Source organism: Synchiropus splendidus, chromosome 11, assembly GCF_027744825.2.
Source record: "Synchiropus splendidus isolate RoL2022-P1 chromosome 11, RoL_Sspl_1.0, whole genome shotgun sequence".
Classification (NCBI taxonomy): domain Eukaryota; kingdom Metazoa; phylum Chordata; class Actinopteri; order Syngnathiformes; family Callionymidae; genus Synchiropus; species Synchiropus splendidus.
In genome coordinates, this window is record NC_071344.1 from 7241144 (window position 1) to 7376896 (window position 135753).

Genomic DNA, 135753 nt, shown 5'->3' on the forward strand with positions numbered 1-135753 from the left:
CCATATTTCATGAAAAAACAACAACATGAAAATATGACAAAAATATGAATATGTCCTGGTGCATTTCAACAGTGAAACTAAAAACAAAATCAAAAGAAGAGTTTGGTTTTAAATTATGAGAGGGCATCATCTGCCAGTGAGCCTCCAAAACGTCTGTTAACAGATGGTGGTGAATTTAGCTCTGTATTGTGATGGTCCTGCTGCAAAGGTCAGCGAGGGACACAAGCTACGGACACAGTGGGAATATAACCCACTGACATTTACACTTAGACTGACCCCCGCTCATTCTCAGCATACACACAGAACCCGAGCTATTGGCAACACAGTCCATCAGGCCTGTCAGCTTAAAGGAACTTTTTCATGTTATAGCCGCTGACACTTACATTCACAAATGCGGGGATCCCGACCTAAGCAGTGTTGAACTACTGTACAAACCTTCTGTTCAGGTCTGTTCTGTTAGGAAGACTTCCATGCTTGACTGGATTTCTTATGAAGTCATTTCACCCGGTTCTCTTCACCCTCATGACCCCCAGTTTGGGAATGATGATCAACTCTCATTGATTTTTTTCGATCCTGATCTGCTGCTCCGATGGGAGCTGTGCTTTCGCAGGATGGTGGACGCAGAGAAGAGGTGAGGAGATCCATGAATGATAACTGGAGTCATAAATCATAACACACACAGCACAGCTTGGTTCAGTCTGGCAGTTTATCAGACTATAACATTTCGTTGTTATAACGTTTCATAATCAAAGTATGAATATTGGATAGTGAATACGATGAATGATAAACATCTGAAGGTGAGACCAAAGCGTATCGATTTTAAAGTTGTTAAAGGCACGTGGTTGCACTCAGACAGAAGGCAAATCTATCACGCAATCGTCCCCTTTATTGTCCGAACCCACTCGTGATAAGCTCCTAAATTGGCTCCCACTCTCCTGTTACATCTGAGGAGCTCACAGGAAGCGGCCAAACCTCAAATGTCTCTGAGAAGATTCTAGCATGTGTAGAAAGTTTGACAGGAGTCCAGTTTCTGCTAAAAATAGTCAGGATATAGATCCAGTAACCGTCCACCTGCAGGTCTTTTTCCCCAGCTGCTACCAAGAGAGAGAGAGAGAGGGAGGGAGGGAGAGCGAGCAAGAGAGCGAGCTGAAGACCCGCCGGGCCAAAGACATGTGACATTAATCCTGCAGAGATTTGACCGGGATTGTCACAGAACTTCAGACTGAAGAAGCACAACAGTTGGACTTTTATGTGCGCAGGCTTATTCTTCACTGGAGCCGGGTTGGAGGAGTGAGGGGATGCTGGTCTGCTAGAGCTGACACGTCCAGATAAACAGGTAGGAGCTTGTTGTGTTTACCATCAACATTTACTACACGTAGTAGCTGTTTTTCTTTTTCCTTAAGAGTTACATGAACTCAGAGATGGTCAACCTGGGCAAGAAAACCCTGCGAAAAACTAATGGAAATGACTCTATTAAAATACAAAGTCTACTTTTGGTTTCATTTGTGAACTTTTTCTTCTGTACGCTCAAGCAGAACAACTCTGCTGCCTCTGCCCCCCATTTAAATAGCTTCATATCTGGGTTTTATTGTGTCCTATTTTCCATTTTTATATCAACAGAACCAGCTTGCTGGCACAACCCAGTTGAAACGTCATGAAACAGTCTTACAATGTAAGATTTTCAAGGGGTATTTTTTTTACTTCCATTACTTGATGATACTTTGAATTTCAGAAAACATTTACATTTACATTTACAAAAAAGTAGATTTACATCTACAAAAAAAAAACAAACTTTTGGATATTTTTTTTTCCGATGATGTTACTCAATTCAGTATCGTTGTGTGATTTATTTTTTAAACCATTTTATTATTCAATCACAAAAATTAGCATTGGAAAAAGATAGCCTAGCCTTATCGCCCCAAACGTACAGATATTGTAGATTAAAACAAATAGATTAACAAAAGTTATTGATTTTTATTATTCTTCATTTGTTTTATTTTCAGTATATGTTTTCTACTCCACTAGCAAGGTAACATGTCACATTAGCTTATATCAACACGTGAAAGAGGAATTTGTTTGTAAAGATAAGATACTTGGCAGCTACACAATGATCCAATTCGAAGATTCCAGCACCAACGGACTTCATGGAGTGACTTTTTATCTGTGGTGAACTATTGAAAGATGAAGAAGGTCTGTTTTTGGCAGTGAGGGAGGAAACAAGTTTGGACTTTTGCTTACGATTGAGCTATGCAGGCTGAATGTTTGTTTTTCAAGATGGCAGCTGCAGGACACACACTCATAAAACAAACTCAGCAATGTTCTGAGCTTGAATCATGAACTCCTCACATCTTCTACTGACATTGAAGCGCTCAAAATGTGCTGTTTTCATCCGTGTGTCTGAAGTTCTGACACCACAGCCGGTCTCAGCTGCTGCTTCTCCACTCCAGACCTCCGGGTGATCGGCTCTGTTAGCGGAGCTGCGGAGACGTGGTCACATTTTGAGTAAATAAATAGCCTCTGAATTGAGCGATTTCATCGCCTCCAATTTCACCTGATTTCACCCTGTAAAAATCCATATGTTAGCTGCCCCGTTGTAAAAGCCGTAGGGCTCAGACCACGAGAAAAAAGTAGCATGTTATAGTCTGGAAATTACGGTATGTATAGTGCTGCAGACATAGATGCTGAAATTATTTTCCATATAGAGGGTTTTCACGGCGCATTATCACCGCGTCATCCGTCCCGGAAGTGGCCATGTTGGAGATACTCTTTGTAAACATCCCCATAGACTGTGAATGGAGTGCGATGGAAAAACGCAAAAAAACCCAGAAAGGGTCATCAAAACGAGTTGGGAGTGACAGGACATACAGAGAAGGACTTAATGAACACGAAAATGCGCGACACTTGGAAAAGTTGAGCTTTATTGGTGGTGCAGACCCGTACGAGTTGGCTCTGTTGTCGTGGGTGAACGACGACTCAGACAGTCTGCCGTCGGTGACGTGTCCTAATATCGTCAATATTGTTTTTTCGCCTATTCCATCCACCGCCGAGGACCTGAACTGTCACTGGAGCAAAATATTCGGATGTTATCCACAGATTCGCCACGAAGGTCCTGGTTCAGCTTCGCTAATAACAAGCGCCTCCTTTCTTCCGACAACTTCTGGCATTGTTCTCCTTGATTTGTCATAACTTTCGGAAGTCGATAAAATTCCAACTGTTTTTCACGATCGGAACGATTCGTACAATCCAAAACACGACCGTAATTCACCATTTTTCAAGGAAACGCTGCAGAATCGCCTTCGGTACCGCTCTATGCAAAACAGTGAGTATCTCCAACATGGCGGCGTCCGGGTTTGATGACGCGCCGTGAAAACCCTCTATTGAAGGCATTCATTTATGCTTGTTGAATTAACTAAATAATGAGCTGAAGTTGAGTGTGGCATCATTTACCATTTTATTTATTTAATAAATTCACTTAAAGAACACACTTTACTTCTAAAATGAAACACAGCGTGCAACAGCTGAAAATACACAGGGCACCTTTAAATGCCAAACCTCCGGGAACGCACCGTTTTTTTGCAGCGTTAAACGGGTAATTGATCACGAATCCGCCGTTATGATTATGGTCCTGCTGAGACGTGGTGTCAGCTTGTGAACGGCTGAAGGTGCATCTCAGCAGCTGAATGAGCAGCAGCAGCAGCAGCGGCGGCGGAGACGGTGTTCGGCTGCCTGCAGCTTTAATTCGCCACCGCGCACGTCCATCCACGCAGCAGGAAAGCTCGCCGCTATTTATCACCGCACCAGCGATTCCCCCACTCCCCAAAAAAAAAAAAAAAAAAAAGCATCGCGCCCGTGTGGACGCTGTGGATGCGTTTCGCTCTCGCAGCTTCAGATCCTGTTGATCGTCGGAGGAGGAGGAGGATCGAGACCCAGGGACTGGATGTGCTCTTTCTCTGGCTTCCCAACTGTAGATAGGACCCGATGTTTTCGCCTCTTCGTCGACTGGAGGGATAGCAAAACCCCTGTGTTCCGAGGCGTCCTTCTCCCGTCACGCGCGTGATTCTCTCTATGCATCATAACGCGATTCATGGTGGGAGCGATTCTTTTCATCAATGTGCATTGATGTAGCAGAAAACGTGGACGAGATAAGGTGGGTAACAGAGTCGTTCCTCGCCACTGAATCGTTGCATTGATCTCCTCGCACCTCTGTGATCCATTGTCTCCTCACTCGTGGCTCGTGTTGTCTCTCCACAGAAGCCTTATCTCAGCACCTTGGCTAAGGATTTCATTGAGGACCCGCTCACAGGACTTCCACTCTTGTCTGAACCGGGAATTACACGTCCAAACTGGGATCTATGAGCGGCAAAGTGGCGAAGCCTAAAGAAGACAAGGATGCTGCCAAGGGTGAGTGGCCAGTGGAATGGCAACACAGCTTGACATCATTCAACTCCTTCATCTCCTGCATGCTGCCCGACTTTGAGGTCACTGGCGACAGCAGGTCCCCCGCGCTGCATGAGTGAGATCCAAAAGTGGGCCCACCTCCTGCATGATCTCTTGGACTCCGATCCCCCTGCTACACTGAAGTAAAGCTTCATCCTGTTGACGTGTCCCGATGTGCTGCTTGAGCTTGGATAGCCAGAGAATGAGCCTGAGTCCTGGCCTCCCAGGATGAGCCGCCGCTCCTGGCTGGAGCTGACTCTTTACAGGATCCACTCGCTCGGGCTTTGTTTACACTAGAGAGCAGACCCAGACATCGGGAGGCCTCGGTGAAGCCAGCGTGAAATCAAACACCCAGCCGTGACCACCTCTGGGCTTTGCTGTAGCAGAGTACTAGCTCTTCTTCCAGAAAGATCTGGGATGTTCCAGCGGAGCTTCTCGCAAGCGCCACCAGTCCGACACCCATCACACACAGTATTTGTGATGGGTCTTAATATCGGAGACGTTCATGTGCTCCTGAACTTTTTTATCATGTACAATAATGCGTACTGAACTCACCAGAATGCAGTTGAAATTAGCAATATATGTGATAAACTTCTCTAAATTTACCATGAAATCAACTACATTTTTTTGGGTCTAGCTTTTATCCTCATGGATTTTTTCCAGACAGTCATTTCTTGTATCCCACTTTTTTCTTTTTTTTTGAGGTACTGCTTTTGTTTTTCTGTTGAAAACATTTTTTTTAATCCCCGTGATGGGACCATGTTGCAGGCTGAGATTTTCATTCACCCTGCTTAATTTTAATCTGCTCTTTTTGACACAGGCAAAAAATACAGAACTTTCCTTTTTTTAACTCATTGACTTTTTTTACTTTTTCATTATGGTATTTATTTATATTTAAAGTAAGTGTCCCAACAATGGTAGATTATTAGATTAAATTTTACTAGATTGTTTTAGTTTTTCTTTGGTGTTCCTACAATGGGGAAATATTGGTTGTTACGGCAGGATTGCAATAATAAAGACAAATTGAACATGAAGAATGATAAGTATATTTATGACAAATTTTATTTTATTTTATTTTATCTCATGTCCTAGTTACGTAATACTATTATATTATTATTTTTTAGGTATTTGAAATTCCTTACAGATTTTTTATTTCCCTTTCATCTTATGTCCAGTTTTTTAAAATAATATTTAAATTTTTTTGTTAGATAATATTTAATATTAAAAAATGTTTACTATTTTCACATTTACACTGTGAATTATTCCATTAGCATATTTCTTTCTCTCTGACAGTGAAGCTATTTAAATCCTGATTTTTATGTCCTGCATAAAAAACCCCATAATAAGATGTATAGTAATTGAATTGGACACGTAACGCTTACATAGTGAAAACAATACTGTCCTGTATGTAATAGTGTTTTCGTCTTGGCGGCGCTCCCGGTGCTGTGTCCTTGTTTATTTACAATTTGGCAATTCAATTTGATCCCAGTGTTGTCAGGTTTCAGCTGTGTTTTAAAGATGCTTCCCGCAAATCAATAAAGCTAAGTGGTTTATTTTGGCAGCAGTGTTGCAGCCTATGCCCCGGATCTGTTGTCACATAGGTTTGGACTCATTTATAGAACATGATGTTAATAAAGATACAACGACAATCAATCAATATATATGACAAAAATAGTAATATTTGGTTTGAGAAAAGGGTGTTATAAGGTACTAAATTACCATGAATGAATTGCTTAAAAACATCATTTTAATGGACGGATAGGGCAAAAAAGTGATACAAAAAGTATGAAAATATGATGAAAATATTGGAAAATACAGAAAGCATGTGGAGCATGGGAATATTACATTATTGCTCAGTGTTAGATGACTTCATCGAGTTTGTGCATTGTTTTACTGACTCGGTGAGAACTCACCGACAAGACAATGAAGCTCCAAAATGAACGACGTCACTGACAAAACTGCAAATATTCGCCAGCCATTGATTCCGAGATTAACCTCGCGTACAACTTTCCCTCTAATCTGCTGTGAATCGATGGCGTGTGTCGATGACTGACTCACTCCAGCCTGCAGACCTGACAGCATCTCCAGGACTCTCAAATCAAATACAAGAAATCATCGCTCATGTGGGAACATTGAACCAAGCAGCGTGTGGAGGAGTAGCAGGAGGTCAGCAGCTTTGCCCCTCTTGCTTTGATTTGAACCAGAAAGAACAATCTATTAGGCAGCGTTCCGCCTCCACTGGCCGGGATGGAGAGGCTCCAGATTCCGTGTTGACCGTCGTCACCACCAACTGTCCCACGAAAGATTTCAGGAAACAATTAAAGCCGACTGCAGCGCGTCTCTTTATGTAAGCTGATGTAAGCTTCTTCATTACTCCTCAGTCAGTTTCCCCTCAGAGACACCTAAGACATGACCACATGTTCATCAACATTTCGGGTTACTTGATGAACGCATGACCTTATTTCCCTCCAGTTTTATTTTTAGCTGTGAGGTTTATCACCAGACGGAGAAAATAGACGTGTTTGCGTTCAGATTCCTCGCACTCCTGGCAGCAGCATGGTCTCTGTTCCAGTGAAAACCTTGCGTGGTTAGGCTACTTCAGATGGAAAGCACTTAAGAAAGAAATTTAAAACAATACTGTTTGTATACAGTGGCTGTGGTTGTCTACCTGTCTGTTAGGTTTGCCAGCTTTCCAGGGTGTCCCTGACCTCTGAGGATCATCCAGAATCATCTGCAACTTTACAGTCCGAGCTTCCGTTTCAGATGGCTTTTTACTGACAAAACGTGGCCTAGACAGAGAGGGAGCGCAAATCTTTGCTCCGCCCTTTAACGCCAGTGATTCACTTGTGTTAGTTTCCAGCCGGCCTTGTCAGTCTAACGCGTGCTGACACACCGACATGTAAAAACCACATGACGTTCTCTGCATTTGAAACAGCTAAATATGATCAAAAACATGATGAAGAAATGTAACTGTGGCAATGTAAACTTTCATTTAAACTAATTGTATCTCGCTGATTTCATTGTTAAATTGTTAATAAATAAATATATTATCTGTTTATTCAGGTTTAATCCCATTTAATCCCTGTATGAATGTAATTCTTTTTCTTATAGTATTAATTTATCCATCATTTTAATTATTTTTATATGTCTTTTTTAAATACATTTTTCCAATTTATTGACTTTTATTTAATAGAATTCTCCGATTATTCTGCTGATTTTTAAAGCTCTGTGCGACCTCACTTCGACCTCATTTTCAGCTCTGCTTTTAACTTCGACCACCTCGAAGTCAAAACACATGTGCCATCATTTTCTTATCATGTCCAACTTAATGGAGGACGAGCGGCTGAGGGCGAAGGAGAGTGAATTTTAAAATCTTAATGAAGAGTTTTTAATCCAGCTTTTTGGCTAATCTATGTCTTTCATGATTCTACTTCGAGCGAGGGGTCACTTATTTCAGATAATGTTTTAATTTATTACACAGGGTTTCGGTCGAGATTATAATCCAAAAACAAAACACACGGAACAGAACACCAGTTAAGACGCGATAGAGAAATAAGGAAGCAGATGGGAGAGTTATGACTTTTACTGAATTGAAGAAAATAAATACACTAGTTTGAGAAGTAAATCTCTGACCAATCGGCAGTGGTCCATCTCTTCATGTGTGCGGCTGGAACGTGCTTATTGACCAACACGTTATGGTGTTTCTTTCTGGATTTTTCTGTTGAAAAGATGCAGAAAACTGCCTTGTTCATGTCCACCACCATAATGTGTAATGTATTGTCCACTTCTTTCCGCTTTGTTTTAATAAGTTTGATCATGTTTTCGTCTTTAAAGAGAGATCATTTTTTCTGATGGCATGATGGCGGGCTGCAATCGTTTACATGGGGTGGACACCCTGATATATACTGTATGACGGGGTCGAAGAAGAGTGTAACACAACCCTCCGACTATGTTAGCGCACTATAATGAATCACAAAACTATCTTATTGTCTCTTATTATTTGACATAGTCCATCATCCTCAGTATCTTTTAACTGAGGATTGTATTCACTGTCAGCTCTATTATGAAGTCGACTCACACCTGAAACAGTATTTTCACTGCAGTGTGTGCCGCCGCATGGGAATTAGAATGAATGCAAATACACAGAAGACTCACAACGTGTGATACCACTGAACTGCGGCGCTTGAAATACTGTTTTCTGTGGAGAGCCACCGCGGTTTTGGTCAGGTTGCAGTTGTGATGGTCGTTCATACAGGAAACCAGTGAACAAAAGTAAAACTACTTCCTGGAAAATGTCCAAATATATCAGTATTGGGAGAGTTGAATGGTGGTTAACTTTGAAACCTCTCCCCCTTTCTCTTCATCTGCTTTGGTCTGTTTGAATGCGTCATCGATATCGCAGAAAACCACTTGGTGCAAAGAGGGAGGTAGCTCTCTTGAGGTGAATCTGTTTGCAGCTATTGCTTCAGTGACTCCTGTTCTAAAGGAGATGCGAATATTACACAGAAATGTTAGTTGCATGGCAAATATTTTGGGGCGACACATTCCTCTGAGCGTCTCTGATTCTCTTATTATGTTTGCAGACAGCTGGTGAATTTATGTCCTCCTCCAACTGCAGGTCCGACGTCAGGCGTTTTGCATATTTTAAGGCAGATGAATTCAGTGTGAGGACAGCCACAGAAGCAAATCAATATCAACCCAGAGAGGAGTCCAGAGTCTCGCTTCATCAATCACGCTGCCGGCAGATCTATCCTCCGCATCACTGACACCTCCTGTAATCTTCCTGACAAAACTGCACACGGCCCGCTGTGTTGGAATCATCCCTGCAAAATTGCTCTCTGGCTTCAATTTATGGAATTCTGCTTGAGAGCGCATTAGGACATCATTTAACAGCGTATGGTGAAAGTTATCTTGTGTAAAATTATTTCACTAAACCTCATAGAAGTCCTGCCGCCGATCCCACGGCAGCTCTGGGGAGAAAATGGACTTGCTGGAGAGTTCCATGCAGGGTCTGTCATTTCTAATCCTATGGTCCGGAGATTGATTCGAACTCAGTCTTCAGCTCAGAGGATTTGGTTCAGTTTGAAAGGGCCAGCTTGAAAATCTGTTTCCCTCCAAGCCTCACGTGAGAAAAGTAAGATTAAGCCCTGGTCATGTCAGTAAACTGTGTTCATATTTTAACTAGAAAGGAAATGAGACAATACTCGTCTTTATCAAAACATAGCATAAAAATGATGCAGTCAATATGCTGGAGGAAATGTCTAGAAGGTATTTTGACTGAATAGAAACCAAAAAATTAAAAATAATTGTGTGTGTATTATGAAATATATTGACTGGTGAACAGTGTCCGCAAACATATTAAGAAAATCTAAGTTACTTCCTGTCAATCATTAAGAAGGGTAGCCAAGACGGTGTCAAAAATAATCTTATATCATTGAAAGCAGAAGGAATTTTCTTACTGAATTGATGGGGAGTTTCTTTCCCAAAAATTGGGGCCATCAGGCGGCAGATTCCAGGGTTCTGACTGGATAATATTTCATGTTTGATGTGCTGCTGGGGCACAGTATCCTGTGCCTCTCAGTCACGATGTAACAGGAAGCGGTGTCCTCCAGTGTACAGCATAAGGATTAGTATTTCCTATTTATTAGTGACATAACTGTAGTCACTGTAGTTGAGTCTTTAAGAAAACGTCTTCGGTGGACATTTTAATTTAATTTTTTTTTTATTTAGTTGAAAGGTCTGCCTTCTGGCTCAGCTCTGTCTTTGCTCCAACCTGTAAAGTGAACTCAGCATTGCTCTCTCCATCGTCCTCCATCCTCCATCACTTGAGCAGGTCGTTTTTTCCTGCTGAGACAGTGATGTACAGTGTTTATGATGTAAATCTGTCTACACCATGTAACTGTCAAATATTTGGGGGATGTGCTCATGTGCTCGTGGTGTCAGGAAAGTCACTTTCTGTCAGATTTGGTTCTGGTGGTGATGCAGATCCGGCCACGCTGCCCGGGGGAAACTGTCTCACGTCGCATCACAGATCTGCCAGTCGCCATCACTGACGTCTGTTTTTTAGCCAATGACTTTTACAGGGTTCTACAAGAAGATGCAGGATTGTGGAAGCCTCTGAACTTGAGCCAGGGGTGTGAGGTCGGAGTAAACAGGGCTTGTTCTTGACAAAACAGTTGAGCAAACTAAGCGCACAAAGTAATAGACAACAAACTCTCCTGCTTGGTTGAGCATTTCCGTCTTCGCGCCTGTCCATTCAGGCCGACTTCCCCTCTGCATCCACCTGCACACGCCCACAGAGGGTTGATGTCATCTGCTCATCACTCCGCACATTAATTTTTCAACGTTGGCACAGCGAGGATAAGGTCAAAGCCTGGACGGCAGACTGCTGCTATTTTAAACCTTCAAGTCAGAATTTCTCCTCGCTGAGGTGAGATTTTGACTCATTATGTCATTTTATTCTGAAATATGTTTGGTCTTCAGCTGCATTTGCATTTTATATGAATTTTTTTGGCTGAATGAGTGAACCGAGTGGGCAGTTTGTTATGTCATGTTTTAGGAGACAAAGTGGTTCACAATTTAGTCAGAGATCCTGTGAGTGTTTTTGTTGTTGAACTGCAGCAGTAGGGTATGTTGTATAACTTCAAAGACAGGAATAGTAATGACAAAAATAGATTTAATTGTTAAAAAAATGCTTATGCTGTTTTAAAAACAATGGTTTCAGTTATGGATTTGTGTATAACCCAGACAAATAAGTCACAGGAAAAGGGACATATTGAAATGCACTAAATTCAACCTGAGTGTAGGTGTGCTTATTTCCATATTGTTGCTGTATCTATCTGTGGTTGAGCATGAGCTGATCACAAGTTATCTTTCTTGCTTCTCCACACCAGGTCTGGTCCTGTGATGGAGTGACTTCCTGAGATCTCTATCGCTTCATATTCCTGTCTGTAATGAGCTACAGTCCATATCAGGACACCTTTCATTTACTATATATCTGATTCCTTTTCACGTCTATTTTTAGCAACACAAACATCTTCTCATATGCAGACAGTGCTGCGAAACCCTATTGCTTTGATCCCGTCTCACAGTGTATTATCCATGTTTTTGCTTTATTCGTGAGTTTAAGATGATCCTCATCCTCGTGTAAAGCATTTTATTTTGCCAAACCTGCTTAATAAGTCGGCTGCATGACGTCATGGCGACTCCACGTGCCTTGAAATCCATCGACGACAGGCGTGTGTGAGTCAGAGCTCAGCTGGTGAGCCAAGGTGGACGGTTTTGTAAACTGTTTCTTGGCTGTTGGCTCGAACATTTGTGCCTTTGGGAGTAATTTACCATCATACTGTACAATAGAGGAAAAAATGGGTCACTGTTTCTTACATAGTTTCACTAACTCCTGATAGCCAGGCCACGATTATTGGAGCCACACTTGACTTGTCAATGTTCTAAGTAACTGCAAAAGAACTTGCAGGGCCGGTTTAGGCCCCTGCATGTGGAGTTTGAGTGGGATTCATTCTGTAATCTAAAATAAATCCTCTTGTTTCGGAGCACTAACGTGGCTAGAATGAGCTGTTCTTCAGAGTGATGGGTGGTGATGGCTGTATCGTAGCTGACTGGAACAGTGAGGCAGTTTTCTTCTGTGCTTTGGATTGACACCTCAGCGCAGCCTCCTGGTGTCTCCTGCAGACTCCGAAGTGTCAGCTCCTCCTCTGACTGGTTATCCCTTCTGATGGAGCGGTGACCTTCATTCATGAGCTCAGCACAGAGCTGTGAACCAGTGAGCCACTTCTTTCAAGGACCTTGGAGACAAACTCGATCTGCCGGCAGCGGATGTGCATGTTGGGAGGTTAGAGAGGAAAGCCTTGTTAAGCAAACTGGACTTTCTCTCAGGATGGTGTCCTTGCATGGACATTTCAGCCAATACCTATGATGAGAAAGAGACTTTGTGTTTTTAATGAAGTCGTATCTCTGTTCAGGACTGTCCACAATTTCAATTTAAAAATGTCTTTACGATATATGTCTCTTAAGTCCATATTATTATCATAATTCAAACCCATAATCATTCTTTTGCACTAACATACTGTATATATTAAAGCACTCTGCCGAGGAACTTCAGAGCATTGGCTTGGAGCTAATGCAGGATTTGAGTGTGTTGAGAGGTGGGTGGGGGGGAATGGCAGTATCCCAAGGTCACTCCGGAAGCCACATCTGTGGGCCTAGATGACCCCTAAAGAGCCTGGTGGGATTGAAACGATGTCACATAGAATTATGTCGAGCTTCAGATCGGAGAGTGTGTTCAGTGTCCTTGGCAAAATATTCCCAGTGAAGGAGTCAGAAGTCGGATCGGAGGTTCTACAGGCTGGAGTTTGCTCTGGATTAATGGTTTTTCTGGCTGTGGACTGAGCAAAGATGCTTTGAATTATAAAGGGATTTTACACAGACAAGGTCGATGCTGGTAAATGCAGGTGTGAGGATTGAGGAGAGGAAGTCTTGGACAGGCTGAAGGCTTGGAGTGTTGGCAAAGTTGGTGTTTCATCCTGAGGGAGTGGAAAAGATAACAGTGAAGGGACAACTGGAGCAGGAAGAAATGACTTGAAAAATGAAATCTGAAAACGACAGTGCGTTCACATCAATATTAAAAAGATAACTTACATTTTGTTGTGAGAAATATGAATATATAAATCAGTCGGTAAAACATACTCTTAGAAAACAGAGAATAAATACAAGAGTTTGTTGTTGAAATAATGATTTCAAGTTGGCATAAAAGAAAACGTATTTTGTGTGCAATAGTGTGTCACCAGATTGAAATAAATCTGCTGGCTTTGGTCGTCTTCCAGGCGCGCTCGCTGTGGGAGGTCATGGGTCAAATCAATGACCAGGTGGACAGATTATTCCTTTGTGTTGTTCTGGGAAGCCTCTTGCCATCCCTCCATCATAGCTGGCAGGAATGAGTGGACAGTCTGGAGCCCCCCGTGAGGGCGCTGCTTCTACAGGGCAGGACGATCGGACATGACATCCGTTTTCATTTGAATGGTTTTGTAAAAGCAAGGCCCTCTTGCATTTAACAACACAGGGAGCTGTGTATATGTATTCATGCCATCGGCAGTACGTTTTGATTTTTAGGACTCTTGAGGGAACTTTAAAATGTGTGGAAAATCAATGCATTAGAAAGACAAGTCAGTACTGCAGTACTAGATATGAAAATAATCAAACACGGGAGTTCAAAGAATCTTTTAGGTATAGTATTCCCTTAGCAAAACATAACAAAAAACAAAAGTATTGGACCTTAAGTTCTGGAACCTTGTACACAAAACAAGCCTACAACCAACTCCTGGCTTAATCTCGCAAAGGTTTTGTGGCAAGAGGTTAAGGATTTGTTATTTTAAAGAGTTGCCAGAGTCCAGGGACTAAGAACAAATCATTTTTAAAGAGTTTATTCAGTTCGTAGAGGCATCGGCCCTAATTATGGGCTATAAAAACGCAGTCAACTTAGGGCCACAGAGAAGAAGAGGTTAACCAATGTAGTTGCCGCTCATGAATTGCACTCTCCACTGACCAGACGTGGACCTAACAGGCTGCCCTTCAAACCAGAGATGGAATCAATTCAGCGCATTGATGAGTTGGTCACTCACTCAGCACAGCTGTTGACGTGTTTGGGGAAGCTGGCAAATCCAATGAATTACACTTGAAATGCAGTTTTACTTTCAAAAACATGTTTTTAATGGGTGATGCCAAGTAGATTTTAAGTCATAGATCTGGTAGAGAAGGAGCAGAAAATGTGACCTGTTAACCTCAAAATGACTTTGAATCTGTCTTTCAAGGAAATGATGGAATTGTTAAGATGCTAAATATAAGTGTTTCTCTGGTCCCAACCAATTTTACAGTCTGGAGCGACCAGCATCAAGGCTGCGCCTGCTTCTCATCAGAGAGACATCATTTACATAATGAGTCGCTACCACGGCAACAAAGCCCCAATAAGCAGGGATGTCATCAGTTGTGGGGGTGGACACGGAGGTGCCTTCCCACCATGTGATGCAGAGCAGCGAGCGTTGTCATGCAGTCGCTGAAAATTCACTCCCAACCCGGGAGACCCAACTCCACACGGAGGGAAACGCTGGATTAGAAAATAAAGGGTGGGCAAGGCTAAACAAGAGCCTCTGTGGGTTTGGGGTGGTTTTGGGATTTGAGATGTATCCTACATCACTATGACAAGGCCGTGATGGCGCCATATCACCACTGTGTGTGGTCTGCCTTTTTACCATTTAAAATGAAGTGTATTTTATGCAGTGTAGTTTGCACATGAGAAACGTGTTTTGACTTCTGTCATCCTTGAAACGTCAGCGCTCCCACTCACTTCCATCACTCCTTTAGCAGCTGCAACTTCTTGTTTGAAGGTTAGAGCACTTATACGTTTTACCTTGGCTGTCTGTCTGGCACTGTTCATGGGTGTAAAGTTGCTTTTATTTGATGTCGATTTTGCAAGAGGCACGATGTGTTTTGCTCTTTGTTTCAGTGACAGTTCGTCCAGCTAGACCCTCTTTTGGGATTTATTTCCCTTCAGCCTCTCCTTGGCCACCTGCCTGTCTTCATACTAATTCCTGATAAATCTTTTGAAGCGAATCAAACAAGACACATTTTGACAATTTTTCTGGAGGTGAAAACAAATCAAACCGAAAAACACCACCACCCAGAGTTTGCTATCCAAGATGGCTGCTCGGCGTGTCAACAGCGTGTACACCTCCTGTAATATTGCGTATATATTTTTTCTTTCTCTAAATGGGTTCACTACCTTGTATTGTTTCATGCAAACATACAGTTCAGAAATGTTTCTGTTGTGTAATTTTACAAGTTCATTTTTGTGCAAACTACAGTCTAGACCGTGCCAACAGTGGATAATTGCTATTGTAGTCGATGTCTTTCTCTTTCTTCTTTTGGTAACTGGAACGCTTTGAACGTGGCTTTGATGTCATTCCCACTTCTGACTTCCGTCATCCGAGGCAACTGGAATGCAGCATGAGCGCTAAAAGCAACAGGAAGGAGCTGACACTACTCTATCTACAGTGCTCGATGTTGAAGCTGAATTGTCTGGTGACTTCCCACCCGTCATTATTATTGATGATCACAAACAGCCGTGCCGGAAACCCATCTCGTACCATCATATATTCTCAAGTGGACCTTTGAGTCCAGTGTTTCTGTGGTTCGTGTTGACACATGGTTGTTTCAAGAAGTCAGAAGTTTCTCCTCTCTCAAGAGGTTCAAATGCTGGGGTTAAGATGAGTGGACGGTGGCTATTGTGCTGTTCCTTGACATAAATCGCACCTTATATGTCCATGTACTTTGTTCACGGCGCCAACAAGTGCGCCCCATGAGTGAAGTTCATGATCATATTGAGGTGCTGTTTCTACCAACTGACATGCAGTTTAATATCAAAAGCTGAAGCAGAGGCTAAACGCTCGCCCCAAACGCCTTCTTTCACGCACTGCCTGTGGTCCCACATGTGCGTCTATTGAATACCCAATGAGTCAACATGCAACGCAGAAGGCTGACTTCTGAGTCACTCCTGGACTCAAAAGTCCTTTTGAGAATAATCAATATTTGACACCTTCGAAATCAGTATGTGGTGTTATATTGTTTGTCCAACAGCCACAACAAAAATAATGTGCCCACAGAAGCGTGAAACGTGTGGGTGGTTTTATTCACAAGAATCCACTGTGCAATGACAGGTGTACCATAATTAGCTAGTTCATATGGCAACCAAATTAACACTTAAAAAAGTATAAATAAATAAGGGAAAAACATGAAGTGCATGACTTTTCCCCCCCCATTATTCAGGTATATAACTCATTTCCCTATTTAGATGTATATACTGTATGTCTGCCATGTTTTTCACCAACGCATTACTTTGAGCTATTCAGGATTCTTGCCAGAATTTGTTCTCTGTGTGTGGAGACGTCAGCCATAGCACATGAGCCAACGTAGGTCGGACACACGCCGAGGTTCCATCCATCCTAATACTTCGTAATTGCTCACATGCTTATAATTTAATGTGGCATCATTAAACTTAATGATGTAACCAGCAGAGAAAGACGCTTATCACAGCTATCACAGTTTGCAAAACTTAGTTTTGCGGTGGAAAGCAGTTTACAGTAGGGACCCTAGAGCGCAGGCGAGATGTAGTTTCTCTGCACATTAAGCTATTCAAATATTTGCTATTAATTCTGCAGCGCACGTTGGAAAGCAACCATAATTTCCAGCTGTCAAACATGGTGTTTTTTTGTTGTTTATGATTATTGATACTCTGCATATTGTAACTTTCACCTCCAATCTCAATAGAAGTTTTGTTTAGATGTTCCTTCCTTGCCAGAGTATCTGGTCGTCTCACATGTATAGTTCAGTAGAACTCACTGCTGTCCAACACTACATTTATTTCACACTTTAATGGTGCAGGATTGGTGAATAATTCATCTATTGGGCAACATTAGCGTCCATAAACTATTCAATATTGACTAGTCTGAGTGAAGTTACTCATCAATAAATAAATAAACTGCAATGTAGAAGAGTTGACTCCCGACAGAGCATTTGTGTTGTGCGCTCTGTTTTTTCTCAGCGTTGAAAATCGCAGTCGGTGCAGAGAGAAAGAGATGAGAGTGAAACGAAGGGATGGAGTACGAGGAGAGGTCAGTAATCTATAACAGTGGGACTGGTGACCATACCCAAGATGATGAGCGCTGCAGGCCAGATGAAAAGGTTACACGCGATGCTGAAACACTTCAGCTTTGCTTAAAGGTTACAGCGGAACGTTGTGACATTAAGGACGTCACCGGCGTAATGCAAGGTTTTATTTCTGAGTCCAATTATTTGCCAAGATGTTAACTGTAAACATGCTCATTCTGTGTGACCTTTACTGGATGTAGCAATTTACTCTGCACTCATTTATCTTGTCCTGTACTTCGATTAATATCATTTTGTTGTGGCGCTGTTTGTGGCAGCAGGGATGTCATGTGACATCCCGCCGGCAGTGATCGGCAGTCTTATCGTCCACGCTCGTGCACAGGTGTCATTTTGAGTCAAGCATGTGTGCAAGCAAGCATCACACACCAAGGTGTGATGAAGAGAATGCAAAAAAAGTTCAAAGAAAATGTGTGAAATTGAGGCAGGCTGTGTTTGTTTGTGTGTACAGTCGGTGGTCCGGCTTGGTCTGCTGGGGACGGCATCTGTTGTTTCCGCCTGTTTGCATTCTATATCACAGCACTCAAACCACTAACTCGAGAGCGGCCAAAGTCTTAAGTACATAGATTTAAATGACAATTGCATTTAGCAATTGAATTCTTAACTACTGAAAATGAAATTTTATATGGACGACTTTACTGTAACGCTAGAAGCCGTCAGGTTTACATATAGTGACCGTATTGGTAGATACACATTGTGATACTGTCTGGAATCAAACACAAAATTATCAAATCAAAAATTGCTAACATTTAATTGTATAATCTCTTTATGAATCTTGCATGTTGAAAAGGGCTACAAATTGAAAGTCAGCTACTCTCGACTACCTTCACTATGTCGACTAGTGGACATATGACAAACAAACCAACATTTCTGATCGCAGTAGATTGTAAGTAGCCATTTAAAAAATAAAGAGGACTTGTTTTAAATACTTGGATAGTGTTACATTTTTTGAAATTTTAATTGCTCTAAAGGTGGCAGTTTGCACCACCTTTGATGTATCCAATGTGAAATGTTGCCATACTTTTGACGTTTTGCGACACGATGGTCGAAGCCAATAACTCAGCCAATTGAAATCTAACTTTCAAAACAGTATTTTATGTCAAGTGTTTATGACATTCACATGCATTTTTTCACATTTTCAGACATGTTGCTAGTTGACTTTGAAATAGTCAGTCGTTGCAGCCTATCAATGTCATGCATTTGAAAAGGCTTTGTGCGCTTGAATGCCCCACATTTCATTTTTGAAATGATTTTAAAATATTTGTATTCCATTTCAACATGTTTAAACCGCCTTATTTTTATTTTATAGGCACGTTTCTGTCACTGAACTAACCTGAGTTCTTTCATCTCTTCCTTTTCTCCTCTTTTCTTTCTTTTGTCAGTATAATTGTGGTGAGTAAATCCATTATTCATTTTGCATTTCCTTCACAATACAGTCTCAAACCGGAGTCCTGTCATCTCTGCTCTTGTCGTTTCTGCGACGAGACAGTCCAACTCTATTTTAGGATCTTGTACATTTCGCTAAGACTCGCTCAAGGCTTTTTTTTTCCCATCGAAATGTGTTGCATGGAGGCAGTCCTCACACTTGTGCTGTCATCTCACCTCTTATAAAAAGAACTTCTCACATCCTTCGCAGGCGACAAATGAAGAAAACATTAGCCGTTATGATTTTTACTTTTTTTCAGTGGTCGAATGCACCATCAGTTGTTTTTAATGTGTCACATCAAAGTGGAATGTGGCTAAACTGAGTAAAGGTCAATTTTAGTTTTGAAACACCATTGTAGGGTCAAAAAGCGTTTGCTTTCCTCTATTACTTACTGCAAAGCCAAGTACTTGAAGATATTGATGCCCTTCACTGACTGAGGCAACAAGAGTTTAGGATTTTAGGATGTGTTTAAGTGCAACGTTAACAACATGCCTCTGTGAAACCTTCTGCCGCACGTAATGTTTGTGTGGGTGTCGGCCGCAACAAGCTGTAAAGCTTTGAGGAACAGATGGCCGCTCGTGCTGATGGTGAGTGGCTTCTTGCTTTGGCAAAGGAAACTTCCATCCTGACTTGGCGTCAGCATAACATTAGAACTCGTACGCATTTACAATCCTACTCCGATCCATCTCAACCCTGAATGTTGAAAGAGACCCAAGTTTGGCTGCGATAAGCGTCTTTCTCTGCTGGTTACACCATTACATTTTATGATGCCACATGATATTACATTAAGCGTGTGAATGTTTGGAAATATAGTGTGAAAAAATCCGGGCAGATCAGTGATTTATCTTTTTTAGTTTTACTTGCCTTGTTATGGCATTTTAACATTTAGCATTTCACATTTTTACACAAACAACACCTGGCACTAGTGTGTTTTCACAGTTTCAGCTCCAACTGTATTTTCTCCCGGTGTTACTGGGCAGAGGCAACCAGTGATGAGCAAGTTACGTAACATAGTGGCACAACAGTAAACAAGTCTTTCTGAATGCTGTTGATTCATCCAGTTTGCTTTTTACATTTTGAGAAAATAACTACTGTCACTACAAATATTATCTGGCAAACTGCTTTTTGTATTTCCATTGTTCTCCACAACAGTTCCCATGTTGACAATATGCTTATTAAACAGGTGAGTTTTTGTGCCAGTTATTATTTAAACAGCTGCTTTAAATATCAAACATAGTGCAACTACCATGGTTAAAAAAAAAAGAATAATAACTATAAGCAGCATTTTAAAATTTATTTCACAAAATCCATTTCATGAAGCAGAACGTCACAAAAGTGAGCCAGCAAACAAGGAAGCAAAGACTAGCTTTTAATAATGTGAAGTCAATGAATATTGGTCATCGACACCCTGTCTGTCCCCTCAGATACCCGTGCTGTATACAGAACCAGTTCTGTGAGGTGTTCCTGTTGGTTGTTATGATCATGGATTTTCCATTTTAAAACACTAAAACACATAATGCTGTCCACTGCTGTGATGCGTGTGTTCTTGTTTGTTGTGTGTGATCATGTGAGATTCTTGGCTTGGAGAATGACGTTGTTGTTCAGGGCTGGATAGGAATCAAGAATATAGGAACAGATCATGAACGCAATGTAACGTTTTCGTCGGTCAGTGAGAAAAAAACATTTCAGAATTTAATATAAACAGGTCGCACCTGAGTAAAAGTCGCCGCACCAGACACTAAACATCTGGGGCAATGGAGACTGGTCAAGCGCTTTACTGTGCACACTGCAAACTGACAGTCCAGCTCTCACTCTGTGCGTTCTATACTTTCAAAATTGGGCTGCGGACTGCCACACGGTATATTGTCCACTCGTGTGTTGACTAGCAAAACCTTTTACTTTATACCATGAAATCAGAAACCACACATATGGTGCCTGTGCTTATTAGCATTGTACAGATTCACATGTTGCATGCCTCCAGTTGCCTCATTTCTGAAGTTTCCAAACACAGTGTTCTTGCAGTAACATCAGACAACTTTCCCTTCTGGTTGGCTGCTGGTTCATTCCGCATGTGTTAGCGTTCGCCAGCAAAAACACGATGGTCTCATGGTGTCACTGACTAGTTGACAAGTGAATTTGCAAGGTTACGGATTGCAACTCTAGTTAAATAGGGGTGTGTGAATCTGTGACTTGGAATCAGACTGTGCCTTTCTGGGAAGAGTCAGCCTTGAAGATACCGCACTTGCAGGAAACGTGATACAGTAGATGTCAAATTTAAGGAATGCATTTGCAAGATATTGTTCCATTGCTTAACATTGATAGATAGATAGATAGATCATGTCTGCACACATTTCTATCTACGTCGCTTGATATTTCAAGGAGGATCACGGTAAAAAGTATGAATTTTAAAAGTACATGCACAAGAAACATAAGCTGGACGTGAACCATCAACCTTGTGACACACAGGGATGTGCTTTGACCGCTATACTGACGCTCAGTCACGTGACCAGCTGTTTAGGTTGAGCGTTACAATCTTACATATTTGTAGGATGTGAGTCTTTTCAGCAACAAAGTAAAACAATGTGGCTCTCAGCCTCTGACTGGTTGGCCACCCCTGCTCTATATGGCTCGTGACAGCAGCAACAGAAAGTGCCTTGCTACACTGTCCTTGTCTGCTCATCAGGTGCGACGGCACCGGCTTCCCTGACACGTCAGGAATGTATTACCTCGTGAGGAACGTGGCATCTGTAAGCGGAGCTGAAGCTCATCAATCACTGGAAACACCTTCAGGTGGAATGCAGAGCACCGTCTCGCCTACAATGAACTTAGTTGTCCTGTTCAGTTCCTAAAAATATTCTGTGACTGGCATTCTATTCAGGAGGACGTTCCAAAGTGACATGACTCCCAGGATTGAATACGATAATAAGTGGACGCCGTTTGACTCCATTCCTGGAGGATCTCCACAGTAAAACATGGCTTTTCCTGCGTGTTTGCAAAAGTACTTCAGAGTAACTTATTAAAGCATGGGCACTGCTAATGAAGTTGTTTGTCTTTGCAAAGCGATCTGCGTCTGCCCACTGCTGCTGGCTAATGAGACGTTGTGTGACGGCTTCCTGCCTGCTGACTGAAATCCACATGAAAGCCGGAATATGAATAGGAAAAATGAAATGACCCAGCTGTGAGGCGGGTTTCTATGCTGCTCAATTGCACTTATTTACGCTTGTTAACTGACGGTGGAGCGGTGAAGACGCCGACGGAGCTTTTTCAATGACAAATTGTTTTAAAGATGAAAACACGTTTGGAATACATCAGTATGTCCGTGTGACCCTCATTATCGGCTGAAAAACACCTTAAAAGTTTGTTCGTGGAGAAGCGCGACTGGGAGAGAATGTGCTTAACTGCCTGGGAAACTGTACGTTTGATGCAGAGCGCCATGACCTTTCACCCCATTTTCACACCAAGTTTAATGAGAAACTGCCGCTCGTCTATTGTCTTCTCAGTTCATGTATCTTTTAAATAAAGAAATTCAAATATATCACTGTGATTCCATTTGTTCTGTAATTCACTATATCTGTTGCTAAACTAGATGCAGTATTTGTTAATAAATGCACACTTGTTTTATGTTTTGAAAGTTTTGACTTGACATGTTTTTGCTTTGCTTATATTTCTTTCGCATTTTATATTTTTTTAAATCTTGAAATACTGGTGTTTTTTTCTGGTACAAGTAATATTTCATCATGGAGTCATAAGGTGCATTTACATAAAAAAGTCTTGTTTGTTTGTGTTGTCGATGCCGTTTCCTTGAATTTGTATTTGATTTCGTTTTCAGTTTTTGCGTATGTTTATTTTATCCCCAGTCATGTTCCTCTTGTTTCACGCAGTCCAAGTCGCTGACTATCTTAACAATCGGTCGACTTGTCGGCATATCATGTGTCTGAGTTGATGAAAATGCTGACTCATCAGATTGCAGTCCTGTAGATGGTAATATAAAAAGCTTCTAATTGTTATGAAATTTTACATTTCAGTTGCTGAAATTGTGGTTTGAATTGTGAATTGTGGTGATTTTTAATGTTTTGGGTCGCAATGGTCCTGGAGCCTCGGCCATTTCCCCTCTTACCGCGGATAGCGCTGACTCACGCATGTGTGGAAAAGCGCGCGATGATGTCACAACTCCTTGACGCATGAGGTCGACAATGTTGACTAGTCACTGCAGCTCTAGATTGTGTCCATCTCAGCAAATCTCAGCCATGTTTTTCGACATGAACCCACTCAGTTTGTGTGGAGCCTTAAGGCTTTTCTATCTGCTGTGTCTGCAGTGATGAAAGGTGTGTGTGCCGTTCCTTCCACGTGTCAGCTCATCCCAATCGTGCGGCGAGAGCGATCAGTTAAATTTAGCTTCATCTGAAGCTGTTACAGCAGACATAAGTGTGTGTGTGTGTGTGCACTACTGATCCAGGCTCTCATCTAGTTCTATGTGCGCTGATCCGTCACGACGATGTAGATGAACATTTGCCGGTGGATGCGTGTGTTATAGAGCGAAGGATGTTGCAGCGAGTGGCTTCACGCAGGAAGCCTTGTATGTCTGAGTTGCTCCTCCCAGAGAAGAATCACTGCACGCTGGCCTCATGCTAACAAGTAACGTTGTGTTGCAGGAGCTTATGGAGGTGTGATGAAGGTGCTGATGTGGAACAGACATGTTTTTGTTTTGCCCATTCATGTGACCATGGACTGCAGCATCGGAGTGCATTAAACAGGAAACATTTAAGATTCAAAATAGCATTAAAATGGAGTCAGTTTCAGCCAATGTTTGGCCCCTGCTATCTCATGTTGGCCCTCTCTGTTGAGACACTGAGATCAATATGGGTTGACTCTTTGAGTCATATCCACAACTTTATTCACATAATCACCCAGTGTGACATTATATATGAGATGCACATTAATAAAAATGAAAGAAGGTTGAAGTGAAAGCCTTTATTTAGCTGTTAAAAATGAGTTTTCTTCAAATGATCAAATTACATTTAAATCCTCATCACTGATTTGGTTTGTCTTGTCAGTTACAGTGGGAGAAAACAATTTCTTTAATAAAGAAATATATCATCAAATAGATGATGTGTCATTTATTGGGGGCGGCGGTGTGAGAATTGAAGAAAAAAAAAAGCAGCCAAGCCGATCACGGAGGTTCTGATTCTCTGTGCCGCTGGAGGCTTCCTCCCTTTGTTTCTGTCTTACCTGATGCGTCTCCCACTCTGGAGCGTGTCTTGCTTGCGGTTGTCGGTTGAGTCAGCAACACTGTGGATTCTGATACGTGTCTGTGCAGATAACCCGTGACTGATCTCACATCTACGTCGACATGGAGCCCCGCTTTTCAGAGGAGCTCTAAAGGATGGGCTGTTGTATCAGCCGACCCACCGGGGACAGAAAAGGTTACACAAGCTATTTCTATAGAAAGATAAACCCCGAAAACAGAGGGGTTTTAGGATTAAATACCTGCATTGCAAAGCATTTCCCTCTCCCCTCTCTTGAAGTATTTATTTTTTTAATTTTACCGTAATATATGTAAAGTGAAAGGATGACCGCCTTTAATATCATCATCACAAAATAATGCCTGCTGGTGATTTCGCTGACGTCGCGGTGACCTCATCGACTGCTTCCCATATTTGGTGAAGTGTTGCTTGCGCACATGGAAACGCTGCATACGAAGCGGTGGTGACAGAGAGTGTAGATCCCCGCCTGCTCTGGGAGTGCTTGAGGAAATGTAAGCAGCTTATGCAGTCCGTGATGTTGTCATCTCCTCTCAGCTGAGCTCCTTAAAATAACAGGCCCTGTGGGTACAGACTGACAGATCCGCGGAGGGGAGCGCCTGCAGACAGAACCAGAACAACACTGCCCAGATTAGACCAGACTCACCCATTTACAGAGAGCATAAGCCAGAAAGTCTAACATCTTTTTTTGATGGTGTTTGGGTCCCCTTGACTGTTGCTTCTGAAGGAAATAGATCAGAAGCCAGGACTTCATTTGGTCTATATTGCGGAAATAGGTTTAGCTAGAAGACCACAACATAGAGTGGAGCGATGGTTATCACTGCTGCCTCTGAGCAAGAAGGTTCAGGATTGGAATCCAGCCCTAACTCTGCATGTTCTCTCTTCTGTGTGCTCTGCGATGGACTGGCGACCTGTCCAGGGTGTATTCCTGACTCTGAAGAATCACTATGTCGTGATAGAATCGTGATCGCGCTCAGAATATCGTGATAGTATTGTGAGGTACCCAGTGATACCGGGCCCCAGTGGTTGGAATGTAACCTCTAAAACAACCTCCCTTTATCCACACGGAAGTCCAGAACACAGATAAAGAGAGATTCACGCAAATACAAGTATCATCCGACTTACGTCTGGGATCGGTTCCGACAAACAGGTCGTAAGTCGGATTGGATGTAAGTCAAATGCCATTCAAAACAGCTGACGTGAGGGTTATAGGTACTACTGTAGTCATAGATGGCTGTGTGAGAGTGAGATGCTGGGATGCTGTGCAGCCGTAACTGTCGTACACATTGCCGGGCTGCTACATGCTTCGTGGCCGACATTGTATAAAATAAAATGGTCGTAAGTACGGGTGGACGTGAGTCGAGCAGGTCGTAAGTCGGATGTTACTTGTATTATGTTACTATTTATAACCTATGCCATGTCTTTAACACTTCGTAGCAGATTCAAATTTCCTAAAAAGAAAGTTGGAACGCAGCGCTTCTGACTCAGGGTGTCCCGTCCTTTGAAATCATTCGTCTTAATCTTGACATCTTGGGCGAGTGGACGTGTAGCCAAGCACCTGTTCTGCAGGACAGATGTCTAAAGGTACTCACTCCCAAAATTATACCGTGAAAGAGACGGATTTTCATATGAAGTTGATGTAGGGGCACGAATACGTGTTGTAGAATGTTGTGCTTTGATATAGCAGCTGACAGGGTTGCAGCTTCAGGTCGTTTCTATGAACGTGGTCGAGGATACATTTGTATTTGACACTGGTGCGATCTGTCATCATCCTGGCTCTTGTTTGAGTGTTGAGCGCCAGGCTTTTTTGGCGGCACTTGGATGACGTAGGGACATTTTCAGGGAGTCACAGAGCTTGTTTCCTGGGATTGATGCACTGCTTATTGCCTTACAGGATGCCGTCAGTCATCTGCCCCCATCTAATGCCCTTTTCTTATCTGTAAACAAACAACTGAAGCGCACAACATCTTTTATCGATTAATAAATATGTTTATTTCAATCTTTGAACCATTACATTTTATAGATCCATAACCCATTTTGAAATGACAAGGAGCAGGGGGAAGAGCAAGTTTTGTTTCTTCTGACCGTAGTCCACGTCTTTGCTTCCCCTTGAACAAGTCAACCGTCAATAAAACTGTATTGAGGTCACATCAAACTGTTATGGATCAGTGTATCTTACACTCTTTTTAAATCATGACCTGCATGAATGCATCACTTGTCTCTTATGAACACATTTCTGAGTTATTTTTTATGCATTATTCTGTGCGTCACAAGGGTTTTTTTTTTTTTTTTTGCTTGAGCTCATTCTCACCTGTAAATCTATTCAATGAATAATTCATGTCTGAGAGAGTCATGGCTGCAGCTGAAAATAATGCATTTGCTGAGAGTCACATTTGAATAGAATGAAAACAAATTATGTTGCTGTTCATTGTTTTCATTTGCTTCATGAGTTTCCTGCATTGATACTGGCGCTGTTATCTTTCGCTCGTGTGTGTTTTGGTTCTCCTTGCTGTGTTAAAATGTCCTTGGCAATGAGAAACCGCCGGTCCTCGTTCTGGAGCTCGATGTGATTCACAGGAAAAACAAAACAAAAACAAGTTTTGTTTCATTTAATCAGGAGCAGGGGTTTCAAGTCCAAAATATGCTGTGTTTGGAAAATATTTTTATTCTTGCTGTTAGATGGAGGTGAGAAAAATTGTACTGTTAATAGTGTTTAAGCATTTTATGCATTTAAAATAATAGTACAGACAAATAGTGAAGCCACATAAAATAGCACTGTGGAATGGAAAGGTTGAGTGCATGCGCAAAGAGGTGATCAAGTAAGAACAAATTTCATTATGAAGTTAGAGGTGTGAGGTGGCGATTTATTATTGAAGTGCGTTTTGTAACACGACAGGCACGGTTCCATGAAGTCCTTTGTTATCAATGACATTTCAGATGCTAAAATAGGTTAGAAGCTATCTATACTGGGTTAATAAGAAGCAGGTCTGCAGTCGGGCTCAATGTTACGGACACGGTTTCATTTCCTGATATTTATGCCAAACATCTCTCCCCACGTCTCTCAAGTAAACAGTGGTTCGCTAAGAGTCTCAGTTGGATTTATACAAGCAGTGCATTTTCTACCAGAGGCCCCCCATTACCTCTCTCCCACCCACCCCCCGAAACGTAGTCAGTCAAACGTTATTTGTCTGTGTTTCTGACAGAGAAACATGGAAGCCGAGTGTCTTCATACATCCGTGTTTTGTGATTATAATGTTTCTTTTGGGCTTTTTTTTTTGTTCCCGCTAGTTTCCGCTTTGTTTTAGCAAGTTTCAGCTCTTGAGATTTCATCCTAAAAAGTGATGATATTTCTGAAGTCACTCAAGCCATGGCACTGCAACACAGTCATTAACATGTGGCGGAATCCCTGAATCACTTTTTTGTGCTGTTACTGCGCTGAAGGAGTTGAGCCATGAGGCCAATATACTTCTTATGTGTGGCCTTCAGTGACCTCAGTTATTCCAAGGAAACAATAGCAGCATGCACGCCACTCTTCATATTGGCAACAGGGAGCAGTGATCTGTTGTAGACAAAGAATGTAGTGACATTCTAGGGCTGCATTCCTCGCGCATGTCGCGATTGCGGAGTGCATTTTTTGAATAACTCAAAGTTAGCAGCTAACTGGAACCCTGAGGTGCAGCACACTGTATCTTAGCACCATACATTATCACCTCGGGAAGGTCAGAGGTCTAATTGCGGCCGTCGCATCTGCTTAAACGGGCCGTCTGAGCTGCGGCGGAGCAGAGAGCTCATGTTGCCACCGGTGTGTCGTCACTCTGACTTGTCTCCACATTGCTCATGTTCAGCTGTTGCCCTGTACAACTGAAGGCATTGATAGGAGGCTGCAGCTCTCATCGTGGTCTCTGGAGTGTCGTGTCAACAGTATCACCGTTGTTGAGCATGTTTACGGCCAAGGTCAAAGGGCATGGCCAGGTCGATATAAGCACCAGATGAGCAGGATTTTGGCTGAAATGCTGCGTATGGTGCGGATGCCTCTGTGTTCTGCGGCAGGAAGAGGCTTGGGGTGAGACAGGTGGGGACATTTACTGGGCCGAGACGAAATTAGGTCAACAGGGTTAAATATCCACACCGAGTTATATTTGGACCTTTCTTGAGTAGGGGAGGGGGCTAGTGTCCCCAAGGGTCCACATGAAAGACTGCGTCTCTACTGGACGGCTGAGTCTCCGGTAAACATTCAAGAACATGTTAAAAGGTTAAATGTTTTTGAAAACGTGCCTGTGAAGCACTATTATTATCATGGAAAGTACAAATGAAAAAGAGAAGTTATTATAATTTAAATTTGTAATAATATAATTTAATTTCAAGAAAAGTAAGAAAACAAAATGTTATGTTAAATAATAAAGAGATACACACCACAGCAGCAATACATCAACATTAAAAATGAATTTAGAAAACAACATGACAATGTCAAAGACAAATTACTGTGAACCAGCAACTACGAAGCATGCCTTCTATTGATGATCATAAACCATTATTTGTAATGTGCTAAACATGTACTATTCTTTTCTTTAAACATAACAAAGGGCGGAATAATAGTTGAGCTACTGTGAAGGTGGGCAGTTCAATTTCCCAAGGGCCCACACTACTACTACTACTGTATGAGTGGCCAAAAGACGGGATTGAAAAGAAGAAAGAGCCTCCATTTGTGACAAATAGATTAAAGTATGAGTGTAAATCAGGACATTTTACCGTTCACAAAATTTTATTTGATTGTATATGAATTCATTTTACACATATATTCATTTTTTTTGAATGTGAAAGAACTGAGGGCAATATTTTTTCCACAATGTATTTTGAGGTACAAGAAAGACAATCAAAAAAAGATCAATAAAAAGAAGGAAACTGGAGAGAAAAAAGTCCTTCAACTTGAGAACTATAAATAAAAAGAAATAAAAGTAGTCTAAATGTGTAGCCATCTGAAACGTCTCTACTTGATCACTTTTATGGTTTTTCTCTGATATAGACAACAGGCCTCACGTTGCCACGTCTGCTCTACTGTATATTATAGCGGTGAATGTACTAAATGGACGCAACATAGACCACATTTTCATTTGTTCTTTGTCGGGAATCTTCTTCCAGAGATTCATTACCTGTACCTGTACATGCACAATGTTTGTATGTTATTTTTACTTTTTTTAATAATAGATTCCTGACATTTAAGAAGCTCAGGAGAGGCTCAGTTGTGGAGTGGCAGGTTCCGTACGTTATTTATAATTCAGTCAAACAAGGGCGATTTCCTTGTTCTGCAGCTCGAAGGTTCATGTGTTTGTTTTCCTGAGTCAGCAGAGATTTGTGTCAGTTAAAGCAAATGGTGACATACAGCGAAATCTCCTGGGGCAGAATGAAGAGGAGGATCCGGGAACGCAATTTACTTTATTTTTATAAACATAAATTCGTAATCTCCTAAAATTTCTGTATTATCTTTATCTATTTTTTTATTGTGTCTTCATTCATTTAAAATCATATACATTTATCCACTTATTTTGGAGCTCATTTTATGTGCGGTTTCTTCTTCCCCCATTTCAAGCCAGTTATGTTGCACTTTGCTGTCTGCTGCGCTGAAACCTTGTCTTGATATTGCTGCATTAAATACACCACAGTTTTCGTCATTTACGTGAGTAATTAATGCACCTATTTTGAGTCACCATAAGAATAGCAGACAGGACGGCCCTTCTACCGGGACGTCTCTTTAACACACTGGGCTGCAGTGTAATGGTGAGGTTGAAGGATTTGCTCAGGGCGGAAGGTGCTTCTCGCATTGATGTTCGCTCCCTCTGGGTTTTATGGCTTCCAGCCGTAATGGAGTGTTTGTGGCGGGGTCATGTGAAGGACAAAGGCTAATCCACTCTGCATGAGATGTAAAAGTGACAGGCTGTGGAGGAGAAGACACCGACTTTTCATTTTTTTTGGTACCATCAATTTCCACCGGAGGTCTCTGACCCATAATGTGGTTTGAGATGCAAGAGAACAAGTGAAACATGGAGGGTAAATCAAATAAGTAGATGTGTTAAATTATTACTTGGGTGACAGAAGAGTAGCAGCACAAGTGGAAGCAGTAGATTTGTTTGGTGATGCCAACATTGAAGTATGAATGAGGTTTTGTATTTAGTTTAGTACTGAGAAGGTTTGGACAAGTTGAGAAGACGGTGGACGTGGTGGACGAAGAATGTTGGAGAGAGAAGGTTTAAGAGGAAGGTGAGTGACAGCTGGAGGCGGAAGCTGGAGAAGGTACGGTGGAGGAGGCTGACTCGCCATGGCAACCCCCGGTGAGGTGTCCTGGAAGAGGAAGATAAGCTGAAGACACATGGATTGAAATTCTCTCACTGACCACTGGTTGACTTTAATCATGAAGTTGCATTCAGGCCATCCATTTCTATTTCTATTTATTTTCTGATGGACTCAAGTTCATGCAAATGATGTGTATTAAAGATGAAAAGAGTGATGAAAAAGTAAATAATAAAAAAAGTTTAAAAAAAAAGTTTAAATAAAAAAAGCGAAAAATCACACTGAAGAAACACAAAAAAAAATCTTATTAAAATATTGAAAAACATAAAATTAAAAAAAGTGAAAAACATCTGCAGAACATCAAAAATACTTTTTTGTTTTATTCTACAATAAAAAAGGAATACAAGGGATCATAAAAACTCATATTTTTCAAAATATTATTTTTAAAGAATAGAATATAGAGACTTTCTGTAATAAAGAAAGTTGAATAGAAAGGAAGCAATTTGAATAAATAAAAGAAAAAAGTAATATTGAATTGAAGTAAACAGTTGACCAAATACATATGGGGGCAGCATCCTTAGCCCTCACTGTGGCCAGGTCTGCACACTCCTTAAGCGCTCAGATTAGTTTATACACAGTATCTTAGCAACTCCATTTGAAGGCAGTTTCACTCCCTAAGCACAGATGCATAGGGCCACCTGAGAGCCTGGGTGTGGCTCAACAAGAAAGCACAAGAAATGAAGCAAGTAGTATCACAGTTTCTCGACTGAAGTTTATTTTTAGTGCCTCCCCATCCCAACTGAATGGGACATCTGGCCCTGCAAGACACTTCAGGAGGCGGAAACCATGGAGGATCTGCCTCCTCCTGGTGCTGCTGCTATTTGTGCCAAACAAAAGACCGGAATTGTTGGTCGAAAAAAAAAAAAAAACTGCCTTGTAAAACTGCAGCCAAGTCATTATCCTCACAAATAGCTGCGCTGTGTCCCATTAGTTTATAAAAGAAAATGCAATTTCAGATAAGAAGACTCACGCTGTGAATCGTAAGCAACAAGTTTACTCTTCTAAATTGAGCACTTTTATCAATTAGGAAAACTTGAAAGGCGCTTTTGAACTTTTGAATAATAATGATGGGTTTATTTTTAGAAGGTCCTGAGAAGCCATCTGAGTAATACATAGAAAATAAGAGCGGAATAACTGAAAGCAAATCTCAGTGCTGTGAGACTGAGTATTTTTACAAATCAAATGTGAAAGTTTTCTCTGGCTCTGCAACATGTCACATGCTTCGGTTATTTATTCCCAGGGGAGACATGGAGAGTTGCCACGCCAGGTTCGGTGCCAGTCTGTCTATGGAAGTGACACATTTGAGTCTGAGGCATTTATTTATTATTTCATCTTCGCTGCACAGACCCTATACTGACGTCATTATTTTCATGTTTTTGCAATATTATATATGTATACACATATATATATATGTGTGTGTGTGTGTGTGTGTATATATATATATATATATATATATATATATATATATATATATATATATATATATATATATATATATTAGCCACACCCACAAAAAGAAGGACAGTAGATCGGACTGCAAGATAATAATAGCATCTTACAGTCCAAAAATTATGGTATATGCTGATTTTTCTTCAGTATCAAAACATTTTTCCCTCATGACTGTTCATTTTCTGCTGTATTTTCCGTCACCTCTTTCTTTGAACTTCGTTTTGATGGAGTTAATTTCACACTCGAGGGTCAACTGCTCGCAGCAGTCTCACTTTTTATGTGGTCCTCACCGATATTAAATGTCCTCCCACTGTTTCTGCAGCAAAAAGTGATGGATGTCCCACCTTCTTGAGGTGGCGAAAGTCACTTGTTGTCGAAGTTGATAGTCACTCTGGCTCTGGGAGAGGGAGGCAGCGCAGTTGTTGATAGTGAGGAGGAAAGTGTTTGTAGTTCTGGAGAGGGATTTGGGCCAAATGATGATGATGATGATGATGTCAGATTTATCTCAGTTTAATTTGAGGAAGCACAACTTGACGCCAGTGGGCAGATGGACAGAGTGGATTGGGAGACGGAAGTGGTGGAGTTTGTGGAGCCACATGGTGTTTGCGTAGCTGTTGGTGGAAGAGTTAAGGAATGAGGAGGATGCGGGGGTCAGGGTCTGCTGAGAGGAGGACCTCCAGGAAGATGGTGTTGTGATGCCTTTTGTGTTTTATTCCAAGCATCAAACTGAGGCAGGAATACTATCACACCATGGTTGCAGGTCATGAGTTTGGTCGCTGGCGAGGTTACACACGCTCGTATAATGGGCTGAGCATCAATCTGTGTTGATAGTTTTGTCAAAATATTTAAATCATGGAATGACTTGGGTCGCATTCTGCTTTTGAATAGATCTTCACTTCGCCATAATCCATCGTCACAAATAAAGCTAACTAAAGCAGCATCTGTAACTGTCACATGAAAATACGTATAGCTATAAGTACGAGAAAGATAATGGGGTTTGAAATGTGTTCTCAGAACCACATTTCTTGGTCTGTTTTGTTCCAAGGTACTTTTGGCGCGTCGGGAACATCAACGTTCCCCCTCACCTAAAGTCAACTCCGAGAGAAGCTGAAGCTCCTCTTGATGTGTGCGTCTCCGTTCTGCGCTGCATACTAATTCGCAGCAGCACGTTTGAAATGAAGCGAAACTCTGAGTTCTGGAGAATCAACACTGACACTTTTCAAGAGGTGAAGCCCACTCACACTCCACATGGCGAGCGGCCCCCAATTACTGCTTTAATGTTGTAATTGTTTCTCATTAAACAAGTATAAATAGAGCTAATAGCGATGGTCTCCTGGGAGAAAAGCTTCAAGAGGTCATGAAAACATGCTTCTGTTATGTGGATTTTTGCCTGGATTTTTCTGTCAGTCCACCGGTGTTGTCATGGAAATGATGGGCTGCTGCTCCACTTGAGGGACAATTGAAACATGAATCCTTCATTTACTAAATTATTTGGAGGACCACCACATCTTACTATACTGCTTCTGTACTCATATTTTTAACGCTGCTGTTGATAACTTATTACTAAGTTGTTATGTTATGCCATGCTCATCCACTGCATGTGGTACACAATGATAAGAATATATTCTATTTAGGTGCTGTACAAACATGTCTAAAATAGCAGAACATGTTAGGTTAAACAAAATAAAGAAAATATTAAAAACACTAGGAACAAAAGAGAGAACCTCTAAATGGCATAAACGTAGCGCTGTTTCAATGCCGGGGGTTAGTTATATGTCGGTAAAATTTGCAAAATGGCTGCCTTCCTTGAAATGCCCCAAAATACTACCAACATGGCAGATGCTGTCAAAATATCAACCACTGACACATTGTATTTGTGATGATGTTCATTTTTCTCTTTCAACAGTGTTTACTTAGTGTGTCTATAGTGTTGATTATGCTGTTGCTTTGTCTATGTCTTTAATGTTTAGTGTTTGTCTTTAATGTTTGTATGCTGCTGTAACAACCCAAATTTCCCCAGTGTGGGAAGAATAAAGGCAGCCTCATCTAATATACCTGTAATCTTATGTACAGCATCTTAAATGACGCAGTAATCCCCTAATCCTTTCTTTTTGTTACATCAGTTTTAATGTTATGAGGCATGTCGGCTAAAGGAATAGGTGAAACAGAGTGTTTTGTGTATCCACCATATTTATTCTTTTACTGAGTCAATGGGATAAACTTGGTTCTTTCATGCTTGCGCATGTGTTCATAAGACATTTCACCCTACTGTCCATGTTGATACTCTGACAGTACAACATAGTAAAGCATAATAAAGCGCCTGCTCAAACAAAGATTAAAATCTCGACATGCAAAACCTTGTTAAATCAGCTAGTGGGCGGGCAATATATGTATTAGCATTTTCTCCTCCCGGGAAATTGTTTGTGAAGACCCAGTGATAGCAGCTATAGTTGTAACTGGGACATGCAAGTTTGCCTCTTTGAAAGATACAAACCGTTACTAAATACATTTTTTGCAAAGCAGCAGTAAAGTTACTGCCACCGCTGAGTGTACAGTACAAGGCTATTCCTAGTGTTCACCCCAGTTATCGCTAGGTAAATCTGTACTTCCAGTCTGGAGGTCTCAAGTGTTTTGGCCCAATGTGCTGTCTTCATCTCTGATCCCCTCTTAATTTACTTCCAGAAACCACTGAGCTGATGTAGATGTGATGTGGGGTGTCAGCTTGAGCCTCCAATATTTAATATCGCTGCGCAAAGACGCTGCCTTAAGCACTGTCTGTGTAACTGTAATCTCTGTGGTCAGACTCAGTGTACAGTAAACACCGTCATGTTACCACGGCTGGGAGTCTCGGGAATATTCATTTTCCCACTGTTCAAATTCCTTTTTTTTGCAGATGCATTCACGGATATGAGCTGACATGGAGATTTAAATGTCATCGATCGCAGGTTGTCGAGTGTGAGAGGTTGAATGGGTGCACTTATGTTTCGGAGGGTGACCATCTGTAAGGCTTACTGTTGCATCTCTCGAAAATGTGCTCACGCAGATGGTGGTCTATGCTCCGACGTTGGGAGTGCGATTTGTGTTAAACCCTTGCTCAGGATCAAACGACAGCAGGAGAGAACTCCATGTGTCAGAATGAAATCCCTCAAGTGCGGCGCTCGCATGAGAGGGATGGGAGCAACTTTTGCCCCGTGTCAGTTTTCATCGCGGCTGGCTCTGCGAGCTTCTGCCCTTCCCTTCATTCTTTTCTCAAATACTCTATCACTTTCCCTGAGTGTCGGCAGAGCGTGTTGGCTAAACTTGCTCTGCGTCTGCGAGGCATTTTACAGCGGCTACGCTGAAACATGTCTGGATGGCACGCCTGCATTATTCATGTCTGGTTGCAGAGCTAAATCCTATTCCCCCTCCTGTGTCCCTCTGCTGTACCCGTCAACTGTGTAATGGGTTGTGTGTAGTCATAAAACGCTGGCAGCACAACTAATGCCTGTCCTACACGCTGAGTCAGAACCGGAACCCAAATCCAGAACAACCATACTTTATTCATCAAAGTCCTTGAGTTTATGCATTTGTTTGCTTTTAAGGCAGTAAGTGAAGCCTTTGGCTTTTATTTAAACAGACATTGTGTCATATTTAGTGCTTCAAGGCCTTTTATTTTTAACTTAAATTCCAGCTCGGTCTATTTTGAACTCTTATCATTCGATCAGCCGAGTGAAGCACCTGATTTCAAAGGATATTTGTGGTGGTTTCGGTGGTTATTATTCAAGAAAGCGAGTCAGTTGTGCGCCGCAAACAAGGGTTTATATCATATGGAAAGCCTGCATTCTCTGCAGCAGTGTTGGACATCCACAAGACACAAGGTTTTTAGTTGGGTTGGAGACCTGTGTGCTGCTGAAACCTGATGGGTTGTAGTCTGGTAGCGCTCTAGTGTGACAGTTGCACACCCTTGCTTGAGGCTGGTCTGCCCACCGTCACACCACTGGGTCCATGAACAACCTATATGGTGTCCATCCACTTCCGCCAATGGTTGCCTATAACTGTGGTAGCTCGAAGCCCCTTGAGCCCCTTGAGCCTGATCTCTGACTCCAACCGCCTGTAGCATGCGGTTTTGTGGTACTACAAGCTGTCAAGCCTGTACTGCCTACCTCCACATGGTGCCCAAATGATCCACAGATCCACATAGGTCACGTGCTTCCTTTCAAACGCCTCATCGACTGCTCCATCAGGTGGACCCGTCGGCAAGATTTGGACCAAAGAAACAGGGGTGAATGGAGGTTGTCTGATGCAATTTCAGGGGTGAAAGAGAGTGACTTTAGTCCACTTGCATTTCCCATGAGTTTGGAGGTGCTTGTTTGCCCCTCTTGACGTTGGTTGCCAAATGCAGTCTTGACGTCTAGGAGCACAGTGTTGGTGGTTAAACTTGTTCCTCCACACCTTTGCTCTTGGTTACGGTGCCAGAATGGCTGGTCTTGGTGAATGTTGAATTTACATTTGAAACATTTTGAATATGATTATACGGCGAGGATTCTGCTGCTGTGTTTACCGGACAGTCTTGATTGAGAGATCATGGTGCTCTGGAGGTGTTTCAAGATGAGCCTTTAAACTAGAGCCGGGAGCCCGTCCCTGCCAAAACGGTTGTGGAGCGAAGGTTTCATTTCGAATCTCTTTGGGTTTCTGTTTTTAGAGCCAGTTGTGTGGATGGACGTCTGACTGAACTCCCACTGGTTTGGTTTACAGCATGAATGGCATGAATGAGGATCAGATCCGCATAGTTTGGATCCAAGGCTCTCATTAGGTGTCTGGTGGACCAGCGAGGACAAGGGCTTGCCAACGACTTTTGAAACGCCAAACTGACCCACCCACATACTTTTAAAACACTTTTAAAATAAAGAGTTATTTAAGAACTTAAAGGGCGTCAGAACTGACCTCTACCTAGCGTGAACCATAAAAGTCTTGAACTATCTTTGTGTTGTGTTCCGTGTCCCTGACGGTGGCGTGGATGTTTTGCCACAGTGACACATCTTGTCAGACACAAGACTATGAAAAAAAAAAGAAAACACAAGCATGTTCTTGGAGCATTGCGAGATATTGTGGAAGTCAAATGCAGTTTTCATATTGCATATTATACAGATCAGATAAAAGGCTTCCGAGACACCTGTTGAAGATGAGGCAACAGTTGCGAGGAGAAAAGTTTTTTATTTTTGTCTAGATTATAGTGATAACACATATGATAGCTGAATTTAATAAAATAGTTTGAGTTGAGGGCTTTGATGTGGAGTTCATGTCTTCATTGAAGTGGACGTTTGACAAACAACCACGGGGAACATATCTCATAGCAGCATGGGCACGCTTCAAGAATCCTTCTCCCTCCACTCCCATCTGTCACGAGGCTCTTGATGACATTTCCTGGCGACTGCGCGACTTTTTCTTTCCTTATTAGACGATGCGATTGAAGACTGCGCCGCACACATGATCGCGCAACAGCTGGCATGACTTGGCTGATGGGTTCAAAAATGTTCAGACTGACAAACAGCTGCGAGTGAATTTGGGCTGATGCTGGACGGCAACATTAGAAACACTGAGCTTGAAACACAACTGTTGAAGTGATGTTGAACATCAATCCAAAGCGTCGCTGAAGCTTCAGTGGGTTTACTCCAGCTGACCGTGTGTTCTTGTGCTGCCACCATTTAAATAAAAGACGAGGATCAAGCGGATTATTGTTGACTTAACTTTTTGCCATCTAAACGCTTTGTCATAAAACAGTGCCCAGTTATGTGATTATCCTTGATCTAATGACTCAGATGAAGTCCATGTTGTGGCGGGTTGTAAATCTCTGAATGCTCTGGTTTGAACCCTTTATGTAATGCGGCATCAAAGCCAAGCTGTTGGAACTCTTGGGTCCGTTAAAATTGACGGTAATCTCATCACTTTTTTACTTTAGCAGAAGGGTTAGCCTTAAAACCAGCATAATCTCTTTCTCTGATGGTGCACTTTTGCTCTCCTAAGTTGACTCCTTTCCGACGGACGCCCTTCTGTTGGCTTTAGCTGCGGAACATGGAGTTACAGGGTTATTTTAAGAGACTTTTTTTTTTTTTTCGCTGCAATTATAGTTATCCATGTAATGATGGCCAGCAATACATCTGCACCTGAGACTTGTCCAGAAATAACCCTGCGGACCGTGGGTTTTCTGCTGTTCTGTGACATAGTTACACTCTCAGCAGACATGATGGCATTTGGACTCATGCTTGAACCTGTGATTATTGTGTTTAATTCTCACTGCAAATATGCAGTATATGTCAAAACCTTCTGGTCCAAGTCATACGATAAACTCACAGCGGCACTCTTCACCATTCCAGACGTTTATTACAAGAGCAAATGGAAAGATAAATAAAAAAATATATAATTAAAAAAAAATCTAAATCTTGACGCAATACAAAAATAAAAAGAATAACACTACACTTTCAGTGCTAGTTCAATATGGTCTGCACACTGAACTGAGGTGACGACACTCATGTTTTGTCGTCCTTCTTTCACCATGGCGACGGGATAACTGGACTGAACATCCCTATTGTTCTACTTTTATCATCCATCCGTTCATTGGAGCATGCAAAGGGCGGTCATGTGAAGAAAAAAGAAGCTGGGTGACACTGCATAACATATAGTCATCAGATGGTGGCAGCCCGCACACGTACTCTCCTGGAACAATTTTGGGTATTAATCTGACACCAAATTGTGATCTACTTTTTGCGCTGACGATGAAATGAATGTGGAAAAAATGTATAGCCATGGTGTTGCTTAATCATATTTTTATAGATGGTCAAAATGGTTTATTTTAGATGGATTGTAAATGATTTTATTTATGCTTCAAAAATCTTTCTTTTCTTAACTTTTTTACACATTAAAAACCATCATGTCGAAGTATCTACAAAGTGTTAATATAGTAGGTAATCCTTCCCAAATATTCATGACTGATTTACTTATTTATATGCTTATTATAGTGTATAATACTGTAAAATCCAAGGTAAATCCAACTGGACATCTGAATCCATGAGCATTGCTTCTGGTGTCCTTCTAAGGTTTGCGCCAGGAAAAAGGATAGCATTTCTGTTAGATGCTTCTGTCCCTGTCATGTGACACAACCAGTGATTGATGTGTAAACATCATTTTATCCAGCTTAAATAACATTATTCCTCATTAGCATCGAGAGAAGGAAACTAAACATGGATAACAAGGAGACCGCAGAGACAAAACCCAGTGTAACAGTTTGACATGGACATTTCTCCATGGACAGAGCTTTGCTTGATCAGTGACTGACGGAGATTCTCAGTTACAAAAGTCAAACACAAAGAGCATGTGAAATTGAAGCCGATTTGATGCGACACATATTGTAAGCTCCTTGGTGTCACTTGCTGCTCAAGCTTTGTTGATCCTATTACGACCTTTCTTCAAGGCCTAATGGTAAGCAGGCAGTCATACAGGCGTAATAGTCCTGTTTGCTGTCAGCCCTAAATTACCTTAACAGAGATCCTCAGCTCTAATCCTTCTGAGCAGGAATGTTGATCCCAGACTGTTGACAAGATGAACAACATAGGAGTGCAAACAGGAGATAGGGATGCTGCGACACCATTCTGTTTTCTCTTGAAGCTTCATACTTTTTTTTTTTTCTAAGGCAAATCTGGTCCAAAACCTTCATGTTTTCTTTTTAATTTGCAACATGAGGATTCACTAACATACTTTGGGTTTATAGCCTGGCAGTGTCACAAAATAAACTGTCATAAAGCAGATTCAGTATATATATATATATATATATATATATATATATATATATAGGACATTGTGGGTATTAAAAGAAAATTATAAAGATTTATCCAAATACATTGATACACTTGATTTCTGGATCAATAGTTGTGAAAAGAAATATGTAGAAATATGTATATATTTTCCCAAGTATATAAAAACACTAATTAAAAGTACAAAAAAGAAATGAATTAGAAAATAAAAAGAGACATGAAACGGAAATTGGTTTGGCTTGGTTACATGCATTTAAAAAAAATGCTTTCTGTATGAGCAAAAACTCCTTAACATTTGTGCTATTACTATAGTTAGTGAGTTTGCAATTGTATCTGTCTGTTAAATCCAGTACTTGAAATCAAGGTTTTAATGGCAAAAGTAATAATTAAAACTATGATTTATATATGTGTGCAAACATTTTCTGGCATAATTGAGAGTTTTGTGTTCGTCCACAACATTGTATATATATATATATATATATATATATATATATATATATATATATATATATATATATATATATATATATATATATATATATATATATATATATATATACAGATGTCAAACATGCTGCAGACAGAATCTGCCAGACTGTGGAAAAAAACAGAACTAGGCCAGCGTTTGACGTAAGATCAATAACTTTTCATATTTTTTTATCATCCGCACATCAGTTCCGTTTTATCACATCAATCTCACACTGGCAGGCGGTATTTATCTTCCACTCCCACACCTGCGCCTTGGCTGTTAGCACACAAACACACACGTCTAGAACGCACTGGAACAGCTTCAGATGATCGATCACAGACAAGGTGGTGAGTCATAATATTTCACTTGTCTGATGAAAGATGCAACTCTGCTCAACGCATTTCAGTGTGTCAAAGACTCAATTTATAATAATCTTAGATCGCTCAGATTCTAATCTGTAATGCCATCAATGCAGGGTCAGAATACAGTTAAAATCAGTCAGCGTTTGTGTTTGACGGTTCAGTTGATACAAACTAAAAAAAAAATAAAAGTAAAAATCAGACGTCAACTTGGATAGCATAAACTCAACATTTAATTCAAATAAATACATTCTGCTTGAAGTGTAACATTCAAAATTTAAAATTATAAGTTAAAAAATAAATAAAAACATCTATTTATTATATTCACTTACACAAATAAAAGTGAAGCCAGAAAACGGGGAGAACAAAAGCGCACTCTGTAAAACACACAAGGCTCAAAGAACACTAAATGCTACACACACGCACACACACTCACACACACACACACATGCAAGCATGAAAAAAACGGAGAAAACAAAATCTGAGTAGTAGAGAACAAACACTCACCCAAGAAACACAGCAAAAAGAGAAAAATAACAATCCAGGAAAGCGGCAGAAAACTTAGCACACACACACAATCCAACAATATCAATGAACACCAGAATACTACGCGGAATGGAGAACCATCTGGCACGACAGTCTGGAACCAAGGTGCAGAAATAAGGAAGGCATGATTGTTGAAAATGTAGCTACACTAAATGTACACTAAATTTCATTTTTTTTTGGATAATTTTGTTTTTTTTAGTCACGTTTTCTCATATTTAAATCTGCAGATATAAAATGTATTTATTTATTTAATTTATTTTCTGTCTGTCAGATGAATAGTAGAGGTGGATCCAACAGTTTGGGGAAGGTTCGGACCTCCTTAATACATGTTGAGAGGTCTGAAACTTGTCTCTTCTGTTGGGTTGAGCTGGCAGATGATGGAGCAGTCTGCTGTATGTACTGTATTATGGATTGTAGTGAAGTTTTGCTTGACTCATTTGTTCGCATAAACATGGCCATCACTGTTTAGACTGCTAAGTTTTGAAAGGCAGTAGCTGTTTACAACAGAGTGAGCTCTGTGTTTAAATTAGCCCTGATAAAATCTCTTGTCTGCTCTGTGGCTTTGAACAACACAAATCACCAACTCACAAAACAGGTGTTAATTCCTATTTCCATTGAAATGGTTCGTGTTTGTCATGTGATGAGCCTCTTGATTGACATCCGGCTTGAGTCAAATATCAGAAATGAAAGTGTGAGCCATTCATCTGGGACCAAGAGCTCTTCACTTGATAAGACACGTCCTTGAACCCGACTTGAAGATGAGCCAGGTGGCACTTGAGAGTCGGAGCATAACTGATCACATAAAACCGGCTTCTGCTTTGGCAGCACCCACATTTAGAACAGAGGCGACGGAGAGCGTTATGGTGAGCAGAGCTCACTTACTGTACATATGTTTGCCATAAAAGCTTGTCATTCATGAAGGACCTGAAACGGATGAGCTGCTCACCGGAGCGCCGTCCACGTCGCCTCCTCCCCCGTTGTTTGTTCTCTTTACCGTCAGATTTATTTCCGTCCCAAAGGCGAAAACATCCATTCCGGTCTGCTGAAGGTCCTGCTTGGCAACACTTGTGCCTGTAGATCATGGACCATCATGAACCCTGTTGACAGCTCACTTTGGGTGGCTGATCTGATAGAAGCAAAGCCGGGCCTCTGCTCCATCATCCATCATGTATCCTTCGATGCCTGTATGTGCTCTTCATCAAGGCCTGAGCAGAGATGAAGGAGACAGGCTGTAAAAGATGGTGCCCGCTCCCGCCCTGACTCGTCATCTCAGCCCCACCATCGCTCACTTTTATTCCCTCTCATGCGCCGACACTTAGCAGGCTCATTATTAAAAACAGACTCCACGTTTTCCCAAGTTGGACTCTGTCTCTAAACAAAACAAAACAATGCACCTGATGCCAAAGGCGACTGATGAGGCGCACCTCACGTGAACTTGCAGCACAGGATGTTGGCTTTACTAATGGAAAAATGAAGCAGACAAGTTAGTAAACCTTTCAAAATTTTTTATTCGCCTGAAGTGCTGAATTATGAATGAGCTCGACTGCGGAGCTGGACCGACACATACACAAAGGCTCTTCTGAGTGTGAAGGATTGTGAATTATGAAACATACTAAAAAAAAAAAAAGCAGATCTTTGTTTGAAGTGTTGTTTTTGTGCGTGTCAAAACATGTTGACTTAAATGTACCTCAGGATATTTACCAAACAATGATTGGTTGTATATATATATATATATATATATATATATATATAAAACAGTACATAATAATAAAAAGAAATATTGATATATATATTCATATCAGGAAAAGTAAAATGAAGTAAATGATAATTTTGTAATAATAATGTTTTACACATCCATAATTCCATGAATATTTTTCTTCATCTTAATGAAGAATTCATGCGAGAAATTGTTCTGTTGGGCAATTAAAAATGAACAGATTACATTTATTTATTTTATTTATTTATTTACTTCATTCTGGAATTTGTTTCTTAAAAGTATTTTAATGTGTTTCTTGGTTCTGCTGGACAAAATTATGCTGGAAGAACTTCTCTTTGAGGTTTCATTCTTCACATTCTTAACACATAGTGTAGTTACTTCTGACAAGGTTTATCAAGTACTCCAAGTTGTGGATTTAACTTTGTCTTGTGATAAAGACTCAAAAAAGTCTTAAGCTCATAACACACAGTATAATGCTATTAGAAAGAACAATATTCTCTCAATATTTATTTATTAACAGAAGTGAAATCCACATCAAATAAAAATGTGTCATTTAATACATGAATAAAGAAGACACTGTCTATTTCACCTGGTCAATAAAGACTGTGTTGATAACCGTACAATCTTTACTACTAAATATGACCACCCCCGTCATAGTACACGTCTAAATTCAAGAGGTGAATGTGCTTTCTGTTTCACACGACTGGCCCCTGTCAATCCAATTTCAGTTGCCACCCAATCTTAAAGTTCCAGAGTAGCGCTGTACTTGTATGAGAGTTTCAGTGGTGAATGCTTTTCCTGTTGACCATTTACCGCGGCACTTGTACAGGAGCCAGAAGGCAACAAGAGATACTGATAACTCCTCTGCAGAAGCGGCGTGCTGTGATTAATGGCAACGTGTGGAACCCAGATTGTCTTCTGCTAATCTGTGCGTGTGTCGTCCCCACAAAGAAAACCTGCTCACTATTGTTTGTTTTCCAAACGCTTCCACAGACAATTTATCTGCCGTGAGCAGAGAGGCCCAAACTACTTTTTAATGGTTCCAAATATATCTTTATTGCTCGAGTTTGGGAAACAGATGCAACAAAGATGTGACTGTTTGGTTTTTTTTTAACCTCCAAGGTACGTTGAAATAATTCACCAGCTGTCGAGCTTCTGATTTGTAGTTGTAATTTGTCTGGTTTGAAAGTGAAATTTGGAGCACAGTGTTTTATATATTTGCCTCTAGAAGCAGTTTGTCTTTTGGTGACTTTCAAAATGTGTGCTTAGGACTGTGTGCTTGTGAAAATAGGCCATAAGTAACTAAGTTGAACCTTAAAAGAGTGCGTGTTGTGACGCAGATCAATCGCTCTGGTTTTATTTTCATTCAGTAGCTATCGTATCTGCGTGCAGCGTTCTAGTCCAACCTAGTTTTAAAATGAGATTTGATTCTTTTGGTCTGAATCCTCTGCTGCTAATCCATCTGCAGAGACAGAAAAATGGGTCAAATATTGAAGCCAAGCAGTTTAATATTCAGGAATAGAAACACAGGGCGTTTCACAGGATCCCAGAAACAAAGGCGGCTTCACGTTTATTTTACCCACACAGCTGTTAGCATCTGGGATCGCGAGCATGGGGCTGTTCGCACTGCTGCTGCCGCCACTTTGCCTGTGCCATCTGAAAGCCTGTGCATGTTTGCCTGCTCCTGGAGGGGAAAGCTATGACGCTCACCCTCTACTTGGACCTGCTTTTAGTAATGCTGACTTGGTCTGTAAAGATTGCACGCTTGCCTTGCAGTTTAGAATATCTGCTGCTGGTTCAATGACTGTTTAAAGTCCATACTAATTTGAACTTCCTAACCATCCTTGTCTTGCTTTTGTGTTTTTATACTAACTTTTCCTTTTCAGTGGTGAGAGTATTTTTAATTTAAAGAGAGCAACCATGTTCATAGTTATTATCAACAACAAGAAGCTAAATTGTGTCCGCTTCTCACTGAATTATCGAATGTCAAACTCACAGCTCACATCAACGTGCACTGCAGGTCATCTAGTTTTTTTAAAAAATATAAATTAGTGTTATATTTTAGCTGAAAACTGAGCCAAACTTCTCAGATTTAGGAGTGTTGTGGTCCACATAAATTTACCTGGTGGACCAGATTTGGCCCTCAAGCCATGAGTTTGACATGTTATAGCTCCACCTCTATCTTAAAAAATATGCCATTCCTTTCTCACATTTTTATTTTGTCTTTACTTTTTTGGTGTGATTTTTTTTTTCTTTTCATTGTGTGTGATTCTAACTTCAGTTCATTCTTGTTATGGCACCATCGCAGTCCAGGATGACGCTGCCCCAGGTACCCAGGAGTACATTATGTTACGGCAGGACTCCATCCACTCCGCGGATATAAGGAGTAAAGGGTCTCCCTTTCGTGCTAAGTGTCACGAAATCTTCTGCTGCCCACTGAAGCAAGTCGTCCACAAAGAGAGCACTGAGCCAGAAGGTTTGTTTCACAACATTTATTTCTATTCCAACTGCTCCTTGTCTTCCCCCTTATTCATGTGTGGAAGATACTGTTGTAACATTCAAGGCTGTTTGGATGAAGCGGGATTGAAGTTTGTGTGGAACTGACCTGTTTTCAGTGGGCTTGAATATGATGATAACATGATCTATTGTACATTCCCTATCAACGTATCCATTTTTTTTTTTTTTACAAAAGCAGGACAAATATTTATAAGTAGTAGTAAAACCTACATTTTCTTTGTGGTGCCTCGCAGATGGCAAGCTCAAAGTTTGGCCCCGGGTCATTTGTAGGCCCTTGATCTATTTTCTCTGAACTGTTGCCAGTTCGATGTTTTGATTTGATTTTTATACATGCAAAAGTTATCAGTTTCACTGCATCAGTGTCACTTTTTGTTATTTTTGTCATGGCTGTCTAGCAGTCAGACACAGTCGCTGGATTGATAGTGGTTTAAGACTCAAGAGACCAAGAGTAGTTTAATACAATTTTATTTACAATATAATATAAAAATGAAGACTAACTGGAACGAGGCAACCAAGGACGTCAGCACCAAAACGCAGAGCGAGGAGAACAAAGGTAGTGGTAGGGAAAAACCTGAAGCAGAAATGCCTGACTAAGGGGGACAAAGAAAACGCACTCGGGGATTACTCACAAGGCCCAAATAACAGAAAACGCTCGATGGTGGAATTAAGCACACTCACACAAGGAATAACTACAAGGCAGAGAAAGCAAAAAGGTGAGTCAAACAGAACACTCACACACAAGCGAAATAGCGAGAGGTGATGAACAGAAAGTGGAGTAAGGAGAACAAACTAAGGAGGTGGCTGAAAGAGTTTTGGAAGGACTTTACTGTAGGGAAGCGAAGCAACCATCTGGCAACGCGAGTTGGCACCAAGGTTTAGATATCCATAGATTGCTGCCAGTTGGAAGCTGTAGGAAAAACAGGAAAAGGAAACAAACACAAGAAAACCAGAAGCACAAAAATAAAAGCATGAGAAACAAACAAACCTAACAATTTTATTTTAATCATTTGTTGCATGACAAAAGTTTTGTTTATCTGTAGTATGTAGTAGTTTTTTCTAGCAGACGTTTAGCACCATATGGTAGTACATTTAATTCCGTTTTCTGATTTTTTTTTTTTTTTTAAATATGGAAACATACGTTGCAAAATCCCATTTTAGGAGACATAATAAGAAATATAAATCTACCTTATACTCCCACTCAGCCTAAACAACAGTTGAAGTCAACTATCTATCTTCTCCACAGGAGCTTTAATGTTCAAGTATGTCCTCGTATGCAGTATAACTGAAGACATCGTGAGTGGCTCGGTGACATGCATGAGTCACGAAGATCAGCCGTTGTGTCTTGGCTTTACATGTGCATAAACAGCCACTGTGTGGGGGTATGCATCTCTGAAAAATGCTCTCATTCGATTGAAGAGCATAAAATCCATATCTCTTCCCCACCTCTCCCCAGCCAGGACCATTAACTCGGTCACTGGCGCCCCGAGGCTGGCGCACGAACCAAAACAGCGTTAAAAAAGAAAGAGGTTATAAATGAAGGCAGCTCCCGCCATAATGAGCTCGGTGACGAGGCACTTTCTTAAACAGGAAAAACCCATTTATCTCCCAAACAGCCTGATGATGCAGGTATAAATTGTTTCCTTCTCACGACCACATTTTAATTTTAAATTTGAAAAAAAAAGCTGCTTTTGCTTAATACTCTTCCTCACTCTTTTCTCTTCGTACAGACTTTTATTAACGGCTCACTGGCTGAGTTTCGATCACTTTGTAATGAGGCGTCAACTTTCTCGACACATATCTTGAAGAAACTAACATGTGAAATTCCAAAATAATTTTTCTGTGACAGGCCAGGTTGCTTGAGACAAGTGGAACCAAATTAAAAAAAACTGGCATTGTGCTATAACAAAATAAATATAAAATCAGAGATGTGTCCCGAGTATTCCTGAGTACTCCCAAATATGTCTCCCTTCTTTGCCCAGTGAAGCCAGGTCTCTCTTCACCGAACTGGCCGTCACCTTATGCATCATTGAAAAACGAATTTCCTCTTACCACCTACTGCCTTCTTCTTTGCTCTATTCCGCCATTGAGTCTGGTGTCACAAGCGTCTCATGTATCTTTGCCAATCGAGAGTCAAGATGGTTGCTGTTATTTTCCATTGTAGACTTGCTGGTTCTCTCAGGTGTTCCTCTTTACACTGAGTCTGTAGAACTGCTGGTGTCTCCCTGTGGCTAGTGAAGATCTGAGTCTAAAGGATGGACGTGTGCTGTTGTTGTTGGGTGTCTGATGAGAGACTAAAATATGGGCTGTAGTTGGGATGTAGCTGAACTTAAAAATGATGGACCTGTAAAACTGTGTCTGAAGTCAGAAGCACAGGTGCAAGAACAGAGACAAAATTGTCACTTTAACATTGCAAATGTTGTTTGTAATATGGAGACCCATAAAAAACATCACACATTGTTTGCCTTTATCACTGTGTTCTGCTTGGTTAGTAGAATATAATGTGGCAGTAAAACAAAGTAAAGATTACTCCAAAGGTGCCCCAGTCATTCTTTGGGGTTTTGGGCTATAAACTCATGGGCCAGGCAGTGTTAACTGCAAGTCTTTGATCAGAATTTTAATCTGTAATTTCAGAATTTGATACAGAAATGTTCCTATTAATATTTAAAAAGCGGAGTCTCCTTTTGTAACTTGGGTTTTCCCTGTTAAGTCTCTCGGTTTTGTCAGTTTTTCTCTTAAATTTTATTCTTTTAAAAGTAAATTTATTGTTGCTGATAAGACCTAGAAAGAAATACACTGATAATATCTGTACTACTTGTGTGGAACAGCCACAGAAACATGCATCAGCCACTCCACAATATTGGTACCACAAGTCAGTGGAAAGGTTCTTGCCAGAGACAGGCCTCAGCGGCACAGCGGCTCTGGTTGTAGCACCCTGGAGGACGAGTTCAAATCATATCAGTTCATCTCTGTTCATCTACAGGGAGCTTTACAACACAGATCTACTGCTCTGGACCTGTTCCTCCGTCCTCAGGCGTGGTGTGTGTGTGTGTGTTTGTGCTGTCAGTCACTTTTCTCTTTTCACCAGTCGACTTTGTTGTATGTGTGTCAACACCTCTGTTTTTATCTTCTGTCTCTGAACACACGTCCCTGTTTACTCACATACACCTTTTCTATTACAGATGAAACAAAAGGTTTTGCCTGAGAGTGGCAAATCTGCACAAATGTGTGGCCACGCAAATCTGTTTCAGGCTCCTTGTAGCTGATTTTTTTTTATTTATTTTTTTTATGAGAAGCCTTCCTGAGACGTACGAACGATCCAGTGCTTGCAACATCATACTGCTTGTATTGTAGTGCAACAGTCATAATTACGATTATGAGTTTTGTTCGTGTAATTTACTCCTGAAAACCTCGATGAGCGTCAGCATTTGAGGCTGAGTCAGAGGAGTCAAACTCAATCACAGTGAGGGTCAAACTGTTAAAGGATAAAAATGCTCTTCATTTTAAAAAGCATTTTCTTGTTTAAGAATGCAGATATGATCCAGACGTTTTGACGTCTCAGCTAATAAACACAAGTAAAGTAACCCTCGCAGACAAGCTGTTTATACATCATCATCAAGTTGCATGTTATTTGATTTATTTTTATCACGAGTGGCCACGTGCCTGGCAAATGTGAGTCCGACTCACGAGCCAAGTGGCAAACGCGATGCTGGGAAGAAGCTCTCGCTGAAGGCCCAGGCACTTCTGTTGCTTTAATATCTTGGTGTAATTTGTTTCTGTGTAATTACAAAGTAACTCACCTGTGGCCCACTCGGCCAGCAGCTCAGGTAGGAGTGATGTTGTAACAAATGATGCCCAAAAGAAAAACACTTAATATTATTATAATATTGTCATGCTGACTGACTGTGCAGTTCTTCACTTGCTCATAGACTCTTATTACCATCACTATGTAGGATTTCAAAGAGTATACAGCCAAGTCATGTGCTCAAATTATTTGAATAAGAAAATAAATAAAATGCCAAATTAATAATTACAGTTGCCAGGACTGCAGACTCAATACTTACAATGTTGAATTTAATTTATGTATGTCTTATATAAGGTCATATAGTAACAGAATGCAGCCATTTTATTAGTCTGTTTTGGTGTTGTGTAACTTCATGTAACAAGCAAACTTGTTACAATGCTAAACTTGGTGTCAATCCCCAGGAAACTACTCTATACTGTTTTCAATACAGGGGCTAAAAAAAGCAAATACATAAACAAGCATTACATTTTTATTAATATGAAAAAAACCCAGATAAATAATGAATAAAATAAATGGTTGAATATTAAGAAAATGGAAAGAAATAGTGGATAGATCTAAATAAAAAGACAGCTTCAGAGTACTTGGGTAGTTAGGATAGAGGATACTGGATCATATTTTTGTAGACTTTCAAACAGTAGTGGTAGCATTGGTAGCATTGCTGCTGGCGGCGGCTAATGGCTTAAAACAACCAACATTCAGTTGAGGTATTGGACCTGCTCAATTCCCCGGTGACATCACCCGGTCTAGGAAGGAAGTGGAAGAATCCTCACCATTCTAAATCCACAATTCACGATGACATCCCCCGAATGTCAACACGAAGTAGAACACTGAACTCTGTGACGTCAATCCCCAGTCCCCACTTCCCACCTCCAGAATATTGATACCCTCAAAAGTATCTTTATTTTTGACAATCTTATGAAATACTTCCGTCCATGCACTGCCCTTGGTTTTGTCTTGCACCAGCTGGTGTCATATGCTTGTGCCTCTGCTAACTCACCCTGCTGTGAACCAAGAAATACCCAGTGGAATTTAAGTAGGCTTCTTTGCGCCTTCTGTCTTGCCTGCCCTCAGATGTCTGTATGGCCAAACAAGATCTTGCTGCATCGTCCACACTGAGGTGAGCGAAGCAGGATGAAGATGTAATAGTTTAATAGGAGGAGAACCTGTTACTGAACGACAAGTTAGTCGTGCTATTAAATCCTGGCGCCTGTGCCTGACACTCTGTGGGGTGATGGCGCCTGTGAGCTGGACTAAATATGAGCGCTGTCTGTTCCTCATGCCCAATGTAAAATTGATAGCAGTGATTCACCAGAGAAGTCAACACTGCATACTTACACTTGAGGATGCCGACGTCGCTGCGGATAACAGTATCCTATTGCAGCGTCTCAGCGAGTGCGACACACTGCTGCAGTGTTGACACGGTGAAAACAAGCAGCCGCTGGATGCACCGATGTCCCAGTAACTACATGTTGATTTTGCTTTCATCACGTAAAGCTTGAACTCGCTACGTCGGTTTGTAAATAGACGTCCTGAATAAACAATTTTGGCTGAAAGGGACTCACTATTAAAGATGGAGGAGTTGATTCACAGGCATTTCTGGGCTGTGCAGAGCTTAAACACTCAACAAACAGGTGCATCATGTGACTCTAGTTTTACAGGAGAACATGGATGTGGAATCATAGTTGAACAAAATGAAACAAATAAAGGAAAATGACAAATGAAATGAAGCTTCTATTCATTCATGTAACATTTTTAAAGTGTTGCCGTTTATAATGGAAATGCTTGGGAATTAAAAATGGCATTTATGTCATGCTGCCTGCTATAGACACATTAAGACAAAACAAAAACTGGACAAACTTATTGTAACATATAATTAAAACAGTAGTTCAGATGAATACTTGCTGCCACCATTATATTAATTCTAAAATGGATTATTTTTTGCACCAAAATCCGTATTTACTTTTGTAGAAAATATCTCACATTATTCTAATATTATATCTAAACCATCTGTATTCTTAATTCAACTGTAATAAACATGTGTTACACTCACATGCACATATAATGTGAGACCGAAGTAACAGGACTGATACCACATTGTGTTTTCTAATAGGATTATAAAAAACAAACAAAACATTAATCCAATTGCAATTTTAATGCTGCAATAATGTGGCAACATTATGTCAACAAAAGTCATGAACAAGCCATTGACCCACAGTTTGAGTTGCCAGTAAAGCAGTCACACAGCAACAACTGTGACAAAGGCTGCGTGTGAACGTTCCCCCAGAGTAAACACGCATTAAGATTCGTAATTGGGGCAATGAGGAAAAGTGCTTTGTCAGCGAAGCATTAATAGGAAACCAAGTGGCTGGGCGCATGCAAGCGTGTCTCTCTCTAGCTCTCTTCATGTGGTATCCATTTCTAGATCTGGTCACATTCAAACAAGAAATAATGGTGAAAAATATTTTAAAAAATATATAAAAGTTTTAATGTATATTACGTACACATTTTAGTAGCTGAAGACGGAGTTAGATAAAGGTATCTTTTTAAGTATTGGTGGTTATAGTTTATATGAAAGCATATGGGTTTAAATAAATGAAAGAAAAAAAGAGTGTAGTCATTATGTAAAGGCGTCACATGATCATCTCAGGGCACTGACTGTGCCAGTCTGCTCCAATGTTGAGCAGGATTTATTCAGATGGTCATGTCGCCTGCCAAACATCCAAGACGGCTCAACTCTTCCAGGGAGACTGACAAAATCCAGACGATGGACTGTAAGAGTCTGTCCTCTGCTGCTGGTGATTTTAGCCCGAGGCAGTTCAGAAGCCTGCAGTCAACACACATGTCCAGCTCAACTGAAAATCTAGGTCAGTTCACTCATGACCTTTCATGGTGCTGAAGCGGCGATGGCGATCGTTTGCTTTTCATCTGTGTCCAGTGTTTCATTGTCGATGGAATGAGATCAGCGGTGCTTACAGTATAGTACTCTTTAAAAAGGAGAGCAATTGAAACAGTAGTGTCTCCTGATGACACTTCCTGTTTTAGTTCTCCTCACTTCAGTCATGCCTTTTTATAACTTGTATTCCACAAAATGTTTATTATAGCCAGTTATTGTTGTGAGCCCATTTTGAGATCATACAGCAACTCTGGTTAGGATTCAACTCAAACATTCTATACATGTAAAATGAAATGAGCTGAATATACAGAGTTAAAAATGATGGGTTTTTTTAGATTTTCTACCAACAAATTGATAGAATTCACTTCATTTTACAAAGTAAAGAAAATGAAGTTCAAAATAATCCCGACAACTTTATTTCCTTCAACAAACATACATGAATCTGTTTCAATATTTACTTATTAGTTCTTTTGACTCACTTTGATTGACTGTTGAAGCGAGCCAGTTTGACATTTCATCTGTTCCAAGTGTGGAAACATGATATATAATTTAAGGTGTCATGTGACATCATTTCATAACATGTATTATTAATGACCCCCGGTTAAAAACCCTCCCACCACTCCGCTCCTGTAATGCACTGCATCAGCTGAAGCTCCTACAGCAGTTGTTCAGGTAGCTCTACACTGGAGTTACAGTAACAGTACCTCTCTGTTAAGGCTGCCCTTGAAGTTGTTCTCTGGGTGATAGATGGTTCGAGCGATGCATGTGATCCCTGTCACAGTCCCCTCATACTCTCTGGTGGTGTTTGTCAAATAAGCCCGACTCAATCGGCCTCAATGACGTGCCCTCGATCCCCGACATGAAGCAGCAGCTTGTAGAGCCACACTGGAGAACAGGTCTTCTGCATCAGCGTGCCGTGGGCAGGAGACCTGTAAGTCATTATTGCGGACCTGAATCAAATTTTACAGCACCCTGAAGCGCTGCCATGTGGCGGAGTGAACAAACAACATTTAGGTGGTGAATGCTGGTGGCAGATCTGCGCCACAGCTGCCAGGTGTCTTCAACAGAATGTTGAAACGCCGACGTGAACACGGCGGCACCTGATCTTTCGTTCGATAGTGAAAACAATTAGAGCGTTTTCAATAACAGTGTGATGTGTGTGCTGCGAGACCTTATGACATGAGATTAGTGTGAGCGCCCTAATCCAGTCGCTGGAGAGTCAATTAGACATTGCACATCCCATCAGCCCACCCGGCACATATTGACAGCTGTCTGTCACACACGCATGCCGGCACGCACACAAAGCCTTTTTCAGGTTTCCCACCATCCACTATGGCTGCATGAAATCATTTGTTGAGCACCGTAATAGCAAATAATTTCAGTTATAGTAAAGTTATCTAACAATTCAACAGTTTTTCTTCTATTTATTCATTGTAGCTAGAATATTAGAATCTATATTAGAGCTAGAATCATGAGATATGAAATTAAAAAAGCACTGGGAGAGTGCTGACCCCCGGGATGTGGCTTTATTCTGTCCATGTAGTGATTTTTCATGCAATATTTCTGCCTTCGCTTACTTTATCTGTGTAATACGATGGGTCTTTTTCCGTTTATAACATCAATCATATCATAAACAGCCAAGGAATACATCGTAAATGAAGAACCTTTGCTTTATGATGAGTGAGTGGTGGATTTTTCAAAAGGTTTGCCGGTCAAGTGGCAGTTTTGTTGTGTTCTTCACCCCATTGTGAACAGCTTTCACAGTAAAGTGAATCATTGCATTTGAATAAATGCTGAATAAAAAACAGCCCTTTACCTGGGACTAACAGAATAATTTGAAGCTGTGTCCCATTTATTTGTTATTTACATCAATGAGTGACAGGTCTCATTCAGACGCCGCTGTGCTGGTTTTCCTGGTTAAGGGGAAGCTGCGGCAGGTCATGCAGCTCTGACTTGCCTGAGTAGGTATGGGATTTGCTCACACTGTCTCCAAGTTTTGTTAGGAAAAAAAGGAGTGTTTTGTCGCAGTCTGGTGCCCAGTTAATGTGTGACATCACAATCATGATTGAAAACAGCAGTCAGACTACTTTTCAAAGCGTGTGCAATGTCAATGCTGATCGGGGTATTGCAAAAGCCTTCTTGGCATTGTGATGGCAGCGACATGAATATGCTCTCTGTGCTACTTCCTGAGCGCTGGGTGAATGTTGCGGGTGATGTAACGGGTCACAATCAGCAGACTGGGAGTCAGGCCTTTAGCACAACTGATGTTCACACGTAAAACCATTATCGAGCCAGTGTCACGCAGCCGCCCGCTCTAATCTGGGCTCCTGACTGCCAGAGCATTAGTAAATATGCCGTAATCTCCCAGTGTTATCTTCTCAAACACAAATTGACCCTGAATTAGGCGGCGTATTAAAGGTCATGCCTGGAGATTGAGGAACAGTTGGCTGGGGAACATACAGAGAAATGGATCGTTCTGAGTAAATGCAGCTCTGAACTTCGAGAAAGTCCCAACAGCTGCGTGGCTGACGGCCCCTGAGAAATGGAGGGTTTGGTTAGTGGTGCTGATGAGGCTGTCTGCGGTTCAGTCGGACCACTTGATCATGTGAAAGCTGAACATCCCTCATCTGCGTGCGACTAACTGATGGCTCTTTCTAGAAAGAACAGCTTGCAAATGAATGAATCCTGCTGCTTTCCCCCTTTAATAATGTACCGAGCTGCAGAGGTTTGCTGCAATGATCTCAACCCCGAGTCAGTAAGTGCTAAAAAAAAAAAATAATAAATAAATAAATTGAATTAATAGTGGTTTCAATGTTACTATTATTGTTGTTATTTATTTAAATTTTATGTTTTTTACCCACTGTCAGGAGTTTTCAGCGGTGTTGGTTTGTGTACGACATGACTTAAAAAGCTGTGGACATTTTTGTTTAAGTTAAAGGATTCTTTCACATTGAGATGCAGAGTCATATTTGCCATTTGTGCCAGATTGGCATTCAATTCAGGAATTTTTTAAAGGTTTCTGCTCTCGGAATGCTTTCTAGTTTGTTCATTTATTATTATTATTATTATTATTATTATTATTATTATTATTATTATTATTATATATTTGTGTTGTGCTGCCACACAAAACCTAGAAAAGTGCTTAAGTGTGATATTTGCCATTCATTGTTTTAAATTTAAATAGCAATGATTAAAAATACCCCCCCTTTAAAAAAAGAAAAATAAATAAACAAATAAAGATTTTACATGTATTAGTCAATTGAAGGGAACCTTATTAAAAAAACCTGAGACCAAAAGCATTGTTCTTTTAAAGAATTTTGAGTTTTATAAAGTACAATTATGAATACATTTGGAAAGGTATTTCCTATCTTTAAAATGTCATTAATGAAAAAAAGTATTAACCAACAAAAAAGGTAAACCAATAACATGAAAGAAACACATTTAATCTTAAAAACATTTCTTTTATAATGAAGGTCAGGATGGAACCACCAGGATATTGTGTTATAAGGGAGGCATCCATTTTTCAGTCAGAGTTCGATGACAGAAAACAAACCACATTGTCCCGGTTGTTCAGTTTAATCCGGATTTGCTTTGTTTTGGGATTGAAACATTGGAACCTGTCTGTGAGAGATTTAGACAATATTGTTTGTGGACTGATTTTTTTTCCAATGAATTCATTCTGCAAAGAAGAACACAATCTTTTTGAAAGAAAGTTTTGAGATAAAACTTATATACATTGATATAAATGTACATCTGATCTGATTCTTCTGCACATTCTATATGTGTAAGGCAGATAAGAGGGCAGGTCGAACTCACTCTTTGACTTTGGAAAAAAAAAACGATATGAAAGAGTGAGTTGAGAATGAGTGGCGTGAGTACCTCGAGATGCCCCAAATCTGTTGCTGTCCCCAAGCGCAGACAAGTGAGGAATCTGCTGTAGCAGCTGTCTCTTCTGCCTCTTTCACGAATCCGAAAAAGGCAGCAGGCTGGAATAATGCATGAAATTTTAATTAGGTTTTGTTTATATAGCTGTTTGTGGATTAAATCAAAGCGTTGGAAATGTAGCTGCTAGAAAGACATTCCACATCGAGAAAAACATACTGAAATAAAATCAGTTTGGAATTAGTCAAGTTTAAATCTCGGATGAAACATCGACCTGTAGAGCAGAGAGCAACACACTTTTTATTTCTTTAAATCTGGTGTTGAAGTTGCGTCACACTTGTAAGTTATCCCATTGGTGAAGCTCATAAATTGTCTGTGGCAGAATAGTGTGTCAGAGAGTTTAGCTAGTTTCTGCTTTGTTTATTTTGATAAACTGTTTCCTGCGTTTTGAAGTTGCTAACCGCCAACCCTCACACGTGTGTATTCTCATCCAGAAATGAAGTATGTGACTCAATAGCTAAGCAGAACCAGTTTGGAGTTAACAGGCAGACGTTCTCGGAATGTGGGGGCTGGTCCACCACGGCCAGGATGCAGGTGGTGGGCCCACGTCTCCAGTCAAAAGGACACAAAATGAGTTATGTCCTTTGGATATCCGGACCCAGCGTTGGGTGAGGAGTCCTCCGAGAGAGGCTTGGAGCAGGACGGCTGCTCCTCAGTGTTGTAGGAAACCAGTTTCTTTTCTTCTCAGCTTCTCTGGTCTTTCTCTGGTTGTTACTGCAGTACTGCTGCTGCCATGGGGATCTGATCTCTGATCAGTGGTGAGATATAGATGGACAGGTGGATGGATGCCTCTGGTGAAAGGAGATGATGGTCATTTAAGGCAGTGATTCTTAACCGTAGCGCTGGGGCCCATGGTTGGGCCGTGTGCGCCCCCTAGAGGGCCACTATAAGTTTTTCGTGTTACACCTGTGGGCTGTGAGGGCCGCAAGACGCTCAGTTTTAATACACATGCCACATATGGTGGCAGTAGTGTGTCACTGAATTGACTTGACAGCTGCAAATTTGTGATAGTTACCAACTATTGAGAAAAAGAAAAAATGGTACAAGTGCAGAAAGTGATGCCGCCCCCCAACAGTAAAAACTGTTCATGAAAGCATCTGTTGGAGCACTTTAGTTTAGAACATTTTACGGCGATACTTTTATTTAAACTTTACTTATCTTCTTTAGAGTTTATTTGTGAAAAAAGATATTTAGACATGATTTATTATATCATATATTAATTTTATTCCTGACCTACTGTTTTTCCAATTTTCAGTTTGCATGAAGTGTATTTTGCTTTATTGTACTTTAGTAAATTTGATGAACTTGACCTGCACCTGGTTCTGCTGCTGGATGGACTTTTCATTGAGAAATATGTTGGCGCCAATCACATGGTGTCATGTCATTTCTCAAGGTTTTGGTTTGTTTACATGCATGGTTATTGAACACAAATGAAACCAGTAATTTTGATACAGTAATAAATCAGTTCTGTTCCTTGAATGCGCCCCGGAGCTGTGGTTAAAGGTAATGGTCTTGCAATGGCTGGAGAATGGGGTCAGAGCAGCGCCAAAAAATTGTAGCTGATGGGACCCATTACTCGGAGTGAACCATTCAAACGGTGCTCTTCATTGTGGCTCTAAAAATGTCTTTAACCTCCCTGAATCTCTGGGACGTTCCTTCGTGGGGTCATGTGACTGCGTTTGACGGATCATGCCTCGACATCATTTCTGAGTCATATTACAGGACATGGGTTTCATTTAGAACCCCTGTTTTCTTTGATTCAACATGGCCACACTCGGTAGCTTGGTGCTCCACTGCTGTGCTTTGTCCTACTTTTGTCACCACACAGGAGGCTTCTCTATCAGCCGAGCTCAGCTCGCGGTTATTCGGCCCATTCTGAACCACCGTCGCCATCATTCCCTTTGATTTGCGTCTATATTGAGTTTCCCAACAAGCCGAAGCTGGGATACCGAGTGTGGAACGTGACCCATTTACCCACCCACTCCTGAGTTGCTTTTTCTTATGCCATTCAGCCTAATCGATTTGTTCCACTTCACATCGTGAGCTTTTAAGCCAACGATAATCCGAGGAGACGCCAGCCGTGAAGTCGTACCCATGTGCTTAAGTGCTAATGCACACAATTATATTTCATACCTTTTCTGAATCGATGACTATTCATCGCCGTGCTGAAGAATAATTAGCAGCCGCTGAGGTGTTGGACCCCCAACACTTCCCCGGAGAGACTATTGGTGGCCGGGAATATTCCGTGTGCTGCGAGTGAAATGAGCTTCATTAATGCCGACATGAAGTTCAGTGTGGAAGTCATTGCGTAACATTCTGAGCTATTCTGAGGGCGTATAGCAGATGTGATTGAGTTCTTCTGAGGACGGAATCTGTCTAATGGCCGTATGCTCTACTTTATTGGTAGCACTTCGCCATCACCAGCTCTTCGTTTCTTGAAAACAAAAAAAACAGCAGGGTATATTGGAGCAGAATAGACGAAGCATATCCTGCTTTTATGGCTGATAAATGCCGCTCAGCTGAGCAGTTTCCTGCTGTCATGAACAGATAGTGTTGACTATAGCATGAGGGCTTGGCTGTCGATGTTTGTATGAAAAGCTGGAGATATGCGGTTGAAACATAAGTAAACTGTTGGTTTTGATACCAGTTTGGAATAAGCCAGCAACTGATCTGTTGTGAGCAGTGTTCCCTCTAAGACGCCCGTGTGCGCAATGGTGCACTGCTGATACGATCTCAGCGCACAAAAATATCTGTGCTGCGCAACAAAAACAAATCTGGAATTGAATTTTAATGACTACAATTTCTGGACTTCTGCAATCAAGAAAGCGTTCGGCTGTTCGACCATATGTATCCTTCCACGCCGTCATTTTCACTTTCCTCTGGTGCTGCGGTGCTTAAGATCACCGTCCGCCAAGTGACACCGCTACGTACACACAATGGAATGAACAGCATATAGATGACCCCGCTATTTGAAGTGAACTATTGGAGCTGGCAGATGTTTAAAAGCATATTTCTCTTAAAGTCACTCGTGGTTGGTCACAATGTGTGTATGCACTGAGCCAGCTGGGGCGGCGGAGTTCTGCAAAGGAGAGAGAATTGTTGCAGTGAGGGTTTCAGACTACAATACACAGAGACCACTCGCTAGTCAGGCGTGGAAATGAACTGTATAGTCAGTGACAGAAACCTGTTCCTTCTTCATTTTACCCTGATCCACACAGGCTCACTGTTCCATGTCGTGCGATGACAGAATACGGTGGCCTCAAGTGGACAAAATTCAGTCTCACAGAAGACAGATTCATGACGCTTATCAGTCCGTTTGAGAAAGGATAAATGTTTGCTTGAAGTTCTTAGATATTCAGCGTATATTGTACCTTTTTAGTTTTACATTTCACACATGTTCCATTCCTCAATGTGTGCAAATTGTAAATATTTTCTAATATATATTTCTTAAACGCTTATAAACTATTACACCTGTCACTTCAGCTGACTACGACAGGTCACTTGACAGTGTTCCAGGTGGCCGCTCAGTGAGTTTGCACTTGAAAAATTAGAGGGAACATTCGTTGTGTAAACTATTAATATTCGCGTTATTTCAATTTTATCTCACATTTTATCTAAGTGTTGTTGACCCCTATTTATGGTGTATGTCAATCAAGTTGCCATCTGGACTGTCAGCCTTTGCTGAGTGCACTCGCTGCCTTTAAAAACAAGACTCTTTGCTGGTTTCCATGTATTTATTTAGTATCTTTAATTGCTCAGCACAAGCTAGTCTGAGGTCCTTAGTTCTCCCAGGGTTTATTACCTTCATGTACTAAACCCTAATGTGAGCAGGTCTATTTGTAAATAGTGCTTGCGTGTGGCTAAACTCTGCATGCTGTAAACTTTGATCGAAATAGTCTTAGCACCTGTTTTAAGTTGCATTTACAGTCTGATAGACTATCACTTGTCATCCAGAACCATCAGTATGAATCCATGCGGCTCCACTTATTAGTAACCTCAGCATGCAAACTCTTTTCTTCCTTGAGAGAGTTCTTCTGAGGACTGTCTGTTACGACACCCATTAAAAATCTGTCCACTTTATCTTCCTGGCTGTCCAAAAAAAAAAAAAAACCCACTGGTTTTCACAGGAGAATATTTTGGGAGGCGTTAGATGCTTCATTAGAACGCATCCATCACGGAGGATGACAAACGTGGAGGAAGACAAAATCGTGAACTCGCCGACTTGTGCCAAATCTTTTCCTTTGTGTTCCGGTGAGTAATTTGACAGTTAAAGCCAGCTGCCGTCTGAGACGGTTCTTTTAATCTGGTCTTTGATGTGTCAAACTGAGGAGTATGTAGGAGAGTATGTAGGACAACATCAGAAAACTCACTGTACTGTGGGAGTTATTAATACAAACTTCCTTGCATTATTCTTGGCCGCACGTCCCTCTGCAGCCCGACTCTCCAGGGCCTTTCAAGTCTCTCAAAACCTGGGTGATGTAATCTCCAGAGAGATGGATTGGGCTTCCGTTGACTCATGATTGATACATGTGACTGTTCGCTCAACCGTTTTGGCAACAGACCACCTCCCTCACTTGATCTCCTCCTCCAGCTCCCTCCTGTTGTGCTGCTGGCGGCCATGAATACTGGATGTTGTTCAGCTAACAGCCACTCAGCAGCTCATGTTTGGCAGGCTGGCGGCTGCCTGTGCACATATGCATGCATAAACTATGCATTCTGAACAGAACAAATATGATCATTGCGGCTATACTTTGGTAATAAACAGCTTTATTGAAGATTATAAAAGTAGCTCTGCCATAAATCATCTGTGATCAACATGGCGACACATCTAGACCCCCAAAATATCACCTCATCTAAGTACAGATCAGCCTCAGACTGTAAACACAATGTTCATATATAAAAAGTTGATGTAAAAGGAATGTACGCCTACGTGCTGTCGAACACAAATGTATGCTGGTGAAATGTATTTTTAGAGCCACCTCCATCTTTCACAAACACGCTGTTTACAAACACAAATACTCCAGTGATGCATCATCTCCGACGGTAATACAAATATGAATCACATGGACCAGCGTTTAAATGGAGTGCGGTTCATGAAAGCTTTTGTTGGGGATGTTTTGAATTTCCTCCTGAATATTCATGTGATTTCAATGAGCTTTTTAGCCTCCTTGCTTATAAAAACATTCGTCAAGAGTCACCTACAAAACCCCCCACGGGCGAGGAGCCTCAGTGCTGCTGTGTCATGTCTTCGGTCTATTGATCAAGTACTGTTTTGGTTCCAGAGATGTCGAGGTGGCTGGAAACTGGTGGCGCTCTAATCTTGTTCAGGAAATGTTCTCTTATTACTGAGATTGACTGAATCTACAAACCTTTAAAAGGAGCCCTCACTCAGCACTGCATTGTTTTTTTCCTTGTCTACTGTGTGTCTTGTGTGAGCGAGTTCAGGAGCGCTACTGCCACCTGCGGTCCACGATAATTTTTTTGTAACTTTGTCTAGCTTAAATTGGCATAAAAAAATGCTTATGTTATTACATATAATTACGATTAAGTGTTACGCCTCAGTAGTTTGGTTGTGAAATTTATCACTGTGAGATAACTGGATTATTATTATGTTTAATGTAAGGTTTAGTACTAGTTATAGATTTGCTTGAGATGTTACTGGAGGATCAAAGCGACACGCTGTTGTCATTCCTCCTCAGGCGTTTACCACCAATATGACAACAAAATTGTTGGAATTGTTGTGGTGAATTTGTTGTCTGCATTTATCCCGTCATCTCTCTGTCACGAGCTTTGACCCGCCTCTCTCTGGGTTGTGGAAACAGACACGAATCCCTCTGAGCAGAAACTTGAATTTGCAGAGACAATTCCGGTTCTTTAAAATGGCAGATTATTTTTCCATTTCTACTTTGTCCATTCATTTAGTGCCCAGTTCCAGATCGGCAGTTAAGCACTGAAGAGATGAAAAATATTGAAAAGTGGCTCCTCTGTGGCGATGAGCATTGTTACGGTGCCAAGTCCCTCAATGTGTCTGGCACTGCTGAAATCATTCCACTGTTTCTGTGCCATTTTTAGCTCCTATTGATGTAAAAGTAAAACGAGTTTGCTTTTCGTTTGCCTTCACAGGCTCCAGCAAAGATGCTCGGTTATATCCCGTGTGAGGAAATATGGCCATGTTTGGCAGTTTTTGTCGCTTATTAGTGTATGAATTAGTGTCGCCGGTTTCACTGTCATGCACAGATTCAGGGTTAGTGGTGGACGGGCAGTTGCCAATGAATAATATTCTTGTTAAAATAAAGCATTTTTTATTTTTTGTTGAGCAGTGAATTTGAGTTATTGAATTTATGAAGAATAAAACAGTTGATATTAGTTCATAATTTTTAGGATTTTAACCCAATTTAATTAAAAAAATAAATCTCTAAAAGCAGCAACAACAGTACTGGACACTCCCCACGTGGTTCTTACTTGAGGGGGTCATTCCAGGGCAATAAACACACTCATGTCCTCGGTTTTCACCTTTTGGTCCCGAACACAGACCCTGCAGCGGTGATCGATCACACCATCATTTTTGCGAACCCACAAGCCCGTCATGGCTGTGTTCTCTCACACCTCCTCGGCCATCTATGAATGATGATTTCTTGCTCTACCCAACCCCCATTCTCACTGCACATTATCCCCCCCCCCGTCTCATACAAACACACACACCCTCTTGTGCATGGACAGTCTCCATGGCAACGCTTGGTGTATCGCTGGTGGCCTTGCTGCTGTTGTAGTGGGTTTGTAGTGGCGAGCAGACAGCAGCACCCTGCTGGCAAAAGGCTCAACGCTTTCAGTGCTTAGAATGAATCATTTCGATTTCACCTCATGGACTTTTGCTTTCTGTTCTGGATGCTATGCGTTGCTATGAAATCCAATCGATTAAATCAGTTTAACTCAGACCTTACATTTATTCACGTTTCATTTACTAAAATTTAAATTATTTAAAGATAAATAAATACACATTTCTGATTCGTGTTACGTTCACAACATTATTTGCGGATTATGACTCGGTTCTTTAGTTTTCTAGTCGGTTGTCAGTGGAATAAATCCGACACCGTCAGATGACCGGTTAGTGTCTCTCTGTGGACTGCTGTGCTCTAGCGGCCTGAGTGGGAAGCGCACACAGCGATCCAAACGTTTTTTTGGGGGTCAAAACGGTTGGGATTAATACGTTCGTTATAAATAATAATAAATATATATAATATATATATAAATATATAATAATAAATTTCAAGGCATATTTTAATGGAATTATAATGCGGCGTGATTTCCAGTAAGGACACATTTTTCACTATATAATAATAATAATAACAATAATAACAATAATAATATTAATAATTAATAAATACACGTTTTCAGGTATAGTTCGTGAATAATACATTACAATACCAATTCTTAATTTTCATATTATCAATCTGTAAAATAAATGACTTGGTTTACCTGGCTCTTTATTTATTAATCTGTCTCTTTTTGTTAAATTATTTTTTATGCATTATTGTCTCTATTTCAGCTCATTGCTGTTCATAAAGACAGATTCAATGACAAGTGACTTAAAATAGATTTCAAAAGCTCCAAATATAGATAATCCACTTCTGCAGCACAAATAGTCTTGCGGGAGAAACACACGTCCATTTTAACTATATTTAAACTGTCAGCTGATAGTCCTGTGTCTATAAATAGCTGCACTGAAGGTATTGTTTTGTGCATGTGGGTGAGTGCGGAGCACACTCAGGGGCGTGAAGTGAATATTGGATCCAGTACCATTGCAGCCATTCCTGAGATATGGAACGTGTGATGGAGTTCACCATGTGGACCTCAGCATGTTTACTGTTATTCATTTCACTCTATGAAAGGTCACATTTTACATGGCTCTCATCTTAAACCTCCTCGGAAGCTGGACAATCGATGCGCAGCTCTCATTTCTCCAGAGACAGATTCCGGTTTACATCCATAATAAACCACAATTGATCACAGCTTCGAAGAGCACACTTTAATGGTATTTGGTTTGGCTGCATACTCTAATGGTTTTCACTTTTTTTTTTTTTTTAAGAATTGCTGATGTTTTTTATTTTTTTTTATTTATTTTCTCATTTTGTTTTGTTTGTTTTACCTCTATAAAGGTTTGTTTTTTTCCTAGTGTTATGTCTGTGTCAAAATAACTCCACATGTTCTGAAAAGTTCATAGAATGGTGGTGTTCTGGGTTCTGGATCCTGTGGACTCTACACTGCCAGTTTCTACTGGGTCATGCGAGTGAAATCCAGAACACTAGCGCCACCTGCTGTGCCATTAGACTCAATAGCAATTGATGATTCATGAGATTTCCATCATTTTATAAAGGCACTTAATTCTATATAGATAAAATAAAATGGATAACAATTGCATGTGGGAACATGGGAGAGAGTATTCTAGAATGATATAGAAAAAAAGGCTGGATAATGCTGAACTCCTGGTCTTGACAGTAAAGATATAGAGGAAACGCACTATTTAAGTAGATGACAGAGTGAAATAATGACTATGAATGTCGATGTTTAGCGTACACACAGCCCATAAGCGTGCGACCCGCTGCTACACCGCCCACTTCAACCTTGAAACAACCATTCCGCTCTCTGAATGAGTTTGGGGTCAGAGGTCAGACCGTTCCAGCGAAATGACTCCCAGTATGAGCCATTACAGCGAGCCATTTGTAGACAACATCAATGACGGCAAACAAACGCTGTCATCGCTGCTGTTGGCTCCGTGTCATTTGAGCCATGTACCTTGTAAATCAATGTTTAGATATTGACCATTGGACAATTTATTATGCTGTCCTGTGTCTGGGGCTTTAAATACTCAACTGCAGGTATGAATCAACTTTTATGACGACAATGAAAGGGCTGTGACAAGCGTTTACTGACGCGCGCAGGTATGGCGCTGGTGTGGGCGGCGTATGTAACTGCACCCTTAGGTGAAGGCGCGGACTCATGAGGAAACACTACGTTGGTTTGTTTGAATCGGACTAGCTTTATGACTAAATAAGGCTGAAGTTATGAGGAAACTAGCGATTAATAGACAAAGGTCATGGACCTCACATGACTGGGTTTTCACTGCAGCAGAGACTCGGCTGAGAGAAAGGAGCAGCTGAAGTATTTACTATGAATGTGACTCAGTAATATTCTTGTAAGTGACGGACAAAAGTCTGAAATTTGATAAGGAAAATATGACTCCCACTCATTTCAAATGATCACATTGTTATTCATAGTTATGTATGTTTAAGCAGAAAAAGTCAATTGACTTCATGACCGTCATATCTCATACCTCAGCTGAGTGTCTGTAACTGAAGTGAGAGTGTGTTAAAAACACTGTAATTCCTTGTTGTGTGTTCCCGTAACTACTGATAGCCGAAGAGTGACCTTGTTAGGAGCGTTGTTCTGCATGAATTTTATGTCAATAATTCCTTTTTCTATTGAAAGTGGAAATGCCTGCGTAACTGGTTTAGTCAGCGCATTATCGTATCAGTTTACATGATTTTTTGTAACGTGAGAGTCTTCTCTTCGCCGGAGAAGGAAGTAGCCTCCATTTTCGATCACTTTCCTTGAATCCAGGCTGTGCTGCACTCGTGACCCTGTTTGTCGGATCAACAAGACCTCCAAATGAATCTTTAATGAGCTTTTCTTTTTTTTTTTTTCGGCTCATAATGGCATGTCGCTAATGTCCTGTAATGCTGTTCCTGTTGGTGGCCACGCCTCGATGCTTTCTCTTCCTCGTCTGACGGCTGCCTGCCGATGTTTGAACTTTGCTGAATTTAGACTTCACTTCCCATCACAACACAAAGACTGCGACGATCACAGTAGACAATTATGACTTTCCCGCTGAGGAAATCTGTATCAGGTAGGCTGCGCTCCTTCTCCGATCCTGAAATACCTTTCTTTTTCTTTTTGTACTTTTTGTTGGAGCAAATTCTTTTTATTAATCTTGATGTACTTGTTTGTCCTTTATCCAGAGTCTTTTCATTGTTTAGTCTCTCTAGCTATTGCTGACTGTCCTCATCCCTGCGTGTGGAACAATTCAGCACCATGGACAGCACTCTCGGGCTCAACCTGGTTTAATCATACGCCACATTCGATAGATAGAATGTGCGATGACTTTCTCAACACAGTTGCGTCGGAGACATCATCATGTTTTTATTATACCCACTAGTCTCTTGTTATTTCAGTTACACTGAGTTAGAAAAAAATGTTTATTTCAGAAAAAAAACTGTCTTCAGATTACACTGTTATGAGAGTGGTCCTGACTTGTTACCTTTTAAACACGGCTTCATATTAATCTCCTGCTAGATCTTGTGAGTTTCAATTATTTGCTATGGAATGGTGAGCCTTTATTTTTAAACATGCGCGACTACATTGTGACCGACAGATGGCGCCATTGTTGCAAATTGATATCGCGGCAAGCTGCACTTCTATCCAGAAATGAAGCTTATGTTGTCTTTTTAAGTCGTGATGTGTTAACCAAAGCCATGCGAATACGTTTATGTTTATTCAGATAAAGTGGTATAATTCCATTTGACTGACAGGCGTTCATAATAGTACCTATGTTGTAATAGATCAAAGGACAAGTAAGGTAATGTGATCCTTTTTTGTGTTCAAATTGCATTAGAAGTTGTGATGTTATCCATTATCTATCAATAGTTTCCTGTTTATACTGACTGGTGTTGTTTTGCTCTGTGAAAAAAACAAAAGTTTTGGAACTATCAAGGCTGCAACCTGGACAGACATGCTCAAAGTGATATGCAGTGACATGGCTTTGTGTGTGTACAAACAAATTATATAATTGACATAGACAGTCCACATGATCACTTTGAAGGCATCCTCAACTTTCCACTCAATTCCAAGTAGAAAAAAATGAATCCATGTTTTCTAAATATACTCCAACACACTGAGCTTCTTGTGAGTTCCATAGGAACAGCAACTAACTTATTGTTTGGGGCTACCATAAACGTATGAATGAACCTGGATCATACGAAAAATACTAGCCTAAAACCCAGCGCTTTGACGCAACCTCAAGTGTGACGTTTGAGATGGCAGCCAGGGAGAGAATGAAAATACTTCCCCCTCAACATATTACACGTTTGGGGGTTTAATAATGTAGGATACTTATGATGCTGCACTAGATCAGACTTGATGTCGCTGATGTTTGTGTTGTTATTTTTGCCGTAAATCGAGCATTTTGGATGCTAAAATTGATAATGAATAAATATGGAAGTAGATGAAAGTAGAAGAAAGAACCATGTGGGTGTGGACCTTAGACCTGTGATAATCGAGGGATTACTGTGCTTCAAACTACTTTACTGGAGGCACCCTCACTGCTGGTGGATAGTAGGTGAATTATGTGAATAATAATAATAATAATACTGGACACCTATATGAAGTGGGATGATGAAGTTTGAAGACAACTACAAACTTGATGCTGGCTACGAACACCAATAATATTGGGTAAAATATGAAACATTTTCTTATTAAATGTCCTGGAAAAACAACCTTTTTGAAGCTCTCTTCATCTGCGCATCTTTGTTTTCAACGCCGAAGCTGCTTTCGAGGCTTTGAACTAGTTTTGGCACGGCATTAAACTTGCTGCGTCCCCGTTGGCTCCATGTATTTAGGTTTTAAAAAACAATATTGCCTGAGCATCAGGCATTTTGGTTATTTCTACTCTTCTCCCTCCTCCTCCTCCACCTCCTCGCCATTCTCGCTGCTTACACGGCAGCTTCGCTCTGGGCTCCAGTTCTGCGTAAAACTGCGCGTTTCTCTACTTTTCCCTCCGCGTCCCTCTGCTGTGATGCGTTCACGTGCTCGCCACAGGAACAAAGGGGCGTCTGCTAACAGGTGTTTGGGTGTCTTGGTGGCGGACTGATCTACATCCACTCCTCTCTGTGTCTCTTGGACCACCATGTAGATTCTGTGGAGGAGGCGCAAGCGCCAAGAACGAGCTGGTTTGTGCGCTTTTGTTTAACCGCAGAGATGGAGGAATCTACAACTCCACGGTGGAACCTTTTATCTCCGTTGAAGTTTCACTTTTTGGTGCAACGGACGATTCCTTAAATGCCTTTCATGTACTTTCTACAACTGCGCTGATTTCCGGACCGTATTTGTCGTTCAACCAAGCGCCGTAGCACCATCCGCGCGGACAGTCGGGTTCGTCACGAGTGGATTGACAGCGAGTGGCTGTTTTCCTTCCCTCTGGAAGTTGCTCTCAGATCGCAGCCAAGCTGGCCATGGCTGCAGCGATCGCCAGTTCCCTCATTAGGCAGAAGCGGCAGGCGAGGGAGCGGGAGAAGTCCAATGCCTGCCGATGCGTCAGTAGTCCCAGTAAAACCAAAGGGGGCTGCGAGAAGCCCAGCAGACTCAATGTTTTCTCCAGGGTCAAACTATTTGGCTCCAAGAAGAGGAAAAGAAAGCGACCAGGTCTGTTGCGCCATCTCAGTCGGATTGATTTCATATTCATGCGCTGCTTTTTTTTTCCTCCTGTAAGGTTCCAGTGATGAATGAGTTGGCCAAGAATAGAGAGACACTTCTTTTGAGACTTGAGCGCAGTGCTCAGGGATAATGCTTATTCATACCCCACTGGAGTGGTTTTACACAGTGCCCTAGTTCATCCAGAGACGCATGACGTGAAGGTTCAAGTGCGGGCCTGCCGTAGTTTTACACTTAATTTTTTCACTTACATCCAGTTGGACCTGTGAGGTATGGCGAAAGAATTGCATGATTTCAACCTTGCATCTCAAACAAAACCAAAAATAAAAAAATGAGAGCGATAACCTTAAAGTTTTCACCTCAGCTGTCCTCACTCAGATTTGTCAATGATGCACATGTGTCATTCCTAATTGAGATTGCAAACAATTTCAGCAAGTTGCTGCCCTATATCGAGCATTTTTAGTGAACTTCCCTGTCCCTTAATACCTTTCTGGCATTAATAATGCATAAAAGGGTGCGAACCACTTCATTATGTGACAACTGTGACCCAAAAGTGTCGCCTCTGTGTTTGTTCCAATAAATAACCAGCATAATCTGCCTCTTCTGAACTCAGAAGTTTGTCTGTGCTCAACATTTTTGTCTCTGCTGTCCCATTGTTTACAGATGTGGCAGTCTTGAACATTGGGCACAACAAACTTCCTAGTCACTTCTAGTCTCCAAAGTCATTTAGCAGAGTAACTCTACATTTGCAGTCTAAATTATCTCATTCTGGTGGGGAAAAAAAAAAAAAATCAAAATGATTTGTCGAATACTTAGAGACTTTGAAGGGGCGATATTCCAAATATCACATTATCTAGAGCGCACAAGTGCAACCCGACTTACGTCCTTGTCATTCTGTCTACATTGAATTTATAGAGGAGGGGTTGGAAATAAAATTTCCAACAGACTGTGACCAATGAGAATAAAAGTAAATGGAAAAAAAATGTGTGAGCATATCCCGTTATAAAAACTAAACTCTACATTTATCAAATATCTGTTCATTTTCATTTTATTTTAAGATTATCCTCTTAAAAAAAAAAAGAAATTTATTTTTATTTTATTATTATTTTAACTACTTGCAACACAAAATGTGAAGGAAAATAAAAGGCAGATTTATATTTAGAATTTAAACAGCTACAACAAATACTGCAGGCCTAATAATGAATTTTTGCAGGATCAGTTTTGTTGTTTGCCTTTATGTGGGCCACACATATTGACAGGCCAGTGGCCAAATGTGGCCCCCAGTCCACACCTTTCCCAGGTCTGCCAATTTGTAATAAAATCTGTATTTAAAAAGAATTACAAAGAACATAAATGTGAAGACAAGTGGCCGTTTTAAGTTGGTTTGCATACGTGAGTGAGACAAAAACACTTGGTGTTGTTAGATGGTATAGTTTTCTTGAACACTTATGTAGGAGTCCTTTGATCCTGTTCATAAAAAGTATAGATGGCTGCGTGCACATGACATTTGACTGTCGTTGCAAAATTATAGTAGACGTCGAGTGGATGAAAGAGAGATGAAAGGTGGTTAACCACAGTGAAGGACACTCCACCAGGGACGGTAACTCGTTCATTAAGAGCACTTAGCGCTCATCAGACTCTGATGTGAGGCGGACGTTGTTTGGTCCTCCAGTGCCGGACCTGGTGCTGTTGTGGTGATGATCAATAAAAAGAGAAAACTAACTGCGGATGATTTCATGGTTTTCCTCTCTCTGTCTCTCCTCTCCTTCCCCAGAGCCCCAGCTGAAGGGGATCGTGACAAAACTGTACAGTCGACAAGGCTTCCACCTCCAGCTGCAGGCAGATGGAACCATTGATGGAACCAAGGAGGAGGACAATGGTTACAGTAAGTCTGTTGTCAGCGTTTGTACAAGGCGAGACTGTGAACAATATGGCCAACCTTCTCTTCGAGGCTGCCTGCGGCCTCAGATGAATCATCTTAAATGGCAAAATTCAAATTCAAAGACAGACCTCTGCATAAAAAAAATACACTGTTTTGAAGGAAACTTGAAAAGTTCAAATACTTCTCATTTATTAATTCATTTTATCCTTAGCAAGATCGTAATTGTTCCTCCAGGGACCTCTCTTTCCGTCGCGACTTCCTTAGCATCAGGCTGACTGCTCCCCAGACAATCTCAGCCACAATGGAAATGCCATCCGTTTGTGCCTCCCTTTCTCAGCAGGACGTGGAGTCTAACCAGGCCGTTTATCCACCTCCATAATGCAGAGCTTGTCTTTAACTCAGTGGATGAAAGAGAGTCTCCTCTCTGGCGGGGGAACATCTTGGGAGTCATATGTCTGAGTGGCTTAGGAGAAGCTAGTGTGGGAGTCAATGATGAAGCATCCGAGTGGATGATTATTGTTCATATTCAGCGGCTCCTCTCCTCCACCTCAGCACTTAACCCTTCTAGGACTGCAATTATACACAGGTCGTGGAGGTTTGTTTTGACTGTGTGGCGCTAGATCTGTTAAAAAAGAAAGGTATTTCTTTTTTAGATTTATTACAATGTTGATTTTACAGTTTTGACCCCTGGATGTGTTTATGAATAGGAAAAAGGCAAAAAATAGAAATGTGTTTATAGATTCAAAATGTTGTACTTATTCAAAAATAACAATTTGCTGCTCTGCCTTTCTGCCTAACTTGTGTTTAGGTTGTTGTGGTAGGTCTCAGCCTGCTTGGTTTTCACACTGGCTGACTGCCGCTACATGATCTTGAGTCAGACTCAAGTTAGAAAAGCACGGCGTCTTCTGACAATAATCGTAGCTTTCAAATTCTTTTTCTAAGTTACTGAAAGCTCTAAAGTTTTGAGCTTAGACTTGAGCTCCGACACCTGGTGTTGTAGTCAAGACTGTGTCGCGACCAGAGCAAACAGAGACCAAGAACGAGACCAAACTGAATACACTACCTAAGTCGCTCCCTGTTAGTGAACTTATCACAGCAAATGCTAGCAATTGTCAGACACTTTTCTTTTAATCCCACTGATGGGTCTTGGAAGAGAAGTTTGCTCAAGTCTGGCTGCATATTTCCCAAGCTACACCCGGAAATTATGCTGTGCTTGGTTGGTGCTACTGCAAAACTGCTGGGGGTTATCAAATTCTACAGCTAGGATAGCACTATGAGCTGCGGTCAAATCCTGCTAGATAAATCTTACAGCACGATAGCAACATAGGGAGCACCCTACACTGAGTTTGCTCCGTATACTAAGTTTCTTTTACAGTTGGAGGAGAGGTTAGTTGAGCGGTGAACACTGTGGAACCTTGTTGTCGGTCCTTCCTAACATCACAGATGTGACGTTTGAGGATATTATCATTCCATATTTGCTTTTTTTTAGTCCAAATAAAATAGTATATGCTTGAGCTGATGCATATCAAGTAGATCAAGGTTTTCCCCAGGATTTTTTCCCTCCATAGGTATAGGATTTTAATCACTGGGAAGACATAGGCAGAGTGCTGTACATCCTTCACGGCCCTCCTTAAGGTCCTACCTTAAAAGGCGGAGTCGACTGACTGTGCGGGAACACTCACATTAGCTTGCTCTTGCTCTTTGACTCATCTAACTTCTCCTTCTGGAGTCCAGAGTGCCGCTGAAAGCTCATCCACAGCAGAGTCTAGCTGAAGATCAAATCTAACTCAAATCAAGTGAATCACCCACAGTACATTTAAATGTCTCTGCCAATATGTGTGAAGCCTCCTTCTTTCATCTGCAGGCAAAATACTGATCAGATTGCTGTGATTGAGCTTGTGTTTTATAAAATGATATATTCCCATTACGGCTGTTACACCCACCAGCTCAGACTGGTATCAGATCGATGGCAGCGCTGCCGAATGTCTGGAAACCTCTCGCTGAAATGGAACATGTAATTGTAAATTACAGTCAGCCCCGCAGAGCTTTGGAGCTGAAATGTGATTCGAGCCGCCGTGGCGACTCTCCGCCACGTTGTTGACCAAAAAAAAAGCCCTTAAATGATAAGAACGCCATGCTGCTTTCAGTCAGCGTCAGGAATACGGCTCTTAACTTCAACCTCTGCTGCATGATTTAATCCACTGGCACGTTGTCCCCGTCACGTCCACTCACTCTCCTGTTGACTTGCATAAACACTGGCCTGCACCTGCACCAAAATAGTTTTGAAGAGAAAATTAAAGTGTGGTGCCGAGTCGGAAAAAGGAAAGGAAGAGTGAGGCTCTCTGTGCTGCTCCAAAAATAGCGTTGTTAGGCACTGGGTGCGCTTGTCTCCATGGTGACGGATAGAGCCGTCCTCTTGGAGCTACTGGTGTCTTATGATGGTGATAGGACCAACTCTATTTTATAAACACACTCACACAGAGTCAAGGACGACGCAAGAGCTGGAAATACCACCGACGATTTTTGGTTTTCTTGTTCATGAAGTGATCAATAACAACAAAGCTCTTGTGGACTTAAAAATATTAAAAGTAATATTAACAATTCAGCCCTAAAAAAAAGTTGCAGTGGATTCAACTTAGCTTTTCATGTATTCACCTCAGGCTTTCGCCAATGTGAGCCCATAAATGTATCACAGTTATGTCTGATAGTACTACTTCAAATTTGGAGGAAAATAAATGGGAAAAACTGATGAATTTTAAAAGGCTCAGGTGGTGTTTTGCATCTGGTTGCTCCTTCTGTGGCGAAGATAAACGCTTCAAAGTGGAAACTCAAGGATTTTTTTGTGTTTTGAGAGTGGGAAGATGGATGTTTTCCTCCATTTAGCCGCTGGGTTTCCTCCCAGCATCTCATGCAACACCAGCGCGCACACACACTCGTCGGTGCTCCGTGCATGTGGACATTAATTAGGTAGAGGTGCAGCTCGAGGAGCAGATGGGCTGCTGGCGGCTCTCTCAGACTCACAACAAGCTCTCAGACGCTCTCAGCCAAATGAACATGATCAGGTTGAGACGGCGTGACCTCTGAAGTTTCGACGTAACAGACAAATCCAATGCTTTGTCTTGTCCTGTTTTGAACATGGGCATTTTCTTCAATATGTTTTTGTTTTTCAAGACTTTAAACCGACGGAATGCTTCATTGCAGTGTGCGTTGTGAACATTGCCAGGTGTGGATTGTGAGGAGCAGCAGCTTTGATTCCCTCACTGTCAGGTTTATTGACAGATGCCACTCAAGAAAACAGCCCTTCTTCAGTGTAAAGTTAGAGTGCGTACATGCGCGCTTGTGTAACTCAAGGAAAAAACAGTTATGGTCCCCTTCTGGCATGAGCAGAAGTTATGAAACAAAGTTTTTCCCAGAGGCTCTGCAGAGGTACTGCAGTCAAGACATGACAACATAACCAGATCATTTTCTTTATTATTCTTATCATCCTTTATTTATTTATTTTTGAGAAATGCCATTAGTGTGCACATTTTGGACAAAAATAAATAAATAAATAAATAATGTTGTAAAAATAAATAATGATTTTTTTTTTCAAAATGTGAATAAAATTAATGAAATATAATAACGTAAGAGCAATCTCCACTTAGTACACTGAGATGGAGCTGCAGGAATTGATGTGTCAGAACCGGTTAAGTTGGTGGCTAATGCTACAAACGGACTCAGCATTCTGCACTGAAATTTGCCAAAAAACTGTCTCATAGATCAATTGAATAAATCTACTCAACTTCAACAGCACTCCTGTCACAATATATTATCCAGTCTTAGCCAGACCTCAAGGAGGTCACTGTGTAGCTGTGGAGGTGTAAGCTGGTATGGAGTCCGTATTCAATCGAGAAACAGGGTGATGGCCGATGATCAACCAGATATTTTGCTCTGCTCTGTGTCAGCCTTCTTCTTTCTATACGTGATCCTTGTGTACAGTGAGCTTTAAGCTTTGTGTTTTTATAGTGTTTGATTTTGCTTCTCTTTCAGCCATGTTCAACCTTATTCCTGTGGGTCTGCGAGTGGTGGCCATCCAGGGCGTGCAGACCAAACTCTACCTGGCTATGAACAGTGAGGGCTACCTTTACACATCAGTAAGTGTCGAAACGAGACCATTATTTTTCTACCTCTGTGCCCATCTACAGGCATTGATGTTTACCTTTTCACCTCCATGGGCAGATTTACTCTTCCTGCACCTCAGAGTGATGAAATATTGAACTCGAACCAACAGTTGCAATCATTCAAAAGAAATGTGAATTAGATTTAGACTTTCACTGTTGGGGCGTCTGCTGTGGCTCGTGGTGGGACAAACATGGTGGTTGCTACCAGTGTGTCTCTGTTGTGTTGCCATATAAGCTATGAAACCAAAGGAGCCCTGTGTTTAGAGCTTGTAAGGACAAATTTAAAAGAAAAAAATATATATGTTTAACGTACATTATTTTCACATTCAGCTTGTCTTTTTATCTGAGGCAATTTATTCAGGGGTGAGGAATTCAATTTAATAAGGGGCCACATTACATACATACTGATATGTTGACGGGGGCCGATGAACCAAAAGGATTAAAGAAAAAGTCTCAAATATATGTCAAAGTTTGTGACTATAGCATTTTAAAACAAGAAAAGATTAGAAAAAGGTGTAGTTATGCCATGATGTTGTATGGTTAAAATATGTTCTTTGATGATCAAGATTCACAATATAAACTGTAAAAGCACTTCAGGTATTTGTTTTTCAGTTTGTTTAGTGTACTTTTAGGTACAAAATGATTAAAAAATATGTCTATCATTTTTTGGTGTAACATCAAATATGTAAATTTCACATTACAGTGTAACTTTTCCTAGTCGTGGGGAAGAAAAATGGATAGATAGTTTTTATTTTTGTTGTGTTGGTGTGACTTCTTGAGGGCCACGTACACTCAATATTCAAAGCCACACAATAGTTAAATAAAATCTTGGATACATTTTTTTTATTTAATTCTTATCTGACTAAAACTAAAATAAATGTTTTCTATCAGAACTATCAAAGCAGGATTTCCTCAGTATACACTCGGCAGTTTCCACTTCCTCTTAGATTGATGGTCCACGACATTGACTTGAAAATGTACACAGATGAAACACAAACAGATGATAGATAGATGAAGAGCCAAATCTTATGAAGCCAATAAGACTTAATCTTTAAAATGAAAAGCAAACTTTATGTTCAGAATGAAGCGGCCGTGCCGTTGAGTATATACAGAGTGTGATTAAATGTTTATGGTGTTTGCCTTCCACCCGAAGGTCACTATCCAATATTGGTGTTGATGTGGCACGCCACGTTCTTTTTCACTCCAAGGGTGTTCACAATGACCGAAGTACTGTTGACAGTTTAACCACACAGTCATATTAGTAAAGATCCTCCTCACTAAAGGTCCGTGTCGGCTGAGGTGATCGAGATTGATGGAAAGTAGAAAAGCTAATGATCTAAGCTGTTTTGCTCGCCAGCGCCGGTGGATGAATTATCCATAACACGTTTTGCAGTAATGCGGTGAGGGACCACAAGTGGCCGTGGGGCGTCTCTGCTGCCCTGACCTCAAACTCCTCAACGCACAGTTACAGAAAAATGCATTAATAAATATGTATAATTGCTTATCTTTCTCCAAGTGTTGGTTCACTTTGAGGCACTTTAGTTAGGATGGAGTTGGGAGGGCTGCGGTCATTAACGCAGCCTTTAAATAATCCAGGCGGCTTTGAGAATATTGCAGCGAAAACTGATAAATAACACATGCATGACCTACTAAAAAAGTAAAGGCAATGCTATGGAAAATTCCCATGTATAAAGTGCTGTGGCAGTAAACTACGTGAAACATGGCTGGTAAAAACTTTCTGTACTACACAGCCTCCAGAAAATAATTTCATACTGTACACTTGTGTTTTTTTGTTCCATCTTAAGCATGAAGAAGAAGACTAGCCATAGACTTTCAAAGCATTTGAATGTTTTCAGTTGAATGGAATTGAGATTCAGTGGAACCCAGAAGTCATGCTGCTGTTTCAGGCAGTGAGGCGGTGCAGTGGTGAGTGCTGCAGCCTCACAACAAGAAAGTTCAGGGTTCAAATCTTAGTTGAAGCAACTCGAGCTGTTCATATATGTTCTCCCTGTCTGCTGTGTACTTCCCCATTCACATGATGGTGATTTAATAATACTTTACAAACATTGACTTCAGTGTGACGCTAGAAAAAAACAGTTCAAGTATCAGTATTAGCTATTTTTAAGCAGCGCTTCTCTAATTATAATAAAGGTCATTGTTGTGTTTTCATGTGTTCAACTCTGTGGTTCTGCCTATAATTCCAAGCTGGACAACATCTACGCCTTGGTTGCCTTCATAACACAAACCTGAGGGGAACCAATAGAACTAATTGCAAATGAACTTTGACCTCTTCCCTCTATCAGCCGACATGTTTACACATTTAATTGTGTCCCCTGTGTGTTATTGTGTCCACAGCCTCCGGCAGTTGTCAGAGTGTGTCACTACAAATTATAGTTCACAACACGTAGTCCTTGGTGAATGTTTGCAGAACTAACATCTGAGTATGAAATAGTTTTGTGCTTTAATAGAATATCATTGCCATTTTTTATCCACTTATCGTTACAATCTACTCTGTTCAAAAGGGTTTTACACTTAAACTTTCCGTCCCTCAACACAATCTCATTTAGTTTCTGTTGTCATTGATGTATTTGTCATGGCATCACATAATGTGGTGCACCTCAAATACCACAGAATGACTCTGCTTTACATACTTTGATTTTTGGACTATGTGCCACTACTTTTTTCTTGCTGTCTAAATACTGCGGCTTATACAGCAACGTGGCTAATGTTTTGATTTTTACAAGCTAAAGAACCTTATATTGGCAAAACATACATCGGACCAATGAAATCACAATGTTTTATTGACCTTAAAGCGCCCAAAATGCAGTGCTTACGCCAGCGTGTCCGCAGCTCCGCCAACAGAGTCGATCTCCTGGAGGAGCAGAGATGAGAAACAGCAGCTGAGACCGGCTGTGGTGTCAGACCTTCAGATACCAGGGCGATTTTGAGCGCTTTAATGTTATTAAAAGATGTGACAAGTTCATGATTCAACTTCAGAACATTGGCAGGTTTGTTTCATGAGTCAGTCTTGATGCTGGACCCTGTTTTCAAAACTAGTTTAAAAGTCATCCTTATGTATTTGTAAGCTCCACTGACCTTTCTACAGCGCTGACGGCACCATGGCTCATAGACTGGAAGATCTGCTTTCCTTCTTAAATTTAGTGGGTGCAGCTAATATTACGGTGCGCTCTGTAGTCCGGAATTTATGGTATATCAATTTCTTATGAAATGAAAAAGTCTCTGTCCCATTGTTTTTTTTTCGACACCCAAATCATAGGGAACTAAATCCTCAGCCAAAACATTTACTGAATCTTCAGAATTCTTCAGAACCGTGTTCAATTCGTGTTCCAAAGATCGTTTGAAAAGTTCTTTGACTGTGATTTTTATCGTCCAGTTGAATGTTCACTTTTCATACTCTATGTAGGTAATTCACTCATCCCTCATTTGTGTCACCAATTTCTTGGTCACTTACATCCCTACAATGAGGAATGGTTCACCACACATTTGCCAGATTTAAACCACAAATACTCCTTAATCTTTAAGTCCAGTAATAGCTTCTTTCTCTGTGGCATCATCAGCAATGTAACGCACATTAGCTTGCGAGCATTTCGCCAACATCCTATTGAGGTTTTGTGTTCAGTTAAATGGGCTTCTTGCTGACTGATTCTGAGCAACACTTAAAATCAGGACAGCAGTACTCGTGCGACACAAGTATCCATTTATCCTCCTTCAGTCCACGCCACGAGTAGTCGAACAAAAGGAGGCAAGTGAAAGTTAGCACTGTGTTTTCTCTTTCAATCGGTGTGAGAGGCTTCTGTCGTGTTGACCGACTTGCGTAATACGTGCATCTGTTACATCTTCATGTGTTAGCGCGCAACTGTCTGTTCCGCGCACATAAAGAGCAGAGACTGTTCACCGAGAAAACCAGCCAAAGAAAAATGCAGAGTGAGAAAAAGAGTGCACATGTGTGGGAGAGGCAGAAGGCACCGTCGAAAATGTATTCATCCATCAGCGTCAATGTGTGGGAGAGGAAAAGCCAATTAGCATGTATTTTACTTTACTAGCCGGCATCTTTTTTTCCTTGTGTACTCTTGATTTACAAAGTAGCTCGACACTTGAGGAGTACAGTGATATCATATCGGCTTGGTTTTAGAAAGTGGTGGTACTGAAATTGTGGTTCAATGAGTCGTGCGTCATAAATTTCCTAGTGTTGAGTCACTGATGCTGTTGCATGAATCTCTTTTAATGCTTTGGTAAGTGTGAACCCGAGCTCTCCAGACTCAAGGCGATTCGTCATCTTAATGCGTTTGGCTCCTTCTTTTAATGTCACTGCCACAGTGAGGTCTTCCAGGCCAGTCTGACTGCGCTCGTCGATCTCCGCTCACGGAACATTCATGACAGATAAGCGGGAAGGGAAAGGTGATGCCATCCATCTGCAGCTCATGTGCGATATTTAGGACTCAACTGTGGTGAAAACCATGAGCAGAGCGAGATGGGCCTGGTACATCTGGGGAAATAAATACATTTCCTGGGGAGAAGCAACAGAAAATGGCATTTGAGTTGAACACAAACCATCTGTGGTCACACAGTCATTGAACTCACTAACACTGTTTGCCTGTGTTAAATAGCTTTCCACTGAGCTCCCGAACTTTTAAGAGCCTCGATACGTAAAGCAAATTCCCACCACGGGGTCTCCCTCCACTGAGCTGTGTTATTACCTCGCTATTATCAGGGCTCTGTCAATACATGCCACACCGTTCAGTTCTACGTTAATGTTGGATGTGTGTTTACGTCTGACTAAACCTTGCTGTTGCATGTTGAACATTTGCCTTTCCGCTGTATCGTTTCAAGTTGAGTGGGATTGGGACGGCCTCGGGGGACTTTTGGGAGCTCCGTGTACCATACAGCAGGGGTGGGCAATTCCATTTCCTTTAGGGCCACATTATATACTGGGACTGTTGTGAGGGGTCATCAAACCAATAGACAGACAAATACAAGAGAAAACATTTAGAGAACATAATACAGAACAAGAAAGTAAATATGTTGATAAAAATGCTGCAAATGTAGTATTTGAAAAGGTGTGATCACACATTATGAAAAGGGTTTTTTGATAATATAATACTGTATTTTTTCTAAAAGTAAATGAATAGTTAAAGATCATTTTTTAAGTAGCAGACACCAGTAACAGTTATGTATAAAAACAGGAAACATTATGACAAAAATTTTGAATCTATTTTGATGGAAAATCATTTCCACAAAACGGTCTGTTAAATTACTTGTTAAACGTATTTAATTGATGCATTTAATGGCATTGAAAATAAAAGTTGAAAGGAAAAGTCCTAGATCCCTGAAAGTTGAGTTTATAATCATATTTAACTAATAAAGTCAAACATTTCGAGATGATCAGTTTCACAGTTTCACTTCGTGAGGGCCGCAAATTCGGGCAAAGGGCCACAATTGGCCCCCGGGCCGCACACAGCCTAGCCCTTTATGTTATGACACATCATAATATACAGATTGAAAGGAGTGTCGCACCATGGCTGAACCTCGCGCCAACCCTCTGTCTTTCTTTTTTATGTTACACTAAGTTATGTTACACCATGCGCGTCAGGATATGCAGTGGAATGTAGGAGTCAATTGAAATCCTAATGCGTCAAAACTCACTTTAGTTGCTATTTGACGCCTTGGGCGTGAGAATGTGTCGCTAAAAGCTGCTTATTTTGGTGCAGATTTAGCTTCATTGCACAGAAATGATAGTGAAGCATCGATTTTTGTAGCCTTCTGAAATATCCCTCTGAATATCTCTGGGGAGAAGATGAAAACCATTTGTGTTGCCGCGCCTGCTTATTGAATCATCCAAATGTAACTGTTCTCTGAAGCCGCATCATAAATGTGTTTACCGTAGGTTCAGAGTTTTTACTCAGCCCGAGCTTGTTAGGCGCTCGCACACATGCGTGAGTCAATGCCTGGTCATTTATGTGTCTGGGCTCATTACTCACTTAAGTCCACGTTCGTCTACCTGCCATCGAAGTGACGCCATTAAGGCGGCACACAGCTGGGTGTGGGTGGTGATGAGGACGAGGAGGAAACCGAATATTTTGACCAGCTTGCCTTCTGTCATCGCAATAAAGCGAGCTCACGCAGTCAGGAACGAGCAGAGCGGAGATGAGCGAAGCACGTTGCCTTAGGTGAGTGTGTGGGACATGGAGAACAATGTGCTTAGTCAGTATTTATGTATCTGACTGCACTGATGTGTACGGAGAGTGTTTACCACCAGCAACTGTTAAAAATAAATCCAGTTTGTAAAAGTTATGTTTGTCGTTGAAGGTCCTCAGAACCTCTCTCTTGTTGGATTGTAGTTTTCCTTGATGTAAAATAAGGTAAACCATGAGTCGTGTCTAATGTATAGAAAAAATATTCTCAGTATTCAGTGTCAGGAAAAACAATGGATGGTCAAAAATAAGCTGTAATAAGGATGTAAAAAGAAGAGGAAGAGAATCGGTATGGGAGAGGGATGACCTTTTGTCTCTAAAGTGGAACATATTAATCACAAAAATTACATCTCGAACACCTGAGTTTGTTTTTCGTAATTTGTTAAAAATCATGTATTTATTGTTTTTTTTTATTGTCTTCGATGTAGACAGTAAACAGATTTTTTTCATGTATTTATGTGTTTTGTGGCTCACAGTTTGTTCTATCATCAACTATTTGAAATGTGTTCATAACAATATCTATATGTACTATAAACATACAGTGAATCTAAATATTGTAACATTGGTGCTGTCACTTATAATTCATTCAATTTAATTTTAGAAATACTGTTAAACTTAAACTAAACTAAGTAGAATTTTAAGTCTTTTCAGTGTCCTTGTCACCTTTCCAAATCTCTACTGTTTGCATACACGCTGCACTTCTCTACTATGATTCATCCTTCTATTAGTTGACTAAATGTTGAAGTTGCATGTTGATGCAAAGGCGTTTCAATGGAGTGAAAAACCTTTTCCTTCCCGTGTCAGCAGGGTTGTGGATTGCATGTCGCAATTAGATTGGACATATTGTCTATTGTAGTCAGCTGCTATTTGACTGTGACTGAAACGCACAGCTATTTAGGGGGCTTTAAACAGCAACTGACACATTGTTGCATGTACAACAAGAGGAGCGGCATCGAATGGCTGACCTAACCTCTGTCTCTTTCTCCATCTACATGTCAGTCACATGACTCTTGTTTACAATGGTGTAATACAGCATATTTTACTACTGTGATTTTCTTTATGATGCGATCGGTGAAATGAGTTTCAGTAACTTGGTGTGGGTTTTTATCAGTCTCAGAAATCAAGTTTTTCGACAATATCGGCAACTGTCAATATCGGACATCCCTAAAATTGATACGCATCTGTTTCATCGACTCATCTGATGTTCCATTGAACAATATTTAGCTGCTGCTGTGGTGAAAACAAATGAAGGTTCATCTCATTTAAAGGGGAAGATGTGCACCTGTCATGAAAAATAGGGAAGCATTGCAGTCATTTGCGGAATGTACAACACTGCAAAAACATTTCATATCGGTTATTGAATAGTGAGATGTCCTAACCTCTGTCTTTATTTATTTATTTATTTTATGTGTCTGGCGTCAGAATATGCCGCGGAAGGCATGATGTGCCCCTTTTGCCCTTTGTGTGATATAACTTTGACCTTGTCTCAAAGTGTCATGTAGACAAGGACATTCAAAGAATCTTAGCAAAACCATAAAGCATTCTGTCTCCTCACTTGTCTCTGGCTTATAACCAGGAGTCATCCTCAACTGCCTGCTGCCTTTTTCCAATCACATTAGTGACGTGAAATGATCTGTTATGCGTCTCTCCATCCCTCACTGCCAGCAGTCGGCCCATCCTTGTGACTCTCTCCGCTCCCTTCTCTTTGTTCTTAATCTCGTGTTCGTTGTGAAACTGCAGCTGGTCCACCTACATCAGTACCAGTACCTCGTGATTGAATCACGTCTCTCCTGTCCTGAAACCGGGCCTCCAGTTTTTTCCTTTGTATATTTCAGAGCTGTTTTATACTGAATAGTAGCTCTCCCCAAACCTTCAACCACTACACACTGGAGACAGTGTTGATATGTTACGTAGGGTACGCAGAGGGAGTGTAATACAGCATGCGATGTGGGTGCTAAGACCCTTGAAAGCACACAAGATTTTTTTTTTTTTACTGCTGTTGTGAGTCTGGCAGTGAGCTGAGAATAATTGGCTGTCGATATGAGAGGACGACTCATTGTCAAACTCAAGCGGCGTATTCAGGCTCGCTGTTTTTATGAAAACAATATTGTTGGTGCAGAAACTGATATTGCAAACAAACTGAAAACTGATGCAGAGCCAGCGCTGGAACAGCTCGCAGTCCGTTAACAGCTCGGAGAGGAGCGTGCCGTCGATCAGGCAGAAAGTCTTGCTCCATCCAAGACTCTGAAAACAGCACTTGCAGCCACGGAGAGATCCTGCCCGTGGCTTTCGCTGGAGCTTTGTCAGAGTTTACACTTTGTGAGAGGCTGCAGTTAATCTTGTTTTTAGTCTGTAGAAGCAGATGTTCTAGTCATTTTGTGTTTCAGATAGTGGTCTGCCTGACATGACGAGAAGCGCAGCGACTTTCATAGACTGGAATTTGTCATGGCCCAGTGTGTGATCGGTGTCCTGCCAAGCAACGCCATGTTTAATATGTAAATTGCAAATTTAAAAATGCAATTATAAATGGTGTGGTCCAGCTAATGATAAAACACAGCAGAGAGACGACGAGGAGCCCATGAATGTATAACCAACTGTTCAAAAGTGAGTTTAAATATTCATCACCTGGACTGTAACTATGGTCGACTCCCATCTACATGTCAGTCACATGACTCTTGTTTTTAATGGTATAATACAGCATATTTTACCATTGCGATTTTCTTTATGATGCGACTGCTGAAATGAGTTTCAGTAACTTGGTGTGGGTTTTTATCAGTCTCAGAAATCACGTTGTTCGACAATATCGGCAACTGTCAATATCGGTCATCCCTAATATTGATACATTTCATCGTCTCATGTTCCATTGAACAATATTTAGCTGCTGCTGTGGTGGCAACAAATGACGGTTTATTTCATTTAAAGGGGTGGTGCAACAAGTTGGATTTTACAATACACAACCAACACCAAGAGGTGGTTTTGCTTGGGTGAGAAGATACACAGTCTCTGGCTCCTCACTGTAGCATTGAGCACTTCCAATTTCAGCACTAGCTCATCCTAAGTTTTCAATGGAGGTTGATGCCCGACCATGTTGGATAAGAACCTTAGTAACTTGCTTTTCTGTACTTGTTTCAATAAAAAAGTGTCTTTCCCCTTGAGGCCATTGGACTATTCTGTTTTGGACTGAGTTTAAAAAATGTACCTGTAGATGAGTTGAGTCATAAACTGCCCCAATCATTTTTTTTTATGGATTTGTAGTTTAAACCACAATGTCAATGTTATGTATTTGTATAATGTGCCAAGATAGAGTGTTTTTGTTTTTATTATTTACAGCTATAATTCTCTCAGAATCTCCTCCATACTCAAGGAAAATTGTTATGGAGCACTAAAATAACATTAGACCAACTGAAGTGAATTCAATCGAGCCCTCGTGAATTGAATCAACGCCTAGCTCTAGTTCTGCTACTCAATCCATCCTGACTATCTTCTGTTTTTTTGCTCTTTTTTAGGAACACTTTACACCAGAATGCAAGTTTAAGGAGTCGGTGTTTGAGAACTACTACGTGACATACTCCTCCATGATTTACCGGCAGCAGCAGTCGGGCAGGGGCTGGTACCTCGGTCTGAACAAGGAAGGCGAGATCATGAAGGGGAATCATGTCAAGAAAAACAAGCCAGCAGCCCACTTCCTTCCCAAACCACTAAAAGGTAAGTGCCCACGTCCTTGTCTTCCTATTACGTAATCTGCCGCTCCAGCTGTAAATGAGCTTTTCTCTGTCTTTGGTGCGCTGGTTCCACTTCTTTGTGTGACGTACGGAAGCTGATTCCTGCTGGTCATTTCTCTCCCCGGTCACACATCAGTGCAGCTTCAGTGTAGACAGGTCCAAGTCAGTGTCTTTGGTCAGAGAAGTGGGAACATATTCGACTTAAAGTCTCACACAGTCTGGCTTTGTGCTTAACATAAGAATGGAGCGGGACAGAAGGACTGCGATTTGAATTTTTTAATTTCCCTTCTTGCATAAGAGAGTGAATTCACCTGCCAATTTTGGGGAGGAACACTAAGGGGATTAAAGTCTGCCATTTACAAATGGAATATGAAAGGACGGTTCAAAATTGAAAAGGTCAGTGCTGTAAAACGTGACTTTTTTTGCCCTCTTTTCTGGTCACTGATTCCTCGTCTCATCTGGAACTTCTGCAGTCTATGTTTAGTTTGTCTGTGTCAAAGTCTATGAAGCAGGAAGCTCCAAATTTGCTTTTAATATCAGAATTTCCCTAACTGATGAGTCATGGCATGAGTCTGAACAAAGGTATTTGAAGATTCTATTCTGGAGGCGGAACGGTGGAGTAGTGGTTAGTGCTGCACCGCAAAAAGGTTTATTCACACCGAGGACCAACTCTTCAGGTGATTGTTTGCAGGTGTGAAGACACCAGTGAGCTTCCTCTGGACACTCCACTTGCCTCCTACATTCCATACAGAGGTTACTTGACTCTCCGTAAATGGATGTCCCGTGTCCTTCAACCCCAGTATCTAGGACAGGGTCTAGTATAGTAATATGAAGGTTTATCAATAAACCCCTGACTTCCAACTCCCTTCATGTTTTTTCTTTTACCAGGTCTTACCTAAAAATAAGATCAAGTTTTACATTAGACCAAAACATAGCAAAACTGAACACAGTTTCATATCAGAAATTATATTGTCATATGTTAAATTTTGTGAAGCATAACTTAACCAGGAATGTGTTCTTATGCGCATCTTGTGCACTTATCGACGTTATAAGAGCTTCAACTGATGCAGTGCATCATGGGAGATGAAACATGCAGGTCAATGATAATGTGATGTGTGTGACAATGATAGACTGATTCATGAAACAAACTTGACAATGTTCTGAATTTGAATCATGAACTTGTCACATCTTTTATTTACCTTAAAGCAGCAGACATGTGGGTGAAAACAGTGCATTTTGAGCGCTTTAAGGTAAATAAAATGCCTACGATTTCATTGGTTTCGTGTGACGAAACTCATGCCGCAGGGTTCAGACACCAAGAAAAAAACTAGCATCTTATAGTTCGGAAATTACGGTAGTGTATGTTCTGTGTCGCTTTTTTAGGGAAGGTAAAAAGACGGATTAACCATTAAAGCATTTTAATGTAGCTATTGATATGGTGAAACAACAGACATAAAATGATGGGAAAAAAAGAAAACTAAAATTAGTTTTGCTCCGACTGTATTAGAACTGCATAACTTCAGGCAAAGAGACGCATGTGGCCACACTTTGCCCAGTGAAACACACAGACGGGGACATCCTGCTAAGGGTTTTAGATGTTCAAACATGTGGATGATGAAGTGTATTCATCTGAAACTGTCTTCCTCTTCATGGAGCAGACGTACAAATATATTTGTGAAGACTCCTAAGCCTCACACGTATTGCCCAGATAATGTGCTACGAAGCAAGAACGAAAGCCCTTAGAAATACCTGCTCATTTATACGTACAAGATCAATGCCACATATTTATGAGACCGAGCTTGCAGAAGCTGTAACTTCACTCCACTCTCCAAGGTACTCGGCTCCTGTGCAAGCATCCTGTGAAGCCTCCCTGCGCTGTCCAATTAGACACTGACACTGTTGTACGCTGTTATGGATCGTCTCTTGTCCCAATCTTATTAAGACCTCGCCGCAGCCCTCCGAGAGCCGGGCCGTACCCTTTTTCTGATTTAAGTGGACATTGAGGTGGTGTCGGACACACGCAGGAGCAATAGACGACAATATTGCTTTTGTTTTTGCTGAGAGAGAATGAAGAAAAGTGGAGAACATGGAGACATAGATGAGAGAAGTATGAGCTCATTGTTGACGTGTTTGTACATTTGGCAGCGGATAAGAAATAAAAACCCTCAAACAGACACTTCACAGCATGGATATCTTCATTATATACATTACATGTTTTATTTTATATATATGCTGAAATGGAGTTAGGAAATAGGAAAAGGAGCAGTCTCTTCTTCGGTCTGAGACCATAGCTCCCGGCTCCTGTCGTGCCAGTAACATATTCAACTTCAGCAATTGTCATTCAAATCCTACATATGGAATCGTCTCATCTCAGATCTGGTCCAAGACAAAGCTTTGTGTGAGACAGCTGAGGAGGACATTGACTCATTTAAGTTGCTCATGAGATTGTTTTCAGAGTTTATATAGCAGGACTCGCAAATAAACAGTGAGCTCATCCTCTTCAGAGAGTCTGTATGCTAGTTGAAGAACCTGTTGGTTGGGCTCCTCCATATATCTAGCCATCAGGAAAACCAATACGTTTTTGTATTCCGTTTCATTTTTTTCCTGAGTGAGTGCTAATCCTGGGATCAGTTTTCACCCATTCCTGTCACCAAGCAAAACCCGGTCCCAATCATCAGCATTTCGCCGGCAAAAACCATGTGGTTGATTGATGTGCTTACATAAGGATGGTCTCTCTCGATCGCTGCTGGAAGAAAAAATGCTGGGCTAAGTGAAGTGTCTGAAGGAGCCAGTTTGCTGTTTCAGCCACAGACTCCCTCAGGGATGAACATCAAATAGCATTCCAGGCAGAAGAGTGTTGTCAACATCCTGAAACCGAAGACAGTGAGTCTGGGAAAGCTGATATTTCTCCTGAAAAGGAGCCGCTGAGCTGCAGATCGGGCCAGCGATGCATATACAGCCCAGCCAAGAAAGACTTTTCTGAACCACGAAAAGTCATACAGTTCATTTTGTACTAACAATATGAGGCCTAATATACATTGTTAAAAATATTGGTGACACTTCAGATTTGGGAACTGTATATTACTATCAATAAACTAGTTACTATTTACTGTTATTATGGTGTTGTTTAGAGTAAACTTTTGTTGTCAGTCTAAACTAGACTCTGTTCAATAAATGATTACTTACTGGCTAATATGCTGCAAATAAACATATGAATAAGTAGTTTACATAGGGTAATAAATATTCCCTATGAAGTGTGACCACAATGTTACATTATTTTACCATGGTTATGTTTACGCTGCTGTCATGACTAACATTACTTTATAAGGCTAGTGAACAACTTCAAATAGTAGTTGCTGTTTTATACAGTTATACAGTTATAATAATAATAATAATAATAATAATAATAATAATAATAATAATAATAATAATAATAATAATAATAATAATAATAATAATAATAAATCTACTATTTGCACTTGAATCTGTACACATTTGCTGTGAAATAAAGTTTCGATATGATGGATGTGTTACTTGTGTCAGTTAATGTTGTGCTGTTATTAATAAATCAAAACTAAAAAATTCAGTTCTCCAGTTTTGTTGATCATTTTTTTCACCCGCTGGTATGAGTCAAATATATCTCCCCCTAGCGGCATTACGCCCAAACAGTTTCTCAAAAGGTCGAGCTTTTCATTTCGGTAGTTTCTGCTCATATTTTTTTCTTTTCTTTCATGTCCTTGTGGCGGTGTTTTGAAGGTAAATGTGTTTGCCCTCATGAGTCATGACTCTTGAGGATGTTGAATATGGTGTGGGTATTGAAAATGAAGTTAGAGGTCCATTTATTATTATTTTTATTTTTATTATTATTATTATTAGCAGTAGAAGCGTCTCGTGAGCTCTGACAATCAATTGACTTCAACTGTAAATCAATAAGTTACAATTTCATTGGCTTTTAATCAAATACGTTTTGATGTGAACACATATTAACTGAAGAATTTTGAAGCTGAGATATTTGCTGAACTTCCCAGATGCCTTATTTTGTGGGAGAACTATATACAAAAAGATAGTTTAGCCATGAATGTTTCCGTTTAGTTCCATTTGCCAAGATGTTTTCACATAATGCTGCTACTTAAATCATTTAAAACAATGTACATCCAATACTACGATCTGGAGATTGTCAGGTCGGTCACATCCTCATTCCTGACCCTGTGAAAAAGTCTCTGTGGAATCCCATATATGTTAAGTGGGAGCAGTTTTACAGTAAATAAACCGCTTTTGCAGGCGCCACCTCCAGCTGCTTTCCAGGGATTGCGGCCTCTTTTGTTTTATTCATGAGTCTTAGGAATTACTAATTCATGTTGGTCTTGTCTTCCCACAGTGGCGATGTACAGAGAGCCATCCCTCCATGACCTAACAGAGTTCTCCCGCTCTGGTAGCGGCACGCCCACCAAGAGTCGGAGTGCCTCGGCTGTGCTGAATGGAGGCAAAGCTGTGAGCCAGAACGAGTCCACGTAGCCCGCCTTCGAGGGCTGAACCACGGAAACCTTACCTCCAGCAGAGCGTGAATCCAAGCAGACCTTCTCTTCTATCGGCGATTCAGGACTAGTGACATATCACACATGTTGTCAGCGTTCAAACTTAGGCCTCATCTGCTCCATTGTACATTTTGAGTGACACATAGGCAACATTGAGTTGGGCTTATTCATTTGATCATCTTTCCGTGAGGCACTCTTAAAACCACTTCATCTACTTCTGCCAGACAGGGATGAGAAGTCAGGCGTGTTCAGGATGAACCAGTGGTGGCGCTGCTCTGAATAACTGCAGCGGTACGGAACCTACACTGGTCTGACTCATCCATGCTTCTGTGAATACAAAAGCCTATAAACTCCCTGGTGTGGTGCAGACCGGCCAGACGGTAGCTCTCCTGCGTCCTCGTGCACACGCTCACAGATTGAGCTCTAGCATGGGAAAGCGAAGCCTATGTTCTTCTGACCTGAGTGATCAGGCAGTGTGGCTCTTGCAGTTTTTTTTTTTTTTGGTTGGTGCAGAAAAGCCACTGCTGCACTTTGGCTATTTTTCTTTTCTGAATTTTGGCTGCAAGGTTGCTCCTTTTTCGGTCTCCTCTTGTCGTCCTCCCCGGCCATTGTTCAGTACTTGTGTTTCGTTGCTGTTGCGCCACTGATAAAGGGGTTCCAGCAAACCAAAGACTGAACGAAAGAGTGTCCCTTTAAGCTGATGAAAAGCGATCCAGGATAAAGGCAAAGCTGGGTTGATTTTCCGTTGTACATTTTCGATCCTTTTTTATTTGGAACTAAAGCGAAGAGCGATGACTTAAACCGTTGGTCCGACGGAGGCGTGCTCGGTTTTACACCGTTTTTCTTTTGCTGACGCGCACGACCACGGTTTAGAACGACTCGTCAGTGTCTTCGTTCCCTTTAGTTCTACTTTGTCTGTCTCTCGTCCTCGTGATTTGTTCGGAACCCTTCGTGCTTGTGTCATCCGCCTTCAACCCTTTTGTCCTGAATTTGAGTGGAAACTCCTGTGGCGTTGTTTTAAATACTTCCTTCAAGGGCAGGATTTCAGCTATTATTTTGCATTTTAAGATGATTTTTTTGAAACACTTTAAATGCTAGCAACCATTTATGATACATCACGCATCCAATAATTGTCCACTTTGCATCAATTTAGTATATAAGATTTAGTGTATCAACTTTCTATTTTAATATCATTAACCCGATGCAGCTACAGTCTGACTCCAAGCACAATTAAACCTTCTTTTAATCAAAACATCTGTCCAACATCAAAAAAAATCCTGCTTTTGAATGAAGTCAGTAAAATAACTTCATGTTTCCCCGTAGATTTACGGTGAAAGCCCCTCCCCCCTTGGGATGCTTGTTATGTGTTTGAGTACTATTGTGGTGACTTTTTTTCTATATAAAAAAAATACTGTGGACTTTTATGTGGCTTAACATTTTATAGGACATGTCATATTTGTAAAAGTACAAAAAAATGAATCCCTCTCTTGCACAGGGCATGTACAAACACAATTATGTACAAAACAGCCCCCTCTTTTTGTGGGCAATGTACTCTTCCCTTATTTATTTCTGGTACATGCTTTAGGGAGACTGACTTTTCTGGGTTTCCTCTGAAGGGGGTTTGTATCTGTTGCATGGGAGAAGGCAGGGATTTTTTTGGTCTAGAGCTGCATGATGTAGGCTTTGTGTATTAACCCATGTTGGATCATGTGTTCTGAACTACAAGGCTAAATCTGATGAAAAACAAACAAACATTAAGGCTGTCGGATAACTTCCAGTTGATTATTATTTGTTGTATACACAAAAATGCACTGAATAAACTGTTTATAATAAGATATCATTTTAAAATGTGTCCTGGATTTCTTGTGTTGTTGTTGTGTTGCGGCGTGGAAGAGTGTGTTATTTAAATGAGATTTACTTTTCAAAGTCACCTTGCAGTTTGAAAGCAGTTGGAGATACTCAAATCTCTTTTGTTCTAGATACTGTTTAACTCATTTCTAATTCTAATCTTCTCCTCCTTATGGAATCATGAAGAACAGCAACTGTTGAGCATGATAAAATACATCCAGTCTATTTGACCACGACAATAGTGCTTCATAAATCAAACAAAAAAAGCTCTAAATAACCACCTGCATTGCTTCACTCAACCAAGGGAGGTGCTGTTTTCACTGCAAGGATAATGGACAGTGTTGGAGGGAACGTGGCGTTGACACGGAACAGCAGCAGACTCCTCAGTGTGGAGCGGTGCGGAGCTGAGCGGTTGTTATCCACTCTGTCATCAATCTTTGTGGATTGAAAGGGGAAATGTCTTTATAGAGTTTATGATGAGTGTCTTGAAGAATGGGCCCACGCTCGAAAATGAATGACTCCTCATTTATGTTGTCAGGAAAGAAGCGTTGACTGCTTCAGAGTCACGTTTCCTTTCACAGTAAAATGTGAATAACCTAAACATAGTGTTTTAATCTGAAAATTTCCTGGATTGCGTTTCCCTGGCTGAAAGAGTCTCGGTGCTATAGAACCTCCAGCACTTTGCAGCCAGTGGAAATTGACAAATTGGTCCCTCAAGGCCCATTTATGCTCCCTTTATATACGAAATTGTTCATGCCAGTTTCAGACAATGTTACCATCACTGATCAAATGCTTCCAATGAATTATCGGGTGAGCATCCTGGAGTCAAAAGTTTATGACAATGACAAACTCCAAAACAAGTACAACAAAGTATTCATGATGTATCTCTTGCAAAAAAGTGTAAAACAGAGTTAAATATATCGCAACTGGTGGATGGACATTTTCTGCCAGTGTTATGTCTTCTTCATGTCTCATTAGAGCTATGTATCGGGTAGTAACAGCAACACTGCCCCTTATGGTTTTTGGTGGTACTGCTCCGTTTGGTCTGGATCCGTAAGCTTTGTAGAAACATGCAGAAATACAGGCAAAATGAAGGCATAGAACAGACAGAAGGATCCTCTCGTGTCTGGATCAGTATGTAACATTGAGCATTAATGGGTCTTAAGACCAGCTGTAGATTTGGGGTGGGAGCAGCGGTGGACAGCACCAATTACACTCTACTGAAAATGTGTAGAAGAAACAGTCAAATTTATCAGGTGCAAAGTGTCACTTTATTAACGCAACAGAACAAGGCTCTCACTGCCACATAAGAACCCGAGTACGTCACAATTCCTAGCCTCAGCTGTGCCTTGTCTCTAGATACCAAGGGGCCAGTACGAAGTGCAAAATGAGTTTGAGTGAAACTGTTTGTTTTTTTTTAAGTGAGACAAGCAAGGGAGTGTGTTTGTCGTAAACTCTCCATGAAGAGGGAGGTAGTGCTTTTCAAATCATATCAGTTATTAGAAACAAAGAAGAGCCATGGGTCTCTCCTATCATTATACTTCTTTCTCATTCAAGTAATAGTTACAGTAAACCGCGAGGCCCAGAAGAAGAGTAGCGCAACTGACTTTTGATCTCCATATGAGCTAATTGAAAGTGCAATATGAATCAGTGCAAGAGGTAGGTGCAGAGGAAAGACGAGTTAAGAAGCATCCAGGGAGCTCTTCCCCAAATCTGGGAGCCAGGACAACAAAAGATTGTGTTGAGTCAGGAGATGAGCGCTTCAGTGAGGAGGCAAGATGCAGGGAGAATTATATAATAGGCAAAAAGCCAAATTTACACTTCTTGTTGAGAGTAATACAGGAAGAACAAGGAAAAAATAGTTTTAAATGCAATTTGAATGAACGTGGTATATTACTGAATGAAATGATGAACCCATACCTACATTTAAACAACAAAATATTGTTTATTTTGCGTCACTTTGACAATAGCACAATAAATCACGATGGTGGCTAAATTCAAGTTTTTATATCACCTTATTTAAACAAAAGATCTTTTAATGTCTTGAAAATATTTGGATAACAATTTCAATTTTATAAGAATTTCAAGTCCATTCAGAGTAGTGGAAACCCTGGCCATTGTGTAGCGAAAAACATCCCTGAACAAAAGCAAACAGATGCTTTTGTTTGCTTTTGTTCAGGGATTCCTCCATGTTTGCTGTTGTTGTTATCATCCTAGCTGCCGCGTGTCTTGTGCATCAGTGGAGGAGGAACTCCTGCACTTACAAAGGTTCCCTGTTGTTTGGAGAGCAAACTGTTTAATTAAATTATTTTTTTTTTGTTATAATTAATGAATTGTAATAATGTTTAAAGAATTAATCACAACTCGTAAAAGTCAGATTTAATATAATTATTAATGTTCAATAATTGATATTCAACTTGTAGCAACAGTGTTGATGATTTGTTAAATACGTTTTAATACGCGTTTCAAAGTGAAAAAAGACGTCCTGGTCTTAATGACGATGTGAAAAATGAGCTTTAACCCAGTTGTTTTCATCAGCCAATGGTGAAATGGTTCGGGCCCAGCATCATTTTAGGCTCCTCCTTCCACCCAGAGAGCCACACAGACACTGATCTGATGGAACATACGCTCCGAGTGACTGGGATTTGGCAGGTCATATCACCAGGGGCAGAGGTGATGGCAGCAGGTGCCATTGTTAGTGAGTAAAGACAGGCTCCCTTTATCCCCCAGTGTCACAGAATGGGCTTTAAATTTGAAGCCGCACTCATTACGGCTTCCACCAGCAGGTGCAGGAGAAGTAATAAGCCGGTGGTAATGACGGCTGTGATACCAGCTTCTTCACGTGCTCTGACATCTCCTCACCCTCTGTTTCCTCAGCTCCTCCGCTGTAGAGGCTGCTCATTAGCATCAGACAGACTCGTTCATTAGAGGCTGCCGGACTTGTTCAGAGAAGGTGAAGTGATGAGACACCATTTTCCTTTGCTCCCCATCTCCTGCCTCCTAATTGTGTCCTCTTCTTCGCTCTTACCTTCAACAGCCTGGCAAACAAATGCGCTTCCACCAGAAAAAAAAAAAAAAAAATCAAACAGTTATCTTCCTCTCACAAACACCCATGTCATTATCTGCTAATGCTATTACCATGGGATGGTGAGAAGATCTGGGATGTTGTGTGAGATCATTCTGCAGTTAGTCACCACCCAGACTGAGCTGCGACATGCAGCGTGTGAGCACCATGTACCTGTGATGTAACTCATTGGCTTTTTTTTCTCCCTTTCTTTCTGACGGCTCAGCCTGGCTCTGTTCCTCCCTGGAACCAAGTCTGAATCTGTCTCGGTCTCGGCCGCCACTCCACAGCTCCCGTTTCATTCTTGATTCACACGCACCAAACTCTCGGTGAGGATGACTCAGAACCTGGGGAAGTGTTGCCAGCGTGGCAGATGCACAGATAAACACCAATATGAAGCACTTGCTTTGCTAGATGCAAGTGTTTTTGCAGTGTTTTCATTTTATTTACACCCAAATGGATCAGTGAATACAGTGGAAAATCTATTCTTTTTAAGTGAATGCATATCTTCCGAAGGGAACATTCAGAAATAATCATGTAATAATTCATGAGATGAGAAGACACATCATGATGACACAACAGATTCTTGGAAAAAATTAAGAATTATATACATAAAATATCATGAAGGAAAAGTCCTATAGTGCAAGGCCCATCACAAGACACACACGGTAATGATGGACACTTAATAATTACATTTGCGCAGAGGACTTCATTATTATCAATTCCTTCCTGTATTTTTTTTATAACTTCATCAGAATCAGCTTCATTGCCATGGTCAGTGAGGATCCCTCCAACTAGTAAAGTGCTTTGGAATGAAGTGCGCTCATGATCAAAAATAAAATAAAATAAAATAAAATAAAATAAAATAAAATAAAAAAAATAAAATAAAAAAATAAAATAAAATAAAATAAAATAAAATAAACAGTCATAATAGAAGTAACTAATAAATAAATAACCCACAAACAATAAGGGCTGATCATGAAATCATCAATCTGACGGTCGAGAGAAAAAAAACATATTTACCTTTTCCTCCATGTATTTGCGACTTACGACTTCATAGTCATATTTAATAATGAGCAAGTGGGTCAAATCTGGATAGGAATGCGAAAAATATAACTTTTCTGTTCAGCATTATCTTTGGGTTGACTCTCACTCCTTTGTGTTGTGAGCATTGGCTTGTATTGTGCAGCAGGAACAATGGCATTATGAGCACATGGAATGGTCAATACCATTGAGTAGAAGTCTTTTGGTTCATGGGACCCCTCTGCACAATTCTTGTCGCCATCAAAAGAAACCTCTCTTCTCCACTTCTGTTGATTTTTAAACCAAAAAAACAAACATGCTCATCTTTTCTGAAAGTAATGTGACGTACTCACGTGTCTCTCATCATAGTAGTGGTTCATAAACAATTTTCATTGTTCTTTGTCACCACACTGGTCAATAACTGGGTCATTAAATGTATCGATAAAGCTGAGTTTTGACTTGCAAAAGGACAGTCTCTTCCTTGGTGTTGATGATGACCATTTCCGACTGAGGACGTTTTGCGAATTCTTATTTTCTACACTGACAAATGGACACTCATATAAGCCATAATCATGCAAGTTGAGTCCAGACAATCGAACCCCCAAACATTACGCAACCATTAATGGTCTTCAGTGCTTTTTGCTTTCCCTCCATCAAATCCAACTGGAGCGCCATCAGTGATCTGTGAAGCTGCAGCCCTGGTGAGCCAACTCCTTCCCTCCTGACTAGAGGAAACACTTGGCCCGTCTGATAAATCAGCTCAGCGTGCTGCCTTCGCCTCTCTGAATCATCCACCTGAACATAATCAGCTACTAAAGTCCAGTGTTTTCTCCCTGCTTACTCATCTTTCTTTCCGATGCTTTTGTTGCACTTCACAGTCCGGACTGTGTTAATGCAGTGCAGGGCTTCACCAGCTTCCCTTTAATGCCACACAGCCACTGATGTCATCTCAGTGGATGATACTGGATGGCGCTCCCCTGCTGTCCGTTCTGCTTGCGCGGGAGGGAATCCCAGCTCTCGGCTCACTGCAGCAGATGAGGTCAGATGTTACGTAACAGGGAGAGAAAGAGCCAGACTTCCAGCACTCACCTCTACTAGCTTGCAGTCGAGCAATAAAGCAGGCGCTAAGAGGAAGGCGAGGCATCAAATATTTATGAAGCCTCTGCGGCATAAACGCATTCTTCTCCTGGTCGGCACAGACAGCCCTTGGTTAGCGTGTGTGTGTGGGGGGGGGGGGAAGAGCCTCGCTGCTCCTGCAGCCCACTTCCTCTAAAAAATGGGAACAACAAACGCTGCACTCACAGGGATACAAATTATTGAAGGCCTGAGGGAACATTAATGAGAACACAGGTAAAAGAAAATGTGCGCAGAGCTCTGCTTAGCTGTCAAACATGAGAGTGGTTATTTTAAGTTTAAAGCCAGCCACGGATTTCACTTGGTATTGAGGAATGTTTTTTGTCAATTGGTGAATCGGATTTACACGCAGTGTCTAAAACCATGACGTCCTTGAGAGATGCTAGTTCTGAATCATCATTTTCAAACAATGATGTCAAATGTAACAAAGTGGATTAAGAAAGAACAGTTGTGCCGACTGAAACAAGTGCGAATCTGTTTGCTTTTACAAAAAAACCTGCAAAATGATTTATCAAAAATGCACACAGTGATTTGTGTGTTCAAAACATGAGGGTGCAATTTGGTTTGTTTGTACTGTAAATTCCGGACTATAGAGTGTACCTGTATACAAATGTAAGACATTGCCCACTACATTTAAGAAAAAAACACATTCATATTCTGCTCGCCGTAGTCAGGTCAATGATTTCCATGTACTTTGTATGTACAGAAAGTGCATTTAATCTCTTAAATGTAAATAAAACACCTGTGATTTCATTTCATTTCATTCTGACTTGACCAGGCTCCTTATTTCGGGTGACATGAAACTATTTAGTTTGTAAAAATCCACACACAGTATTAGCCACACCGTTGTTTAAGCCGCAGGGTTCAGAACGTGGGAAAAAAGTAGTCCGGAAATGACTATATATACAGTATAGCACCCACTATCTGAAATTGAATCCTGCTTTGCAAATTTACTTTGCTACAGTATAACAGTTTATACGCATAATTGTGCACACCTGGGTGCAGAAATTGAGAGATGCGTGTTAAATAAAAGCTATTTTCATAGTTCCTTTTTGATCATCACGACTACGCTCATGCGTAAACAAGGTTGCAGCTCTGGAATGGCATGTGCAATGCAGCACTGAGACTCTCTGTGTGTCACTCACGGTTGCGTAGGTGTTTTATCCCAGTGATGAATGTCACAGTTAGGATGGATGATCGACTGTTTGATTTAAAAAAGCTCCACATTTTGGCAAGTCTGGAAAACAAAGTATAGAAGCTGTACGCAAACTTGAGCAGAGCCTTAATCGTACTGCGGCAGCTGCAGCTGTTAGTTTTATAAGTCAAGCAGGATCACAGCAATATGGTTTTGGTACTGTCCTTGGTCCTGCAGGGCCCAGATGGCTTGTATCTTTCCAAACCTTTTGCAACACTTGGTCCCAGTTTCAGATTGTACACACTGTCTTAGTGAATCTAAGCCATAGATCCGCCCACTACAAACTATTCAGTAGACGCTATCAGGGATCTTAGTAAATCACCTCCATTGTGTGCATCATGTATTTAGCTTCTAAATGATATAATTTAATGTATAAGAAGTGGGTTAAGCTATGTTAATAATTGCTAATATCAATAGGAGACAAAATAAGGTGAAGGAAAAATGTAAAAACTTGATGGTGGAGCTCATTTTTACATTGGAAATAAAAATAATTCATGGACATAAACAGCAATAATGAACCATTATACCAGATACGCTGTGTTCCTGACTTGAGCGTGTCTGCATCTCCCTAACACTTGAGCATACTTTGCTGCCTCCCCTAAGTAGTGTGTGAATGACTTCAGCTGCACTCTCCCTCTCTATCCTCTTCCCTTTAAAATGGTGTTGATTCCACTTGTCAATAATGGGACCAATAATGCACATGCTTGTAGGAGTGTGGTTTAAGTCGACCCATTAACAGCTCAGCCGCACAGCTCAGATGAACCAGGCTGTCGATATCTCAGCCAGTGGTCTTGCAGCCTTCGAAGGTGATGCTGCAGCTGCAAACTTCTCAGGCATCTGCGGTCAATAGAGCTGGATATGAACAGAAAAGATTACGATTATTGTCTGTATTTCACGTGTGTTGTCCCGAAGTGCGATGTCCACTTGCAGCATGCTCATTAATAACTCCCCGACTGTGGGTATTTGAGTGCATTTGCATAATACGATCAAGTGTATTTACACTTGGAAGCAAGGAGTAGAGCTGTTTTCACCGAGAAACCTTGTGTTTTCTGCCAGACTCTCTGGGTGAGCTGGCAAGAGAGCGCTTCTCTGTCGCCCACTGCTCATCAGCAGCAAATACACACTTCTGTTTACAAAGCCTTGCAGATACAGGACACACACAAACTAGAACAAAGACAGTGAAAAGTCTTATTGGTTTATTTTGATTAAAAACTAAAAGTACTGGCCTTCAGACCTGGACTGAAGTGTCCAGACATGGTTGGAGGCCTTCAAGTGTGTTGGGATCCGCTACACATGTGAGCGAGACGATGGCTGGTGGTCGGGGCTCAGTCATCCAGGATGGGCTCAATGTAGCTCAGCTGTGAGTGTAACCTGCTGAAGTAGCTACAGCGTCTGGTCAGGGTGCCCCTCCTGGACACCTTCCTGGTGAGGTATTCCAGGCATGTGCTCCAGGACCCGCCTGAGACATTACAGTTGTGCCAGGGATGCCTTGGTCTTCCCCCCCCTGAAGAGGAGGACGAGGTCTCCTGGAAGAGGAAAGTCTCCTACTGCTGGGATGGATGGAAGATCTTTCATTGAAAAAGAGAAGCTTATATGCAAGAATCAAAGGTCTTTAGGGTGTTTGCACCTTGCACCTCCATCTCCTCCCATGGACTGTCAATATGGAGTGTCATTAAGTGGTGCACTTTAAACACAGGCTGCAGCCTGTGGAGAGTCCCTCTCCCAAATTTAACTTTTCCCTCTTCCATCTCTGTCTTTCACTGGCTTTTTTTAGACCCAGTGCGGACGTTATTAATGACAGAGACTTTTCCTCATTTGGCCACCGGTGCAATATGAATTATTCCGATAGTCATAATTCAACTGTCCCTCCCTCCACAGCACAGAGTAAGACGGCTGTGTGAATGAGTAGCAGCGGCATCCTGTGGTGTTATAAAGTGTTGGCTATTTTCAGTGACAACGGTAATGACAACAATAAATGCTGAGTTTAAGATACTTTGTTCTGCTACTGCAGTGTGTTTCTGTTTCATCGATACACACATGTGACACCCCCATTGTTTCACTTAATTGAGTAAAAGAATTCATGTAGAGGAGGCAGGCTTAATGTGGCAACCCCTGGTGGGAAATGCCCCCAAAAAGCAGAAGTTACAAGAACTCTTGTGACATTCATTACTGCACCCAAAATGTGTTTTTCAAGAACATTAACAACAAGATTTTCTTTGGCTCATGCAACCTTTCAACAATCAAGTGGAAACCAATGAGAAAGCAGTGTGAGGTCACATGCTTGCCTGACATTTTAGCCCCCCCTTTGACTTCAATTTGTGATCTACCAGCAAAAAACGTAAGTCTTGAGAAATGCTGCACAGTCATTCATTTATTTTGAATTCCATTGCCCTTAAACAACTTAAACCACATGTGTGCAAAGTGCGGAGCAAAACTACAAAATAAACACTTTTGAAATGAATATATATATATATATATATATATATATATATATATATATATATATATATATATATATATATATATATATATATAATTATTATTATTATTATTATTATTATTATTATTATTTTTAAAGCCTATAGTAGAGTGATTACACTTTTTTATGTTTTAGTAGCATTTTTCTTTTGTCCATCCGTGTTTTGGCATCAGGGTCCCTCACCACAGTTGTAGAATATAATGTGGCCCCTTAGAAATCGACCAAACCTGAACTGGAGAATTACAAATCTAAAAATTTGTCAGTCTAGTGAACTAAAAGGGTGGCAATGTTGAGGGGTGGACAGCCACTTAGAGATGTTCTTAATGGGTGTGAGGATTGCTCTCTTTCCAATATCACACTGTTCATTTCATTCTCTTGCTCTCTGTGCAACAGCGTTTTTGAACGTTCTCCTTTGTACCATTGACTAATGTGCTGCTGTTACTGAGAACCAAGACACTGATGTGTTTAAAATACGGTCTTATTGCAAACAGCGTCACCATATTGCCATCATGTAAGGGTTTCCATAGCAACCGCCCTTGACGGATTTGTATGGCAGATACATTTCATAAACACAAGAGAAAGTATTTTTTGGAAAAATAGATGTGATAAACGCATGCATCCCAGATGATCGCTTTCGGAAATAGGGTGCAACAGGAGGAAGGCAGTTGAAAGCTGCTCAGTTATCTTTAGACCGATCCTACTCAGGGTGAGAGGATGGATCTGTGAAGTTTTTCTTAAGTTCAGAGTTGTGGGTTCACTGATCCTGTGGATTTCATCTGCCTCCTCTGCTCATCTTAAAAACGCAGGATAAAACGCTGATAAAGATTCACATGAGAACCTGCAACATGAGGAAGGCTTCTTTTGGATTTGAAGTCGTGTTTAATATCTGATAAACAGTGCCAAGTTTGGGAATATTTATGATGAAATACAAGAGTAAGTGAGTCTCATTTTAACACTTTAAGTGCTACAGAAATTGCGACAAAAACAATCAGCATTTTAAAAAGCTTTGGTCAAAGTTCCTCAATAAACACTGAATGTTGAGAAGGCGCTTCATTCTGTGAATCCATGTGGTGTAAAAGGCTAAAAGGGTGTGAAGGAGCAGTCACCAGCCAGTGTGAGTGTGGACGATAATGACGTGACACATGTACGCACCACGTCACCGTGTTCTTGGGAACGCTCTCGACTCCATCTGCTGCTGTGAGGCTACCAGCTGCCCACCTGCCATTGGCCGAACAGCATCGCCGCCAAGTATGAGAAACATTTTTTGTGTTTCAATCCTGACGTTTTCACATGTGCCATCCATCAGAGCAGTCTGATATAGATGCTTTGGTTATGACATCGCATTGTTTGAAGTGCTGTGCTCCCTGAGAAAGAAACTTCAACTGTGTTGGTTGGATTATTTCATGTTCTGTAATTCATGAATTAAAACTGAACATAAAAACTGAAACACACATAATTCTATGCCTTTCAAACATGCAAAAGCTTGTACTGGCTGGGTAGATTTTATTTAAAAACCGTAATTCCCAGGCTGTTTTTGTCCTTTAGAACTGATGTATAGGTTGTGCTACAGGAAATGTCAAGCACTTGAGAGCCTAAAAAGAACAAGCGGAACACCACTTCTCACCAAACCTTTCTCAGCTTTATATATGTCACTGATAATAGTGAACATTAACATAACAAAAGACCTTTCCAGGCATGATTCGCTAAAATGAAGGAAATGAGAAAAGATTATGTTATTCATCCCGTGTAATGCCTCTAGTCTGAAGTAACCAGGCTCATATTTGAAGGTGAATTGAAAGAGACGCCCAGGAGTGAAAATTGGGTGTTGAATTTCGGGTGTAACACAAATCACAGATCGCAGCAAAAGTTAAAGATGAAATGTTTAGCAGCACCTTGATCTCGGAAGGGATTTAAAAACACTCTTTTTCTGTCATTTTTTAATTTCTAAATAATATTTTAGAAGTTACTGAGTAACAATAGCAGCTTGTCAATACAGAGTCCAGGAAGTGTGTTAGCTTTGTTTGCACTGTTATCTGCAACTCAATCACGAGGGTAGCATGGAAGACCATGTCAGCAAGCATGTGACGTTGGAAATGACACACTTGCAATGGAAGTGGACGTGAAGCCAGTCTTATCTTGATCAATAGCAGCAGCACCAGAAAAGAAAAAATCTTAGTCAATACTCAACTTTTGTTTTTTCTTTGAGGAGTGGAAAAGGTGAAGTGGAAAACAACCAGTTGAAGCTTCCGACTCAGAATTGGAATACTCCGCTAAAAATAGCACATATTGTGATGGAAAAAAATAATGTTAGTCTGCAGTGAGTTCTTGGACTCTTGGACAAAAGTGTATTTTGTCATAATAAGGACAGTGCAGTACAGTGTACTTCAACCTGGTGTTCTTTCCAGTTGATTTTCATTTATTCTGGTTTCAACCATTACGCTGCAGCTTCAGCTTAGAAGGTTGCACAACACTTGAACATTGTGTTCAAAACAACGAGGGAACAAAAACGATGGGAGCCACTTGCCTTGATTTATTAACCTCATTAGTATTTAGACTGAGTCGGTGTTTGCGGCCAATAACAGCTGCATTTGGTGGGAACAATACTTACAGTACATGTGTCGGTTAAGACTGTATGTGTGTATTTGTGTTCCAACAAGTCTGCGCGCCTATTTGTGCGTCAGGCTGTCAGGGTTGTTCCCCACTCCTAATGGTTTAATGGACACCCCGTGGTGCCTCTCAAGCCCCCCGGAGCGGGCTACACTTAGAGTGAGGCAGCGCACAAAGGCGCAGCCATGTCTCTGGAGAGGAGCCTCTTTGTAACTGGGGGACACTGCTGTGCTAACTGTTGCTGGCCTCATGGTGATTACCCTCCAAGGGGGGTCTGCATTATGGGTCTTCAGACCGAGGACTTCACCTTTACATACCCTCCTGCTGCGCCGCAACAGGGGGCTGAAACTCACCCTTGTCAATCACCCTCTTTTTCAAGATCAGCGGACATCGGACGGTCCTCAGATACTGTAGATAGATAGATAGACTACGACATCACAATAGCGTGGGTTTGCTCGCTGAATAAACACCCACCTTGGGATCTTGCTGTCATGGAGACTGTGTTCAACGCTACGCTCCCTTTGACCCACATTTATTAAGTGAAGCGATGCAGTTTTCAAAGACTTTTATTGCTTAAAAGAAGTCACATACTGCTGAAAATATTTTTCACTCTGCCAAGATGATCTTTTTATTTATCCGCTTTGCATGTTGCCAGTCATTTTTCCTTTTCGCTTGTCAACATACCATTGTTGTTGCGCTCCATTCAAAGGCCTTTATGTCGTTATATTTGTTTGCGTCGATGCCTCCTGGGGGCTTTGACGGAAATTAAAGACCTTGTTAAAATTAGGAGCTGTTTAATTTTTCTTTGGCCGATTGAAGACGCACCAGCTTTGTCTGGCCGTCCACCACAATCGATGGGAGACAATGGGGAGCAGTGTCGGTGTAAAGGTCTGCCTAATGTGGAAATCGATAGCCTGGATGTTTCCGAGGGAAATGAATCATTTCTTTTTAACCATAATGTAATTTGTCATGTGACATGCTCCTTTAGCAGAAGCCATTAGGCGACATTAGCTGTGTAATCCACTGGAAGTGTTTACTGAAGATGTTAATTGTTTAATGCTCATTTCTATTATATTTCTCTTTATTCTTGTTTATATAGAAGCCACCTTTTAGAGGGAAGTCATAGCCACCAAGGTCAGGAATTGTATCCATCGTTATTAATATTATGTATGAATAATAAGACGATAATTACATTAAAAGTTGTTTTTACGCTTCTGTTCTTATGTAAGGAGGGCAATGGTCTATTGCTGTTGACAGATCTTTCCGAACAATGTAGATGATGTAACTTCAGCAGATAAAACTCATTTCTGCTGAATTATTGAGCACTGAGGATTTGACACAGTAAAGAAATGCTGTTTTTTTCTGAAGGAAGGACAACTAAAGTATGTTGTGATGAAGTATTTATGTGGCTTACATTATTCCACACTCAAAGTATAATATTTATTTCCTGTCACACCTAGACAACTGAGTGTGAACCTAAGAACCTGGACAGTGGGAGGAAGCTCTGGACTTTGTTTCTGCAACACACCTGGAGTTCATTCATCTGTTTGGACCTCTGGACGAATTTCAGACTGCGTCTGTGTGACGCGCTGCTGCATTATTCAAGCGGGTGATATCTGAACAAGGTGACGCACTTTGAAAATGTATGTTCACCGCAGAACAATACTTGTTAAGGGATTATGCAAGCACCCTTTAATCCCTGCAGTTTAAAAAGACAATACGTGGAAATCCAACGAAGGAGGCTGGTGAGGCTTACAAGGCGTACGTTTGGTTTTCCACTCAGGGCCTTTCAATATTTCATTAGGATGTTGTCCTGAATGTTTGAATGGCTGAATGAGGAAACAAGTTGCACCCAGGAAACTCTTTCGCTCTCCACTAACTGCATTAAAAGGAGATTCAATTCACCTGAAATGAGATTACCTGCGCCCTTCGGCAGCTAAACAAATTCACCAATCTTAGTTTCTCTCTTCTGCTCAGCAAATTAGTTATTGAAGAGCAAATATTATTCCGCAGCTTTTGGAAAACCTTGAGTATGGCTTTTATTTAGGAAGTGAAATCAGATTGTCCCGCCAGTGAACGACTTCTCGCCGCCGTTAATAAGTTGAAGCCACAGCAGCCCTGAGGTGCTGAAGCAAATCCCACTTTAATTAATTTCCATTAATCACACGACAACTTGTTTCCTGCCCAGGAGATTGGTTCCATGTCAACTAAATATCCGTCCTGGGCTTATAGGAACACAATGGCAAGCAACACTGGAGTATTTCTGCCTGACAGGAGACAAAACGTGGAGTGATTTTTCTTAAATCCTCTGTGATTTGTTTTATTTTCTGTTCTATTATCGTAGAATTACACTATAGGATCATAATCGCACAAGATTTGACAAGTAAATAAACAGTAATGGATATAATTCTCATTATAAATTGACACTATACAGTGGTACCTCGGTTCTCGACCACAATCCGTTCCAGGCGGCCGTTCGAGAAGTGATTTGTTTGAAATCTGAATCGATTTTTCCCATTACAATGAATGGAAAAAGAAAGGATGCGTTCCAAGCCTTAACATAGTCTTTTGTAGGAGTGAATGTAGAGTGTCTGCTGCAGGTGCGCTGTTCCTCTATGTGTGTGGCCGCTGCATGTGGGAGGGGTTGCTGAGTGAGTGACGTCTCTCCAGAAGTGAAGAGGTGCCCGGTGCGTGTCCAGCTCTGAATGTGCGCTTCTGTGCAGTTTGGCTGTGACAAAGTCATAAACCAAGTCACGCTCTGTCCCAGACTCGCCTCATCCCTGTCCCAGCTCCAGCCCACAACAGGACATCAAACCCTGGAGTGTGCGCTCCAGCCTCGGAGGTGTGGAGAGCGAGCACCTGCCCTGTGACACTCTACCACGGTAAAAGTTATATGTGCCTACGGAGTTTGAGAATAGCAGTTGTCCAAACAGTTCACCTTAAAAGTTCAAATTACAGCCGTAAATCCAGTGATGCTGAAGACTTGTTGGAGCTGCTAGCTTTGCTAAGCTAGTGATACGGGAGTATGGGTATTACATTGTGCACTCTACTCAAGTGTTTCCATTACCATGGCGTGTCATGTATTTCTGTGCCTTTATTCAATCAGAACTCCCTTCTCAACTCCCTTCCCTTCTTATCATTTAGACATCAATACTGCGTATCCTTGAAAAAAAAAGGAAGAAAACTATTTACATGTACAATTACTGTACAATTACACTTTATGAACCGATATTTTTATAAGATTTGATCATTTGAATAATTTTTTCACTAGCGACATTGGAGGTAACAAAGGGTCAGCAGTGGAAGGTATAGTGTGTCCTGTTTGTGTACGAAAAAAAAGAGACCAGGCTCTACTGCAGAACTGCCTGGTTTATTTAATGGATGTCTGATCCATGAAGTCTCTGCTGCTATCATTAATTCATGTCATCCTAGACAACATGCAGGGGAGATGGGGAGTCTCGGCAGGAGTCAGAGAGCCAGGCGGATCCAGAGGGAGGATCAGGCAACAGAGGGGATGGAGAGGAGATGGAGCCTCAGGTGTAGTCAGCCCTGAAAATCCAATTCAAAGCCAGACAGACACTTAAACGTTCAATTCAATCCAACAAAAGGGGAGAAATGTCACTTTCAGTGACAATCAGGCGCTAGAAGTGGTGAGATTTGGTTATGGCCTTCATTGCTAGCAGAGTTTAGCATTGAGTAGATGTCCTCGAACCTTTTCCTCCCACTGTTATTACAAAGGCTTTTGGTCTTCATGGCTGCTTTTAATGCAACACTTTGTGTCCACACCATGACATTCTTGCGGTCATTTTCGATTTTTGTCCTAGTTTAAAATTCACATTAGTATATAGCAATACATATAGACAGCTATCTGTCAGAGGTAAAACCTCAATGTGTTAAATATAGTTGGGATAAATCTGTTCTCTAAAACCCCATGAGTTAAAATTATATTGGACTAAATGGATTGAGTGATTAAAAAACGTTTCAGCCATGAATGAAAACAGCATTGAAACAGCACACAACACACCTAGCATTATGGCCGGTCCATAAATCAAAGAGTAAAACTTCCACTGTGCACATTTTATGTTTGATTTTGAAGCTCTTGTGGACCTCAAGCTGGAGGAACGGGTCATAATCTAGAGGCACACAAATCACATAAAGCCGACCCTGCGTCTCACTGTCTGCGCAGGTCTGAGGTTTACGTTCTTTCTAACTTTAAAGAACAAGTAAGTGGGACAATAAAACACAGCAGCTAGGGTCGCCGTCTGTTTGAAACCTTTCACTCATTCCCTTTACTATTTCAACTCCATCTGGTCCCACTAAGTTTATACGGCAGTGATTCCCCTCTCACTCCAACTTTTACACTCCGCAGAGGAGGCATAAAGACCTCTGCCTTTCTCCTCCAAGACTCACTTTTCCTGCTGTCGCTCTCAGTTCTTTATGTGATTTAGAGAGCGCACAAATCCCCAGAGGCCTTAACCTTCACCTGACCCCTGACAGCACTTAACCCTAAAGCCCTCAAACTCCAGGAGGACCAAACATCCAAATTAGACACAGCGACTCGTAAAACACGACTCCTGCCAGGTCACACTCTGTGACTGTACAGTATGAGACATTGTTGACTTAACCAGTTGTGAATGAGGTTTCTTTTTCATTTACTATGTAGCTATATCACTGGAATTACTATTATTATCATTATTATTATTAAATGTATTTAATATCATTTTTAAATTTAAATAATGTAATAGCCACAGTAGAGACGTCAGTAACCAAGTACCAAACAATATGGTTTCCCACTAGCAAGAGTTTACACCAACTGTTACCACACTGAAAAATACTAAAAAAATTTATTTTATTTTACAAACTCGTGGTTAAAAATCTTTAGCTGTTGCATCAAACACTGACTCTTTCGTTTTACATCACGACACAACTTCACTTCCATGTGTATTTGAAGATGCCGCGGGCCGCGCTAAATGAGCTGGCGGGCCGGATTCGGCCCACATGCCATGCGTTTGAAACATTTGTGAGCGAAACTAAAACATTTTCCATCTTTCCTCTCCTCTCAGATTCTGCTTATGTAAGCATTCTTTTTTTTATTAAATCAGCTTGAACGCGCTTTCTTCCTTTGTAAATCAATATCATCAAAACTTGCAATTAAACCACCCGCGCAAGTGAAGATGTTTATCTACACTGTCTTGAGAAATGTTTGACATCTCAAAGCGCAACATAAGAGATGTCGCTCCGATTAAAAAGAAAGAGTGGCGTAGCATCCGCGACAATGACATGAAAGAGCCGAGGAGAAGCAGAATCTTATTGAACACGCGGTGAGTTTTCTCTCCGAGGTGAGTCTTGTAGGGAAACGGCTTGAAAGAAAGACGTCTTTTGACCGGCCACAGTGAGGCGGTGTGGGTGGCAGTGGAGGGTCGATGTGTTCTCTGCTGCTTTCATCTTCCCTCCAGCTCACATAAGTAGTAACTGGAGTAAAGGAAAGAGAGAGACATTTTTGAAGCACATCATACAGCAGGTCGAGCTTTGGGCGAACAGCTGCATGTGTTGCTTCATATAAACTGAGCTCCAGTGAAGATGCAGCTCCTATAAAAACATATGCGCCACAGTAATGATGTTGAACAATGTCACGGAAGAAAGTCGTGGTCTAAATGGAAAATCACTGGTGTGTGTGACCCTAGTAGCAGCAATAGAGTTGCTGCGTGACTGTGCACATCCACATCTAACTGGTAAGTCTGTGAGTGATCTCAAGGCACTGCATTCCACTCTTGCCGCACAGGAGTTTCCAGTTGTTGTTGATCTGTGGGCGAGCAGGCAAACCTGGTGACAATGCAGCCCGTGGATGTACAGGGAGGGTGTTGTTTTCCTGGGAACACCTGCAGAGTGTGCTTGCTCAGTGTCGTGCTCAAATGTGTGCTAGTCTAGATGCGGAAATGGATCGACGTCATGTCAAATAAGAGGCGTTTACTCAGCCATCATAGCGGTTCCTCCCCGCACCATACTGCTGCATCCACCCCACAGCACAGCACAGCACAACAACAGACCCTTAGAAACGTACAGGTAGAAGTGTGTTAGTTTAGGCAGCAGGCAACATGCAATCGTGAATACAGCACCGAATAACGTCTCAATCTTAACCAGGGTATAATAACAGGTGATGGGCCTGGACATTGGTAGTTGCTGGTGGGAGCTGCAAGATGGCGCTAAAACTTGCAATGATTTGCGGTCCTCAGTACCTTCTGAACACCTTCACCAGTTCTTTTCTGAACGACTTTATTCATGGTCTTCAGAGTTCAGAGAGGGAGCATTTTATTATCATTAAATTGCTAAATGCTCCGTGCAAGAGTAACCCATTCTCACTCCCCTGGGGTCAAAGAGTGACTATTTTCAGGTGAACTTTTGACTCCCACATTGACGCTACATGGTGAACGTTCCATTGAATTCATGTTTTGCCTCCGACTCTACCTCCTGCCACTGTGCACCTCACGTAATTTAACAGGGAGACAGAGGTTGGGGTTAGGCTTAAAGCATGAGGCGGTGATGCCCAGCGAATCACAAGAAACTACCATAATTTCCAGACTATAGAGTGCAACGGAATATTAGCTTCACCCACTAAATTTAAGAAGGAAAATAGATCTTGTTCGTACATAAGCCACACTGGTCTATAAGCCGTGGGTGCAGTGGTGCTGTCTGCACTGTAGAAAGGTCAGTGGTGCACCCGGCTTAAAAATGCTACTTTCAAAACTAGTTTTGAAAACAGGGTCCAGCATCCAGAGTGAGGAAATAGCGGAAACAAGCTGCTTAATACACAGCGTCTTGATTTATCCATGCTGCTCTCACAATAGACAAGGTGCAGCTCAATCAAGCCAGCGGCCAAAACCTGACTGGCTTGTTTTCACGTCGGACTTTTGAGCCGAACACACTTTGTCTTGAGACAGCGTCTCACATTTTTTTATTGACATGAAAGCCCTCCAAATGCACTGTTTTTGCTCCGTCTACCCGAAGTTCCGACACCACTGCCGGTCTCAGCGGCTGCTTCTCGATTTCAGACCTCCAAGAAATCGACTCAGTTGACGGAGCTGTGAACACTCAGGCGAAAACAGCACATTTTGAGACTTAGACTTAGACTTTCTTTATTGTCATTGCACAAAACATATTACTATATGATGGCAACGAAATTTTGGTCCGAGGCCTCCAGTTTCCAAAAACAAAACGAAATGTCCAAAAATAAATAGATAGATAAATAATAATAAAATAATAACAGATAAGTGCCAGTCCAGAGGATGTACAATTGAACAAATAAACAGTATTGCAGCTATTGTCCAATGTTCAGCAACCTGACAGCACCAGGAACAAAACTGTTCCTGAATCTGGTGGTTCTGCATCGGATGCTGCGGAACCGTCTGCCAGATGGCAGGAACTTTAGGATTAAGGATAAATAAAAAGCCTCTGATTTCATTGCCTCCGATTTAAACTGATTGCAGCCAGTAAAAATCCATATATCAGCTGCGCTGTTGTATGTTGCGAGAAAAAAGTAGTGGCTTATAGTCCGGAAATTACGGTAACTAATATTGCAGGAACACATAAACTGTGCCTAATGGCAGTGGTCCAAGAATGGAGCCTGGTGGAACACCACTTCTGAGTGTGAGATTGTGCGTAATGTTAAGTAGAAGTGAATGATTGACCGTTGAGGAGACTCTGTGAAAAGTAAATGAAACCTGGAAGCATTTCCTGGTCCAGTAATCCAGGCGCAGGTCATCACACAGCCTAATGTAGCAGGCAAGTCAGTCATGCCCAGACTCAGGATGCCAGGGAGAATAGGTCATCACCATCACTGTCCACTTTGATATGAGAACTGCTGGATCAACTGCTGGTCAGCGTCCACAGAGAAACTCTCGAGTGTGTTCAGCTCACTTCCTATCCATGTCGTGATATGGCGGGTCGTTCAGAGACCAGGAGAATGGCTCTGTGATTCAATCCAGCAGATGGGCTGCAGAAGCTGACATGTTGGAGAAGGTCGGCGACAGTTCAACAGAACGGTCTGCCGGCTTTACACTCATACTGGCCCCACTGTGCAGCCAAAATCCCCTCATTGACATCAGGAAATGACCTCTTGACAATCAAGGACTGATGAATCACTTTAACATCTTGTGATCGGCTCGCTCCCTGGTCAACACGGTTATGCTGACCTCGTCCGACCTCCACCCCTGAGAAGGCTAGGACAGCTGTTTTAGTGTCAGTAGGTGTGAAGAACAGCTGCACGTCTGGCTACATAATATGTACGGAACAAAATCTTATATACTTACCCTCTTATTTTAATATGTTCTGCCTCAAACTTTGAAATATTGTTTTTTAAACCCTACATTTTTCCTCAATTTATCACAAAACTTTTAATGGACTGGATCAGGGATAAGGTGAAACGTGATCGATGCGCTCTGAGAAAGATAAAAAAAGAGAATGAGTGTTGAAAATGTGAGAGGACTGTTATATTTGACAGGGAGATGACACACTGCCACCTACCGGCAAAGCAGCGCTACTGCAGGAGTGAAAATGAAATAGGCTCTCTAAAAATATTTAAATATTGAATTCGTTGTGAACAAATGGCGTGTTGGAGTGAGTGTTCATCCTGGATTATCTGAGCTACTAATCCTTTACATTCCTGTTTCTTGTTTGCTGGATGAGTTTCTCTGGAAGTGTGACCCCCTTCATGAACCTGACGCACCACACCTCTTCCTCTCGCACTTCAGAGGTTCCAACTTGGTGGCCAGCTTTTCTAATCCATTAGAGTCCAGCCACAGCTGCGGCGCGTCCGCGCCCACAGAGCGTTTCCCCCTCGACCGTCTGACGCTCAGAGGTCAGTGGCCCAGCAGGATAAGGCGCACAAGAAGAGGCTATGAAAGCTTTTAGGACGATGGAGATAAACGTCACAAACCACAGGTCGTTTTCAGTGACTTTTGCGGGAAGCCTTTGTTTTAGTTTTGGCTGACAAATTCACCTATTGTTCCTTATAATAAGTGCCAGAAATACGTCAATTGTCGTCAGATTTAAGGTGCAATGCCTCCATCTGCTGGAAGTAATAAGTAATACAAGCTTTTTAGACGGACTTTGCCTAAGTGTGATAAGCGTATCTTAAAAAAATGATCTTAAAAAAATGATACACTGGTGCCACAATTGAAACACATTTTTAAGTAGGAAAATAGTTCCAATTGAAAAGAGTGATCAGCTGCTTTTGTATAGTGTCTTACCTGAACATGACAACCTCAAGTGTATGGCCTGAGTTGAGCGTTTGTCTTTGTCTCGACTTTCTTCAGACAGGGTGGAAAGCACGACGAGACATGTAGGAACAGACTTGTCTTGAAGGCAGTGACATGAATACCATGACGCTTCGTTTCCTCAGAGTCTGTATGTCAACAAAGTTTTATGAAATGTGCAACATTACTTTGAGGTCACTCAAAAGCAATTTTCTGAAGAAAACCCAACTCACAAGGAGCACACTTCCCCAAAGTTAGGTCACATGAACTGAGACAGTTTCAACAAAAAGAAAACGCCTGACCACAAGCGTCGACAAGTCTCAACTGACACAAACAAAACTTGGGCCCACTAGTGCCCACCACCAAAAACAACAGAAAGCAAAGTTGTCACATTTTGTTTGTTAAAAAGGATTGACACATTCCTTAGTATCACAGCAAAATTCTAAACAATTCTAAAACAATTCAACACGACAGAGTGGGCTACCTGTGAGTGCAGATGCAAGGCTGCTCTGATGTAAACAGAACAGCGCTTTCTTGCAGTGACACGACCCATACAATGGGATTAGTAAATCCTGTTTTAGATCCACAGGTTTTGACAGTGTCACCAACAAGAATCAAATCCCCACTCAAACCTTTTGTGTCATGATATCTCTCTCTCTCTCTCTCGATATATATATATATATATATAAATATATATATATATATATATATATATATATGATAAACTGCACCACCTTTCGCTCTCCTTCCTGGGAACGTTGTGGTCCTCCTCCTCCCTAGACAACTCTCCCAGACTCCCCAGTGACAGCTCAACTCCACGCTACCGCCGCGCTCATGAGCACAGCAAATGTGATCAGACTGTTTGATGTACCTAACCAGCCAGCGGAGCGAGACACACCCAGCGCCATTTTGCCTGCTGGCGGCTTCACAAATGGAGGGCAAACACAAACAAAGGTCATGGGATTCCGCCGTTGTTGGTCGACATTTGCAGCCAGAGAGACTTAAGATTAGTCGTAGACAGCATCCTCTTTTCTGGCTGGGCTGAGGGGGGGGTGGGAGGGGGCAGGAGAGATCAGCTTTACTGTCCCACCTCTGATCCTCTACATTAAATTAAATGAGCACAGGCCCGACTTGATATGTGTGAAACCCGGGAAGATTACACAGTGGTAATTAATAGGAGTAGCTGGGATTACAAATGCTTATATGAATGTATGTGTGAGTGTGTGTGAGAAATGGACTCCCAGGAGGTCTCCTCCTGGGGACAAACCGCCTTACTAACCGTGCCCCCCACCGGGACACGTCTCGCCACAGTCGCCTATATGAGACGTCCTCCGCTTCCTGTATTGTTCACCTGTGAATCCCCGAACCTTTGTACATCACATGCTTCAAAAACAATTTGTCCCTTTTGAAAGGAACTTTTGTGAGGTACAAGAAACTTCACGTCATCAGCATAAAGTGTTTTCTTCATCTGCCGCTTTCATGCCTCGCTACAGAACAAATGTTGCTGGCGAGCTTTCATCATCGTGATACATGAAACATGAGATAATTGTCGACAGCTTGAGATCACATATAAAGATCCTGACAGGAAACTGGTTCACCACGACCCGTTTCATCGCTGATACATATGTCAACACCAGATTAGTACATAGCCGGGCGGAAAAGACGCAAACGCTTGAAATAGTCAGGAGCGGAATTCTGTCTGATTCCAGATGTAATGGCGACGTGCGAGGATCCAGAGGAAGCGAGATGGGAAGTGAATAGCAGGACATCAACTCTTTCATGTCATCGCTGTCGAGCTGCGCGTCGACGTTTCATCAGCGGTGCCCTCCACACGCTATTTCACCTCAGATCCGACGCAAGCGGCGCATGAGAGGAGGGAGACGCTACTGCCTCCTCTGGTGCCACCGTCGCTGCCAATACACTCTTGCTATTGTGCTTTTGAGGGTGTGGATTTATCTGTTTCTCTCCAAAATAACTTGAAAAGTTTGGGGCAGATTTGGATGAAATATTGAGGAAATACGTGAGTTTTACAAGCGAGTCGGATCATGGTCCAGATCCAGGATTTTAAAAAGAGAACTCTTTGACTTTGGTATATGGAACTAGCAATCGGCATTTGTACCGAATAGACAATTGGATCTAGAATTTTTTTTTTAAGGATGCCAGATTGTGTTGGGGGTGAAGCTGCTTGGCGAAGGTTTGCGCTCTCTGAGTGCATCTGAGTTTAAGCCCTCAAACTCTCAAAGTCTGCAACAGAAGGACAAAAATGAAAACTTATATGCTCCGAATATATTACATAAAGGTTATTATGAGAATGATTCATAGATAAATTCACAGCCCAATCGGGCGTCAGTGGTTCCTGGATCCCTGGATCTGTGTTACGGACAGACATCTTGCACACACATGCATGTACCATATGCATGTACATTGACTTTCCTCAGCCTCTCACCCTAAACCTAACCATCCAAAACAAATGGCTCACCTTCACCAGGACTCTGAACCAAACTGAAGCGCATTTATCATAACCCTCTTATTTTCAAGTTTTAATCCTCAAATTGAGGCTTGACCTCGCAGAGACTCTCAAAAATGTCCCCACACATAAGTGTGTTTTCAAGAATCGGTCCTCACAAGTATAGCTAGACCAGGTACACACACTTGCTGGAGTCATGAACTCACAGTGTTTTCAGTTTGGGAGGAAATCTGAGTGATTCGGGTTGTAGCACAAACCGCAAGGATTTTATACATAATACATATAAATGAGAACCAAAACCTTATTTAGTTGATATAGAATTGCCGTGCCATGCAAGTGACTATATGTGGACATTGATCCTTTAAATTGTTTATTACCTGTGTTTCAACTGTTATGTCAGCACCTGCTGGCGTGATGTCCGTGTTTTTGGCAATTGTTTACCACACTGTTGTGCTGTTTGACGGCTATATCCTCCCCCGCCTTTCTTTTTTGGGAGACAAATCAGATGCTTAACATCTTAAGCAGCCAATCCCGGCCCTCTCCGCTCATCAGACTCCATCCTTAATTACATAATGGGATGAATTAATTGACTCTATTAATCCAGGTGACCATCTGTTGACCAGTCGCAGCCCAGACGCCGGCCAGTGCTGCTGTAAGCCAGTCTCTAGCGGAACCTCTCTCGCCAAGAATCACGACCAAATCTATTCGCGTCCCGTCGACTAGTAAATCAGCGAGTGGCATGTTTGACACACTTTCTGTTCTCTGTGTCTTGGTTTGAATGAGCGAGTGTGTGTGGGGTCTTATTTTGACATCATGTCAAAAAGCAAGTGGCTGCGTACACATGCGTACTCCTCCGTCTCATCACGACTCAACTGTCAGTCCATAGAAAGAGGGGAACAATGCGGGGACTTTGTCGGGTGTCATCTGTGAATAGCTTTGCCACTTAAATAAAAAAAACAAAAAAACTTATCTCGAAGTCTATCTGCTCCACCCCCACCAACCCGCTCCCTCGCTCCGGGGGCCTTAAGCTGCTGTAAACTTTAATACACAATGTTCCTCAGACACACTCAGGATGATCCTGGGGAACTGTGGAGCGGATTCCAGGGTCCAGATGCACGACTCGGAAATACAGGGATCATTTCTTAACATAGACATCCGTGATGCACAGCGTGATACTAAAAACTTGGAAATGATGTAAAGCTTAATTTTACAGATCTTTGTCAAGATTTACTCTGTGTATTTCCAGCTATTGTACGTCCTTATATAACAGGTTTTCCTTCTCGCTGTGCCCTTCAATGGCCCAGAATGTTACCTGCCTTTTAACCATTAAAGCTGGGATTGGCTCCGGTGACCTCTGAACCTGGCTTAGTGGGCCAAGTGCTGGACACTGAATAAATAAATTGCTTCAAAACGTAATTCATTCTAAACGAATAGCACCAGCTACATCTGAGTTTTGCATTATGGTGTAGTTTAATGAATAGAATTTGCCATAAATGATGACTTTTCTGTTCTTACTATACAGTTCTGTCTTACTATACAGTAACAAAATATCAATTCTATGTTCCATTCAGAAAAGCCTGTGATAACAAACCTTATTATTATTATTATTATTATTATTTTAATCCCATTGTGTACATGTAAAAAAAGACGAGCCGGATGACTAAGCATAGATGACTAAGCATAGATGACTAAGCATTTTATTGATAAGATATGACTGTAATGGAAACGTCTCCACTCAATAGCGGATGTTTATTTATTTAGCATTAAAAATAAAATTAAATAATCTAGAAAATTTGAAATTTATTGAAGCTACAGGAACAACACTCACATTACTCAACGTTACATATTCTTACTTTAATCATTCGTTTCTATCTTTAAAAGACAAGAAGAAAAGACGGGAAGTTATGATGTTTTTTGCGTTTAAATGGCTACGCAGCGGATGTAACGCAGATGGCCAGCAGAGAGCAGCACATAGCCTCGGTGAGCGGCTCCACTGGTCCTCAGCTGGAGGCCGATCTCGGATCGACAGTTAAAAAAAATGTGCCGGATTGTTGCACAGAAGAAATTCAAAATGGCCCCAAACTTGCAGCTTGTAATAAAAATTGTTTAACAAAAAAATAAAATAATAATAATAATAACAATAAAAATATGAAGTTGTTCTGGTGTTGTTCAGAGTGAAAGGTTATCTTTAGTTGAGCTAAATAAATTAAGATGAACTCTTTCATCACTAGCAGGAGTCGTTCAAACCCCAAAAGTAGGGAGGGACAAGAGAGAGACAATGAGATGGAAGGAAAAGAGACTTCTGCCAGAGAGAATGGAGCATGTGCGCTTCTTGTCTTAGCCCCATCTGAAAACAGATGCCGCTTATAAACCTTAATGGGGAATCCTCTGGTCTGGTGCTGCCCTATGATCACGTTCCAGTCCAGGCTCAAGCCCATCTTTTTTTTTTTTACATGAGGAAAAGTGCCACATAAAAAAAGAAAAAAAAGAGAAAAACCTCTCCTGTACCAGGGGCAGGTCCTCTGTGAAGCCCTAGGTTTATCCAATCAAACCTGCTCTCTCTGCAAACTTCAAATAACCCCCCCCCTTCCAAAAGAGCCCTCATCTTTCCCCCTGACCACACAGCAACATGACCAAAGCCATGCTTATTATTTTATAGGCTGCGATCTCCAAGCACATAGAAGAGCACACCTTAAAAGCGTGGATTTTTAGGTGTGATTTCATGACGCTACACGTGACTGGTTTTGTTTAAATGAGACATCAGACTTTAATCCTACACATCTGTGGCCTCAAATGGCAAGGGTGCTTCTTTCAATGTAAAGAAGCAGTTCAAGAAAAAATAAAAAAATAAATAGTTCAGTCAGGTTAGTGAACTGAAACTTATTTGTGTTTTCACAGTCCTGGCTGTTAGTGGCACATATTCTAATAGTCGAACAGTCGAAACAAGTTGTTATATTATTAGCCACCGAAACATAAAATAAATGTAAAAAATAATTTTACTGTTTATTCATTTACTATTGTTTTTCTTCCCCCCAGGATTATATGTGTAAATCTTTAAAATAAATAAATATGAGACATTAAATTCTGAGAACAAAACACAAGCTAAAAGCTTGACCAAAAATATGTCATAAATAAATAAAAATCAGCGAAAAAAAAAAAAAAAAAAAAAAACATCTTCCCATTAACTTTTAAATCAGAGTTCCTTCCTCTGAAGAGCACATGATCAAAGAAAGCTCCATTACTGAAAATTGAGGCCTGGGTAATGACTCATGATTGCACATTTGTTTGCATGAATTAATTGATGGTTTCACCGGGTGCTTTTAGTGAAAAAGTAAAAGCGGAATATATCAGGGAGCGAAACCATTCTGCTGCTTATCGCCAGCAGACATCGGAGAAAGGTGAGGCCATTCAGTCACTGTCAATGAAATTGCTTCAGTAACGTAAGATTATTGAACAATTTCATTTTGAGGGGAAAAATGCACAAACTGAAAACTAAATTGCAACGTTTATGATGGTTTGTGAGTACAATTGAGTGTTTTGTGTTGATAAACCTCCAAAGAATTGGATCCGTTCAAGTCCATTCATGTGTCCAATATTGGGTCCGTGAACATGCAGATGGATAAGTTAGAAGTGAATATTAAAAATACATGTGCTATGAAATGACAGAGATGAATCTATGTTTTAGTGACTCAGTTCGCATGATATTGGTTGTAAAACCAATGTGTGTACCCCAAATTTGCTCTGAAGGGAGTCAGGATTTCTCATACACTTTACAGCCTTCTCACCATGACACCCAACTTTACGCTGATAAATTTGGCTTTTCTTCTTTAGTAAAAAGGACTGACAAATGAAAAAATGGAACTTGAACTTGTTTCGATAAAAAGATGAGCACTGACCACCAGGGTGTAGCTTACAGAACATGGCACAATGGACACCTTCAGCAGGGCGTTCAGCCTGAGACTTGCAGTGGAGCTCTGACTTCTCTACACAAATGAGTTACACTGGGTTGCAAGTTTCATTTTTTTTTACTTGTAAAGTGACCAAAGCGGACCACAGGTCGCGTGAGGACGTTGCACCTGGACCCCAGCTGAGGAAGCACTCGGAAGTCTGAGATAAAGCAGCTGATGAAATGGGACGACGCTCACACATCCACTCCCAACTGTGAACATAATATCCACTTTAAAAAAAACAGTTTCCAATGAGCTGTGAACAGTGTAGCCAAATCCACTCTAACCGCCCGACCAAAATTGGGTTTAATATATTTTTAAACCCTCTTTTCTCTACAGTCCTCTGTTATTGTTGCATCACCGTAGTGCATTATAAAAAAGCCTTTACTACATCGGCGGTGGACGCAGCAGTGTGAACTTTGAAATCCTGCCACTGCTATGTGTTGCGTGAGGGGGATTTTTAGGTCACAGTACTTGAAAAGAATCTCCAGTGCAGTTGATTTGACAGTGAAGCGAGCTGGATCTGACCGAGATTCAGATTGCATGTCGTACACATAGCAATACAGAAACTGCTGCTGTGGCTATATATACATATATTTTAAAGCACAGTTTACTGTATAATTGAATGTTTTTGCCCCTGCATCAGCCCTGCATCCGGCCCCCAAAGGTCCAGTCATCTTTTTTTTTTCCTGCACAGATCAAATAAAGCCAGCAGCGCCTTCAATTCCCTCACAAGTGCTGCATTAATATGGATATCTTTAATGACTGCCCAATATTTATCATTCATCGTTTGATGTACCACTGTATAGTGAGACTTTACTATTAGAAATAGCTTAATTGGACTGTGAGGAGAAAGAGAAATTCCTCTTTGGCTCACACAGAGTTTTTGTATGTCAGAATTGTGAACGCTGGACTGTGCACCTCAGTCAGCTGCCTGCATTCTGTAGTGAAGAACTGGATGATATAGGCCACCGTCTTCATGAGCTCAGCTCACCAGCTCCTTAATAATCACCCACATTTCTTATATCTAACAGAAGCCGCATCCCTGTCATCAACTATGCTCCTGAACGATGGCTCATAACTGAGAGGAAAGTGTCCAGAAAGTCTCAGGTGAATGACAGAGTTTACCACTGAGAGTAGCACACGTCTGGAGGTGTTTCCTGGTTGAGTTAGTTGTTTAATCCTCATACATGAACAGGAGATTCCCTTTTTCCCAGAGCTTGGTCAGCTGCTGCCTCAGCAGCCTGTCAACAGATCAGCAGCTGATGATGCTGGAGATGCTTTCACAGTTATTGTGGGGCAGTGCTTGGAGGAGTGCGAGGGTGTATCATGACATGAAGGTCCTTAGTTTGAGTCAGATTTGAAATAAATGAACCTGGATTTATTTGGGAGAACATGCTTGTTGTTGTGTTGACTTTCTCCAGTCTACGCTGTATGCAACACCACAACGCTGTGGTCCATTGTTTACTCTAAAGCTCACGACTGTTTGTGATCCATTTTCATCTCCCACAAACATTTAAGACACAAGGAATGCCATGGAATGCTCAAGTCATAACGGTGCACCACACAGGTCGGGACACCTGCCTGGACTGGTAGCAGTCTACAGTCCTGATCCCACCACCAAATTTATTTTACCGCCTCTCCTGTCAATGTTGCAACATATTTTCACCAAGGATGTAAGGAAGTGAGTCACATAAGATGCTATATCTACCAAGTGACACCTAAGTTAAAATAGTGACAAAACCAAACCTCTTTGTTTTTTGTAATATTTTATTTTAGATTTTACACAGCAGGAAACACAGGTCATATTGCAGCATACTATTGTCTCAATTATGGTTGTCACAAAAGTCAGATGTTTAAGCAAATATGTTTACATAACTGACAAACCACTAAATATAATATATATCTGCCTATATACCACAGAACAACAATGGAAAAAAATGAATCAAAAATTTAAAAAAATCAAAAATGGTTGCCACATTCTCTTAAGCATTCTCATCTTTCCAAGTCTTTCAAATCTTATTTCTTCTACATGCAATAGATTAGCTATGTCAATTAGCCATAAGTCAGTTGATGGTGCCGCTTCCATGTTCCACATCATCAAAATATTTTTCTTTGCAATAATACTGTACCAAAACACACAGGTCTTAAGGCGGCCAAGGTCTGCAAGTTGTTTTGAATAGCCCAAGATTGCAGCTTTGGGATCAGGTTCTATATTGCATTGGAAATCTCAGACTAAATTTGAAAAATACGGGCTCAAAAATTCCTGTTTTGTGCAGGACCAAAACACGTGGGTCAGCGTACCATCACTCTGATGACACTCAACCAAAGCTCTTTGTTTTGACCGTCACGCAGGAGGGGAAACATCAACATCAATGGAAGGCTGACTTCGGCATCCAGATAGAATGCACAGGTGCACTTTTAAATAGTCTTTACCTGAGGCCATGGGGCTCCAGCCCACTCCAATACAAGGATTACTGTACATCCCAGCAACTCTCGACCAAGTATCTTCCATGTTTAATTCAGACATGTTTTCATTTGTCTCCATTTACAGACACTTGAGTCTAAGATGGCACCGATTGGTAGAGTCCCCCCTGAAAACCAATGAGAACATCGCAGAGCAGATTGTAAAGTGAAAGTATAACAAAGTTTCACAGCACTCCTAAATGAGTGGCTGAATTACCAATTGAAACTTGCTAAAAAAAAAGTTTTACAGTGAAGTGGAAACTATGGATCTACAGACAAGTGTCGGTGATTGACTTTTCTCATGGGCCCAGACAAAGACTCTAAAGGGGGTCTAGAGTGCGAAAGGCTCAAGAAAGCTCCTCCAGTATATTCCAGCCGCCTTTTGTGGCCGCAGCCACATTTCTTGAATTGTTGGTGACTCTGCGGCGCAATCTATACACATCAGTCACAGGGGCTGTCTTATTTATTTTATCTGTTGTTCAAGCCTCTTTCTCTTTGTTTTTGTTTCCTTTCTTACTGTCAGGTATTTAAGCAGCCTGCCGGTTTTATAGAGCTCCCTGAATGGCGCTGATGGACCGGAGACTGAATGGACAGCATGTGACCCATCTGACCAAAGCCCCTTTCATGTACCGCCTCTCTTTGTTGTTTTGTTTTTGTTTGTCTGTGAGAAAAAAAGGAGAAAGGAGCACTTCATTGGGTAGGAGGTTACCGACTCGCTCTCCTGAAAGGTATTTAGGGTTTAAGAAGAACAAGACGTTTAGGAAGTTACGACCTCTCAGGGCTAACAGTCAGTATCTTATATTTTGGCGGCTTTAAGATCATCTTTTCCCTGGTGTGAAAATAACATGCCCTTTTACAGTAGTCCGGTACATTCCTCAAATTCGCCCCCAAATCCTCATGTCTTTGAGTGTGTTGGTCAGTTTGACATGTTGCAGCAGCGAAGTTAAACAAGATTCATTATGAAGTGTGCAAGAAACGGTTCCTTCACGCTTCAGCGCACACATTTGTTCAGTGGTGATTAACAGCCCCCCAAAGAGGAAATGCTGGACTCCTTTAGCTACTGTGTTTCCGAAAGGGGAGTGTTTTGCTGAACAGGGTTGAAGAAAGAAGACTAATGCAACATCCGCACTTCTTGTTTGCATTTTAAAATGGCGTTGTAAAGCCGAACCGATGCTGAAGGTTCTGAGGCTTTTTAAAGCCACGATGTCTGGTGAAACAAAGTCAACCACGATGTGAAGTGTGCGCCTTACTCAAGCGATTCATGGCAACACGTTAGTCCCTGGAGACATCGCTGAAACACGAGGAGCAGGCTTGTAGTTTGGTACCTGAAAAGAGCAAAACCTTGCTGAGTGCCTCAAAACACTTGTTACTAAACTGGACCAGTCACTCTGACTCAAATTCTGATGAGCACGCCCCCCCCAAAAAACCCAATTACTTACTCAAAAGATGCGAAATTTTGCTGTCTTATAGACATATAGAAAAATCTGAATCCAAATATCAAAATGTGGAGTCAAGGCTGCCAATTTGGGAGGCTTCCCTGCAGGCTATCTGATGAACCCTCCTCCCACGAGTGTAGTACTGAACTTCTTACAGCAACTGCTCCTGACTCACAGCTTGGTTCGAGTTATTCAAACTTTATAGGGTTTAGTAACACATCCAAGTATTACTTGGATTCAATATTTGATCAAATGCCATTCATCATTTAACGTCCTTTTTGTTGTGTTTTCTCATCGATAAACTGTCAATTCTTTTTAAAATAATTTTATATTTATAATAATTATTTTAATATGTATATTTTATAAATATTTGGATTGATATATTTAATGATATTTTTTCCATTTTTCCAGTTGAGACATTATTATTCATGTGAGTAATTCCATGTGTGTGAATAAGTGATGGACCTGTGTGAGTTTTTACGTCATGAGAGTGGACGTGTGTGAAGGTGTAAGTTTAAATGTTCAGTGGCCTTTGGTAGCATCTACTGTGTGGACTGGTGAGGTGCCAGTGTTTTAATGAAAGAGCATGAGAGAGCTCACCTCATTACAGCTTAATGTCATTAGGTGCTACATTGTCACGGCCCGGCCTCTCTGGGTTTTTCACTTCGCACAATAGTCTTTGGTAATTCACAGCCTCCGAGCCCAACCGTGTCCTCTACACCCACACACACACCCCCGGTCCCGTGGTCCCCTGCTACTCGGCACTACTTCCTGTAATCATCCCCACATGTGGTGGTGGCATTTCGCCTCTTCCACCGTGGCACACATCATTAGGCCAAAATTTAAGCAGCTCTCTCTCTTGCTTCAGGGCAAAGGGGAAACTTTCTTTATGGAGGTGGGAGGGTGTTTGGAGGTGGTCGGAGGTGGGGGTTAATGAACCACTGACTGAATCATACCACCTAGAGAGGTTTTGACATGCTGAGGTAGCCGCGGCAGCCTACGCACAGCTAGCCGCAGCTCTTGTCCGGCTTCAGGGCTGGATTCACGTGAATAGAGTGTCTGTAGGAGTGTTGGGGGTCACAGGTCAATCCAGTGAAAGCTGTAAATCCCAGAAGGGGACCAGCCTAAAGGTCAGCCAGTCATGGCGATTAGAGCAGCCATCGACAAGACGCGAGAGAATCGGGGGTGGCACTGATACCCCCCTCAACTCCCCTTACGTTTAGGGACCGACTATTGTTTTCCAAAATGCCACTTTGACAACACGAGTGGTTTCTATTTGAGGACAATAGCAAGAGCTTCCTACACGGGGAAGGGTCCAACGTGTCTACATGTGAATGTGGTGCAATGCAGTTGCAGATTCCGTTATATTCTTGCTAACAACTTCTCGAATTTTAGGGCACGATTCCAACCGTAGCCAGTTATTTCTTAGCATATACATTATGAAGCAACGATCTGTCAGAATACATTCAACTTGGTTCAACTTGGATGCAGTGACAAATGTTATAGTGAAGATGGATGATTGACAGATCATAAGATTAACTTCGTGAGGGGAGGAGCCATAAAAAAGTTGCCAGCTAGTCGCTTTACCAAATACAAGTCCGCAAGACCACTGAGATTCAATGATGTCGCAAAGATACCAGCACAACGCATCTAAATACTATAATGCTAAATACTATAATACAGTATGTTGCACTGGATCTAAGGGGGGTTTTACACCACGGATTCTGTCTTGAGACAAAGTCTATTCCGCTCAAAAGTCTGAGATGTGAACACAAACAACCAGGGTTGTGGCCACGAACTAGATCCCGCCTGGAGAGCTGCACTTCAGCCTGGGATGCACTCAGCAAGGGCTGAGAGTTTTGCCTCTGGTGACAGCGCAGGCAACGTTGTTCAAATACAACTTCCCAAAACTCTCAGAACACTGAGGTTTTCACCCGCAACTCGGTAAGGAACGAGAGGCACTGTGGTGTTGTGCTTCACGTGTCTTTGCCCCATATTTTTTTCAACTTTTATAGACGACTATGCCCAATCTGGATTCCAGCAAAGCAACCCTAAAGCTTCTTTAATCTGTTGCTTCTTCGGTCAACACAACTCTACAGCTCATGAGAGTAAATATGTTTCACCGTCTCACTGCTGGGGCCTCTAGCATGAACGATAGGGAAATGAACCCTCCAGCAAAAGTACTTATTTTATAGAGAAAACAATCCTATTTTTGTCTCTTGTGGGTAAGGCTTCTGTTACATATGTACAATGTACGTTTTATTCTAAGAACTAGAGGATATTAATTATGAATATAACTGCATAATCCATGTAATCGCTGGAAATGATTTGTGTTCAGATAATGCTTGCAATATTTCCACAATGTCTTACTTTATCTCAGATTATCTTCAAATGGTATCGTTGTCTCTCTGGAAACATTTTTCACAGATCAGCAGGCGCCCTTGTCAACAGGCAGTGATTTCCATGTAAGGGATCTGCTGTGCGCACAAAATGCTGTTTAGCTAACTCCAATGTTTGGACCATCACATGGGGCCTTGCAGAAACACCTCATTAGATTCTTTACTAAACAGCAATTCTCTATTTAACAAAATATCACACAATATAGCAAAGTCAAGAAGCATTACATCAGACATGCAAAAGGAGGCAGAAACACAAACACTCCTGCGCCTCAGTGTTATCACTTTTGTTCACGGGATAGCTATAAATTCCACTGAACCCCATTTAGGATGCTTTGACTCCACTTCACACTCCCCTGGTGACCTCATTCACCTTCAGACAAGTAAACTCTGTCCCCCTTGTCACCCTTGATCCAAACTGGGGATGAGTGGTGTACCACTTAAAAGAAGCTGGTGGAAATAGAGGCGTAGCTAACCCCTCCCACATTCAGGGATGCACACTTAAATGGGGAGAAGTCACTTGCCTTCAGCCCAAAAGAGAGGTTCAGTGAGACAATAGTTCAAGAAATATTCAAGTGCATTCAAAGTATTGGCCACTGAATCTCAAATGATCTCCTGTCTTACTACAGTGTTCTTGGTCACAAACTGTTCCCTTACTGCACTCTAGGATTCAAGATAGCTGTCAAATAATGATGAATTATTCCTAATATTTTGATAAACAATTCATTTTTATGTTGATCCTCTGCCAGAGAAGCGACTTTATCTTTCATGTGGCTGGTTAAAAGGAACGGGAGTGGAGGCGTACAGAGGCTGAAAAGGACTGTCACACTTTGGTAATGGTTCTCTCTTTATCTTTTCATTTGACCCAATCTTTTATTCCACCCTTATACCACAAAAGAAGAAAAAAAAAGTTTGTCAGGCTGCTGTTTCTTTGGTTATGCGCTTTATTTTCCATGCTCTTTCTTGTTTTATCCTAATCCCAACCATGCATGAGTGATCAGTTGTGTCCTGTTGTTTCACTGTTCTGCTAGTTTTCAGTCAGTAGGGATCCTCCTTTGTTTCTTTTCTTTGCTAAACATAGAAAAGGTACGGAGAGGAACGAGCAATGAAATGTCCTCCATGGGCTTTGAATTCCTCAGCAGATTGTGTTTTAAGATATAGCCCTGACAATAATTAAAGTGGATCGTTCCTGTGATGTCCTGCTCTTCGGAGACACATCAAAGTTGATATCCTGAATCCGGCAATTATAGAAAGTGCCGAACGAGAGTACAACAAAAACCTTTGACCCCTTCAATAAGTGCCTGACAGACTGCAGCGAGACGAGAAGGTGGAGTGCTATGGTAAAGATAATATAGCAGCGGAGCAGTTTAGTGGCTGACCTGTTGGTGGAACTCAAGTGATGTTGAAGTCCCTTTTCAATGGGACACGCAAGGCATCAGTGCCAGGGAAAAGGACACACTTGGAACTGCGCAAACAGACCGCAGATCAATCAGGCAATTTCCATATTGACACAGTTGCTAGTTCTGGTTGATATCAATATGTCTCCGCCACGTTTTCCTGTTGCCTCTGTTGTTAACCGATTAAAGCGCTGCACTTTTTGAGAGTGGACATTGATCGCCTAAACTACCGACAGGAAGGAGACTTAAAAACCCTCAGCTTTTCCTGAAAGAAGTTGACCCCAGTACAGGACTGAGATTCCATAACTCAGAGTCTCAATGTGAAGTCGTCCTTGTGCGGTTTCTGAAGCAATTGTTACGAGCATGATCACGACACACCGCGCTCCATATGGACTCAGTGGGCAGAGAAGCTGAAGCCCGTTCAAAGGGACAGTCATTGTTACGAGCTGATCTCTAATCTCTGTGGTTGTCTGCCCTAATTAAAACTACTCTGAGAGTGCAAGATGGCCGGGCCTCAGCTCCGCAGGAAATTATGATCGCAAACGTCTTCCTGTCGAGTCCTGCAATCGGCACTACAAAGTAACGCGGGCCGCCATTACCTGAATGGGCTGGAATGAGAGCAGACAGCCGCATCATCCCGGCTCTTAGTCTATCAGGGCTGTTCACAAGTGGCCATTGTTGACGCCAAAAACAGGATTAAGGAGGGTCTTCAAGGGAATTGATTTTCATGTGAGAACAATAGTGGGGCGCAGAACACTGGGGCCTGGGTCTGAATCACACGGCCAAAGAGCTTTATGAAAAGGGGTGCGCCGCAAGCACTGAGATTAAAGCAATCAGGTTCTTTACCCCCACTCTTTCTCTTTAACCCCCTACTTCTTTTATCCCTCCAATTCGTCCCTGTATCCTTGTCCACCCGCCGCTGAATTCAAGTCCATTTAGGGGACAACATGAAAAAAAAAACCTCTCCCAAAAACCAAAAATTCTCTGTCTTTATGATTCACCTACCCATAACTTTTATGGTCTGATGGAGCATCTGAAGGCCGTAGGCAGATCCATGTGTGTAGGGTGTGGGTATAAGGGACTGGAGACATTGGGGCGAACATGACGTGTCACTGAGAGGGGATCATGGGTTACGGATGAAAGAGATGGCTGCCTTGTCTTCAGTCTTTGGCTGACTGTGTGCAGCTGTGGGTACCATTGTTGACAAGCTCATTTGCATACGTTTGGCAGGATCTCCGGAAGGCAGCGCGGGCCAAGAAGAGTGGCCCTCTGTTTAAAATGGAGGCATGAGGGCGGGCAAGTAAACATCCAGTGTATGCAGATACATACCCTTAGATTCTCTACACTGCTGCACACACAAGGGCAGGAGCCAAGTGAGGCAAAAAAAAGGGCTTGTAATTCCTGTCTCAACATGTAAACAGTAATGAGAGCAAGCAAAACTTGTTTTCCAGCGGGTGATAAGGCCGCGCCACCTTGATGTCATAATGACAGTGTGACCGACTGAGGGAGTGTGCGGTACGGGGCTGTTGGCTGGAAGCGCAGGGGTGTGTCCTGCCCTGACTAGAGACAGGTTTATTGGGCCTGATGAGTGCTAAGCCCCTGTGCCCAGTCACAATGGAGCCTGTGATCTCCCTTTGTGGCTCATTGGGAAGCACTGGTGCGCTCGGCAGCTCCTGCTCTGTCATTAGACAGATTGTGAGCAGGCTGCACAAGGCATAGCCAGGGATGACGGAGCCACCAGCCACTTCATTAGGGGCATTATGAGGAGAAGTGAAGCTTTCTTCTCTTCGCCTGTGTCCAGAATTCACAGGTCTGTTTAATCACATAATTCTCCTCAAGTGCCCCAAGGAGGCTCCGGCACAGCAAGGGCCCTTTAGACCCATGACAACTCAGAGAGATTAATTATCTTCATCTTTTGGAATATCTGCCCAATAAGAGGGAATTTGTTATTGGCTGCCTTTCTATTTTCCTCTTTTGCCTCTTTTTTTTTTGTGCGCAGCTCTTTGATGTACCAGTGTTATTGTTGGGGGACGTCTTTGCAACCTTCTGCCGCCGGAGCTTTGATATGGCCCAATAAAGGTTAGGGGTTAACGTCCAGAGGTCCAGGGCCAGGACATCCTAACTTCTGTCTCGAAGACCGTTGACCTCTGCACCCGAGGGACGGTCAGAGCGACTCTAAATTCCGCCTCCCTTTGATGCCTTCTCTTTCATAGTAGTTAATTAGCCAGAGTGGCTAAACGTTTAGCCTGAGCGTGAAAGAGTCGGGGATCGCATGTGTGTCCAAGACATTGCCCACTTTTTGTGTGTCACAAGCCCCTTTGAAACAATGTGGTACTTGGACGACTTGTTTGCATAGGATAGCGGGTGAATGCCGTGGCCTATTCACCAGAGGTTATTCATGACTAAGAGGGCTTCCTGCTAATGAAGAGGAGAAGTCCTTGACATTTCACTTACTTCCTTCAACCCATAAGCGATTTCCTTTAGCCCCCCCCCCGCATATGTTTGCGGTACGCTCCATAAATCTCTGAAAAGTAGACGAGACATTGAAGATCCTCTTATCTGCTAGGCGGCATTTGAATCAGTCAATGAATCATTTCGAGCCATTACAGGCTACATATCAGCCGCTAATCTCCATTGCGCGGGCATTAAGATAAATTTCCAAGAATAACGCTTTCATCGTGAGTGGTCAGGATTTTCGGCGTATTCCAATTTGTTGCTCTTTGTACTCTAAGAGCTGTGAGAAGTCTTGAGCCTCAGCTGTAACATACCCGATTCATAACCAGTTTAAATCGCTTCTTTACTGCGCCACGTCCGGGATAATAACTTCCCATCGCGTCGGGAGTGAAAGGCGCGGATAAAGGCGGTTTGTGCCATTTCGACGAGGCAATAAAACTCCCCTCTGACTCCTGGCCTCGAGAGCACAGGGCCACAGTAACTGAACTGCAATAGACCTGAATAATAAAAAGGCGATACACGTGATAAACACATCTGGGCTTTTCACTGCTGCTCTGTAAGCTGGCGAATACAGTCAGTCATTAAGCACCCTTGACATGTTTAAGTTTTCTTTTCCTGCAAAATCTTCTTTCGCCCAAGGCAACCTTCAATCATTTACCCGCAGAGAAACATCAAATAAAATTTCATTTCATGTTTTTGTGTGTGTCAGATGCAGGAAGGGGGAGCTTGATTTTGGCTGAGTGATACGAGGAGCATCGATTGACTGCGGTATCCAGCCTTCTCAAGCTCAGGGACCTAAATACTAACCTCCTTGCTGCTACATCTGCGGACCAAATAAAGAGCACTATATTGTAGAAATTGCTTTTATGCTTCCCTCTCTCCCTTTGTGCATCCTCTACTTCCACTTGTACATCTGCCACCACTTAAAACTATGATCTTAAAGACATGATTCCCAACTAGAGTCTTTTGTCTTAACAAGCATGAGAAGGTTTTACGCATTGCATGGGGTTTCAACATCAAGGCTTAACCTATTTCTTTACGGGGAGAAAAGGGAGTTTCACGAAGCCGTTTACTTCGTGACTTCCTCCTGTTGTGAACATGTTCACTTTGTGTGGCTTTTTTCTCCACCTTCTTTGGTGTTAAAGCAACAGTTTCTGCGGTGAGGAAAAAGAGCTTTCAACGTACACATTAGTCGCTCAGTGCAGAAGTGCACAGGCAGCTGGCAAAGACAAACCCCTGTTTTCTTCATTACACATGGATGGCTCAAGGATAGAAACTCAAGCTTTAAAGTAGTTTTTAGTTAACTGCAAGCCCAGTCATTACAGCTCCCATGTGTAAACTTGTGCTTCGCTTGAGGATGTCTGCTCTCTGAAATTTCTGTCATGACCTTTCAAGCTCCGCAAAGCTGTTTACTTACATGGCATCATCCTTGTAAGTAGTTGTTGCAAATGTTTGGTCCCCTATTTGTGATGTGTAAATGTATTTTAAAATGCACAAACAAGAAAACCAAAAATACCCCGCAGTACAATTGAAGTTACAATATAAAACTGAGTTGTGCTTTCCTACGCAACTCCCCAGGATGATTTAAAATTCAGCTTGGCGAACGATTTAATCGCACCATTTTCACAAATCAGTACATCTGTCTGAGCCGATGATTGCTAGAGCTGATAGAGAAGTGCTGATCTGTGTGTCTCCGTGCAGTTTAGTAGTCACGACGGGCTTTCCACAGTTCTGCGGCTCAGGCCACCTGCAGCTGGGGGATCGATCGTCTCTCTGACACTCCCACGTACCTGCCCCCACCACTGGAATCACATCCAGAGCCATACAGCGCACCATCAGGGGGCTGCCTGTTTCTTCTTGGTCAGGCTCTATAAAGGCCACTGAAAATACCATCATGCTTTCTGTCAATACTTCTGATGACATGGAATAAAAACACTGACCCTTACAAGCGAATATTCCTAACTGGAACATAAATACAAATGTGCAACTCATCATTCGCATGATAAATATTCAGAGTCAGCTCAGCCCACGGGATGATGAGATTGAACCATATTTTTCATAAAAGTTTTATTTTCTGGAACTTGATTTGAGTATAACATCGAACAGACATTGAGATAATCAAAAACACATTTTCATTTTGGGGATTTTTGTATTTGTTTCCACACAAAACATCTGCTTATCTGGCCATACATAACTGCACTCTTCTTCCTCTGCTTACACATCTTTCAGTAAATTAACTTTTGGTTTTTGGAAGTTTCCATGTTCCATTGTTGGGATACAAGTATATGGTCACAAAAGATACTACATACAGCAACTAATATGAAATTATAATCTGAATTTTATGGGGAGCATAAGTCACACCCATCTACTTCCACCTCATGGGACCTAAGTTGACAAAAAATATGAGGGGGGGGGTCAATGGAGAGATAAAAAGATCTCACATATGATGTCTGTCAATGTGAAAGGTGCATTCTAATGCTGTGAGAGCGCAGATTTTCGACCGGCATCAAAAGTTTTTTGGCCGATATGTGGTAGTGATCTACAACTCTGTGTCAGCTTATGTCTACTATCTTTTACCTTTGATAGTTTAGTACCTTCAGCACCTGCCTCAGTGCCGGAGCAGTCACGTAGTCAAATCTTATCATCTAGATTTATCATCGAAATTGAAGTACAGCATATGTGTGATCCCGGGCAAGAGTGGACCTGAAAATAACTTTGCTCTCCCCTAAACTTCCATTCATTTTTTTCCACGATCTTAGGTCCTAAGATCTTGCATGACCCCAAGTTTAACCTTTGTCTGATTTTTTTTTTAACATGTCGGACAGTGTGGTGAAGCTCTGCCTCGGTCTCAGAGAAACCTGATCCAGTTGAAAGCAAATGAAAGCCTCCTGACCTCAGCTTCAGCCTGGGATGCAGTAGTCCAGATGTAAAACCTATGTAATGGCTTCAAATTCCGAAAATTTTAAAGTGGACTTTTGGGTCTGATGGTCAACCTTCTGCATTACATGTTGATGCAGTTCAATGGAGTCTCAACCTAACACTTGATCAATTGCGGCACTAGTCCTGGACTTCACAAGTCTGGCTTCACATACATGTCATATCACAATTCATATGACTGTTCTGAGCCAGTCCGAGGTTTGCCTCGCATCAGCAAGGTCGGTTTCTCTCCACAGGCCTTGGTTGAGTTAACCTATTGAGCGGTACGTTGATCATGTGGTGGTGACTCAGGCACTATTCTAAGTTCCTTTACAACCATTTCACGTGTTTAGCAAAGACCCTGGCCATGTACAGCCTCCCTAAGTGACAGACCTGTCAGCAGCATTTAGATGCCCGCCTTTTAAATTCACCTCTCAAACGCCAGATCCAGTCAAAGCCCGGCCCTAGTCCCAGTCTCCACGGTCGAAGCTGAGGTCATGGCTACTCCCTGCCGCATCCAAAGCAGAACTTTTCTTTTATGACGGACTGCTCTCTTAATGATGAAAGTAAACAACATCAACACAGGAGCTTTATATTTCATCGGCCACCCACAGGTGTAGCGGTGTGCCGGCAACAACACAAACATCCACACGTTCCAGCTGGGGGCTGATTAATGCAAGGCTGCCGTCCCCTCTGCCATTGCTCCGCTCTCCCACTGTTGTGGCGGGCCTTGAAAACACTTGCAGCCTCAGTCTTTTTTCCCCCTCCGCCCTCCTCCACCTTCTCTCCGAGGTGAAATATGGAACATATGGGAAATTATTGAGGGGTTATAAAGGGCTGTTCATTTCAGCAGAAATGCAATAAATTAAGCTGTTTGTGCAGGGGAGGAAGACCAGGAGCTCTTTAGGATCACTGAATGCAGTCTTCGGTGTGATTCACCTTTTCCTTCCTTGTATTTCTAGCTACCTCTCTCCGACGCCGTGTCACTCTCGTTTCACAGGCCACAAAAACAATCCCGGTGTGTTCTCCCTGGTGGTAACACAGTGGGATATACCCACACAAATTACACACATAAAACTCGTGGAGCCTTAAAAAATATTTTTATAGTTTCCGCAGCCCCCCCTTTGTGGCGCAGACTACATGTGTGGAGCGGTTGAGCCCCACCAACATTATTAGTGCAATTAAACGTGAAATGCAACAGAGAAACACGGGGGAGTAGCGACCCAAAATGGCTGTAAACAAGAAAAATGACACTTGACAAGTTGTAATTTATGGACGCCGTTTCAAAGTCGAAGGACTCCCCATTTCCACACGGCTAAAGTAGAAGGAATGAGGCCCAAGGATCCAGGCATTAGTGGAACTACTCACTGAATGTTAGTGCATCAAAGCCACACAGAGACAAAAAAAAGGGGGGCTAGAGAAAGCTGTGACTTCAAAGTTGAAACATGATGAGCCATGCACAGAGAGAGAGAAACCAAGAGAGAAACAGGAAGTGAGTGTGTGTGCGCAAGTGTGCGTGTTTGTGTGATTTAGCATTCTTTGAGATGAGTAGGACTGTATCCAGGGGCCTCCCCCACCCCCCAAACCGTGGTTGCTTTTGGTACTATCATCCTGGAAAAGCTATTCCTCACCCCATCTCTCTCACTCGCTCGCTCACGCAGGAGCGCTCCGTCTGGGGAAGAGACAGCATTAAACGGAATAGAATAAGGCTTCGTAACCCACATCTAGAAACAAATCAGCTTTTCCATGCTCTTGTTTACTCTATTTCTGAAATCAGGACAAATCTGAAGCAAAAATGCAGGAAACGTCAGACATTTTGGATGAAACCAATAACCTGTGTTTCAACAGCAGAAGCACTTCTCACCGGCTGTTTATTTAGATGAGTAATTGTATAGTAATAACATAGTAAAGTAGTAATATAGTTAAGTATGTGTCCTTGCTTGTTCTTGGATGTTCATATTTTCAATGGTTTGGTCTTTGTTGACGCAACATACTCAGCATATTATTTCATTTTATTTTGAATTATTATAGATGAATTGGATGCTGAAGTCACCTGATATAGCTGTTCAAACCACCATCCCATTGAGGTTTGCCAAGATGACACCATGTTTGCCATTGGACGGGAGGTTTCCCATGATGTGAGATTATGAACATAAACCTCCAACCTGGTATTGTTCAAAGGAAAAAAAATGCACTAAGCTCAGAAGATTTGTACTAGCACACTGTTCAGGGTTAGGTTTACAACTGCTAGGGTTTAACAGGAAGTACAATGAAAACTACTTCCTGTTAAAGGGTGCAAGTTGTGCATTTTTCCCCCAGTGATGGAAACTCACAACTGAGTAGCATTGAAGTTAAATTTTACAGGTTTGTTTTAATGCTTAAGGTTTCAGTTCTTGGTGGCATGGACTACAAAAGTGGACGCTTTGCTGTGTCTGCAACTCAGGTTGGGCAAATCGAAAAAGTTTGTTGAGAAGAAAACAAGACTCACTTTTCATCTTGGCAAGACGTTTGTTGCTGCATTTCAGCGTGTAAACCCAGGAACCATGTGGCATCACATGCACGCCAGACTGAGGCGCTAGTTTGCGGAGCATGGTGGAGATGTTCTCTTACCTCCTTCAGTCCAGATTTGGACAGAAAAGTTCAGGTCCAGGACAAATTGTTGGAAAAGCACCTTCATTGAGCATGAGTGGTTCTGCACCAGCTTAGCAATGTAGCAACAGTAGGGAGAGTGTGATTCAGCCTGGCAACATCTTGAAAAACAAACTTAATCCACCGAAGTGGACAAGCTTTGTAGTCGGGTCTTGAGCGAAGACAGATACATAAGTCTTTCCGTTAAGGCCTTCTGCTGCTTGTCCAAGGCGGCTCGGAATCCATCCCGTTTGCGCTGGGACAACCTATTTTTGAAACTTAAAAAAAATGATTATGGAAAGGGAGACTGACGTCGTATTCCTGTCAAAGGAGTCTTGGACTTACCAGGGAAGATCGGCCCTTGACTTGGACCGCCTTTCTGCCCTTGTGTGATCTGCGTTTGCCACTCCGGGACTAAACTTTTCCAAAAAGAAAAATCATTTTACCTTCCCAACTGAAGTGTTTCACAAGTTTTGTAGGCATCTGAAAACTGCACCTTTATCAGGCCTGGCAATTATTCCACATGGGTGGTGATTCCACAATTTGAAGCAATTCTGCTTGTTATCTGATATTTCAGAATTACATTTACGGCTTCTCCTTCAAAGTCGTTGGACCTGCCGAAGGCATGGCGCACTGGAGACTGTTTAAATTGGACAAACTGCAAGCGCTTGAGACTTCAAACCGCGGGTTTCTCTTAATGTGAGCCCTTTTGTGCGATGAGATCCACTGTAGACCCAAGGAGGTGGGGATGATTAACCAGAACCGTTTCAAAAGCGTTCAGAGTTACAGAAGTTAAACCCCCAAACTGTTTATCCTGCAGCCTCCCATTTGACAAGATGATTGTGTGACTGTGAAGAGCGGCAGAACCTCATGTGACGGAAAGTGGAAAACTATTAAAACACTCCCATTAGCTGGAATAATAAATATCTCAGTTGCCGACCAAAGTGTCTTCATTTGGGCTCAAAAGTGAAATATGTCGTTTCCATGGCGATATGGCAATGGTTGCAGCCCTCCTCCCAGCTGTTGGGAGGTTTTTTTTTCAGAGTGTGTGTGTGTGTATTTAGGAGAGAGGGAGAAGAAAGAGAGCAAGACTACATGAGTGTGTGTGTTTGTGTGCGTGCACACATGCATTGATACCGCCTCCGTGCTGTGTTCCTCTTTTCAGTCCTCAGAATAGTGTCTCTACTAATCCGTGAAAGTTGCAGCGCTCTGAATCGGTGGCCAAGCCTTTTCCCACTGAACCAAGACCCGGAGTCTGAGTCCCTGCTTCACACTCCCGTGGCCGGACTCCCCTCCCTGCTGGGCGTGGGCCTGTCCCCTTTAGTGGACCGCTCAGCAATACTCTAATCGGCTTCTCCGCCTCGTAATTACCAGCGCTGAGCTCGGGACGCCCCAGTGCACTGAAGAACAGACTTGCCCTTAAAGAGCAGGGCGAGCTTCAGGTCTCTAGGCCCAAGTCCACCATCGCAACACCTGTTCATGTCGTGCAGCTGTGTGGACATTGAGAGAGCGGCTTGGCAGCTGCGTTGCTGTCGCCCCCCACAGCCCCCTCCCTCTTGCGGTGGAGGTGATGTGTTTATTTGGGCTGCACTGAGAGGCTGTGAAAGGTAACTATCTCCTTGTTGTGCGATGTACAGTGCACCAGAAAAAAACTCCCCGCAGAGACACAGTGCTTTGATATATGGCCTCCTCAATACCTCACACATGCGAGGCAGCAGTTTGCTGAGGAAATACTTCATGCTGTTGGCTGAAATAGGACAGGCTCAACTGTGTTAGGGCACAACATGCCACTCGGTGAAAACTGCTTTGTTTCACTGGGTGTTGTTCTGCAACACACCAACTTAAACCCATCTTCTAAAAAGGGTTCCAGTCAGTTTATGGTGGTGCTAGAAGGAATTTGGAAGTCTCAGTCTCCACTTGGTGTCATGTCAAGAGTCAAGCCCAATGTCCACCAGTTTCATTGGATGCAATTGTTGCTTTAGCTGAACATTCAGCTGCGATCAAGCAACTTCAAGATGGTTGTGCATTTTGTTTCAACCCCAAATGTTGCCATCTACGAGGCAGTAAGCTGCTTTTGTTGGTTCCTTCTTCCCAGTTTCATAGAAAGATATGTGTTACTGGTGAGCCCCTGTGCATGTGTGTCTTTGTTCTCCGATGTCTTCTGATGGACTTACGAACTCATACGCTCTGTGTCTTCATTGTTAGCAGGCATCCTGCTCCTACAACTCAACATCAATGACAACACCCACCAATCCTCCACACCCTTGTTAGTCAGCCTTAGTCAAGTATAAAATCTGAAATAAAGCGCGCCCTCTTTCAACTTCGTCACCCTCCCTCACCACCTCCAAAACTGCAGATCATCGCGCCAT

General features: G+C 41.6%; 1 protein-coding gene across 3 annotated transcripts; it reads left to right on the forward strand.

The window, feature by feature from the left end:
- The first annotated feature begins 3754 nt into the window (after nucleotides 1–3754).
- Nucleotides 3755–90509, forward strand: fgf13a (fibroblast growth factor 13a). Of its 3 annotated transcripts, XM_053878423.1 has the most exons (7): nucleotides 3757–4147; nucleotides 4252–4401; nucleotides 44837–45004; nucleotides 69940–70050; nucleotides 74077–74180; nucleotides 83926–84124; nucleotides 88520–90509. In XM_053878423.1, the coding sequence occupies exons 2-7, from the start codon at nucleotides 4353–4355 to the stop codon at nucleotides 88654–88656; spliced, it is 768 nt and encodes a 255-aa protein (XP_053734398.1). In that variant the 5' UTR covers nucleotides 3757–4147; nucleotides 4252–4352; the 3' UTR covers nucleotides 88657–90509. The 3 variants fall into 3 exon arrangements, with proteins under 3 accessions (XP_053734401.1, XP_053734398.1, XP_053734399.1); XM_053878426.1 differs by lacking the exon at nucleotides 44837–45004 and having other exon boundaries at nucleotides 3755–4147; XM_053878424.1 differs by lacking the exons at nucleotides 3757–4147; nucleotides 4252–4401; nucleotides 44837–45004 and adding an exon at nucleotides 67463–68156.
- The last annotated feature ends 45244 nt before the right edge of the window (nucleotides 90510–135753 follow it).

Coding starts and splice junctions, on each gene's coding strand:
- fgf13a (XM_053878423.1), top strand. CDS start 4,353: ATGAGCGGCAAAGTGGCGAAGCCTAAAGAAGACAAGGATGCTGCCAAG. Junction 45,005..69,939: donor AGAGAGCACTGAGCCAGAAG/GTTTGTTTCACA, acceptor CTCCTTCCCCAG/AGCCCCAGCTGAAGGGGATC. Junction 70,051..74,076: donor GGAGGAGGACAATGGTTACA/GTAAGTCTGTTG, acceptor CTTCTCTTTCAG/CCATGTTCAACCTTATTCCT.